This window comes from Pseudopipra pipra, chromosome W, assembly GCF_036250125.1.
Source record: "Pseudopipra pipra isolate bDixPip1 chromosome W, bDixPip1.hap1, whole genome shotgun sequence".
Classification (NCBI taxonomy): domain Eukaryota; kingdom Metazoa; phylum Chordata; class Aves; order Passeriformes; family Pipridae; genus Pseudopipra; species Pseudopipra pipra.
Genome location: NC_087580.1, coordinates 45,556,996 through 45,700,695, shown reverse-complemented (window position 1 = coordinate 45,700,695; position 143,700 = coordinate 45,556,996). Strand labels below are relative to the sequence as shown.

General features: G+C 47.7%; 1 protein-coding gene and 2 long non-coding RNA genes across 4 annotated transcripts; 2 read left to right on the top strand and 1 right to left on the bottom strand.

Annotated features, from left to right (window-relative positions):
* The first annotated feature begins 26,914 nt into the window (after positions 1–26,914).
* LOC135405083 (uncharacterized) lies at positions 26,915–29,747 on the top strand. The gene is made up of 3 exons (XR_010425730.1): positions 26,915–26,997; positions 28,235–28,437; positions 29,649–29,747. It is a non-coding gene; the product is annotated as an uncharacterized LOC135405083 (long non-coding RNA).
* Positions 29,748–31,879: 2,132 nt separating this feature from the next.
* On the top strand, positions 31,880–70,951 carry LOC135405122 (cyclin-dependent kinase 7). Its single transcript, XM_064639828.1, has 11 exons — positions 31,880–31,998; positions 32,145–32,204; positions 36,755–36,788; positions 38,531–38,598; positions 40,977–41,045; positions 50,027–50,137; positions 51,241–51,359; positions 52,411–52,510; positions 54,293–54,379; positions 67,650–67,799; positions 70,643–70,951. Exons 1-11 carry the CDS (start codon positions 31,939–31,941, stop codon positions 70,670–70,672), a joined length of 888 nt encoding a protein of 295 aa, XP_064495898.1. The 5' UTR covers positions 31,880–31,938; the 3' UTR covers positions 70,673–70,951.
* A 6,467-nt stretch (positions 70,952–77,418) lies between these two features.
* LOC135405185 (uncharacterized) lies at positions 77,419–91,563 on the bottom strand. 2 transcript variants are annotated; one of them, XR_010425781.1, is made up of 5 exons: positions 91,455–91,563; positions 90,359–90,429; positions 89,556–89,641; positions 87,615–87,675; positions 77,419–78,349 (listed from the first exon to the last, which is right to left on the bottom strand). It is a non-coding gene; the product is annotated as an uncharacterized LOC135405185 (long non-coding RNA). The 2 variants fall into 2 exon arrangements; XR_010425780.1 differs by lacking the exon at positions 77,419–78,349 and adding an exon at positions 81,111–81,500.
* Positions 91,564–143,700: the final 52,137 nt, after the last annotated feature.

Genomic DNA, 143,700 nt, shown 5'->3' with positions numbered 1-143,700 from the left:
TGGTGCCGCGGTACGAGAGAAGGCTGGGGACACAGACTTTAGTATAGACCCTCCCCTGCCCATGCTGGCTTGCGTGGGGGGGGTGACTCCTTCCTCTATAACAGCTAATCCCACGCAAGCAGCTGCAGTTGTGGAAATTTTAAAACCACCCGACAACTTTACGGTTGTCATAGCAATAAAGATGCCTGCTCCCATAACAAGCGGAGCAAGGCCGAGGACAAGAGTGACCAGTGCCCAGCCTACCCCAATGTGTAAGAGAGGAAGGGGGAAATCACGTGATGGTCGCAGACGCCACCACCGCTCTGTGAGCACAGGGGCAGTGTTGACCACCGGCACAGAAAGAATAAGTCCAACCGGGAGACAGTTAGAATCTAAGTTTGGTACAGGAGCTGCTGCCGCTTCTGCAGATGGAGCGGGGGCCAATACAAACGGAACTACTCATAACACCTTGGCACCTGCAAACAGGAGACCAGCTAAAGATACAGAAGCTGCAGGAAAACATAAAGCAGCGTCTGTAACTGGAGTCCCAGCCCAGCCTAACAAGAGATCCTCTGGCTCCGCCATTAGGGGTGGAGACGGAGCTGTCGCTCCCCCTCCAGCTCTCCCAAGCCTGCACAATCCGTACCCTCCCACCAGACCGAAAAGGGGGGGGCAAAATCAGTGTGAATTTCCAACGAACACAAAAACTAAAACCCGCCAATGCAATATATGTAATAGGTGAAAAGTTAACGTCAAATTCTGTAAAGAGAGGAGACACTAAAATTTATCTAGATCTGAAAGAGAAAAAACTAATTTGTCCCCAATAAACAAAACTAAAAATAGAAACTATCTATTAACCCCTGCATCCCCTGTCTTCTAAAACTGTCACAGGCTCATAACCTGTGAAGAAATATTTCTACCCTAACTCAGTAAGGGGGGAATACTGTTTTATTTCAAGTATAAACTAATAATGTGTCAGAAGTTAACTGTTTACAGATAGTTTGTTCCAGTAAGCAGACCTGAAAACTGTACCACCAAAATTCAAGATGAGAGCCAGGGAAATAACTTTTGTGCAGAAGTAGACAAATGTCTTGACTGCAAATGAAATACACCAGAACAAAAGAGTGAGTAGACAAGAAGCCAACATAAAAGCTTTCTGACACGATTGAAAACTGTTTGTTTTCAACAATTTGTAAACATCTGTGTCTCTTAGACTACTGCAGCTTGTGGAAGAATTTCTCCTAAAAGCAGTTTGATGAAAGGTCCATAGAATTTTCATGTAATTGTGGAATCATGTTTATCTACTTATGTTTTTTAAAATGCTTTCTTATCTAATGTCATCTAGGAATATGTGTGAACCTAATTTGCATAAGAAATCCTGCACTAAGACCAAAGGATGGATAAGAAAGTGGCTTCAGTGCTGAGGCAGCACTACAACAGCACTGTTTCTGTGGACTCTCCAATAAGACCCTTTCTGCTGTGCCTTTTGCAATTGGACGTGTCTACCTCGTATTGACTGTTTTAGCCACCAGCGTGCTTGTAACAAACGTGGGTAGAGCCCTTCTCAAATCTTTGTTTGCAAAGCCTAGCCATGATGACACCGCTGGGCCCTACCCACGTCCTGCCGGGATCAGACTGGCGGTCCCGGCCCCTGCTGGGCTTCATTAGCCTGAGATATTGCTCCTAAGTAGGGGCCGGGGGCTTCGTCTTGGGCTTTGTCTCCCTTGCGCTGGGGCTCAGCTTCTACCTGCGCCAGAAGGTGAGGGGGGTTCCAGGGGGTTGTGTGTCCCCCCCAGAGCGTCTGTGCCCCCCCCGGGGACCCCCCGCTCCAGTGTCACCCCCTTTTCTCTCCCCACAGAGCTCCTGAGCCGGTGGTGGCCACAGCCCCTCCCTGGGGCCTGGGCCCCCTCATGAGGATTTTGGGGGGGTCGTGTGTCCCCCCCGGCCCTGCTTTTATTCTGACACCTCCTGGCTGTTCTCAGTGATCCCAGTAAACCTTTCCAGTTCCCCCCAGTCCTGGATATTGGGGGGCAGTGGTGGGGGGGAGACGCAGAGGGAGGAGTCGAGTCTGCGGGGGGCAGAACCAGCCCCAGGATAGATCGGGAATTGCGCCCCTCCTGTGTTCCCCCTGTGTCAACCTGCTCTGGGGGGACTTTGGGTTGGCAGCTACCCCTCAATAGGCAGCCAGCTCACCCCAAAAGGTGCTGGGACCCCCCCCAAAACCTCCCCACAGCCCCCCAAGGACCCCCAAACACACAAAGTCCACCCAGGACCCCACCTAACCCCTTTTTGGGGGGGGCTTCTCTGGGCACTGGTGGTGCTGGGAGGCCCCCTGGCTGCGGGCAAGGAGCTCTTGGGTGAGCGGGGGGTGGGAAGGGGGCGATCGGTGGGGAAAAGGGGGGTCAGAGGGGACAGAAAGGGTGGTGGGACCCCAAACCGACTGGGAGGGGAGTGGGACCCCCCCCAAAGTGGAGGGGGAGGGCCACTGAGGTTTGGGGGACAATGGGAAATTGGTGGGAGAGGTCAGAAGAGCGGGGAAAGTGGAGGATGGGACCCCCAAACTGAGCATGATGGGGCTGGGGAATGGGGGGATGATGTGGAAGGGGTAAGAGAGGGGGGAAAACATGGAGGTTGGGACCCCCAGAGCGATTCTGGGGGGTAAACTGGGGATTGAGAGGACCATGGAAAAGTGGGAGGAACAGGGAGAAGGGTGGAAAATGGTCCCTTAATGTCTACAACTCCCGTGGTACCCTGCACAGCAAAGTGGGCAGGCAGGTGGAGGGTGTGGCCACGCACTGATTGGTTGTGCCGGGGTCTCTAAAGGCGTTGCGCGCCTGGCTGCCTGGAAGCAATGGCGGCGGTGCCTGCGGCTGCGCTGTGAAAGCTGGCGGGGGCTGCGGCGAGAGCGGGGCTCTGGGGATCTCCTCGGGGCTGTGGGGAGCGCGACTGTGGGTGGAAAGGCTGGAGGGCTCGGGAGGGTTTAGCTGAGGAGGTCGGGGGTTCCCGGGGGTCAGAGCGCGGGGCCTGGAACCCACTGGGGAGGGCTCTGCCAACGCCCTGGCTGCACTAAGCAGGCGCGCTGGCGAAGTACTCATGAGGGAACTGAAACTCCCATGAGGCCCCGTGCGATCCGCCATTACCCTTTCCACCACAGTGCCCCTGCCGACCAGGCGGACCGACCCCAAGGAAAGGGGATCCTAATGACCCCCCCGAACCCCAGAGACCCCCAACACTCAGCACACAGAGACTTCAAAGGGAGGGGCCCAGGGTTCCCCTAAAGCCTAGCAGTGGGGCTCAGGGGATCTCCCAGTTCCCAGGGGAGGGGTCCTGGGGGTGCCCCCTAAAGTCTGGGGGGAAAGATGTGCCACATCCGGGTAAGGGCATCCCAGTGCCCTCAGTATATCCCAGTGACCTTCCAGTGACCCTCAATATGGCCCAGTAACCCCCTCAGTGACCAGCCAGTGTGTGCCAGTGACATACCACTGCCCCCCAGTATGGCCCAGTGATCCTCCAGAGAGCACCCAGTAACCCCCAGCATGGCCCAGTAACCTCCCAGTGTCCCCCCGTGTGTCCTGGTAATCCCCCAGTAACTCCCCAGTCTCTCCCAGTGCCCTCCCAGCATCCCTCAGTAACCCCCCAGTCCCTCCCAACTGCCCCCTGGTTCCCCCCAGTGTGTCTCAGCATCCCCCAGTAATCACCCAGTGCCCTCCAAAGCCCCCCAACTGTCCCCAACGTGTTCCCAGATGCCCTTGGCCTTTCTGTGAGTGTCCGGGGAGGGGGGTTGTTTTTGGGGTCAGAGGGTCCAGGGGGCCTCCTGGGGTGAGATGGCGGGTTGGGGACATCAGGGATGGGGTTTGGGGACAATAGGGACAGTGGGAAGGGGTTTGGGGACAGTGGAATTGGGGGTGTCAAGGGGGGAATTAAGGCCATGGGGAGGCCCTGGGGACACTGGAGACATCGGGGGTGTCAAGGGGGGAATTAGGGACACCCAGAGGGTCTTGGGGACAACAGGGAGGTCTCAGGACTCACCTGCTTGTGGTGCTACCCCCTCCTCTCCTCACAGGTCCCATTAACCCCCCCAAATGTCCCCCAACCCCCCTTTTCCCTTTAATCCCCTCCCCCCACAGATCCCTTTGACCCCCCCAAGACCCCTTTTAACTCCCCCAAATGCACCCAAAGCCCCCTTATACCCCCAAATCCCCATCCAACCCCCCCCAGGTGCCCCCAAATCTCCCCCAGCTCCCCCCTCAAATCCCTTCCAACCCCCTCCAAAGAGGGATCACCCGGCACCCTGGGACAGGAGCACAGTGGGCTGTACTGGGGGCACTGGGTTGTACTGGGAGGGCACTGGGGGGGGCTCAGGTGTCCCACGACAACGTGGTCCAGCTCCAGGAGAGATCCAGGGATCAGTGAAGAGGTACTGGTCTGTACTGGTCTGTACTGGTCTGTAGTGGTTTGTACTAGTCTTTCCTAGTTTGTACCTCCAACCCCCAAAGCCCCTCCCCAGCTCCCCCAGGACCCTCCCGGACCCCAGGCCCCCCCCGGTCCCTGACTTGGTCCTGCTGCCCCTTGAGCATCTCCAGCTCCTGCAGAACCAGGAATTTCATTAGCAAATTTCATTAGCAAATTTGCAGCTGACACCAAGCTGGGGGGTGTGTTGATGTGCTGGAAGGCAGGAGGGCTCTGCAGAGGGACCTGGAAAAGCTGGAGAGATGGGTTGATTCCAAGGGGATAAGGTTCAACCAGGTCAAATGCCGGGTCCTGCCCTTTGGCCACAACAACCCCTGGCAGCCCCCTGGGCTGGGGACAGAGTGACTGGAGAGCAGCCAGGCAGAAAGGGAGCTGGGAGTGGGGACTGACAGGAAGCTGAACAGGAGACAGAACGTGCCCAGGTGGCCAAGAGGGCCAATGGATCCTGGCCTAGCTCAGGAAGAGTGTGGTAGCAGGAGTAGGATTCTTGCCCTGGACTCAGCACTGGTGAGGCCACCCCTGGACTATGGTGTCCAGTTCTGGGCCCCTAAGTTGAGGAAGGACGTGGAGGGGCTGGAGCAGGTGCAGAGAAGATCACCGAGGCTGGGGAAGGGACGGGAGCACAAGTGCTGTGAGGAGAGGCTGAGGGAGCTGGTGGTGTTGAGGCTGGAGAAGAGGAGGCTCAGGGGAGACCTGACAGGAGGTTGTAGCCAGGTGGGGGTGGGGCTCTCCTCCCAGGAACCAGCAGCAGGACAAGAGGGCTGGGTCTTCAGCTGTGCCAGGGGAGGTTTAGGTTGGATATTAGGAAGCAATTTTTTCCCCGAGAGAGTAATCAGTCATTGGAATGGGCTGCCCAGGGAGGGGGTGAAGTCACCGTCCCTGGAGGTGTGTAAGGTGAGACTGGATGTGGCATCAGTGCCATGGGCTGGGAACCATGACGGGGTTGGATCAAGGGTTGGACTTGATGATCTTGGAGGTCTTTTCCAACCCGGTTGATTCTGTGTTTCTCTGATTCCCATTCCTATGGCAGCACATGCTTGAGACTCTATCCACAGGGTGATAGATATGTCTCTACATATATATTTACAAGGTTAGTCTGTAAATGTGTGGTGTTAGGAAAGCAGGCTAAGTTCTGGGATGGTTCTAGAAGGAGAAAGAAGCCCAGAGGCCAGTCCAAGCAGGCAGCCCTCAGCTTGCACATCATGTCCCCTCCCTGCAGGTTCATGTCCTTGAGCCCAGGCCCTGAGGTGAGCCTGAGAATAAGTGCAAGGCAGAGGTGCTGCTGAGGAAGGACAGCCCCGTGGTGGGGAAGAGGTGAAGCTGTGCGTGCCCAGCCCTGAGAAGGTGCTGTCTCCATCCCCTCTGTGCCAGGTGAGCTTGGGCTTTGCTGCAGAGACACGGGCGCTGATTTGAGCGGCTCCAACTCCTGAGATCGTGGGCACCCAGGAACACAAACTCTCCCTGGCCACAGAGCCTTGAAGGAGGAGCAGAGACAGCACTGGCACTGTGGGGGGACAGGTCGTCCCTGTCCCTTCCCCTCCAGGTCCTCCCTGTCCCTGCTGGGCCCCTGTCCATCCCCATCAGGTCCCTGCCTGTCCCCCCCATCGCCTGCCCATCCTCAGAGGGTTGAGCTCCCCCCAGGAACTGCTGTGGAGCTGAAGCTGCTGCCATTCCCCCCCTGCAGCCGCTCCCACAGCCAAGGGAGCAGCAAAGTCAGGGCCAGGAGCAGAGGCAGCAGCAGGGGAGCACTGGGGGGGAGGGGAACCTCTTGCCTGGGGCAGGAAAGAGTTGCTGGGCATGAGGATGGGGCTGTCCTGAGCAGGTCGAGCCCTCACATCCCCCCAGCCAACGCCAGCTGCCTGGGGGCCATGGGAGGGACCCTCAGCCCGTGTGCCCCACACTCAGTTGGCAGAGAGAGAGCCAAGGGACAGGGACACGGGCAGGGACACGGGTGAGGGACAGCCAGGGACATTGCAGAGACATGGTGAGGGCACAGACTGTGGCAGCAAAGCTGCCCAGGGCTGGGGGCAGCCAGCAGTGTTGGTACCAGCCACTGGTGGGGGTGAGCAGAGCACGAGGCCTCTTGCTGCAGAGCAGCCTCCCACTTGCCAGCCCCGCCTCGTGGGGTGACACTTTCCCGTCCCTCCAGGACACTCCCCCAGAAATCTTCGGTGGGGGCCTTTTGTGTATATTCCTTGTTGCTGATTCATGCTGGGGACCTGAGGGATCCTCTGCAATCCCATCCATGGGACACAATCTACTCTCCAGAGCTTGACTCAGTGCAGACTTGGCAGGGAAATCTGTGCTGGCAGCTGCATCCTGAGCCTGAGGGCAGTTCATATCCTGAGTGCTGATCTATCCTGGGGACCCAAGGGATCCTCTGCCATTCCATCCATGCAGCAGGAGTCACCCTCCTGCCCTTGACTCCCTGCAGAGGAACAAGTGCCATCTCTCTGTTTGGGAGAAGCCAGATGCTGCACCTGGGGCATCAGAAGTGGTGCTGAATCCTCCTTCAGCCCAGCCCCGGTGCAGTTTTCACCGAGTTCCCGCTCCCCCAGCCGGCACTGACCAACCAGGGCGTTTGGTACACTTGGTTTGGTGGTTTAGAGAAACAGCCCCGGACTGGCAGTAGGCCAGAGAACCTCGAGTAACAGCCCTGGAGAGTTTTAAGTGACACTACATTAATACAGCTCTTGATTAATATATAGCAACTCAATCAAGTGCTCATAAAATGACCTCACTCCCCTCATCCTCCCAATTAAACACCTTTTTTTGGGCTGAATCTTCATATTTTGGAGTATTTTTTGGCTGAATCTTAACTTTTTGCAGTTTATGGGGGGGTTCATCTTGCTATTTCTGACGGGTTTTTTGCCTGAATCTCGGTGGTTTGGGTTTTTCTGGGCTAAATCTTGGTGTTTTGGAGGTTTTTATGGACACAGGATGCCTGGTGAGTTCTAGAGATGGGCAGGAGGAACCCCCAAGTCAACATGCTCAGCCCTTATTTCCTCCCCCAGCAGGATTTCTCCTTCCCAAAGTTTGGACGGATGGAGGAGGAGGCTGCGAGGAAGAGGGAGTTGGCGCGGGCCCCCCAGGCAGGTGAGGAGGAAGTCAGTGCCCCTTTGGACCGGTCTTGTGCTACCTCTGGCAGCCGAGCATTGCCCCCGGCTGCAGGACAACCCCGCTGCTGCCGCCATCCTACCAGGGCCAGATTTGGGGGGGATGTCCTTGGCCTTCCCTCTGGACTGAAGGCAAATCCCCTCCCTCTCCTTCTTCCTTCCTGCCCCAGGCCCCGAGCCAAGGATGGAGAGCACAGAGGACAAATACCCCCCAGCAGAACCTGGTGAGAGAGGCCATTTTGAACGGCTCCGGCGCAGGAAGGCAGCGGGGAGGAGAAGGCCCAGAGATTCCCCTGGAGGAGGGGCTCCAAAGCCAGCCCAGGGTGCTCTGAGGAGGAAATAGTCAACCTGTGCCGGGAAGGCAGCCGGAGCTTGAGGTGGAGCTCCGAGCTGGTGATCCCTGAGCAGCCTCCCAGCAGGGAGAAGCCCTTCAGGTGCTTGGAATGTGGGAAGAGCTTCAGCAAGAGCACGACCCTCCTCACCCACCAGCACATCCACACTGGGGAATGTCTGTACATGTGTCGGGAATGTGGGAAGAGCTTCAAGAACAGCTCCACCCTTCGCACTCACCAGCACATCCACACCGGGGATCGGCCCTACAAGTGCTTGGAATGTGCGAAGAGGTTTAGGACCAGCTCAACTCTTCTCAGGCATCAGTGGATGCACTGGAACTTCGACCTTGTCACCCACCGGTGCATCCACACCAGGGAGAGGCCCTACAGGTGTAGGCAGTGTGGGAAGAGCTTCACCTGGAGCTCTGCCTTGACCAGACACCAACAGACCCACCGGTAAGGGAAGTCCTACGAGTGCCTCGACTGTGAGAAGAGCTTCGACCGCTGCTCCAACTCCATCAGCCATTGGAGGACCCCCATTGGATGATCCACAGGGACCCATGTTGGGTACAGACCTGGTGACCCACATTCCAGGTGATCCATGCTGGGCAGTGTATCTGGTCTGGATGGCCATGTTTTGGTAGCAGGGGGGCTCCAGAGGTGGGTTCTGTGAGCAGCTGCCAGAAGCTGCCCCCATGTCCAACCCCTATCCCAACCCCGCTGACAGCGAGGGTGACCCAGAGTCTTGTTAATCCAGCTCTTGGGGCAGATTAGAGTGAAAGGACTGAATAATCAGTGTATATAGATATATATATGTAGTGTTTAGTTTAGAACAGTTTGGTTGCCTTGTAAAGGAGGTTTGGAGCCATTTTGGTTCTTGTCTATAGTGATATGAAAGCATAAAAATAACACTTAAGAAAATATATTAGGGAAAAGAAAGAAAGTATCAGAGTAGAAAGATGCAGAGCCCCCTCCCCCCCGAGGATAATTTATATATATATATATATATGTATGTATGTATGTATGGTTTAGTTTAAAACCATTTTGTTTCCATGTAAAGTAGGTTTGGGACAGTTCTGGCTCCTGTCTATAGTGATATAAAAACATAAAAATAACACTCTTCCTCTCTGTCTCCAAGCCCAGCCTGTCCCCTCCAGAGGTGGGTGTTCCCCCCTCTGCCCCAGGGAGTTCCATTGCCCATGGGCAGCAAAGCCCCCACTGCTTCTGCAACTGGAGAGTGTTGGAGCCATGGACCATTAACATTCCAGTCTCTCCCAGCTCTGCATCCCAAAAGTCGAGAGGGATCAATCTGTCACCTCAAAGTGGATCAATCCCATTGAAAATGGCTTGATCCCATTCCAAAATTCCTGTGTTCCTTATTTTCCCTATGTAATTCTGGGGCAGCCGGTGCTACCTCTCAGCTCTCCGCAGGCTGAGGCTTGGCCTTGCACTTTTGCCTTTGCTTCGATTTCTTCATCAAATATTTCTCTCTCCCTGAAAAGAAAAATATGGAAGGTTTTTTATAATCTGGACATCTTTAGACCATCTGGACAAATTACAGTTTGCAGCATTGGAACAGCTCAGCCAGAACGTTTTCCATGTTTAATCATTTTTTCCCATCCCTCCCAGGAGGGAGGACACCGAACTCTTCCACAGAAACAGAAAACTAGTAACAAAAATTCAGAGAATACTGAAAATGAAAAATACCTTTTGCTCACAGGTGACCCTTTCATGTCCTTCTCTTCTGCCTTTCTGCAGTTGATGTTATCCATGGCAGCAGTTGCCTAGATGATGGCCCAAAAAAGCACTTAATTCATTTATAATCATTCCAGAAAACTGAATCATAACTGGAGTGTGGGAGACCAAACAGGTGTTCACGCTAGAGAGCCAGAGGCAGCTCCCCAGCGAGAAGCCTCAGAGATAGCGATGATTCCATCAGACGACCTTGGGCACTCTGTGAGAGGGAGAGAAGAAGCTGCTGACTTTAGCAGGAGGATACTTGCGGTGAACATCTGCTACCAAAGTTAAAAATGAGAAGGAAAAGACTGTTTTAGTTAACCCCACTTATGAAATATGAATTAATTTATGATTAAGAATGACAGTGTGTTGTTAGAAAAATTTGAATAGTGTGGATATGTTTGAAAAAGTGTGTGACAGTATGTTAAATAGGTCCATGCATGCCTCCTTCCCTGTAGCCTAAAAATTCCTGCACTAGGTGGGATAAAAATGCTTTAATGTAAATATTGCATGCTTTTTTTCCTGCCATTTCAGGTGACTCTGTTCCCTTCTACCGGACGAAGAGGATGAAAGAATAAAACCTCTATTTTTTAGTGATGCAGTCAGATTGTCTTATTTAATAGCCAACAACAGTAAAAGAGTTTAGAACTGTGTCAGAAAAGATTTTAGGGGTTGGCATTTGGCGCCCGAAGGTTCTGATTCCTAATATTTAGGAACGGACCGAGAGAGCCCTATGGGAATCGCAGGTGGCAGTTACAGGTCTGCTACCTTGGCGACGCAGTGCGACCGAACTCCGGAGACGGCGCCAGAATCCCTCGCTGCAGGACAGGGAGGTGAGCGGTAGTGAACGATTTAAGAATAGCTAATAATTAGAAGAAAATCATAATAATGGGGTTAAATACATCCTCTGAACAAAAAAATGCTTATGAATTTATGAAACGCCTGCTCAAAGAGCATGGGTCGAAGGCAGAAGATCTACCGCTACAGAATCTGCTTCTTTGGACACAGAAAAATCAACCTGGTTTAACTGTTTTCATATTTTTTTAATGTCTCGGAGTGGGATCATATAGGAATTAAGCTCTGGGATGCTACAACCCAAGGGGATAAACAGGTGGCTAGCATCTTGAAACCATGGTGTTTAGTCTTCGAGACTCTAAAAGATAGATCTTCTAAAAAAACGCCACTCCTGGAGCAAAAACAAATTGAAAAACCCGCCGACTCACCCCAGGAGGTGGAGAAAGGGGGAACCAACTCACAAGCTACGGAAAACCCCCGCCCCCGAGCGCCCTTCGCCATCGCAGCATCCCCGGGAGGGGGGGCTCTCGGGAGGCACAGCCACCGCAGATGTGGGCCACATCCATCTACCCTTTCGCCCGGGCGGAGTCCTGAGTGAGCAGATGCAGCCGCTCTGGTGCTGCTTGGCTCCATTCCTCTCCCTGGGAAGTTGGAGGGACCCCCCCTAGCCGCCCCGCCAGCTCAAGAATTTCTAACTGTGCCACTCCAGGATGGTACCAGCTCCCTCCCGGAGGGGAGGGGCGAGTCCGCACCGGGAAGTGATCCACCTGTGAGGTCACTGCTCTGCACTTCTAAGTTCCTGCCTGTTTCAGTTCCGGGTGGGAACTCTTGGGAGCTGTGTCCTTACAATCCCGGACAAGAGCAAAATTTATTCCCTGAGACAGATGGGCTCATACCAGACAAGCAGCAGCAGCAGAAGGCGATTTGCATATGATGCAAGTCTTCCCAGTTATCTATACACCCAGTCAGCCACCCTACTGGGAACCTATTCCATATCCGGTTTTAAAAGACTTACAGAAGGCCCTTACGGAATACGGGCTGGAGGCTCCATTTACAAGAGGGCTTTTAGATGCTTTGTTTGGTGCTTTTTGTGCTAACTCCTTATGACTGTGCAGCAGTAGTGAGAATGCTTCGTACCACCATGCAATATATATTATTTGAAGCAGAATGGAAAAAGCTAGTAAAGAAGCAGGCAGAAGAGATGTCACCTACAATCGGAGTGCCAGTTGCAAATATTACAAATATTCTTATGGGGAAGGGACCTTATGCGACAGCAGCAGCTCAGGCTAAAATCCCATTGCTTGATTTGACTCTTGCTAAAAATTTAGCTTTACAAGCACTCAGTAAAGTACCAGACACAGGGGCAGCTACACAGTCCTTTACCATGATAAAGCAAGGAGTTAAAGAACCATTTATGCAATATGCAGAGTGGCTGCGAAATGCAATAAACAAACAAATTGATTATGCTCCAGCACAAGAAATTGCCTTTAAAAATATAGTGATAGAACATGCCAATGAAGACTGCCAAAAAATACTGCATGCATTATGTAATCCTACCATCACAAAGATGCTTGAAGCATGCAGAAACGTGGGCTCACAAGCTTCTAAAACTGCCTCTTTAACTGAGGCGCTGGTCACCTTAAAAGGCCCTTCTCCAGACTCTGAGCCACAAACAGATCCCGAGCTACAACCATTGTGCTATGAGTGTGGACAGAAGGGACACTTTCAAAAAAATTGTCCTATGAAAAATTGTAGTGCCAAGCCTGCAATATGCCCTCGCTGCCACAAGGGGCCGCACTTTGCTAGGGAATGCCGCTCCAAATATGCAAGGGATGAATCCCTACTGCATCATTCCGGGAAAGGTAAAAAGCCTTCGGGAAACTGAAATATGAGCATGCAGAGAGGTCGTGTGAAGACAAACATAGCCTCCAAACTCCAAACCTTTCACTTAAGCCAGCTAGTTCTCTGCAAACACACTGCAGGCAATGCTGGAACAGACTTGAGCCCTTTGAGATCTATCAAGTTATTTGATAATGAAATACACGCAGTTCCTACAGGAATTTGAGGTCCTCTAGAGGATGACCACAGCGGTCTGCTGATAGATCGTACATCAACCTCTGCACTAGGTGTGTGTGTACTGCCTGGAATTATAGATGCCAACTTTGTGGGAGAAATAAATAATGCTGTGGACACCTGCAGCCCCTGTCCATATAGAGGCAGGCACTCCTATTGCCCAACTTATCCTGATCCGTGCCTATCCAACAAAGTTAAATTGTGATCAGGAAGAAAGGCCAGCCTTTAACACAACCAAAGACAGATGGGAGATAGATGATTTTCTCTTCTGGTTTCAACCCTTATCAATGCAACGCCAAAGTCTACGTTGCTCCTTGTACAATTTGGGAAGAAAAGAGACTATCCACCTGAGAGGTTTGGCAGATACAGGTGCCGATGTGACTGTGATCTCTATTTGAGATTGGACACCCTTCTGGGCACTTATGGAGCCAGAGAAGGCACTGAGGGGAGTGACAGGAGTTACAACACCACAACAAAGTCTGCATCTGATTGTGATCACAGGCCCTGAGAAACGTACAGCCACACTTTGTCCGTTCGTCCTGGACTTGCCAATCACACTCTGGGGCTGGGATGCATTGGGACAATGGGGACGGTCTTACTACAGATTTGTCCTAATGGCCACTGAACAGCAGCTGGTCCCCGCCCTAACCTGGATGACAGATGAACCAGTGTGGGTGGATCAGTGGCCGATTAGAAAGGTCAAGCTGCAACATCTTCAAATGCTTGTTCAGGAACAACTTTCGGCAGGACACATTCATGCTTCTACCAGTCTCTGGAATTCTCCAGTTTTTGTGATCCGAAAATGAAGTGGCAAGTGGCGTCTGTTACATGATTTAAGATGCATCAACGAAGTCATTGAGCCTATGGGAGCTGTATAACCAGGACTGCCTTCGCCATCGGTGATGCCTCAAAACTGACCACTTACTATCATCAACTTAAAGGACTGTTTCTTTTCCATTCCTTTACACCCCAGAGATGCAAGAAGGTTTGCCTTTTCAGTACCATCTATTAATGCCAGCGAACCACATGCTCGCTATCACTGTAAAGTTCTACCTCAAGGGATGAAAAACAGTCCAGTTATATGTCAACTGTTTGTGTCCACTGCACTGTCACCTGTATGTCGACAGTACCCAGAGGTCTGCATATATCACTACATGGACGACATCTTAATCTGTGCAGCTGATAAGGAACTAATGCAAAGAGCCCTCAAAGTGACAATTGAAACTGTCAACACCCATGGCCTTCAAGTGTCACCAGAGAAAGTACAAGAAGAATCTCCTTGGCATTACCTGGGACGGAAAATAACCCGAACAGCCATTCATCCCCAGCGTGTTTCTCTATCAACTTCAGTGCAAACCCTCAATGATTTGCAAAGACTACTGGGAGCTATTAACTGGCTCAGACCCATCTTGGGTATTTCCACTGATGAACTCCACCCGTTGTTTTGCCTGCTTAAAGGAGATCCAGAACTAACTTCGCCCAGACAGCTAACACAAGAAGCTGTTACTGCTTTGCATGCTGTAGAGCAAAAACTCAGTTCCTGCCAGGCCAGTAGCCATCTTTTAGATGAGACGGTGGTATTAGTTATCTTGAAGGGACCTGCTCAACCTTTTGGTCTCTTAGACCAATTATACAAGAACAATACTCAGTTTTGTTTATGGGAATGGGTTTTTCCAGCTCATCAGTTTTCTAAAACAGTAATGACTTAGCCAGAAATGATATCATGCATATTTCAGGGAGGCCGCACTAGATGCTGGGAACTTGCAGGGTGTGACCCACATACTGTGTATTTGCCAATGACAACAGAGCATTTACAATGGCTAGAGAAGGCTAGTTTTGAATTTCAAACTGCCTTAAGTGATTTTACGGGTCAATTAAGTATTCACCTACTGTTATTGTTGCGGCGGTCAAAAGTAAAGAAGAAAAACATGAACAGTCCAGTACCGAGCAAAGTACCAGTCTTTATTCTTTCCCACAAGTCTTTTTATATCCCATGTTAGCAAGCACAGAAGGCAGGCAGGTGATTGTATTTTTTAATTAGCTATTATTTGTTAGTAATACTGTTGGCAAAGCTCAAGGCCAAAGCTGGAGTTCTCACAGGACCAAACCTAAGCACTCCACGGCTGTCTACTTTCAGCCAGGGCTGCATACATACCTCTCTTATCTCAAGGATACACCCGTAACTTTCCCAGGTCAAAATCTTCTTCCAAAGAGCTAACAGACCCGCTGTCAGCCCTGACAACCTACCTGCTTGTTCTTTTTTACAGCGTTTAAACAACTTTCCTTTGAAGCTGAGAACACAGTGCTCCCCTATTCCCTTGACAGATGCAAAAACTGTCTTTACGGACAGTTCAGAAAAGACGGGAAATGCAGTTGTAGTGTGGCAGAAAGATAATAAGCGGCAACAAGACATAAATCATGTAGATGGGTCACCACAGCTTGTAGAATTGTTGACAGTAATCCGCGCACTTACACTGTTTCCAGGATCTTTAAATATAATTTCTGACTCTCAATATGTTGTGGGAGTGGTTCCACAAATTGAACACTCCTATCTAAAAGAAACCAATCATGAGGCACTGTTTGCCTTATTTAAAAAATTATTATTTGTAGTTGAGGAAAGGCAATTTTCATTTTTCATTATGCATGTGTGTTCTCATACCTTGCTGCCTGGTCCAATTTCAGAAGGTAATTGATGTGCTGATGCACTTGCAGGACCAGTAATAGTACCTTGGCAATTTGAGCAAGCCAAATTGTCACGTCAGTTTTTTCATCAAAATGCAAGGGCATTAAAAAGGCAATTTTATCTCACATTAGAGCAAGCTCATTTTATCATAGCATCCTGTTCAGACTGTCAGCTAATCACTCCTATTACACCTGAAGGAACCAATCCTTGAGGATTGGAACCCCTGCGACTGTGGCAACCAGATGTCACACACGTATCCTCTTTTGGTAAACTGAAATATGTACATGTGTCCATTCATATGTTTTCAGGATTCCACCTGAAACCAGCACACCTGTTATGAGCTCTCACAAAAACATCCCACAGTCCATTTGCCACCTGTAACCAGTGACTCTGAGTTCCTGCTTCCCCAGCCCCCAGGAATGGTGTCCTTGTCTGCTCATTCCTCCACACTCTCTTTTCAGTGATGGCATCTTAACGAGACAAGCCCTTGGGAATAATTTACTTGTAAGTCTTCAATTCTTTTGTGGTTAATTAGACAGATCTCAGAAGTGCATTCAAAGTGAATACCTTGTATTACTAAAACCATGAGAAAAGATGTCTTTTTTGTGGCCTGTTTACTTTTTTCCTGTTTTTACATTGATATCAGCAATCCCCAGTCAATATTGATCCCAGGCACCTCCTAATTCAGTCTGAATAGATAAGAAAATCAAGACCTTTTATGTCTGACAGTCCATCAGATTTTATCCCTATCCCCACCCCACCATTCCCTCATCAAACCCCTGAGACTCAAAGCAGCCTTGGGGAAATCTGAGCTTCCTCCACTAAAGGCTGGACCTGCAGGTTTCAGCTCCTTGGCACCAACTCCCACCTGCTTGGCTTGGAGAAAGAGCTGCACGAGGCACAGAGGGATGTTCATTTATTGCCAGCAAACACACCCAGAGAAAGGCACAGCTCAATAAAACCCAAAAGTCCTTCCCCTGCTGTATATTAAGTCCACATTGCCTGCCACGGTCTGAGGGGGGGATGGGGCCATGACACAGCACAGACAGGTCCGGAGTCAAGGTAGAGGTGCAAATGGAATGCTTTATTGAGGCGTGTACGGGTTTTATGAGTTCAGGTGGGGAAAGGGCTAGAACATGGGGTGGAGCATGGGACAGACAAACGGGGGAACAAATCGAGGTAGGGACACAGGCAAAGGGGGAGGAACATGGGAGGAACCGGGGAAGGAAAGGGCGAATGGTAACTGTCTCCTCTCTGCACCTTCTTCAGCCTATCAGAGAGGGGAGTGGGGAAGCAGGGAGCAGGCAAAACTCGTGGCAAGCCTGGGCATGCCCAGGCTGTGCACTGTGTAGTGTGGGTACAATGCAATACACATATCTGAAACCACATAATAATGGTAAAGTCCATATAATAACATCCTGTCAATTACTGTATGTCTTTCTCCACACCTGGAACCGCTCCCATCCTGAACCTTGCTCCTTCACAACTGCCTCCACTGAAGTCCACGTTCTGCAGTAGATAGTCTTAGACCAATGGCAAACACCTTCTGTGTCAAGCACAGATCCCAAGATCCCCCAAACACTCCCTGCCCCAGATTCTGTCCATATTTGCCCTTTGCACACAGTGAGTCACACACTTAAGTCACAAGTTCCCTCGATCCACAGAGGGAGGAAGAGAGAAAGGGAATGAATTTCTGTGTTGTGCAGAGCTAAATCTGCACTCATCCCAATATTCTGGGGTTACAGGACCTTTATCAAACACATTCTGCAGCATCTGTTCACTGGGTAAACATCTGTGTGGATGGCCAGGCCCAAGGAGTGGTGGAGAATGGAGTTCCATCCAGTGCTGTTCCCAGGGCTCAGGTTTGCGGTCAGGGCAGTTCAATATCTTTCTCAATGATCTGCACAAGGGGATGGAGTGCAGCCTCAGTCAGTTCACAGGGGACACCAAGCTGGGGGAGAGTGTTAATGTGGTGGAGGGCAGGAAGGCTTTGCAGAGGGATCTGGACAGGCTGGATCGATGGGCCCAGGACAGTTGGAGGAGGTTCAACAAGGCCAAGTGCCGGGTCCTGCACTGGGGTCACAACCACCCCAAATCCCTGACCATGCCCTGCAACTGGTCCCCACAGCCAGCCCTGTGTCCTTAATCCCTCCATTTCCAAGGACTTTGTGGGACAAGGGAGCTCTGTGCTCTGGGTACGGAGGGAGCTCCAAGTGCCACTGGAGTGGGAACCACAACTCATCAGGTTTGTATTCTTTGGGAGGTCTGGAACTGGTGAGATTTAGAGCCACAGAAAGTTTCTCTTCATTGCCCACAAACAAAAAGTAAACTCAATACAATTTATAAACATCCCAGCTCTTTCCCCAGTTTTCCTCAGCCACAGTGACCTGGAGAATGCACATCCTTGATGTCCTGGTACCACAGCCCAGGGTGCTCCTGGCCTCCCTTGCTGCCAGGGCACACAGCTGCCTCCTGCCCAGCTCCCTGCCAACCCACAGCTTCTGACAGGGCTGCTCCCAGCCAGGCAGCTCCAGCCTGTGCCATGGCCAGGCTGAGTCCCCTGCAGGGGCAGACACTGCCATTTGTCCCTCTGGGATTTCAGGAGGTTCCTGCCAAGACGTGCTCTCCTCCTCCCTGAAGCCCTTCCCTGAGCACAGAGGCCTGAGAGACCTTTCCAGTAAAGACTCAGGCAGAGAAGTCATGGAGTCCCTCAGCAGCACATCAGTGTCTGCTGCAATTAAACCCCCTTCCCCATTGCACAGCAGCCCTGCATTTCCCTCCTCCAGCCTTGGTCTCCAACACAGCCATTGAGGTTCTCTGGGCTCTTGACTTTTCCTGCACCCACCAACTGCAGGGGAGCTTTGCCTTTCCCACAGTCCCCCCTGCACAGCCCAGGCCATGTCCAGCAATCCCTTGTCTGTCCCTGGCCTTGCTGTCACCCCCTGGCAGCGGCTCCGTGGCCCCTTTGTGCCTCGCTGCCTCCCAGCTGGTCCCACAGTCCCCTGGGCAGACCCAGCCCAGGACAGGAGCACTCAGGGTGGGGAAGGGCCCCTCTGACGGGATTCCCAGGGCAGTCCTTGGCCTTGTGCACCCAGGGCCTTCCTGTTCAGCACCTCTCCAAGCTGCTGGAGAGGCCGTGTCCCCTATGGGCCCTCACAGACAGCCCTGCTCCAGGCTCTGCCAGGCTCTGGGCCAGCCCTGGCACAGGCCCTGAGCCCAGCAGAAGGATGGAGGGGGTCACAGCAAAATTCACCCCTAACCCTGGGCTGAGAAGCCAGTGCTGGCAATGGCTGGGGAGAGAGGCTGGGGAGGGACAACTGTCCTGGGCCACCTTCATGGTCTGTTCGTGCCACCAAGGGCACAGACCAGCCTCCTCTCACTGGCACTTGCATGTTTTCAATGCCTTCCACAGGCCCTGGCTCTGCACCACAACCCCCCTGGGCTGAGTCCTCCCTCTGCACGGTCACACAGTGTCAGATACACACCGATGGCTTTCTCTCCTAGGTCCTTTCCAGCCCAGCCCAGCCCAGCTCCCTCCAAGCTCTTCCCCCTCCCCTGAGCTCTCTCCACCCCCAAGGGCCTCTCCACAGCACAACCCAGGTGGCTCTGGCCCCACAGCCTTGCCCAGGGTAGGGTGCTCTGGGCAGTGGCACCACAGCCCCAGCCCCTCTGGGCACAGCAGCAGCTGGAGCTCAGAGAGGACTCAGTCCCAGCCATGGGTGAACGTGCTTGGCAAAAGGGAAAGGAGGCTCCCTGTGTGCCCTGCTCTGCTCTGCAGGAGATCCTGAGAGCTCTGCAGCCCCTCCCTGCCATCCCATCCCCCCAGGCCAGCACAAAAGCCCCTGCCCTTGTGGTCCTCCAGAACTCTTCCAGCTCCAGGCAGAGGGTTCCATCCCAAAGCTGGGGCAGCCAGAAAGTTGCTCTCATTTCCTGATCAGTCCTGCTCTGCTCAGGAAAGGAATCTCAGACAAAAGTTTATTGCAGGTTCATTTCTGTCACTCAAATCCAATATGAGGCTCCCAGTTAGACTAAGTCTCTGGGACACACAAGATAGGGGCTACTGAAGAAGGACTTTTTTTTTTTAAGAAAACATCAAAAGCATAGAAAATAAAAAAATGTGCATAAGGAAAGACCTCATTGTTCATGGGAGTTCTGGCACACAGTGGGAGCATCATTGGGCAAACAATATTATACAATTCAACATCATGGACTGTTCTTTGTATGGCCAGTCTTCGCGAATGAAGATTTGGGAAAGGTCATTACCCTTCGAGCTTGCGCAGTGGATTTTTTTTTTTTAGGTGAGACACAGTGTGCGCTGAACTGAATGTGAATGTATGGCCAGTCTTCGCGAGCGAAGATTTGGGAAAGGTCATTAACCCTTCGAGCCTGCGCAGTGGATTTTTTAGGTGAGACACAGTGTGCGCTGAACTGAGCCCACCCTTTAATCCTGAGGTTCATCTGCCGGGGCCGAGCAAGCTTGGACAGTGGCAGTGAGGTCCTCTGGACATAGGTTTGTTTAGAGTGACCTTCTCTTAGATGGATGGCCTTACAGGGCTGATGAGCTCCATCTGCCTGGGGGAGTTCTTCCCTGGCCGGAATCGAACCCGGGTCGCAGCAGTGAGAGTGCTGCAACCTAACCACTAGGCCACCAGGGCTCCCCAACTGAACTGTGCCCACCCTTTAATCCTAAGGTTCAACTGCCAGGGTCAAGCGAAGCTTGGACGGTGGCAGCGAGGTCCTCAGGACGTAGGTTTGTTTAGAGTGACCTTCTCTTAGATGGATGGCCTTACAGGGTTGACAAGCTCCATCTGCCCGGAGGGGCTCCCTGACCGGGAATCGAACCCAGGTCGCGGCGGTGAGAGCGCTGCATCCTAACCACTAGACCACCAGGGGGCCCCTGGACTGTTCTTACCCAAAAACCAAATCCCCTTGAGATATACAGTGTTTCCCCATCCCTCTGCATCATCCACCAAGTGCACTCAAGTCCTTGAGCAGAAACAATCCCATGGGTGGGTTTGCCTTTGTTTAAGGCAGGACTAATCCAAATTGTCCTCCCTAACATATTCCTCATATGGACTCCAGGGATTTTATCCCCTTCCATGGTATGTAGAGGTTCTTTTTGGGCAGGGCCAGTTCAACTGGTAGAGTTAACTAACTAGGTTTATGTGATGCCTTAAAGTTTTCTGGATTTTTTTTTTGTAGATTTTAAAAGTAGTTGTGTAGTAAATGTAGATGCTAATGTAGCTGTATTATATACCACCCTTTAGCATAGTAGTTTACACAGACCCAACCCTATTATCCCATTTCATATAAAACTTTCTAAATTCCTTTAGCGTGTTTAGACTTCTTTTCAAGGTAGAACTGTAGAAAAACACCTCTATGGAACAACATCGCACCCTAGGCCTGGACAACAAGATCCCACAAGAGACAAAGCAACCTTCCAGCCCAGAACTTTGGAGGCGCTCCAAGGACTGTATGTGCTGTGAAGAAGATAAAGATGAGGAAGAAGGGGTCCCAAAGACCCCAAACTCAATTCCTCAAGGGGCGTGTTAGGGGGCAGAACTGGGCAGAACCAGGGGGTGGATAGTTCTGGTATTGGACGGACCATCTTATAAAACTGCAGAACCATTGCCTGGGAGGGCGCGTCATGTGTGTTCCCCTGGGCCTGTGGGCCTGATTAAAGGACCTGCTCTTTTTAGCTTAGCTTATACACTGAATTGGTCTGGAGTTTTATCTCTTGACATTACAGGATTAACTAACTAGGTGGCTTTTGCTAAATGCAGATCCCAATGTTTGAAGGTCCCACTGCCCATTGCTTTCAATGTGGTTTTGAACAGTCCACTCTACCACTCAACTTTCCCAGAGGCTGGTACATGACAGGGAATACGATCCATCCACTCCATGCCGAGCTCTCTGGTCCAGGTGTGAACAAGGTTGTTTTTGAAAAGAGTCCTGCTGTCCAACTCAAGTTTTTCTGGAGTGCCGTGTCTCCACAAGACTTGCTTTTCCAGGCCCAAGATGGTGTTCTGGGCAGTGGTGGGAGGCACAGGGTGTGTCTCCTGCCATCCAGTGGTTGTGTCCACCATTGTCAGCATGTAGAGTTTGCCTTGGTGGGTTTGGGGAGTGTGCTATGATCAATATGCCAGGCCTCCCCACATCTATATTTCAGCCATCATCCCCCACCCCACAGGGGCTTTACCCTCTTGGCCTGTTTGATGGCAGCACATGTTTCACAGGTCTGGATAACCTGGGAGTTTGTGTCCATGGTTAAATGCACCCCTCAATCACAAGCCCAGCTGGATGTTGAACCTCTTCCCTCAGGACCTGAGGTATCATGGGTCCACCAAGCCAGGAATAATTCACCCTCGTGTTGCCAGTCCAGCTCTCCCTGAGACACTTTCATCTGGTCAGTCCCATCCACCTGTCTGTTGTTGGATGTCACTCAGTAGCCCAACTCTTGGGTACCTGTGCATCTCCAGGATGTACTTTCACAGCCAACCTCTCTACCCGGGTGGCAGGAGGGTCTACCCTGATAAGGCCTAAAATCCCATCATGGAATGCCAACAGTGCCAGCTCTCATGCAAGCTGTCTGTGAGATCTGCGAGTTACCGGTGGCGCCATGGGAATGGCTTTGGTGTTGAATGATGCTCAAACCAGCCTGGTTCACCCAACTCCAAACACACATTCTGCTTTTTGAAGCTGGATGTGACAGATAAGTTGGTAACTGGCCTTTAAATTTGTGAGGAGCAGTCAATCACTTCATCCTAGAGAAGTCCAGTCCCCTTTCATACAGGCAGGTTCTTCTAACACAGCCCTTCTTGGGGTATATGTGTGGAGATTCTTGCCTTGGATGGGGACGCCCTACAAGGACACTCCTCAAAGTTGAGCAAAAGAAATCTCCCCACGACCGTTGGTCTGGGTGAGTTACATCAGATCTCTATGTAATAATAATTTCTTTTGGCTAGCTTTAATACAATTGTTTCAATAATTGCTTCAATATAGTGCACTATCCTATCTTATACTATACTACTAGTAGTTTTAGCCTTTGTATTGTGTAGTAAATAATTCTGATTAAGATCTTTTGTCTGATCATTTGTAAAAATAAATGATTCACTTTATATAAATATTCTCATTTTGACAATGAATAAAACCTGTGGGACAAAAGTGGGTCAATCCCACTTCCGTAATTCCTTAAATTTAATTTGTTGACAAAATCTGAGGCAAAGATTGGATCCCTTGATCCACAGACTCCACAGTGTGACAATGGCTCCTTGATTCCATGAGGTTGCACTGTTTCCCAGCATTCCTTGGTTCCTTAAGGCCCTGCAGTGTCACAATGGCCCACTGATTCCATCATTTTCCCTAGTGTCGCAATGGACCCTTGATTCCATGAGGTTCCCCAGTGTCACAATGGTCCCTTTGACTCCAGAAGGTCTTGCAGAATCATAATGGCCCCTTGATTCTGTGAGGTTCCACAATGTCACAATGGCCCCTTGATTCCCTGACGTTCCACAAAGTGCAGAGGTCCTTTTGATTCCATGAGATTCCGCAGAGTCACATGTTCCCTTTTGTTCCAGGAGACCCCAGTGTATTACAATGGTCCCTGGATTCCATGAGATTCCACAGTGTCCTGGGGTTCCCTTGTCTTCCTGAGTTTTGGCAGTGTCTGGGGTCCCTTTGTTCCCAGGAGGTTCCTTTGTTTCCATTAGGCCCTGCCATGTCCCAGACTCCCTTTGGTTCCATGAGGTGTTGCAGGCTCACAATGTCCCCTTTATTCCATAAGGTTCCGCCATCTCCCAGGGTTCCTTTGGTTCCATGGGGTTCCACAGTGCCAAAACTCCCTGGTTCTTATCCTTCCAAAATTTATGGGCCCATTCTATCCCTGCCTGGGATGGAGCACAATTGTGTTTCTGCAGGAATGTATCCATGGCCATCCTGCCACTGTGTCAATTTAATGCTGCAAAAATGTCACTCCAGGCCCGACACTGGATGCAGGAATAGTCTGGGAACTACAGGCCTGCTCACATTCAGGAGAGCCAGTCGGGGTCACAAAGAGCACAAGTGATTGACTGCAACCCCTGCAGTTCTCTGGGATTTCTGGGAGCAAATGCATTAACTCCGAGTAGCTCTGCAGAGACCTGACAGTGCACAAGCTGCATTGCCCGGGTCAACACTCAGCACAGCCAAGGCCACAACCCTTCCCGAAAGGTGTCCCTTCTGGGGAGGGCCAGGGGGACAAACCCCTCCATCTGTCCCTGCAGATGTTGTGTTGAATTCTCATCCCCCACTTAGGGACAAATCCAGGCTACATTGTGTGTTTAGCTTTGCATTTTCTTCACTGTTTTGTGCTTACAACACACACACACACCCAGTCTGGGCAGATTCTGGCCCCCCAAAGAACACAAGACCTGACTATTTGTGGTTCCCGCTGCAGTGGCTGGAACTTGGGCCACAATCTGTGCCAGGAGCAGAGAGGTCCCTCCCCACAGAAACTCCTTGGCAATGAGTTATTAAGAAAACGGGACAGGTTGTGGGGATCACTTGCAGGGCACAACCAAGGACGTGTCTTGACCAGCCTCCTGTTTAACATGACCAGCTTTTTCATCCTCTTTGCTCTGTTTTCTCATGCTTGTTCCTCCAGAAACCACTGTGATCCTACCCTTGCTTTTGGTTCTTTCCTAGACATCCCATGACAAGTCTTGCCCAGTCCCCAAATACCCCTTCTGGCTGCCCATCATGAGTCTCAGACCCCGAGGCTGAATCCCCCATCCTCAGCTGCAAGGTCACCCTGAGAGGTTCTGCCATTGACCCACTTGCTTAAAGTTTCATACAGATACCTTGGAACTTCCTTGGAATTATTTTGTTACCTTTTGGGCTTAAAAGGGTGTCTCCAAAAACATGGAAATTCCTGTCCCCAACATGGAAATTCTTTGGAGAAGGAGTTTGGGACTTTAGACTCAAAAGAATCACAGAATGGTTTGGCTTGGAAGGGATCTAAAAGGTCGTCTTATCCAAGTCCCTGGACATGGACAGTGACATCTTTTACTAATTGAGGTTACTCACACTCCCTGACCTTGGACAAATGCAGGGATTGGACATCCACTTCTCTGGAAACCTCTTCTAGTTCTTGCCACTCTTATTGTTAAATCTTTACTCCTATTATCCAATATAAAACTCTTTTAGTTCAAAGCCACTGCCCCATGTTCTGCCACTACAGGCCTTGGTAAAAAGTATCCCTGTGATTTCCTTAGACGATGAGCACGACATTTTCATCTGCAAAAACTTTAGTGAGTGCCCAGAGATCTCCCAAGATGGGCTTTGTCTCAAGCACATGATCACTAGAGAGGGGCTAAGGAGCTGTGGCCTCAATGGTGTGGATACTGAGGACAGTACAGGTGTCTCAGTTTAAAGAGACTGGAATGTTTGCTAAGGAGGATGCGTTATGAGATAGACCAAACTCCTCTCTCTCAGCAATTGTAAATCCAAAATTAAGAGGCTCCAATCAAGGAAGTATGGAAAAAAGGAAGAAATAACAACTCTTTATTAAAATATATATGTATGTTGGCAAAGACAGTAACAGAACACAAAAACAACTAGGCAATAATCCTGTACCCAAAAGTCCCCTTCAAAAAGGAAACAGTCCTAATACTTTTCTGTCCTCTAGCACGGTTCTAATCACGGTTGGCAGGGGGCGCTGTTGGATCACTGGAGGTGCAGAGCCTGCAGTGCTCTGTGGTTGCCTGCAAGGGGCGCTGTTGGGCTCTGGCAGTCACCGCGTGGGGTCTCGGATCACGGGAGAAGCCGAAGTGGGGGGCTCCCCCCACCAAGGGGGGAAAAGGGAAGAAAGGGAAAGAAGGGCAGTCCACTTCCCATGGAACTCACTGCTGTCCTTGGCTGGCAGGGCTCAAGACTCCTGTTTTTCTCCCAACGAGCACAAACTCTCCAATGAAATCACAGAAGGTTCGGGCTGGAGGCAGGGGCAGCGTGCAGGCAAGCTGAGTGATCAGAAATGACCAGGTTGAGAGCAAGAAAAACGGCCTCAAAGCTTTTCCAAATGCACACAGACTCCCCGTTTCCGTTCGAGTAGAGAAACCAAATTGTTCTCCCGTTTGTGAGAAGGGCAGCAGCAAAAACCCCTCCTCCCTCCCTCCAGTCTTAGATGGGCCATTAGCCTGGAATGCAGTTTTTGCCAGCCAGTTCTTTTGTACAGTCAATCGCCCCTTCCCCCTCTCCCACAGCGGGGCAGGGGATAGGAAAAAAATCCTGCTTGAGTTTTTTGAACAAGCCAATCTATGACAACAGGATAGCCCTCAGAGGGCTTGAAGGGAGGATTTAGAGATGGTGGATCCTTTTGTCATAGCAGAAAAGAGCATGAGAAAGAAAAGAATTAATGCCAAGTGCAGTTGGGGAGGTCCAGAGTGGACATGAGGAAAAAGGAATTTCACTCCATGGAAAATGCTGTGCTGCAAGACATCACCCAGAAGGAGTCTGGATGAGCCCAAGGCCTTGTGTGCCCAGGAAGAGCCAGGGAGGATGGAGAGATGTCAGTGCAAGAAGGTGCCAGCGAGGTGGGGCAGTCGGGGGGATGACGACAGCCTGCAGGGAAAGGGGCAGGGCATGGACACTGTAGGACAGCCTGGGCTGGAGAGAAGAGAGGGATGGGGAGAAGTTGAAAGGCCCTGACAGAGCCACCTTCTCCAAGCCTTTGGCCATGGCTACTGTCTGTGCTCATCACCATGGGTAGCAAGATGGCGGCCGCCACCAGGGCGATGCAGGTAAAGGTGACCTCGGGACAGCAGAGAGGTGAGGCAGCCTTGAGGACACGCAGCCGGAGCGGTCAGTGTGCTTGGGGAGAGGCGTGCGGTGTTGTCCATGGGTGTCGCAGGTGCTGTGATAGCAGAGGGTGCAGCGCTGGCCGGTAGCTCCTTCCTATGCTGTCCCTCTCCAAGGTGAAAGCATTTTGTACAGGCAGAACGTAGAGATCGCGGTTCCATCTGCTAGAGCTTTATGGAACCACAGGATGGTGTGGGTTGGAAGGGGCCTTAAAGGTCACCTCGTTCCAACCCCCCTGTTGTAGGCAGGGACACCTTCCACTATCCCAGGTTGCTCAAAGGTCTGTGTAATCTGGCCTTGGACACTTCCAGGGATGGGGCAGCCAGAGCTTCTTGGGCAACCTGTGGCTGTGCCTCATCACCCTCACAGTAAATAATTTCTCCATTATATCTAGTGTAAATCTACATTCTTTGGGTTGTAAGGCCCCCCCAGAGCCTTCTTTTTTCCAGGCTGAACAACCCCAGGTCTCTCATAGAGACCTCTCCTCAGGTGCTCCAGCCCTCTGTTCTTTATGGTCCTGCTCTGGACTCACTCCAGCAAGTCTTGTTTTGGGGACCCCAGAGTTGGGTGCAGCACTCCAGATGGGATCTCACCAGAGCAGATTGCATTGTGATTGCATTTATGCAACAGCAGTGACTGTTTCTGCACACACTGATGTTGCTGTGAGAAAAGGAAGATAACACCTGTAAGTGGTCTGGACATCAGAGTGCAGGAATACCTTTAAAAGTGAAATTTACTGGGGTAAACTTAAACCTTTAAGAAGTAGTAAGTGTATCAGAGTAGTAGTGCAGAGAGCAGCAGTATAGTGTGGTTGTTTGATACATTGTACATTCCATTTTATTATTTTGAAGGTAACTGGCTTCTAGAAATATATTTTGTGCTTCTTGTTTCTCCCACTACCTTGCTTCGTCCTAAGTAGTCAAGCCACATAGTCCGTTAATTAAGTTCCCTGACAGAAAAAGTGGTCCCAGACCTAAAAGTATTTCATGCATGGATACAGCTTGTGCCACATTTCTTTACATGGACTGTTTTATATAGGAACCAGCACACAATTTTTCTCTTTCAACTTTCTAACTCAACTGATTTGGAGCAGGATTTTTGAAACATGCTTGGTTTACTTTGAAGGCAACTCTTTGTCTCTTTAAAGACTCTGTACGAATCTGTGTACACATATAATGCATGCATGTCTTTATTCCTTGATCAAGACAGATTCACAAAGGTTTCCAGTGCTGCTTTTCTACTTTTATATGTATAAAAGTCACATTTTTCCAAATACTAATATTTACCTGAAATAACTGTGCTCAAGTCAGTTTGAAGCAGCTTTAGATATTCAGTGATATTTGCAGAAATGATGTTGCATTTTCCTCATCTTTTCTTAGTTGAAGTGTAATGTCTGCTGTATTTTCAAAACGTGATTACAGCTGGGAGAGCCATCTCACTCCACATTTTAGAAATATTTCCTCATGTTACTAATTAATGCTGAGGAAAAAAATAATTTCATTGCAATCTTTGCCATTAACTTTTATACCTGTATCTATGTTGATATTTATGGTATTCCCAATACTGTTATATTTAAACCTCAGATATATATTAGCAATATGTTGTTTTAGTAGTCCTTTGGGATCAACAAAGCATCTGAAATGAAAGCAGGATATGTCTTAATATTGACTGCTGATGCCTGATACTTGGTGGTCATTCTGCACGTCACTAACAAAATTTGATATGGTGCCATTTTTTAATATTAAAGATGGGTACAGCACTGCATTGCATGTTATGGTCTGCTGTTGTGGTTGTAAGCTTATCTTTTTGTAAGTTTCTACCTTTTTTGACTTGTCTGTCTTTACAGTTGTCATAAACCAAAAGTGATCTTATTTGGCTTAGTTATCTCTCTACATAATTGCTCACAAACATACATTATAGTACTTTATGCTTTTTCTCCAAGTACAGCTTCCAAGTGAAAAAGCCATTGTTAGGGTATATGCTGATGTATGTTCTGTTTCTATATCAGTGTTTCTGCCACTCAAACATGCTTTATTTTACTGTCAGAATGTTTAGATTCTGCACTTGATGCATTTAACAACAATAAAACCAGGTTGTGAGAAGAAGAGTGACTTAATTCTTCTAAGATTTTCCAGCACTGGTATCTTTTATTGGTTGCTTATTAATTTTACAGACTGGTAGTATTTCTGTAAATGATTTTGCAATCTGGGTTTCAGTACAGGAATCTCTACAACCAAATGTGCCATCTCTCCATGCTTCAAAAGCACAAACGTCTGTAGGAGGCAGATCACCAGCATTTCAAAATATTTCACCTGTTAGTAGAGTATGAGGTACACCAGACACTTCTGAATTAGCGAGAATCTTACCTCAGAAATACAGAAGGAAACAAATGTCAGATGAAGAGATTGAATATATTCAAGTAAGTTTTCTTCTTTAGTTTAATTCTACACCTTCTTCTATGGTATTACATTCTAATTATTGGGAAGTGTACTGCTCTGATCTTTCATGGCTTTGATGCACAATACCCAAGTTACAAATTCTTAAAACAGAAGGCACCCAACTCTCACTGATTAGTAGCTTGTGTTATTGTTGAGCAGAGAGATGTGGACTTAGACATGCAGGTAAGCTAGCGACAGTCATAGCCTATGTTAATCACCATCACTACCTGCTTTATAATAGTTGTTTAATATGTAATTTGACTGTGCTGGACACAAGCACAGGAGTCTGTTCTTAGAGCAGCAAAGGCTATTATCAGGTAATCAAAGTCCAAAATATTTCTCAAACTAGTTTTCTAAGTTCCGTATTAGTAAATGAGCTTGTATTTCTGGTAGCAAAAAATTTTATTAAATTTGATATAAGTATTTTCTGCAATATTTGCAAATATGGCATTGTACATGAAAGGTAAGAAAAGTCTGCTTCTTCTGTAAGAATTCTTAGCTGTAAATACTGAATGCACAAAATATACAGAATTTGTGAAGTGATTGTGAATTTGAAATGAAAAGATGCTTACAAAGCTTTGTTAAATGATAAGGACACGTACAGCATAATGATGTTAGTAGAGAAAATCAGTTTTCCTGAAAGTATGTGGGTAGGCTGCATCAGTGTAGCAGAAATAAAATCAATTATTTCTGATAATAATACACTTGACCTCCAGCATAAAGTTTCTTAACAGTGAGTTAAGTTGTAAAATAATTTGGTTGGGAAGATAATGAACTGAATAACTTTCTAGTTTCTCATAAAGGTTGTAATGGCTCACCTTGGTTTTTTTTTTACTTTGCACTTTGGAATGTGGGCAGTGAGAGTAATTTTAAAACTTGTGTTCACTACCATTGTGTTTGTTGGACCTTTCTAGGGTAAGACTCAGGTCTCTTTAGAGAGGGAGAAGTGGAAGCAGCTGTAACTGTGGGTTGCATGTGTTAATTTTTTTTTATTTTCCTTTGAAAAAAAATTGAACTGTTATTGGCATATGCTGATATTTGACACTGTTCGTGTTCTTATACAGATAAAAAAAATCAATGTTTTAATCAGAAATTAAAACTAGAACTCAGTCTACAGTAGCGCAAAAGAGGATTTGATCTCAGTTCTACATTCAATAGAATTGAAATTTAACTGTATGCTTTTCTTCTACAGCGTGGAGGTCCAGAATAAGTGTAGAAGATAGTTTGCTGGCCACTGCTGAAGAATGAAGTACTATATTCACAATAAAGGCATTTCCTTAATATTAAAAAATATTGTATACTAATAGCTTTAATAAAAACCCATATGATGGGTGAGAAGGTTGACACAACACATAAGATACCAATTTGTGACTGAGAAGGATTTTCTGTTGATGGGTAACTAGCAATTGAATATATATGATGTCTGCACCATTAAAATATTTTTCTAATTAGCCATTTGCAAAGTCAACAATTTAGCAGTCATTTTATTTTTCTACTGATTGAGATCACAAAATGACAGAACGGATAAAGTTGGAAGGGACCACAGTGGGTCATCTGGTCCAACCTCTCTGCTCAAGCAGGGTCATCCCAGAGTACATGGCACAGGATTGTGTACAGACAGTTCTTGAATATCTCCAGTGAGGGAGACTCCACAACCACTCTGGGCAGTCTGTTCAGTGTGCGGTCACTCACACAATAAAGTTCTTCCTTGTATTCAGGTGGAACTTCTGCACATCAGTTTCTTGCCTGTCACCGCTTGTCTTATTGCTCAGCACCACCAAGAAGAGCCTGGATCCATCCTCTTAACACCTTCCCTTCAAATACTTGCATACATTGATGAGGTCCCCTCTCAGTCCTCTCTTCTTAAGGCCGAACAAGTCCAGTTCCCTCAGCCTTTCCTCACAAGAGAGATGCTCCAGTTTCCCTTATCGCCTTTGTAACCCTCTTCTGGACCTGCTCCAGGAGCTCCATGTCTCGCTTGTTCTGAGGAGTCCAGAACTGGACACAGCACTCCAGGTGAAGCCTCACCAGGGCTGAGTAGAGGGGCAGGATCAGCTCCCTTGACCTGCTGGCAATGCTCTTCCTAATGCACCTCAGGATACCATTCGCCTTCCTGGCCATAAGGCCTCACAGCTGACTCATGGACAGCTCGCTGTCCACCAGGACCCCTAGGTCCTTCTCCACAGAGCTGCTTCCCAGCAGATCAACCCCAGCCTGTGCTGGTGCAGGGGGTTATTCCTCCCCAGGTGCAGGACCTGCACTTGCCCTTGTTGAATTTCAGACAGTTCTTCTCTGCCCATCTCTCCAACCTGTCAAGGTCCTTATGAAGGGCAGTACAGCCCTCTGGGGTATTGGCCACTCCTCCCAGCTTTGTGTCATCAGGGAACTTGCTGAGGAGGCATCTGTCCCCTCATCCAAGTCATGGGTGAACAAGTTAAACAATACTGGGCCCAGTATTGAAGCTTGGGGGACACCACTAGTGACAGGCCTCCAGCTAGACCCTGTGCCACTGATTATGATCCCCTGGGATCTGCTGTCCACCTCACTGTCCACTCATCCAGCTCAAACTTCCTGAGTTTGCCTATGAGGATGTTGTGAGAGACAGTGTCTAAGTGCTGAAGTTGAGGTAGACAATACCCACTGCTCTCCCCTCATCCATCTAGGTAGAGAGTGCTTCATCGCAGAAAGCAATCAGGTTGGTCAAGCATGACTTTAGTGAGCCCATGCTGACTACTCCTGATCACCTTCTTGTCCTCCATGTAGATACAGATGGCCTCCAGAATGAGGTGCTCAATCACCTTTCCAGGGATTGAGGTGAGGCTGACTCACCAGGATATTTCACTGGGAATGATTTTACAGGCAGGAAAGGGACACTGATGTACTCTTGGAGATGATGGCTGTTCTTCACAGAGTAACTTAGTAAAGAACAGAAAAGTTTAGGCAGGTAGGGAAATTAATTTTCAAATGAGAAATTTCTCAGTAAGTATTTACCTCTGATAGCTACTGAATGGTAGTTTTAAGAACTATATTGTAAATAATTGCTCATAAGGAAGATGTTTTAAGAGTATAATTAAGATTTTCCAGTAAAATCTAATAAAGTGGCTGAGAGCACTCCTTCTAGACAATAATAATGGGTTTATTGCGTAACGAAAGTTCTCTCTCTATGCAGAGAGTATGCGGAGTTTTCTCCGAAAGCAGACCTGAGACTGGGATCAAAACAGAAGCAACTTCTGGGACAACCTGTTGACTGTTTCAGCAGGCATGTACAGTGACAAGCCCAAAGTATTCCCGAGAGGACTGCCGGACTCCTACCGGAATGGTGGCGCGTCCGCCCCATCCGCGGCCGGGGCGGGCGCAGGGGGCGGGGCGGGGACCGGAAGCGGCGCGGCCGCGGGGTCAAAGCACCGCTCCGGATCCCCCAATCTCGGTGATTCTTTGATCTCGTGGGTTGTTCACCGCTCGCGCTGCGGATTTCGCCGGCAATGGATGCGCGGGAGCGCGCCAAGCGCTACGAGAAGCTCGACTTCCTGGGGGAGGGGCAGGTGAGCAGCCCGTGTGGCCGCCCGGCCTCGGCGGGAGCGGGGCACGGGCGGGCCTGCGGAGTGCGTGGGGGCCTCCCCTCACACGGCGCGTCAGCCCTGCTCACGGCAGCATCTCTCTCCCCCGCTCTCTCTCTCTCTCTCGCTAGTTCGCCACTGTCTATAAGGCCAGGGACAAGACCAATAACCGAATCGTGGCTATTAAGAAGGTGAGTGTCAGAGTGTCACCAAGGGTCTGGTTCCTCTTGATCAGCATAACGACTTTTTTTTTTTTTAACCGCCTTAATGGGTAGTGGGATAATATGCATTTTTGTTTCCAGAGTGTTTGGTTTAAATGATCTAGTTCACGTGTCTGTAATGCCCACTCCACCCTGGAAGAGAGAGTGGCTTTGCTATGTTTTTGAAACGTTGTATGACCTGTAACTGGAATTTCTGGTTATTTGTTAGGTATATTCCAAAAAAACCCCAAACACCAAGCAATGCACACACATTTCCAAACTGTAGACTTTACTAGACCACGATAGTGGCTTTTTAAAATTTATTTTAAATCTTTCCTCATGCTGTGCCTAATTTCCTTCAGTCCATAGTGTTCTGATTAAGTTCCTTAGAACTTAGAGAATCATATAATATGCTGAGTTGGAAGGGACCCTGCAGAGGACCATCCCCAGGAATCACACCATGTTCCTGAGAGCATTGTCCAAACGCTTCTTGTACTCTGTCAGGCTTGGTGCTGTGACCACTTCCCTGGGGAGCCTGTTCCAGTGCCCAACCACCCTCTGGGTGAAGAACCTTTTCCTGATATCTAACCTAAACCTCCCATGACTCCATTTCATGCTGTTTCCTTGAGTTCTGTCACTGGTCAAGAGAGTGAAGAGATCAGTATTTGCCCCTCCACTGCCCCTCATGAGGATGTTGAAGACTCCAATGAGGTTTCCCCTCAGTCTCCTCTTCTCCAGGCTGAACAGACCAAGTGACCTCAACTGCTCCTCATACAGCTTCCCCTCAAGGCCCTTCACCATCTTCATTGCCCTCCCTTGGATGCTCTCTAACAGCTTAATATCTTTCTTATATTGTGGTACCCAAAACTGCCACAATATTCAAGGTGAGGCTGCCCCAGTGCAGAGCAGAGCAGGACAATCCCCTCCCTCAACCAGCTGGCGATGCTTTGTCTGATGCCTCCCAGGACATGGTTGGCCCTCCTGGCTGCCAGGGCACTGCTGACTCATATTCAACTTGCCGTCAACCAGGACCCCCAGGTTCATTTCCACGGCACTGCTTTCCAGCATCTCATTCCCCAGTCTGCACATACATCTGGGGTTGCCCCATCCCAGGTGCAGAATCCAACACTTGACCTTGTTCAGCTTCATACAGTTGGTGATTGCCCATCTCTCTAATTTGTCGAGGTCTCTCTGCGGGGCCTGCCTGCCCTCGAGGGAGTCAACAGCTCCTCTCAGTTTAGTGTCACCAGCAAACTTAGTATTCCTTATGTTCTGTGTCCAAGTTGTTATGAAGATGTTGAAGAGAAATGGACCAAGGATGGAGCCCTCTGGAACCCCACTAGTGAATGGATGTTACACCATTCACTATTACCCTCTGAGCCCAACCCGTGAACCAGATGTTCAACCATCTTGTAACATGGTCATCCAGCTGTATACTGGACACTTTGTCCAAAATACTGTGGGAGACAATATCAAAAGCTTTGCTGAAATCCAAAAAGATTACATCAACTGGCTTTCCTTGATCAACTAGATGGGTTACCTTGTCATAGAAGGAAATCAGGTTTAACAAGCAGGACTTTCCTCTCATAAAGCCGTGCTGGCTGTGACCAGTGACTGCATTATCTTTCAGGTGTTTTTCAGTACTTCCCAGAATAATGTTTTCCATAACTTTACCAGGCACTGAAGAGAGACTGACAGGCCTGTACTTTCCAGGGCCCTTTTTGCCCTTCTTGAAAATTGGGAAATTGTTTGCTAACTTCCAGTCAGCTGGGACCTCTCTGTAATTCCCAAGACAGCTAAAAAATAATTGAGGGAGGTTGTGCAATGATATCAACCAGCTCTCTGAGGATTCTGGGATGAATCCCATCAGGCCCCATACATTTGTAGGCATCCAGCTGGAGCGGCAGATCCCACGCAAGTTCAGAGACAACTTGGAGTTGATCATTCTCACAGTCATGGGTCTCCATCTCAGGGCACTGAAACCCCCTTGGTCCATCATCCATGTTGAAGACAGAGGTACAGAAAGCGTTAAACACCTCTGCCTTGTCCCTGTCCCTGTTTGTGAGGTGGCCATCCTCATCCTGTAACAGGCTGGTGATATTTCTATACTGCCAGTTATCATTAATGTATTTGAAAGAACTCTTTTTATTGTCCCCCACATTTCTGGCAGCTTCAACTCCAGCTGAGCTTTGGCAGCACCAATTTTCTCCCCACAGTGGCAAGCAGCATCTCTGAATTCTTCCCGTGTCACTTGACTTTGCTTCCACTGGGCGTATACACCTTTCCTTTTTGCCTTATTTCCAAGAGAAGATTCCGACTCAGCCAAGCCAGCCTTCTGCCTTGCCTGCTTGATTTCCGACATTTGGGAATTGCTGCTCCTGTGCCCTACGGAGGTGAAGTTTAAAAAGTGACCAGCACTGATGGACCTCAGCACGGGCAAAAACATTTTCTCAGGAGACTTTCCTAATTCCATGAGCAGCCTGAAGTCCACTCTCCTTCATGTCCAGAGTTGAGGTTTTGCTGGCACTTTTGTTCCTGTCAACAGCGATTTTAAACTCAATCCCTTTGTGGTTGCTGTGGCCAAGATGGCCACCAATCTCCAGTTTGCTCACAAGATCCACTCTGTGAACAAACAGCAGATCAAGGAGGGCATCTTTCTGAGTCAGCTCCCTTAGGACTTGTTCCATAAAGTCATCATCCAGTTTTTTTAGGAATTTTCTGGCCCAGGTTGTACCAGGTGTGTGATGCTCTCAGTTAATTTCTGGCAAGTTGAAGTCCCCCATAAGGACCGGGGCAGTTGACTTGGAATTGTACTTAGTTCCTCCAAGAATAATTCATCAGTGTCATCATTCTGGCCGGGAGGTCTGTAGCAGATTCCCACAATGACATCCACATTATATGTTGGCCCGTTGATTCTTTCCCAGAGGCTCTCAACTGTGCCACTGCCCACTGTGAGCTCCATACATTCTAACACTTCTATTACATACAGTGCCACCTCTCCGCCTCTTCTGCCCTGCCTATTCCTCCTGAAGAGCCTGTAACCATCCAGCAGGGCACTCCAGTCTCAGAATTCATCCCACCAGGTTTCACTTATGTGAGTGATGTCAAATCTTTGGGACTGGGATGAATCTTCAAAGTCCTCTTGTTTGTTCCTCATGCTGGGCACATTAGTGTAGAACATTTGAGGTGTGGTACTTTGTGGCCAACACCTTGTGAAGCATATTGAGGGATGCCCTTAGTGCTCATTTCTTCAAGTTTTGGCACACCATCCCATGGCTCATCACTGGCCTGTGAGGCTGGTCTTGTCCATTTCCCCCTTCCAAGCTTGTTTAAAGTTCTGTTAGTGAGCCTCACTAACTCCTGTGTTAGAACTCTCTGTCCCCTTTGAGATAGGTGCATCCCATCAGGTATCAGTAGACGAGGTGTTGAGTAGATCATCCCATACTCAAAGAACCAAAAATTTTTGTGATTACACCAGCCTCAGAGTCATGCATTGACTTGATGGATCTGCCTATTCCTATCAATATTATTCCTTGTTACCAAAAGGATCAAGAAAATCACTACCTCTGCTCTTGATCCTGCAACCAATCATTCCAGGGCCCTGAAGTCTCTTTTGATTGCCCTCGGACTTCTCTTTTTTATTTCATTGCTGCCAGTTTGAACAACCAATAATGGATAGTAATCAGAAAGCCTAACTAGACTTGAGAGTTTTCCAGTAATGTCTCTTACCCATATGGTAGTTTTCTGATAAAATATGAAAGTGATCTTGGATCTGCAACATACTTGTTTGGATACAAATGATGAAAATGTTTATGTTGTCATAAAATGTTTCACTTGTTACTATCTGAAGGGATTGCAGGAAGTTTTTGTATTAAAAATGAGTCTTCAACTATGCTTTGTGAAGGATAAAAATGCACATTACAGCACTTTTTTTAGTTAAAGACCCTACTTTACTCAACAAGTTGAATTGTATCAATAGTAAGTAATTTTGTTTAATGCGCATTGTGATACTTCTGTTGTATGGTTGCTACTGGTAGCAGCTGTTGTGAAAAGCATTCTTGGTTTTATCAGAATATTTTCTTTACTTTTGTCATCGGGAAATATCCGTGGTGGGATTCTGGACTTGAAATTTCAGGGCAGTAGATGATTGAGGCAGAAGGACTGCCCAGTTTACAGCCCAAGCTTACAGACTATGCTAATTTTACTAGAATCATTCTAAGCTCTCATTTCTCCCTGAGAAGAAACTCATTAGCGATATAATAAAACTTTGTGGCTACAAAGCATTTTATGCTGTCAGTTTGCATTATGTCTGCTTTCAGTGCCATCATGGCTATTTTTAAGCTTTTGTAAAAACTAATGCTGTAAGAACAGTTATTTTTTTAAGGAAAAAACCCACAAAACAATTAAAAGCAACCTAGCTGGTAAAAGTGCTTCATTATACTGAAACTCATTCTGTCCTACAAGAGTAATACTAAAGAATGTGTTCCCCACTGTTGGGGCAGATGTCTTACTCTTATATAATATGAAACATTTATTTTCAGATTAAACTGGGGCATAGATCGGAAGCTAAAGATGGTGAGTTTTAAAACAAATTCTTGCTGTAGAAGCTGTGCTTTGTTTGCTTTGTTTTTGTAAATTGATACATTAATTTCACATACCATACCTTGGCTAGGAAAAATGAGCTCAGTGACCAGTGTAAGGCTTAGTAGAGGATTGCTTTGCAAACTGCAGGGACAGACAAAAGATACCTGCATGCATGGTATATATCTAAATATGAGTATATAACTGCTTAGCTTCTCAATTTTAGTGGAATATAGACATGAATCTAGCATAGAATAATAACAACAGCACCAGCACTGAGTTTAGAATACCTCTTTGTATTAATGCATCTCTTAAATTTTTAAGATGGGTGAGAGTATTTGCGTCTGTTTTCTTTGTTCTATTAAAGCCAAGATCTTAAAACTTTTGTCTCTGTATGGGTTTGTTTGATGTTCAGCACTGTAGAGCGTATGCTCTGATCAGCCACTTGCTTCTAGGCGTGGATATTACAAATCAAAACTCACTAATCTTGGTCTTCTTTTACAGCTTGTGTGGTGTAGTAGAATTTTGTTTCTGTGCAGGCTGCTGTCCCTCCGGGATCCTGTATCAGGTCACCAGCTTTTCAGTGAACAATCTTTGCTATCAACTCTCCAGTTCCATTCTATGGAAAAAAAACTTCTAAACTCATCACAGAGTCTCACAGTTGAGCTGGCTGCCCAAGAGTCGTGATCCACCTGGCCTTCAGTGGGCTAATGGCCCTTAGGGACAGTTATTGCTTTGGCCTGTATAGTGTCTAGCTGTAGTTGACAGATGTTATCGAAAATAATGATTATATCTGCTTTCCCTGTGTTATAACATGGCATGCTTCTTTTTTTTTTTTTGTCATCTAAGGCTTTGCCCACCCAAAAGCAGCCATTGTCAACTTGATTCCAAAATAGGTAATTAAAATAGGCAAAGCAGGAGTGTAAAGGAATCCATGTAGCTTTGCCCAAAACTGTCGATGCCAGAAATTAGCATTGAATTTTATCCTAGGTTTTAGGAGAACACTGGTTTTTAGCTCATGTGCAGCTAAATCTTCCTGTATGACATACCTGTCAGATTTCATACAAGCACTTTTCAAGGAGAAATTTGTACCCTGCAGGAATCATGGTTTGACGCAGTGCAATCAGTGTGACTGCCAAAGTGCACCATTTACCCCCATCGTCCCCTGATTTTTCCTTTGTAAAATCTGGCTATGAAAAGATTCAAGCAAGGGCGAGCAGGTTTTGGTCAATTACCTTTTATGCCTTATTTATGCAACAGATGCCTTGTGTTATTAAACAGTGCTGTGTCAAAAAGAAATTTATTCATGAGCTTTGTCAGTATGCCTTCCTCTGAAAGTGAGATACGTTGAAGAACTGATATTTGCAAGATAAAACTTCTTTAAAATAAAAGCAAGCCTTCCAGTACCATGTAAAAGGTGATCTTTTTTTTTCCCTAGGCTTTTGCTAGAACTTTCCCTTTTTGCCAAAAGGGAGATTTGTTGCTTCATAATCTAAACTGGATTACTGTGGTGTAAAATGTATGTGCTGTGGAAGAAAATGTATGCCCACTTTTATTCTGCAGCAATTTACTTACTTATGGCAATGTACTTGTTATTTAACAAATTGTTGAGTGGTGAGAATGTAATTTGTAGTAGTAAATAGTCAGTGAGTAACAGAACGAGAGGTTTATTTGGAGCTTAATCCAAAGTTTTTCATTTTGTTCTTTCATCTTCTTTTTTCTTCCCATCAATGTAGGAATCAACAGGACAGCCCTCAGGGAAATAAAGCTGTTACAGGAGCTAAGCTATCCAAATATTATTGGTGTAAGTAAAATGAATGCTCCTTCTAGAATCAGTCCTCAAATATTTTTGGTACAGGTTCAGACTGAAAATCAGAAGTAGTTGGGTCATGGAGCTGTTACTTAATGTTATTTAAGGTTTTTTCCCAGCCCAAGGTAGGCAGTACAACAATTATAATGGCAAAATGCCAATTTCAATAACAAAGGCAAAGTAGTTTTTTTTAATCCTTTCACTTTTCAACCTGGGGCTGTGTGGATATTAATGGTGGGAAGAATTGTGGAAATTTAGATTACCTGACTTTGCATCTCTCTGATAGAATTGCAAATGAATGCAGTGCTGAATTTACCTGATCATTTGCTTCATATGGAACTGGAGACAGTCAAAAAGCAGGCTTTCATAAGAATCATAGAATCATAGAATCAGTTGGGTTGGAAGGGACCTCCGAGATCATCAAGTCCAACCCTTGATCCACTACCACTGAGGTTACTAGACCATGGCACTAAGTGCCACATCCAGTCTCTTTTTAAAAATCTCCAGGGATGGAGAATCCACTACTTCCCTGGGCAGCCCATTCCAATGTCTGATCACCCTCTCTGTAAAGAAATTCTTTCTAATATCTAACCTAAACCTCCCCTGGCACAACTTGAGACCATGCCCTCTTGTCTTGCTGATAGTTGCCTGGGAAAAGAGACCAACCCCCACCTGGCTACAACCTCCTTTCAGGTAGTTGTAGAGAGTGATGAGGTCTCCCCTGAGCCTCCTCTTCTTCAGGCTGAACAGCCCCAGCTCCCTCAGCCTCTCCTCATAGGACTTGTGCTCAAGTCCCTTCACCAGCCCAGTTGCCCTCCTCTGGACCTGCTCCAGGACCTCAATATCCTTCCTGAACTGAGGGGCCCAGAACTGGACACAGTACTCCAGGTGTGGCTGGAGAAATGGTAAAGGGAAGATCATGTGGCTTATTAGGCTTTAGCACACAGATATGATGTTTAAAATCTCTGTTGGAAGGAGTAAAATCAGTATCGTTTCAGTTGCATTTTGATAGATTGACAGCTACAGGTATTCAACTGGAGCTAAAGATATTTTACAGTTAGCTCATAGCAATAATTACAAGGTCTTCCATAAATATTAGACCAAATATGAATTTTCCAGATACTTTAACTCTTTCAGAGTGGAAGTATCATTTTCTTCTGGATTGTGAACTTATTTTCAAAGGGGTTGCTTTAGCTATTGAAGTTAGAGAATATGCAGGGAAGGACAACTAGAATGGCAAAGGGATGGAGCATCTTCTTTATGAAAAAGTCAGGGATTCCTCACTCTGGAAAGGAAAAGGCTGGGAATGGGGAGGTCTACAAAACTGAGGTGGTAGATGGAGTCCATGCAGAGCTGGTATTTCCAAACCCTGTAGCACTAGAAATAAGAGATGTGTTTAAAACATATTTGCAGCGGGAGTGGAAATTGTACTGCTTGATTCAGTGTGTAATGAATTTCTAGACTCTGTTGACTGGGGCATTGTAGAAGCAAATAACATCAACAGTTCAAAAAGGAGTTAGGCAAATTTATGATCAGCAGTTCCGTAAGCAGGTACTAAAGGCAATAGACAATGTTGTGCCCCCTTAGTAGTCCTGACAAAACTTCTGTGGATGTTGGGAGCGCAAGGGGCACAGTTGCTGTTGTTATGGACTGTTTAAACGACTGTGTTGCAATTGGGCAGTTCACATGGCCATCACACTTAGGAATAAGCTGCGCCATGGAGCTCATACCTTCCACAGCTTGAAGGTTGAATACCAGGCTAGCTAATCTCTTGTTTTCACTCAGCATCAAGCTTGTGTTATCTCAAACTAAAAACTGATTCTGTCATTACAAAACTTCATCCTAAGAAAGGGCTGTTTGGATATTCTCCAAAGAGTTTTATTTTTGCTGGAAAGCTTGCTACAAAGATGAATACACACCTAAGAATATCTGAAAGGAAGTTAATAAGCCTAACACTTAATACTTACATGAAGCAGATACCCAGAGTTGAATCCATGGGCAAACTTAGTCATGTACTCAATAAAGAGTAGAAGTTTTGTAGAACAGTGAAGTTTGGGGAGAGGACAAGGTGTGCATTACACTATCTGTTGTAGTGTAAGATAAAGTTAATTCTTTCTCTTTTTTCCTATCTCCAGGGAGGAGGGGCAATTGTGGTGTAAAATGTTATTACCATACTTAAAGGGGATTTTTTTCTGAGTTTTTGAAGACTGAGTTAAGAAGCTGAACTGAGTAAGAATTTTTGTGTTGCAAATCAAAACACTTAAACCAGTTCTCAAAAAGCTGAAAATCCACATGCAGTCTACAGTGGTGTTGAATTTCAGAAAACTGGAAGCATGAGAACATGCTTAATCATAGTGTATTTTGCTTTGCAGCTCATAGATGTATTTGGACACAAGTCCAATATTAGCTTGGTGTTTGATTTTATGGAAACGGATCTAGAGGTAAGATTTTTTTAAAGACTTTTTTTTTTCAGTATCTTAGATGGTTTGTGAAAATGCTATTTTATCAGGCTTATATTTGCCCATATTAGAAAGGTGACTTTGATTATGTTAGTTGATGAAGACTGTGTCTTAATAGTAGTTTGAGTAATTTCAGTTTTTGTGAGTTCTTGTTTGATTAGTTCCTTTACTTTTAAATACTTGTCATTATGATCTTCGAGAAACACATTGTGTTTACTATGTTAGTTTTCTGTGACTCCAGTCAGAGCACAGAACCTCAGTCATAGATCAGCTTCTTGGAATGCAATTGCTAAACATAATATCAAACATGTTCAGGTAAGTGTGCTACTGAAATATACCAAGTGATGAGCTGGTATTAAAATTGCATATACCTGAAACATTTTTTTCAAATGTAGCAATGCTAGGTAATTGCAAATCAATATCTTACAGATGTTTCATTCTCCAAGACCAAAAATCCCTTTGTCTTTGCCTAAGTCTTTGTATAAGACATTTTGATGTGAGAATCTTAATTTTTGGAAGACTGTCCTAGACAGCAATGCATGACAGATCTGCGTATGCACACAAGATATCTACTCTGAACTGAAATTAATGTAGTTGTTAAGCTAGCTCATTATATATATGCTGCTAAGAACTGGGGGTAGCATTTGAATTATTAAAAGGAAATACTGACAGGCTTGCTAAAACCTGGATGAATGCAAGACTTGAAAAGGTTAGATCAGGTTTGTGCTAATAGATGTTAGTAAAGAGTAACTTTTAGAGGATTTATGCTGTTTACATAGTAACTATGCAACATTTAGAGCTGAAGAAGATCAGTATACAAAGAAGAATGAAATGCTCTTGTACTACATGATGCTCTGGTACATGAAGCATTTAAACTGTATTGTGATATCACTCAGGCTGCCATTGGGACTGCGGCCTGTTGTGATTAAGCATTGTAGCATACATGAAATTTGGCAGGTGGGCATGGGGTCTTCCGCCCCCCTGACATGCTGCACGGGTGGGCGCGCGGCCCCAGGTGGCCCCCGGGCGCCCGTGGGGCGGCCACCGACAGGGAGAAAGGAGAGGGGGAGCTTCACTGGTGGGGACTGCACCCTCGTGGGAGAGGAGAGAGGGAGCCTAGGAGCACACAGAGGTTTGGCCGTCCAGTTTGGGGGAGGGGGGGGATGTCGGGCAGGCTGTGGGGGTCCTCAGACTGGCAGGAGGGCAGGCGGGGCAGTCTCGTATGGAGTGTATGGTGTGTCGCAGGTGAGCAGTGCGTGGGAAGATCTGTGGTAACACGGTGGGGGGAGGATAAGGTCAGGGTGGATAGTGGGTTCTTCTGGGGGATTGGGGGGTCTCGGCCGGGCTGGGGCCTTGAGAGATATCCGAGCCCCGGGTGGGTGCAGGGGCTGGAACGGTTTGGTTTTGGCTCACTTGCGGCTGCTGCCCAGGTTCGGTATGTTCCTGGGTATCTCCCTGAGCCTGAGTATAGATGGGTGGCAGAAAAGTAGGGGATGAAAGGCTTGCCCTAACTGTTTTAGTGGGAAAGAAGCTGTATCGGGACGAAGTTGGGATGTTATTTTTTGGTCTGTGTTTGGCCCTAGCCACCTGCAGAAGTTTATGGTTCCTCCTGCCAAGTCTTCTGATAAAGCAGTGAACTTGGCCTTGGAAGGAGAACTTCTGTGTAAACTGTTTTAATTGGTCTGTTGTGATTGGTCAATTGCTCATCAAGGGCATTTGGAGGACAAAGTGATGAGTAGGTGATGAAGGCACTCCCCCAGCCTCAATTGAGAAAGACCCCCCACAATTCACTGCGCCTGCGTGAGGGAATTTCCAAAGTGCTCACGCATGCGCAGGAGGGGTGCACTTACATAACCAAGGGGGTGGGATTGAGAACCCCTGATGGGGCAGTACTGGCCACACCTCCCCGGGGCAGGTGCTCTCAATAAACTTTATAAAGGCAGACACGTTTCCTGAGGGGGGCCGGCTCTTCACGATGGACCAAGTTGCTTTTAGCGGGGGCGCCTGCTTGAAGTGGGAGCCTGCCACCCCTCCGGAACACGCAGCTGCTGCAGAGAGACTTCATTATTGGTTAGGATGGGTAAGACTTGCTTAGAGGTGACACCTGGGTGAGTATGGGGGGGGAACCTTCTTTCTAGGGTCTTTTATGCACTTTTTCCTCCGCCCTAATCCTTTTCCCTCAGGCACCTGTTTTTCCCCTTTTCCCTGTTTGCCACCTTTCCTAATAAATAGCTATTTTTTGCCAACTAGCAACGGTGTTTAGTTTATTCACGTTCCAGAATCCCTCGAACCTGTTTTTCCCTGATATATTAACCCCTCCCTGTTACAGAAGCCTGTGTACCCCTATGCGGTTGCGAGCTACGCTGGCGATGGTACATGCCTTCGGCAGGGTCTCCCATGCCAGACAGGTCAAGACCATAGGCTCAGATATAATATGTCCATGGGCAGGATGGGCTCACTAGCCTTCTGGCTGTCATCCTAGGAGAAGGACAACTCTAACTCCAAACCCGGGCAGATGGAAATCGTTTAACCCTGTAAGGCCATCCATCTAAGAGAAGGATACTCTAAGCAAACCTACGTCCTGAGGACCTCTCTGCCACTGTCCAAGCTCGCTCAGCCCTGGCTGATGAACCTTAGGATTAAAGGGTTCTGTGCATACTGCGTCTCACCTAAAAAAATCCATTGTGCAGGCTCGAGGGTGATATCCACATTTGTAAAGCCCTGTAGCGACAGGCGAGGGTCGAAACAGCAGGTGAAAGGTGCACTGGAACCCGCAGACCCAACCCTGCATGCAGGCGGTTCAGGACATTGGTCGTTAGAGACTGACCAGAGATGACAGTCTCTTTGGGCAGCACCCTGAATGACCAAGCAGCCTTTTTCAAGGAGAGCACTGCTTGCTCCACTTGGAGAGGGGCCGAGAAAAGGTGGCCTAATCAAAGCCCATCTCCCCTTCACCCGGTTGGTTAACCGTGGCCGACAGGCATCTTCTACTAATGCGGTCACACAAAGAGCAAAAGACAAAGGCATACACCTGCCTCCAAAGGTGTACCCAAACTGACTCTCGCATGCTGGAACATCAGAACCATGCTTGATACTGCAGATAGTGGATGTCCTGAGCATCGCTCTGCCCTAATTGCCCACAAACTATCACGTCTCAACATCAACATTGCTGCTCTCAGTGAAGTTCGTCTCCACAAAGAAGGCAGCCTTAGAGAACAGGGTGCTGGTTACACATTCTTTTGGTCAGGTAAACCCGGAACCGGAAAGCATCTTTCAGGAGTTGGATTCATGATTAAAAACTCCATTGTTCCTTAACTCGAAAATCTACCAACAGGTCATTCTGATCGCATTATCTCCCTACTCCTTCCACTACACAACAAGCAACATGTTGTCCTCTTTAGTATATATGCCCCAACTCTCCAAACTGACCCTGCTGAAAAAGATAAATTTGACACTGACCTGTGCCACCTTACCCCAAAAGGTTCCTGCAGATGATAAGATCATTATCCTTGGTGATTTCAACGCCAGAGTAGGAAAGAACTTTGAAGCCTGGAAAGGAGTATTAGACAAGCAAGGTGCTAGAATTCTGTGCAGAGCAACAGCTCACCATTACAAATACTATCTTTCAGCAGAAAAATAGTCTGAAGACAACCTGGATGCATCCTAGATCTAAGCACTGGCATCTCATCGATTACGTCTTGGTGCGACGGAGAAATGTCCACCATACCCACGTGATGCCTAGTGCAGAATGCCAAACAGACTTGTGCACTGTAAACTTAACTTCAGTCTTAAGTTCAAACCTAAAAGGGGCAGTATCCCAAGGAGGAGACTCCAAGTTAACAATCTCCAATCAGCCACAGAGAGAGACAGATTCCAGGCAAATCTTTGAACTAGACTTGAAAATCATTCCATAGATTCTATAGATGCCTCTCCTGAAACACTTTGGAACAATATTAAAAACAGCATCCTGCAGTCCTCTGAAGAATCCTTAGGGTTCTCCTTCAAGAAAAACAAGGACTGGTTTGATGAAAACAATCAAGAGATCTAGGAACTGTTGAGGAAGAAGATATCTGCTCACCAAGCACACCTTGCACTGCCATCCTGTCACGTAAGGAAAGCAGCCTTTCGTCTTGCATGCAGCAAGCTCCAACAGAAACTCCGTGACATCCAGAACAAGTGGTGGATCAATCTAGCTGAAAAACCTCAATTATGCGCAGATACGGGTGATCACAGAGGGTTCTATGAGGCCTTGTAAACAGCATATGGGCCTACATACCAGGTCCAAAGCCCTCTACTCAGCACAGATGGTCAAACGCTCCTGACAGATAAAACCTCCATTCTGAATCGATGGTCTGAACACTTTCAGACTCTTTTCAGTACTAGCCGTGTAGTTCAAAACTCAGCAATTCAGTACATCACACAGCAACCGGTGAAGTATGAATTGGATATTGCCCCCACTCTGGGAGAAACTCTTAAAGCCATACAGCAGGTGAAAATTGGCAAGGCAGCTGGGGTTGATGGAATTCCACCTGAAATCTGGAAACATGGGGGCCAAGCACTCCATGCTAAATTTCACGAGTTTGTGGTGTGCTGCTGGGAACTAGGCGAACTACCATCAGACCTTCGTGATGCAGTCATCATCACTTTGTATAAGAAGAAAGGTATTAAATCGGATGGCTCAAATTACCGTGGTATTACTCTGCTCTCCATTGCTGGCAAAATCCTGGCAAGAATACTCTTGAACAGACTAATACCCGCTATAGCAGAAGGAATTCTACCTGAAAGCCAATGTGGTTTCAGAGCCAACAGGAGTACCACAGACATGGTATTTTTTCTCAGACAACTGCAAGAGAAGTGTAGGGAACAGAACAAAGGTATCTATGTAACCTTTGTTGACCTCACCAAGGCTTTCGATACTGTGAGCAGAAAAGGTCTATGGCAGATTTTGGAACGTTTAGGATGTCCCCCAAGTTCCTTAAAATGATCATCTCACTCCATGAGGATCAGCATGGCCAAGTCAGATATGGCTACGCACTTTCTGAGCCCTTTCCAATAACGAATGGTGTGAAACAAGGCTGCATTCTTGCACCAACCCTATTCACAGTCTTTTTCAGCATGATGCTACAATGGACCACGGCAGACCTCGATGATCAGGACGGTATCTACATTCAATACCGTACTGATGGAAGCCTATTCAACCTAAGGCGACTGAAGGCCCACACTAAGACCTTAAACCATCTTGTCCGGGAGCTGCTTTATGCTGATGGCACCGCCCTTGTCGCCCACACAGAAACAGCTCTGCAGCGTTTAACATCCTGCTTTGCAGATGCTGCCGAGCTCTTTGGGCTGGAAGTCAGCTTAAAGAAGACAGAAGTTCTCTATCAACCTGCACCTCAGGAAGTCTTCCATCATCCCCATATCACCATTGGCGAATCAGAGCTCAAATCAGTTCAGCAGTTTAATTACCTTGGTAGCCTCATCTCCTCGGATGGTAAGATTGATGGAGAGATAGACAACAGGTTAGCAAAGGCATATAGTGCCTTCGGAAAACTCCATAAAAGAGTTTGGCGAAATAAACACTTGAAGAAAAGTACCAAGATCAGTGTTTACAGAGCCATTGTGCTGTCTACTGTTTTATATGGATCCGAATTATGGGTCATCTACCGCCACCACCACCTGCGACTCCTAGAACGCTTCCATCAACACTGTCTCCGTACAATCCTAAACATCCACTGGTCGGATTATGTCACTAATACATCTGTTCTAGAACAAGCAGCAGTCGCAAGTATTGAGGCCATGTTGCTGAAAATACAGCTGTGTTGGGCAGGGCACGTCTCCAGGATGAAGGACCACCGCCTCCCTAAGATCGTGCTTTATGGTGAACTTGCCACCAGCTGCCACAAGAGAGGAGCCCCAAAGAAAAGATACAAGGACTCCCTGAAGCAACATCTAAGCCTTGGCCATATTGATCAACATAACTGGTCTACTCTGGCCTCCAATCGGGAGGTCTGGAGACACTATCTTTAGCACTGCTGATGCTTTTGAGAAAGCTCGCAGGATCACTCTTGAGGAGAATAGACAAGGCAGAAAGAATCGTGCCTTGCAGAATATACCACCTAAGGAGTCTTTCTGCTGTGCCTTTTGCAACTAGTCTTGTCTATCTTGTATTGGCCTTTTTAGCCACCAACACGCTTGTAACAAACGTGGGTAGAACCCTTCCCAAATCTTCGTTCGCGAAGCCTAGCCATGACTGACTGATGATACATGAAATTTGTGCAGTCTTAAGTCTCTTGTAAGTCTCAAACAGCTTAAAGTTTATGAAAGGCTATTACTGAACAGGAAAGTAGTATTAACAAGCAGGTTTTGAGGAATAGTAGAGAAAATGCTTTCAAACAGGGTGTTTGCATAGATTTTTAATGTTAAAAATTAAAGAATGTAGAAAACTTGTGTATTTTTTAAAATTTACTGAAGTGGCCATACCTCCTGGTCTTTGTGGAGATAGAAGAGGAAACTGTTGTAAATACAAAGATGAGTTGCTTAGGTTGCATTGAGAAAGAAGGAATAACTGGGAACATAATTTCAAGTTCAGTGACACATCATTTTTGTGTGTCTTGGTTTGAGACAATTTGGAGGGGTGGAGACCTCAGACAGAAGTCTTATCCCTCGGATTCAATACCCCTGGTTTCTCCAGTACAGAGACACGAAATACACTTGGATGTAAGTGAAAAAATACCTCTTTACCAAGAAGAAATGCTAATAACAATACTGATAAAACTGGTTTAAACCAACTGATGAGGAGAAACTTCCCAAACTCCGCCCACCAGGCCAAATGAAAATGGCAGCCAGCCTCCTCAACCTGGAAAAAACACACGTGGCCACAGGACAGAGACCAGATGGCCACCCCTCCGTATGTTTTGCCATCCCCACACCCAGAAAACCTGGCAGGAATGGTTTCACAGTCAGTGCTGGCAGGACATGGCGGATAGCTGGGATTTGATACCAGGAGGTGCTTGCATGGTGCTGGAGTGAGGCTGCAGTGCCAGTACAGGCAGTTGGAGCAGGGCTGTGGATACCCCAGGAGACTGGATGGACCCGCAAGACACCTGTTGGATCCACCAATGAGACTTGGTTGTTGCAATTTTGATGTTTGTTGGTCAAAGTGGTGGTTGTAGTCCTGATCTGTTAAGGTGGTGGTGAAAGCCCTGGGTGCTGAGGGAAGCCCTGAAACACAGAAACTAGTGGGGCTTGTTGAAAGCTTTAAATGAGATTGGAAGGGGTAAAGGGACAAGACCAGCCTCACAGGCCAGTGATAAACCATAGGATGGTGTGCCCAAACTTGAGGAAACAAGCACTAATGATATCTCTCAATCTGGTTCATGAGGTGTTGGCTACAATGCCAGAGATTTGATATCATTGGTGTAAGTGAAACCAGGTGGGATGAATTCTGAGACTGGAGTGCCCTGCTGGATGGTTACAGGCTCTTCAGGAGGAATAGGCAGGGCAGAAGAGGCGGAGAGGTGGCACTGTATGTAATAGAAGTGTTAGAATGTATGGAGCTCACAGTGGGCAGTGGCACAGTTGAGAGCCTCTGGGAAAGAATCAACGGGCCAACATATAATGTGGATGTCATTGTGGGAATCTGCTACAGACCTCCCGGCCAGAATGATGACACTGATGAATTATTCTTGGAGGAACTAAGTACAATTCCAAGTCAACTGCCCCGGTCCTTATGGGGGACTTCAACTTGCCAGAAATTAACTGAGAGCATCACACACCTGGTACAACCTGGGCCAGAAAATTCCTAAAAAAACTGGATGATGACTTTATGGAACAAGTCCTAAGGGAGCTGACTCAGAAAGATGCCCTCCTTGATCTGCTGTTTGTTCACAGAGTGGATCTTGTGAGCAAACTGGAGATTGGTGGCCATCTTGGCCACAGCAACCACAAAGGGATTGAGTTTAAAATCGCTGTTGACAGGAACAAAAGTGCCAGCAAAACCTCAACTCTGGACATGAAGGAGAGTGGACTTCAGGCTGCTCATGGAATTAGGAAAGTCTCCTGAGAAAATGTTTTTGCCCGTGCTGAGGTCCATCAGTGCTGGTCACTTTTTAAACTTCACCTCCGTAGGGCACAGGAGCAGCAATTCCCAAATGTCGGAAATCAAGCAGGCAAGGCAGAAGGCTGGCTTGGCTGAGTCGGAATCTTCTCTTGGAAATAAGGCAAAAAGGAAAGGTGTATACGCCCAGTGGAAGCAAAGTCAAGTGACACGGGAAGAATTCAGAGATGCTGCTTGCCACTGTGGGGAGAAAATTGGTGCTGCCAAAGCTCAGCTGGAGTTGAAGCTGCCAGAAATGTGGGGGACAATAAAAAGAGTTCTTTCAAATACATTAATGATAACTGGCAGTATAGAAATATCACCAGCCCGTTACAGGATGAGGATGGTCACCTCACAAACAGGGACAGGGACAAGGCAGAGGTGTTTAACGCTTTCCGTACCTCTGTCTTCAACATGGATGATGGACCAAGGGGGTTTCAGTGCCCTGAGCTGGAGACCCATGACTGTGAGAATGATCAACTCCAAGTTGTCTCTGAACTTGCGTAGAATCTGCTGCTCCAGCTGGATGCCTACAAATGTATGGGGCCTGATGGGATTCATCCCAGAATCCTCAGAGAGCTGGCTGATATCATTGCACAACCTCCCTCAATTATTTTTTAGCTGTCTTGGGAATTACAGAGAGGTCCCAGCTGACCTGGGAAGAGTTCCTGTAGGCTATCTGGGCTCTGGATTTCAATTTCTGATCTCCAGAATGGACCTATATTTGTGGTAATAGAGTGAGAATGGTAGAGAATTTGTGACTGCTGTTTGAAATTTTTCTTTGAGCCTGCAATAACTTTTGAGCTGAAGGAATGGTAATAAGTTTATCTTGTGCGTTGAGCTTTACTATCACTTTAAAACTTTACAGGTTATTATAAAGGATACAAGTATTGTGTTGACACAGTCTCACATCAAGGCATATATGCTTATGACACTTCAAGGATTAGAATATCTGCATCATCACTGGATTTTGCATAGGGTAAGCATGTACTAAACTGACAGCCTTTATGCTGTAACAAAACTCACATGGGATAAAGTTTGAGTCTAAAATCTGATGAAAGTAGTTTTGGAGTTCGGACTCTCTCACTCCATATGCTTTCATATTAGCTGTTTTGGAGAGACAATAGAAGTACCAGAAATGTTAAGAATTACTGATGCAGTTTTCATTTAGATACTTATTTAAAAGGTTCTCTGGTTAGATGTGACTTTAATTATCACTGTGAACTGGGTCTGGCTGGGATGGATTGAACTTTTTTCACAGCAGGTGAACTGTTGAGGCTTTCTCTTTTATCCACCCTGGCCTTGCCCTGATGTGTAGTGTGGGGGTGGGCAAGAAGTGGAGAGGGGACACAGCTGGGGCAGCTGACTCAAGTTTTCCCTAGGGATATTGCATGCCATATAATGCCATGATCATTAGTAAAAACCTGGGTGAGAGAAGAAGGGGGAATTTTGCCTTCCAAGTTGCCTCTCTCTTGGAGACTGTTTTGTGTATCTGTCTGCTCGTGGGAGGTGGTGAATGATTTCCATTGCATTGCTTACTTTTGTTTTTTCCTCTTTCCTTCACCTATTAAACTGCCTTTATAGTGTTCCTAGAGTGTTCTTGCTTTTGGTCTTCTTTTGCCTTTACTTCTGTCATGAGAATGGAATGAGCAAATGGTTATGTGGATGCTTCTCTACTGGCCAGGGGTCAACCCAACAACACACTGCTACTGTATTAAACTGTATGACTTCCAGAATTTCTACAGTTATTTGAAACATTTGCAAGGTCTTTTTATTATTCAGTTGGCATCTATGTGGTTAACAGAACTGTTGTTCCTGCAGCAAAGCTAAAACCTATGAAGTGGCTTTTTTATAATCTGCAGCTTGTGTTAATATTCAAATTGGTGTGTCTCACTATGATTTTCTTCTATGACTAAATACTCAATTTCCGGTGTTTTATAATTTTTTTCTAACAATGTAGACTACATAGAATCAAAAGGTTTCATTTTAGAATACTCTTATGATACATCTGCCAGGAGATTCATTATATGTCTGCTTTTATCAATACTGACAAAATCCATTATTTGCTTTCTCTACTGACAGGATCTTAAACCAAATAACTTGCTGTTAGATGAAAATGGGGTTTTAAAATTAGCTGACTTTGGCTTGGCAAAATCTTTTGGAAGCCCAAATAGAGTTTATACACACCAGGTAGTAACAAGGTAAGACATTCTATTTTGTTTCTTAGACAGAGATTATTTAGTTGTTTTGTAGGTGTCTCTTGGCACCTCTCTCATGTCATATCAACATATTCAAAGAGTAGCATCTAGTTCATGTTATGTGGCAAGAGCCTCATAAAGAACATGCAGGGAAGCATTGTTTACAAAATCTCCATAAGAACTGCTACAATATGCATCCCTGGGAGTTGTTCTTTGGTATGATACTCTTTTGAAATATATGGAAATAATATGTATCTTCCTGTAAGCCTGGTTTTGGGAGCAAGACAGCTGCTACTTTCTGTTAATCACAAGACCTAGAACCATTTTTGTAGCTAGTCACATTACCTATTATGAGACAAACACTTGAACCAATTAAAATATTTATTAATGGTTTTTATAGCATGCTTATTTAAAGTATGCTTTAAAAAGCAGGGCTGCAAAACATGCAAGGTGTTTCCTTCTGACTGTTGTAATGCTAAAAGTATTCATGCAAAGCTGGTTTGTTTTAACATCTTTGTTCAAAAGGCAGAAATTCCACAGTAGTTTGAGAGCAGCGTGTATATCAGGTCATTGCATTAAACTTAATTGTTCCTAGGCAGTGTTAAGTAGCTGTTTTAAACAACAAAGCTCATTTTGCATAAAGCGAGCCTCAATACTTAGATTTGTTGATATGGAGATTTTTGAAAGCTGGAAGGAGTTCTGTCTTGCTGTCATTCCTTCAACATAAAATTTTAAGAAAATTTTGTTTTATAACCTGCAAACCTGCAAGTTAAAAACTTTCTTCCTTGGCATGCCTGCAGTTCCATTGCTTGTAATCAGCTCAATTGAAACTGCAGTTAATTTGTGGTTGCATGTGACCCTATGGTGAGAAATGCACAAATTTTTTCAGTCTTTCTTAAACAAAACACTTTGTAGGGTAGACTACAGCTCTTCAGCGTCTGAAAAGTATATAGGCAGAAGCAGCATCCTCTTTTTAGTATTTGCATTGCTACAATATACAGCATTTGACATGAGCAAAGCCAAGTGATTTTCCCAAAATGTGTTTTCTTTTCAGATGGTACCGAGCCCCAGAACTATTGTTTGGAGCTAGAATGTATGGTGTTGGTGTTGATATGTGGGCTGTTGGTTGTATTTTAGCTGAATTGCTCCTCAGGGTAAGTCTTCAAATGTAAGCATTTTGTATTTCCTCTTTAGTGCACTACAGCTTTTTATGTGGGCTGCTTCTCTCCTGCTAACATTAGCAGGTAAAGACAGTTAGGGTAGAAGAAAGTTTCCAAAACCTTGTTAACTGTAATGAAAGTGAAGTTTTGCAATAGACTGAGGTTTCATAAGCATCCACAAGCATTGGAAGTCTTTCAAAATGGTTGGGTAAAAAAGTTGCAACAAACTGTCACAGTCTTGCCTTGGGAGATGCCAAGTAGGTAACTCTTCCAGTCCTCTTAGTGTTACAGTTTCACACAGCCTTCTAGAAATGTGACATCCTAGATACATGCATACACTGTCCCTTATACATTGTTTCTCACTAACTGTAAATTATAATCACCACACCTAATTGTGGATTTATGTATAATGAACAGAAGATCAATGTTTTTTCTAAACTATGGTTAGCTGACAATACTAGAATGAAGCTGAAGGTTAACACTATGATAATCCTATGGCACTCCTCCGTATGGTACACAGATGTCATAGTCCTTAAGTATGTTTTACTGAACTAGAATGTTTACTATACAGCTCTTTGGAGAAGACATGAAAGTGTCAGGGGGGGAGTGAAGGGCAGGGGCACAGACACAGCTGAAGGCACGAAGTAGCCTGCAGTACCATTTATCTTTCATGACTAAGTCGCTTCTGCTTGGTTTCTGCACTATACTTGGAATGCTTTTGTGGCTGTCTCATAACCAGACTGGGGAACTGGTCTGTGTGAAAACGCCTTGAAAGAAATCCTTTGCCTTCGTTTGCCACACCAAACAGGTATGCTGGTACGATTTGGTTGGCAGTTCAGACATGGAAATATATATTGGCTGTTTAATGAACACTAGTGATGTGTACATAAATATGCATTAGACCTGGTAAAGTGATTAAATTTAAGCAAAGTCAGAAAACAAATAAGTTGTTGAATTTATTGAACTGTTGAATTCAAATAAATTGTTGAACTGATTCTTTGGTTTCTCACAAAGTAGAAAATGTATTATGGTTCAGTTTTATCACTGTGGTGTTTTTAAATGTATCTGTCCTTTTTCAGGACAATGCAGCTTCTGGGAGCTTTATGAAAGCAGTTTATGTTTGAGGGGCTTTCATGATGCCAAAATTTAGTGTGGGTATTTCTGTGTTGCTTAGTTAAACACTGTCTCTAATTCTTTATAAATTTGCTTTGATCACAGAGTTTCTTTTTACTTCCATTGTGTGCTGGGTGTGCAAGGTTGAACTGGGCAGATATCCCCTTTTCAGTCTTCTGCTTAGTTTAAATAACGTGATACTGATAAGACAGTTTTCTATTCTAGTGGGTGTCTACTCTCCCTCATGCTTAAATCTCATTTCCTCAGTTTATCTTCTGTAATCCAGTTACAATTCACTTTAAATGTACTGAATATATCTATAAAAGCTAACTTCAGGGAACATATGATGGAAGGATCACCATGACCAACTGACTTTAACAACTAAGATGCAAAATCTTTCCTGTGTTTAGTTATTTTACATTAATGTGGTTGTGTAATTTTATGTTTAGTTCCCTGTTGTCAAGTCAACATTATGAAGCCCAGGTTCAAGAAACTTTCAGAATCTATTCAGACATCAGTAGAATGCCTCAATATTCAATGTAGCTCTTTGTGGGGAGATGGTATACAGAGGTGTTTTGCCCTGCAATGATGAATGATCACTCACAGCTCCACTCTAAAACTGAAGTTCAGAACTTAATTAAATCAAATGCTGTTACCTTCTAGGTTCCTTTTTTGCCTGGAGACTCTGATCTTGACCAGCTGACAAGGATATTTGAAACACTGGGCACTCCAACAGAAGAACAGTGGCCTGTGAGTCCTTTTGTTTAACAGACTGACATTAGTTTTACTTGATACTCTCTATTTTAACTTCTGAAATTAAAAGAAAGGTTATACCAGAATACTTGAGTAGATTTTCAGAAGGCAGTTGCCTCATCTCACAGAGCAGCTGAGATTTGTTGTTTCTCTTGACAAGCCTCTGATCAATAGCAAGATTAACAACACTTTATGGTTTCCTTTCTGTGTGTGCACAGTTTCCTATGGTTACTGGTGTGTAATTATTGTTGCTTAATGTTTTTGGGATGCTTGTTTAATGAATTGTGCTTTAACCTGTAAGGCTTTCATCACTTTCAGAAGTAGGAACCATTTATAGGGATCTAAGTTGGCCAAGGTAAGTTATAGTTTGGAATACAGTAAGAAACACCAGACCAAAAGCTTTAGGGATGAACAATTTGTCTCAGCAACGGTACGGTAACAAATACAAATTAGTATGAAGTGACAATAAATTCAGTAATACTAGGCAAAACTCACTGTCAGGACACAGAATGACCTACCTAACTATAGATATTAGGCAGACTGACAGGAAGTGGGGCATAACTTCTGATGAGCAACTCACACCAAGAGTTCTGAATTCCCTGATCAGGAATTGTTGTTGAGCTATGGAAGCACTCACTTTACTTGTTAACCTCTGCTTCCTCTCCATGCTGCTTTTCCTTTGTGTGAATTGTACTGGAATGCTATGGTACATAATCATGAAATGGAGCTGTAGCCATATGGAGAAATACCATATGAGGCACTTGATGCCGTGGGATGTATGGTGCTTCAAAAAAAATCTCCAGAGCAGTTAATTAGGGGTGAGATAAGACAGGGTTTATTATGCCAAGGCAAAGATGTTACGACACGCACGCCCGCTGTGCCCCAGATGTTACATTTTATAATGCCATCTATCCAATCCCAAATGTGTCCACCCTGTGGCCTTTACTCTGGACCGCCCTGGGTCCACCCCCTGAAAATGGGTCTGGGGTGTATTTCGGGACCCTTTCTTCATCCAATCTTCATCTTCTTCAGAGCACAAAGGGTACATAGTTACCTAATTCTTGACTTCGTTTTGTTATTCAGGCCCTGATATGTTGTTCTGCAAACAATCTAGGCCTTGCCTTGACAAAAGACTAAACATTTCTACTGGATTCGGGGGTAGGAGTGATATAGGGTGCATAGAATGGGGTAAGAGGGTTAAGGAATGTGTAAACAAGGGTGCTACAGGGAAAGGGATGTAAGGGATGCTGCTTTTAGAGTCTACTTCTATTACTTATAAAACTTATAAGGGTTACAAGTATTAGAAAAATAAAAAAACTATTAGGGGCTTAAGGCATCAGTCCCCCCTTTAGAGATTAAACAAGGCTCAAAGATCTTGTTCAATCTCTACTACTTATACATAACACTAACCATATAACAAGCTATGCAGTTTTTATACTCATATGAATGGCTGCTCTATTCAGATTCAGCTTGGTAACTATGAAGTAAGTTTGTGGAAATAAACTTAACGAAATATCTCTAAGAATTACTCAATATATAATTTAAATGTGTTGCCAAATTTTAGCCAAATCCATAGTGCAAATTCAGCACTCAACTTACAAAGAATGTTTGGTGCATTTTGTTAATGCCAAATGTAAATTTGGGTTTAAACTTAATTCATAGTTCCTGGCCACACTGAGCAATACAAACAAGAGAGGCAAACTCAAACACTATTTTAACAGTCCTTTTAACAGTCTTGGCTGCTCTGCTCGTCTCAGGAACAGAGGTTTTCTTCTTCCTGGGTGAAATTCAGGGTCCTTGATGATAACTCTGTCCACGTTGGAGATGGTCTGCTGGACTTGAAAACAGTTCTTTCTATTTGACTTGCAGGAGTTTCAGTTTCAGTGTTTAACATAAACTTAGTCCTTGGGCTGGAACAGATGAGTAGGAGCGTCCAGCTTCACAGGCTTAGATGACATGAATTTCTGCAGTTCCTGCAAAGCAGATCTTAAAACATTAAACAATTCTACAAATAAACCTCTTTATGCAACTAGGGAGTCGATGAAGTGTGACTCTCCGTCTGATGACAATTTCACAGGAATTTTGGATCTTGGAATTCCTGTATTTCAGTCTTCTGAGAGAGGAGCTTGTGCTTTTATCACATAAAGCGATTAACTGCCAGTCACAGATTTAACAGGCCAGTCAAGAGCTTACTCGAAGCAGACTGCGTCTGGATGCAAAAACACCCTGGCAGTGCCAGTAGCTCACCACAGAGAGCTTATACTCTCTGGACAAATTCTAGGCCTTACCGGGGGCAGGTTGTCCTGTTCCAACCTGTCCCAGACTGCAGTCAATCATCTTTACCTCATGGAGTGATCTTACAGGGATCCCTTGCCTCCATGGATAAAAGCTGCTTCACCTGTTAAAATAGGTGCATTTATAGATATATGAATACTAACAACGCAATAAAGTTAAGAAAGCATTTTTCAGCAAACTATTTAAGCAACTTAAACCTATTATTCCAACAACAATGTTACCAGATTGTCTCAAAGATTCTAAGCAATGGTGCAAGCCGGATTTTTAGGGTCTTATTGGAGAGTCTACAGAACTGGTGCTGTAGATTCCTGGTTAGTAGTCAGAACCAGGAGCCCCATGATGCAGTGTTGAACATGCTAGAGCAGTACTGAAAATACAAGAATATTAGACATTACTAGTTAAGTACTTAGAAATAGAAAACATTATTTATGCCTCTGGTAAAGACATAGTGAACATTTTGAATCCTTCATAGCTCTGTACTTCGTCTCATTTAAAAGACCTAATAGAACTGGAAAAGGTAGAGAAATTGACAAAATATATCTGGAGCTATTGAACAGTTTATGAAATAAGATTCATTATATCAGGATTTTTCTCACAGGATAAGAAAACTGAGGGAGAAATGCTAAAATTCTGAAAAAGAAAAAAAATACAAATCATGTAGAGAACAGAATGATTATCACTCTGCTAAAGGACACTGTAAAAAAAAAAAAATAACAAGCACCAGACTTCCATTAACAAGGAGATACATTTTCTCAACAGGTTAGCAAAGGCATATAGTGCTTTAGGAAAGCTTCATAAAAGAGTTTGGCGAAACAAACACTTGAAGAAAAGTACAAAGATCAGTGTTTACAGAGCCATAGTGCTGTCTACTCTCTTAAACGGATCTGAATCACAGGTCATCTACCGCCACCACCTGCATCTCCTAGAATGCTTCCATCAACGCTGTCTCCATACAATCCTAAACATCCACTGGTCAGATTATGTGACCAATACATCTGTTCTTGAACAAGCAGCAGTCACAAGTATTGAGGCCATGTTACTGAGAACACAGCTGCGTTGGGCAGGGCACGTCTCCAGGATGAAGGACTACCTCCTCCCTAAGATCGTGCTTTTTGGTGAACTTGCTACTGGCTGCCGCAAGAGAGGAGCCCCGAAGAAAAGATACAAGGACTCCCTGAAACAACATCTTAGCCTTGGCCATATTGACCACCATAACTGGTCTACTCTGGCCTCCAATTGGGAGACCTGGAGACACACCATCTATAACGCTGCTGATGCTTTTGAGAAAGCACGCAGGATCACCCTTGAGGAGAAAAGGCAACACAGAAAGAATCGTGCCTTGCAGAACATACCATCTAAGGAGTCTTTCTGTTGTGCCTTTTGCAACCGGACATGTCTGTTTCGTATTGGCCTTTTCAGCCACCAACACGCTTGCAACAAACATGGGTAGAGCCCTTCTCAAATCTTCGTTCGCGAAGCCTAGCCATGATGACATTTTCTCATAAGTACAACACCACTGTGAAATTCCCTGCCCTAGAGAACACGGGTTCTGTGATAAGTGAGAAAAGGCCATAGAAGGTTCATGCAGAGTGTGTTTCTCAGAAGCTGTTCAGCATGGCTGGGAAAAGGCAGCTCCCGGCTTCAGATGGCTTTACCCGCTGCTTTACAGAAGCTGCAATGGTGTCCAGGCAAAGGGTCACTCTGCTTTCTTGGCTTTGTTGTCTTTTACTACAGCATTGATGCCACTTTCTTATCCATCCTTGGTCTTAGTGTAGGACTTCTTATGCAAATTCAGGTTCACATACATTCCTAGATGACACTAGATAAAAAGCATCTTAAGAACATAGATAGATAAACACGATTCCACAGTCACATGAAAATTCTATGGACCTTTCATCAAACTGCTTTTAGGAGAAATTCTTTCACAAGCTGCAGTAGTCAGAGAGACACAGATGTTTACAAATTGTTGCTGGAACAAGATATGTGCAAGTATAAACATTGCAAGCTTTAAAGCAATTCATGTGGCAAAAGCAATATAAGCTTTCAATTCTTAGCAATTAAGCTAACAATAAGCGAAGCTTAAAATAATATAAAATAGAAAGTAACAAAATAATACAATAATTACAATATATGCATATGTTTCTGTACCACCTTTAGTGCAAGTTGATTTTCAATTGTGTCAGAAGGCCTTTATCTACTCACTCTTGGTCTGGTGTATTTCATTTGCCGTTAAGACATTTGTCTACTTCTGCATAAAAGTTGTTCCCATGGTTCTCAGCTTGAATTTTGGTGGTACAGCTTCAGGTCTGCTTGCTGGAACAAACTGTCTGTGAACAGTTAACTTATGACACATTGTTAGTTTATATTTAAAACAAATCAGTGTTCCCTCCTTACTGAGGGTAGGAATATTTTTTCACAGGTTATGAGTCTATGACAGTTTTAAAAGACAGGGGATGCAAGGGTCAATAGACAGTTTCTTTTTCCAGTTTCACTTGTTGGGGACAAATTAGTTTCTTTCCCTTTAGACTTAGATAGCTCCCATAGTTTTCAAAGCATCACCTTATTATCTTATGACATATATTGAACCGGCGGGTTTTAGTTTTTATGTTCGCTGGGAATTTACACTGATTTTGTCTTCCCCTCCCCCCTTTCGGTCTGATGGGAGGGTACGGATTATGCAGGTTTGGGAGGGCTGGAGGGGGAGCGACATCTCCATCTCCGCTCCTAGTGGCGGAGCCAGAGGGTCCCATGTTAGGCTGGGCTGGGACTCCAGCAGCCACTGTTCTAGGCTCTCCTGCAGCCTCTGCACCCCCAGCCGGTCTCTTGCTCGCAGCCTCCAAGGTGCCATGAGTAGCTCCACCCGTGTTGGTCACAGCCAGGAAATAATTTGCCTGTGCGCTCGCTGCGGCCCCCGCTCTGTCTGCGAAGGCGGCAGTAGCTCCTGTACTAAACCCAGATTTTGACTGTCCCGCAGTTGGACTCATTCTTTCTGTGCCGGTGGTTAACGCTGTCCTGGCACTCGCAGAGCAGTGCTGGCGCCTGTGACGGTCACGTGATTTCTCCCTTCCTTTCCTACATGTTGAAATAGGCTGGGCACTGGCTGCTCTGGCTCTCGGCTCTGCTCCGCTTGTTATGGGAGCAGGCATCTTTATTGTTATGATAACTGTAAAGTCATCGGGTGGCTTTAAAATCTCTACAGCACTTGCACCCACTGCAGCTGCCTGCATGGGATTAGCTGTTACAGGGGAAGGAGCTACCCCCCCCGCGCCAGCCAGCACGGACGGGGGAGACTCCACACTCTCATCTGTTATCTTTGCCCCAGCTTTTCTCGCAGCTCCCGGTGTCTTTGCTACGAGCCAACCTCTGATCGCGCCTGCCACACTTGGGGCGGTCCCCGAAACAGCAAGGGCAGAGCTGGGTCCCGCCTTTCTGTGCTCGCTACAGTTCTAAACTTTGGGATCACTCCCTGCTCGTATCTCACTTTCTCTGTCACACGCATTCTCACTGTATCAAACACTTTTTTCTTTACTGCGCCAGCCAGCTCTGTCGCCGTGGTAACGGCCGTTCCAGAAACCTCCCCTGCTCTCTGAGAGTTCCGTTGCCGCAGCAACGGCTGTTCTTATAATCGCCTCTCCGTCCACCGTACTAGCTTTCTGCTTTCTCTCTGCCTCTACAGCAGTACAGCCTGCTGCGTTTGCAGCACTTGCACTCGAGGCATGTAGTTCTGTCCTTACAGTTCTCATATCGCTATCGCCACCGATAAAATCAACTGCCTGAGCACCCGTCTGTGGTACTGGGCTACTCGCTCTCACAAACACCCCTACATTTGGGGCCGTCGCCCCCCCTGGGGCCGACGCCTTCACTTTACTGCTACTGTCTAAATCAGCGACTCCTACGCCTGCCGCCATCCCTACACTGGCCAATTCCAGCGGCGCTTTCACTGTGACTTCTCAAATCTCTTTTGTTTCTACAACAGATGCCGCATCTATAATAACCTTCTCTGATGTTATTGCACCAAAAGCAATCTTAGTAAAAGCTGACTTTTCAGCTTTTACAGTTCTTATTCCGTTACTGATACAACTATCAATTTAGCTGTTACTTGTTCTTCTACTCTCGAGCTCACTTCTGCTGTTGCTATGACAACTTTGTCTGCTCCGGCAAAGCTGCTGGCAGCTGCAGAGCTACAGACTGCTTCTCCGCTCGCTGGAACAGGCAGGGTAGACCCCGCCTCCATTGCCCCTGTGGGGCCAGGAGTTTCTCCTGCTGTTACTCTTGTTGCAACCAAACTAGATGTTATTTCTGGACTAGCTAGCCCCGCAGCAGCTGCGGGGAGCTTCCAGTGCCACGCGGCCTGGACCCTCCGCTGCCGGGGGCTTTTCCCACGCCTCGGGGGCGGGGTCCGTGGCTGCGGGGAGCTTCCAGTGCCATGCGGCCCGGACCCTCCGCTGCCGGGGGCTTTTCCCATGCCGTGCGTGCAGAGCGCGTGCGGTTGAGCACCTGGGCGCGGCCGTGGCTGGAGAAAGGAGAGAGAAGGGGAGCCTTGCCAGCAGGTGCTGCGCCCCCATGAGAGAGGAGAGGGAAGCTTCGGAGCACACAGAGGTTTGCCGTTCCAGGTTTGGGGGGAGAAGGAGGGAGGGGGCGGGAGGATTAGGGTAGGGTGTCGAGCAGGCCGAGGGGGTCCGCCCACCGGCAGGAGGGAGAGCGGGACAATCCCGTATGAAATGTCGCAGGTGAGCAGCGTGTCTGAAGATATGTGGAAACACAGTGGGGGAAGGACAAGGTCAGGGTGGATAGTGGGTTCTTTTAGAATAATGGCGGTCCCGGCCATGCTGGGGCCATGAAAGGCATCCCCACCTTGGATGGGTACTGGGGTCAGAACAATTGCTTTGTTTGACTGTCTGTTTTTGGTTCACCTGTGGCTACTGCCCAGGTTCAGCATGTTCTGGATATATTTGCTTTGCTCTGTTACATCCTGAAATGGTGGACAGGACAAAGGGTTGTTCCTGGGTATCTCCTTCAGATTGTTTATAGATAGGTGATAATAAAGTAGGAAATGAAAGACTTGCCCAAATCGTTCTAATAGGAACGTAGTCTGTGTACCCCATGTGGTTGCGAGCTATGTGTTACATGCCTCTGGTAGGGTCGCCCATGCCAGATAGATCAAAACCGTAGGACCAGATTTAATACATTCTTGGGCAGGATGAGCTCGTTAGCCTTCTGGCAGTCATCCTAGGAGAAGGACAACTCTAATCCCAAACCCGGGCAGATGGAGCTCGCTTAGCCCTGTAAGGCCATCCATCTAAGAGAAGGTCACTCTAATCAAACCTACGTCCTGAGGACCTCACTGCCACCGTCCAAGCTTGCTCGGCCCTGGCAGATGAACCTCAGGATTAAAGGGTGGGTTCAGTTCCACGCATACTGTGTCTCACCTAAAAAATCCATTGGGCAGGCTTGAAGGCTTTACCCACATGCAAAAAGCCCTGTAGCGACGGGTGAGGGTTGAAACGGCAGGTGAAAGGTGCACTGGCAGCCGCAGACCCAACCCTGCATGCAGGCGGTTCAGGATATTGGTCATTTGAGACTGACTGGAGATGACAGTCTCTTGGGGCAGCACCCTGAACGACCAAGCAGCCTTTTCAAGGACAGCACTGCTTGCTCCACTTGGAGAGGGGCCTAGAAAAGGTGGCCTAAACAAAGCTCATCTCCCCTTCACCCGGTTGGTTAACCGCAGGCCAACGGGCATCTTCTTCCAATGCGGTCTCACAAAGATCAAAAGACAAAGGCATGCACCTGCCTCCAAAGGTGTACCTAAATCAACTCTAGCATGTTGGAACATCAGAACCATGCTTGATTCTGCGGATATCGGATGTCCTGAGCGACGTTCTGCCCTAATTGCCCATGAACTGGCTCGTCTCAACATCAACATTGCTGCTCTCAGTGAAGTTCGCCTTCACGAGGAAGGCAGCCTCAGAGAACATGGTGCCGGTTACACACTCTTTTGGTCAGGCAAGCCCAGAACCGAAAAACATCTCTCAGGTGTCGGCTTCATGATCAAAAACTCTATTCTTCCCAAACTCAAAAACCTCCATTCTGAATCGATGGTCTGAACACTTTCAGACTCTTTTCAGTACCAACCGCGTAGTCCAAGACTCAGCAATTCACTCCATCACACAACAACCAGTAAAGTATGAATTAGATACTGCCCCCACTTTAGGAGAAACCCTCAAGGCCATACAGCAGGTGAAAATCGGCTAGGCAGCTGGGATTGATGGAATTCCACCCGAAGTCTGGAAACATGGGGGCCTTGCACTCCACACCAAATTTCACGAGTTTGTGGTGCGCTGTTGGGAACTTGGCGAACTACCATCTGACCTTCGTGATGCAGTCATCATCACTTTGTATAAGAAGAAAGGAATTAAATCAGATTGCTCAAACTACCGAGGTATTACTCTGCTCTCCATTGCTGGCAAAATCCTGGCAAGAATACTCTTGAACAGACTAATACCCACTATAGCAGAAGGTATCCTTCCTGAAAGTCAGTGTGGTTTCAGAGCCAACAGAAGCACCACAGACATGGTATTTGTTCTCAGACAACTGCAAGAGAAGTGTAGGGAACAGAACAAAGGTCTCTATGTAACCTTTGTCGACCTCACCAAGGCTTTCGATACTGTGAGCAGAAAAGGTCTGTGGCAGATTTTGGAACGTTTAGGTTGTCCCCCCAAGTTCCTTAAAATGATCATCTCACTCCATGAGGATCAGCACGGCCAAGTCAGATATGGCAACACACTTTCTGAGCCCTTTTTAATTAAGAATGGTGTGAAACTAGGCTGCGTTCTCGCTCCTACCCTATTCACAGTCTTTTTTAGCATGATGCTCCAAAGGGCCACGGCAGACCTCGATGATCAGGACGGTATCTACATTCGATATCATACTGATGGAAGCCTATTCAATCTAAGGCGTCTGAAGGCCCACACCAAGACCTTAAACCATCTTGTCCGGGAGCTGCTTTATGCTGATGATGCTGCCCTTGTCGCCCACACAGAAGCAGCTCTGCAGCGTTTAACATCCTGCTTTGGAGATGCTGCTGAGCTCTTTGGCCTGGAAGTCAGCTTAAAGAAGACAGAGGTTCTCCATCAACCTGCACCTCAGGAAGTCCCCCATCATCCCCACATCACCATTGGCCAATCAGAACTCAAATCAGTCCAGCAGTTTAATTACCTAGGTAGCCTCATCTCCTCGGATGGTAAGATTGATGGGGAGATAGACAACAGGTTAGCAAAGGCATATAGTGCTTTTGGAAAACTCCACAAAAGAGTATGGCATAATAAACACTTGAAGAAAAGTACCAAGATCAGTGTTTACAGAGCCATAGTGTTGTCTACTCTCTTGTATGGTTCCGAGTCATGGGTCATCTACCGCCACCACCTGCATCTCCTAGAACGCTTCCATCAACGCTGCCTCCGTACAATCCTAAACATCCACTGATCAGATTATGTGACCAATACATCTGTTCTAGAACAAGCAGCAGTCACAAGTATTGAGGCCATGTTGTTGAGAACACAGCTGCGATGGGCAGGGCACATCTCCAGGATGAAGGACCACCGCCTCCCTAAGATCTTGCTCTATGGTGAACTTGCTGCCGCAAGAGAGAAGCCCCGAAGCAAAGATACAAGGACTCCCTGAAACAACATCTTAGCCTTGGCCATATTGACCACCATAACTGGTCTACTCTGGCCTCCAATTGGGAGGCCTGGAGACACACCATCTATAATGCTGCTGTCTCTCTTGAGAACACACGCAGGATCACTCTCGAGGAGAAAAGGCAACGCAGAAAGAACCGTGTTTTGCGGAATATACCATCTAAGGAGTCTTTCTGCTGTGCCTTTTGCAATCGGACATGTCTGTCTCATATTGGCCTCATAAGTCACCAACGTGCCTGTAACAAATGTGGATAGAGCCTTCCCAAATCTTCGTTCGCGAAGCCCAACCATGATGATGATGAGCCCCGCAGCGCCTGCGTAACTCTCGCTTTGCTCTGTCATGCTAAAAGCAGCTTCAACAAAAGCTGATTCCACAGGTCTTATCTGCACCTCTGTGTTTACTCCAGCCAAACCGACAGGACTCGCTCCCGCTGGACCTGAACTAACTTCTCCAGAGACTTTAATTTGCCTAATCCCTCCTGGTGCAGCCAGATCCACACCAGGGGGTCCACCAATGGCTCCTTCCTGTTCAGCAGGGGCCGGTCCTGGGACCGCTCCTGCCGCTCCATCCTCTCCCGGGCTGTTTACTTTCCCATCGGGTGATATTAATACATTTAAATCACCATTCTCTGTGTTTTTAAATAAAACTCGTGAGACGGGGGTAGTTTTAACTTCATCTTTTCCCCCTTTTTCTAACTCTACTTTTGATTTTTCTGCACTTTCTGAGCTTTCGTTTCTCTTCTCTCCTCTCAATCCAGGGCGTGTTAGCAGAAACATGAACAATTTTGCATACCTGATCCCTTCCCTACCATGACATAAGTATTTACAATGGATCAGATCTCTTCTCCCCTCCAAATAAAAGTCCAGGAGGGAAGAAGGACAGATCCCTTCCAGTCTCTAAGCAGGAGTATCTTCTACACCAGCAATCTGTCTTCTTCACAAGCAGCAGCTGATAGCTAGATTTCTGCCAGCACTCTCGAGGGGGGTATCCCCCTCGGTTCGTCGTTTCCAAACGAGGGGTCTTCGTGGGCTACGTTCACCCCAGACAAAGGTTGTTCCACCACGGTCATATCACGAGACGCAGGGGGTCTTCGTGACAGTCTGGCATCTTCAGGAGACTTAAGCCTCTTGCAGAGCTTCTGTGCCCTGCCTCAGGATGGCTGTGAGCTTCTTTGTAGCTTGCAGCAAGGGAGGGGTCCAAGGTCAACCTCCCACCCACTGTCCTGGCTAAGCTCTCAGGACAACCGAGCTTCTTAGCTCCTCTCTCTCTCCGGTGCTGCATGTCCAAAACTCCTCTCCAAAATAGGAGTCCATGTCCCTCCTTTCCCGGAGGTCTCAAAGGAGTTTGGGGAGTCTGGTTCAGTTCTTACCCCCAAAACTGTGTAGAACTCAGTTCTCTCTCTCTCTCTGCTGGCTCTCTCTCGGCTCTCTGAGACAACTCGGTGTCTTCCTTACTCAGTTGCATGCTGTTTCTGCTGTTTCTCTGGTTCAGTTCTTATCAGTTGGCTTTCAGCCATAGCCTCTGGACGCTGCATCTCTGCTTCTGCTCTGTCTCCGCTGCCCACGGTGGAGAAAACATCTCCCAGCTTAACTATAGACACTTAGCTCAGTCTAACACTGTTCCAAGTCTCTGCAGTCCCCCCAGCCGGGGGCCGGGGGCCAAAGCCCCAAGGGGCTCAGAACCCCTTTCCTCGTGGTGTCAGAACATGGCTACCACTTCTACCACCCAACTACAACTCATCTCTTCCGGTCTGTTTGTGGTATGTATATATTTCGCGGGAGCGCAGATTGGTTCAAATCTCCAGTGTCACCACCCCTTGGGGGTTACCACTTTTTCTTAGCTTCAGGGGGAAAACCTGGTTCAAACCACTACAGATGCGTGCGCCTGCTGTGCCCCAGATGTTACATTTTGTAATGCCATCTATCCAATCCCAAATGTGTCCACCCTGTGGCCTTTACTCTGGACCACCCCGGGTCCACCCCCTGAAAATGGGTCTGGGGTGTATTTCGGGACCCTTTCTTCATCCAATCTTCATCTTCTTCAGAGCACAAAGGGTACATAGTTACCTAATTCTTGACTTCGTTTTGTTATTCAGGCCCTGATATGTTGTTCTGCAAACAATCTAGGCCTTGCCTTGATAAAAGACTAAACATTTCTACTGGATTCGGGGGTAGGAGTGATATAGGGTGCATAGAATGGGGTAAGAGGGTTAAGGAATGTGTAAACAAGGGTGCTACAGGGAAAGGGATGTAAGGGATGCTGCTTTTAGAGTCTACTTCTATTACTTATAAAACTTATGAGGCTTACAAGTATTAGAAAAATAAAAAACTATTAGGGGCTTAAGGCATCACACTGCTTAGCCCCACACAATTCTGCTGTTGCTCTGGGATTCTGAATGAAACAGATAAAGGTTTTTGCAGTGACATTTCTGCTTTCTTTGGAGAGGAAGAGTTAAGATATGGGTGGGGAAAGGAGTGAATAGGAGATTGGCTAGCACAATAGAGATGATGCATCCCTAAGTTAATTTGCAAGCCCATGCATTTCAATAATTGAAAACTCTACTATCAAGATTGTAACTGATTGAGCACATTTTTCACTTTATTGTTAATATTTTATTTTGCATGGACAAACTTGCTGAAGTGTGATGACTAAATACTTAAAATACTACTAAAGTATTACATTTGGATAATTGTTACAAGATCATTTTTATGCTAGAATTTGAATACAATGGTTTTGATTTCATACCTACAGGAGAAAAAAGTACGCAGTTCATCTTTTGTTTAATTGCTTGGTGTACATTTTCCTTCCCTCCTCCAACAGCCCATATAAATTTTCAGTAGTGCATTTCAAAAGTAGCTCAAAATGCAGTTAATTTTATTAATGTGGAGAAACACTTGCGCTTTTGTGAATATTTTCCTTCCCACCATGTCAGATCACAAAAGGAACCTTTATTTCATTTGTCTGCATCCACTCTAAAGTTCTTTTTTACTTCCTTTCTTTGTTAACAGTTTTTCCTTTTGGCCTGGTCACTGCTAAAGCAAAGGAAGGACAGATCATTTAAGGGAAAGTGTAAAACAACTGGAACAGTTACTGAAAAAAAAAAGTCTTTATGACCCACTACTCCTACATTTGTTATTTCAGTGACCAAGTATTAGCAAGGTGTTTTGAAAGATGATTTGCTTCTGCTGAAAGACAGCCATATGAAGTTTGCTTTCTGTGAAAAACTGAACTCTTAAGTAAAAAACATATATTGCATTTTTGGTCTTTGTAGGGGATGACAAGTCTTCCAGACTATGTCACATTTAAATCTTTCCCTGGAATGCCACTTCAACATATCTTCAATGCGGCTGGTGATGATCTGCTCAATCTTCTTCAAGGCTTATTCACATTTAATCCTTGCACTAGGGTTACAGCTACTCAGGTATAGTACACGAGTTATGTCCAAATGTGCATTAACCTACTGTTAATATCAAATAAATGTGTTTTAAAGCCAGTAAGCCAGGTTTGAAATGAAATGTTACATGAATTTCTGAAAGCATAATCCCAGTGTTTTAGAGAACTCTGAAAGGCATGGATAATGCTAACTGATCATCTCTGTTCCCAGTGTAGAGCAAAGGTAGACAATTAAAAGGTGTATGAATCATGGCCTTTAGACAGTCATATTTGACATTCGGAATTCAATCACCTAAAGCTTGAAGGTTAAGTCTTAACAGAGCATATCCTATTCCCTGGGTTTGAAAGATTTTCAGCCTTACTTCATCCAGTGTCTTCTTCAATTTCATTTAAACCGTCATGATGCTTTTTTAACGTGAAATTCTGTGGTGATTTAAACCACGATGCTTGTCTAAATATCCTTTTCCATTATACTTTCATTTTCACTACTCCCTGATGGTGAGAAATGGACTTCAAAGGAAAATCTTGCAGAATGTTCTAGTTCATAATATTGATTTCTGTAATGAGGAAGATATACCAGTTGGCAGTTTGAAAAGTGTATTTCTGTCACTTTACACTGTTAGGGAGGCATGCAATGAACAGAGCTGTCCCCTTAAGGCCAGGGCTCCCTCATTGCTGGTTAGACAAGGCAGATCTGAATCTAGGGGATCAGTGTAGATGTTATGTATTTTTTTATAGAAGACTTTTTCAGAGCACCTTCAGACTTTTTTGGCCACCATCTTTAAGAACATTCAGTATAAGTTTCCAAATAATTAGTTCTGCTATGCTTGGGACACCAGTACATATGTATGAAGTGATTTTTCAGATCATATTGTAGGACAGTGTATTTTTCCAGTTGTGGTGGTGGTAAAACAGTTTTCCCCCTGAAGTTATAAAATGGTAAAACCCCAGGGGGTGGTGACCATTAAAGTTTTACCCAATGAGTGCTTTTGCAAAATATAAACATATCAGAAGCAGAATGGAAGAGAAGGTAGTTGCAGTTGTTGAAGAAGTAGCCATGTTGTAAGGCCACGAGGAGAAAGGGCAGGAGCCCCCCTGGGGGGCTCTGGCCCCCCAGCCCCTGGCTGGGGGGGGTTACAGGGACTTGGAACAGCATAAGGCTGGGCTAAGTACCTGTGGCTGACAGCTGAAGGAGTTTCTACTGTAAGAAGCAGCAGGATCGGCGGCAGGAGCAGCATCCAGAGAGCAGTGGCAGAGAGCCAGAAGAGATAAGGGAGAAGCAGCAGAAACAAAACATGCAGCCGAGCAAGAGAGACACAGAGTTGTCCAAGAGAAGGAGAGCCAGCAGCAGAGAGAGCAAGACTAGGCTCTACAGAGAGAGAGTGTTTGAGTAAGAACTGAAACAAAACCCCAAACCCCTCTGAGACCTCCAAGAGAGAGGAGGATGATGGACTCTTACTTGAAAGAGCCTTGAAGTGCTACAGCACTGCAGAAAGGAGCTGAAAAGCTCTGAGAAGGAATGTGGAGAGGGTGACCTTGGCCCCCCCCTGCTGCCTTGAGACAGAGCACAGAAGCTCTGTAGGGGAACTTGAATCCCCTGAAGATAGGGACCGTCACGAAGACCCCTGAGCTTCGTGATATGATGTAGTGAAGTGACCCTTGTCCCAGTGAACACAGCCTACGTAAGAGAAGACCCTCGCTTGGAGACGAGTGGCCGAGAGGGCTTGGATACCCCCTCGTGTGTACTGGCAGAGATCCAGCTACAGCTGTTGCATCGAAGAGAGAGAGATAGACTGCTACTCTGAAGAGAATGCTGCTCTGAAAGTGGAAAGGATCTTTCCTTCTTCCCTCCTGGACTTTTATTTGGAGGGGAGAAGAGATTTGATCCATTGTAAATACTTTTATGTCATGGTAGAGATAGCTAAGATTGTATATAGTGTATTGTAGTATTTATTTTGTACAGTCATTGTAATATATATTTCCTTTCCCCCATTTTGAGTCTTGTGTGGCGTCTGGAAAATCCATCTCACACTGGGTTGAGATGTGGGAGGGGGTTTGGACTAGAGAATTGCATTTTTGAAGCTCTCAAACCATGACACCAATCTAGACTATTTATTGGCAATGCTACAGTTTAAGGCAGGAAACAACTTGTGCTTACAGTATTGATTTCATTTATAACTAGCATTGAATATCATGTAACTGGCATTAGCAGGAGTAATGATTGCCTAGGAGACACCTTAGCCACTTTTTGTTAACCACACTTTATGGAAGCTGTGAAGTTCCTAAAATTTAAAATAGGTTATGTAATTCCACTAAATGAAATTAACCTTGCTCACTTGTGTTTGTCTTCTGCTACGATAGAAATTGTGTCTTTCTCATAGTTTACAGGGTAGAAACAGCACAGTACAGAAATCTTAAAAGCTAACAAAACAGCTGGTGTCCAAGTCCTGGATCTGATCAAGACTTCAGATATATTCCTTTAATTTTTCTTTAATTTTTCTTTATTCCTACTTTACTCTTAACTCCGATGAGACTCTTGTCTCATCTAAGACTATTGTCTATTCAGAATGTGAGCTGTTCAGAGCTAGAAACTGCTTATACAAGACCTTTTGCAAAATAGTCTAGAGTTTTGTTAGGATGTCTGAGTGCTAGCTGAAAATAACTATCCCTTGCTTTACCAAATCTAAGTGGGGTTGATAGTAATTGAGAACATACACTTGATTTGCCCCAAGGCCACCTTCTAGTATAAAAATGTCCAAGTAGTTTTTAAGTCCCAATAGCAAGTGCTTTATTTCATTATAACCTCTTTATAAATGGTATTCTGACACTTAATGCTAATTACTTGGTTATTTTTCTTCCATTGTCATTAAGGCATTGAAACAGAAGTATTTCAGTAACTGACCAGGACCCACTCCAGGAAATCAGCTGCCAAGACCCAATGGTCCTGCAGAAGCTGTAAAGGAGCAACAAAATGCACTTTTAAATTTAAAAAGGAAAAAACCAGAAGGAATAGATTAAGGTAACCTCTTAATATTTCACTGATTTTAAAATAGGAGCTACATGCTCAGAGAGAATGGGATATTTTCAGTGTTTCAGAACACAAACTCTCTGAATGGACTAATTCCCTGGGCACCAACACCAGCTGAAACCCTTCAGTGATTTGTGGTTTAGGATAAATGCTTTGGGGTAAGAATGACTTAGTTCTGTGTTCTGACAGAAATAGTACAAAAAAGACTCTTCTACGATGCTTAGAAATATCTATCTGTTAGAAATATCCAATTCCATTAATTGCTCTAATGGTGTGTGATACTGCCCAGTAAATTATAGGCTATTATGATGAGCCTTTTTTTCCTGAGGCATCTCACTTAGGTGGAAGTAATTTAACTTCACACCACTTAAAACAAAACAAAATGAGGAGAGGAGTGTGAGAGTCCAAAACATAGCATGTGATTCTGTGAAATGACAGACTGGAAAATGTAGATCAGATTCAGAGAGATTTCTGCTTTCTTTCTCATAAGGTAAGCAAGTTAATTGTTTAGACCATTCCAGGTAAGGAACATGAAGCACATTTCTGTGACCCTCTGTGGCAGTTTGAGCCACGTTAGAAATCCAAAAATCCAATTTCCAGGCTTCCCCACTCCTTCCCACAATTTATCCTAACACCGAAGAGAAAACTTTCAGGCCAGAGGCTTCTATAGGGGAAGGGGGAAGTATTTACATTTATTTACACAAATAAATATACTGTACAAACTAAAAGCAACTATATATATATATATATTACACTTCTATCAGTCCCGTTGAAGCTTCTCCTTTTAATTTTAGTCCAGGAAAAGCCTTTTCAGGCTGATAAGTAACCAGTCTCTCTCTCGTGGGAGTGTTCGGGGCCCCTGAACACTCCCTACCAACCTTCAGCTGTTTACTGCAGTTCTTTCTTCTTCATGAAGTCCAAGAAGATAGCTTTGAGTCTCTCCTCTCATACCTCGGTTAGTAGGCTGCTGTAGTGTAGTCAGTTTATCAACATATGCATCCTGGAATTTCATTCCTCCTCCGGGTTTTTGGCTGTCCTGCGTCTAAATCACTGTGAAGGACATCCTCCGGGCCTCTCTCTGGTCCGTCTCTAATTTTGCCTGGGGGTTTCTCTTCCCCTGTCACCGAGCTGTATTTAGCCCGTCCACTTTGGCTCTGCTCCCAATGCTGAGCCTTAAAATCCACCCCCCACCAGCCTCAATTCAGTGGGGGGAAAAAAAGCCCCCTAGCCTTGGCCACAAGGCAGCTCGGTCCAGTTATACACTGTCCCAAGCGTCCTGCAGCTGCGGGGGGGGAAGAGGGCCTAGCCTCCTCCCTCTTACCTCAGGTGTTGTGAGTCGCGTCCCTCACAAACACTCACTCCAAATGCTGCCTACTAACTGTGGCCTAGGCAGAGTTGGGGGGGCCGCAGGGCTCCCCTTCCCCCCCGGAGGGGGAAAGAAGGAGCCCAGCCACCCCCTGGCCTTCTACACCTACACGCAGCAGACACCAACAGAAACATTGCCAACAGCTTCTGGTGGCTGTGTATATATGATTTTTAGAAGAAGCGAACAAGATGGGTGGTGATTGGCTCTCCAGGGAACACTGCCCTGGCACCCAATCACCTCTGAGCCCCCCGAACTCTCAGAGGGGGCCAATCTTAACCCATGACACCCTCCTTCAGTCTTCCCCAAACAGTAGCATTATTTCATATCTTCGTGGCAAGAAAAGTGCTCAGGACTCAACACTTGTATCTGATGCTGAATTACTCAGACCTTCTACCAGAGAGGCAAATATTGGTTCTTAAACTTGGACTTGGTCTTCTTAACAGTTGGAATATGCTAGATAGCAGCTGTCAGATTACCATCAGCCATTTTGTTATTGCCAGTATAAGACTCAATAATACTCAAAAGTGGTTGTTGGGAGAATAGAGATCGTGTGTGAACAATTTCCTTTGCATTTCTGTAGGCCTTGCCTTGGCATGGCTGGGTGCAGACAGTAAAAGAACTGCATAGCTAATATGGCTTCAGCCTTTGAAGTTAGGACAAAGAAGGCTCCCTGCCAAGGTTAAGGTGGAGTTTCAAGAGGGTGAACGTGTGCCCTCAGCTCATATGGACACCTGTTGTGGTCCAATTAGCAGTGGACAACAAAGTATGTTTCTCTTATGTATCCAATGCTGTGTGAAGAAGAATCATGTGTCCGGGTGTAGCAGCAGTATATAATGAGTGTTCTTCTTGTAATAAACTGTGGCAGTTTGAGCCACCTAAGAAATCTAAAATCCAATTTTTAGGCTTCCCCCACCCCTTCTCAACAATTTATCCTAACACCGGAGAGAAACTTTCAGGCCAGAGGCTTCTGTAGGGGAAGGGGGAAGTATATACATTTATTTACACAAATAAATACTATACAAACTAAAGGCAACTATATATACATATATATATATATTACATTGCTATCAGTCAGTCCTTTCAAGCCCCTCCTTTAACTTTAGTCCAGGAGCGGCCTTTAAGGCTGATATGTAACACAGTCTTTTGCTGTGGGAGTGTTCTGGGCTCCTGAACACTCCCTCCTCACCAAAGTTCCAGCAGTTGTTTGTTGTAGTCTCTCCTCCTCATGAAGTCCGAGAAGATAGCTTTGAGTCCTTGCTCTTCTGCTGCTGTGATTCCTTCCTCTCGGTGTCTCACCTCGGTTTGTAGGCTGCTGCAGTGTAGCTTATCAAGCGTCTGTGTCCTGGAATCTTCATTCCTCCACGTCAGTTCTCAGCTGCCTCCGGTCAGCTTTGGCAGGCAACTCTCGAGCTCTTGGATCGTCTCCAATTTCACCTGGGATTCTTCTCCCAAGCACCGAGCTGATTTATCAGCCCATCCACTTGGCTCTGCTCAAGTGCTGAGCTTTAAAATCCACTCCCCACCAGCCTAAATGCAGTGGGGGGAAAAAAGCCCCCCTCTACAGCTTCACTGCAGAAAAGGAGGGGGAAGAGGGCTTGGCTACAAAGTCTGCCTCTCTCCTCTTACCTCAGGTGCTGTGAATCTCTTCCTTCACAGCACACACTCCAAAATGCTGACTCTAGCCAAAGGCTGAGTTGGGGGGTCGCAGGGCTCCCCTCTCCCCCCCGGAGGGGAAGAGAGGGAGCCCAGCCACCCCCTGGTCTTGTCCACCTACACGCAGCAGACACCAACAGCAAAACAACCAAGACAGCACTGCCAACCGTTTCTGGTGCTGTGATATATGATTTTGAGCAGAAGCGAACAACATGGGTGGTGATTGGCTCTCCAGGGAACACTGCCCTGGCACCCAATCACCTCTGAGCCCCTCGAACTCTCAAGGGGGCCCAATTTCAAACTATGACATAAACTGACATATTGCTGACCAAATTGGCCTGTGAGCAATCTGTTCCGTGCCCCTCCACTGATAAGTGGTACCTTTTTGTAATAGAGATGCTTCCATAGAAGTGTGTTTCTCCTCTTGAGTTCAGAGAAACAACTATATTATTAGGGCTTAACTTAACTTTTAGGCACTTTGAATGGTTGTTTCTGTCAAATTAAAAGTAAAATGCATCAGGTTCACTACCTTAAGACTTCAACCTCAAAATAAAATTTAATCAGCTGACTACTTGCATGCTGTTTACTGACCCCAGTACCATCAGTCAACTGATGTGTGGGAACTTGTCAAGTTATGGTAGCTTAGGCAATTAAGCTTTTTAGCTCCTTTTGCAAAGATCATTTGAGGGTTTGTGATTAGTGTTTTGGAGTACATGCCCTAAAATAGGCCTGTTAGCTAAAGGACAGGAAAAAGAGAAATGCTTCTTTGATTTCTGTGACTTAATTGTTGTATTTGACAATAGGCAGAGTTTCCAGAGCTGTATAAAGCTAGAACAATAATAGCTTTAACATCTTTCAAAAAGTCTCATCTTCAACAAGATGAAATCAAGCTTATGTGTTAAATGCTAGGAGTTTTGAGATTAGCTATAAATGAGGCATTTAAGAAGTCAGCATTAATTTTTGAGACATTTGAGTATCAGCATAAAAAGCAGTATCATTTCCACTAAGTGGAAATGGAAACATAATGGATTTTCCGATATGGATTTTCCATTATGTTTTGGTTTTGCCTTAGCTGGGCTGACAGAATCAGAAGGTCTCAAAGGTAGTGCCAACAAATGTTTAAGGAGAGAGCCAATGTTAGAGCTAGCAAATCTGCTGCCCTGGATTTCATTTGCCATCCTTATATGACATTACCATCTAAACTTAAAATCTGAATAGTTGTTTGGAAGAATAATCCTACAGTCTTTATTTAAATAAAATTTGAAGGACAGCATGTTTTTACTGCTATTAAGGGTGGAAATATGCAAAAGTAATTTTAAAAAAAAATAAACTGTATTCCCTAAAATTCTTAGACTGGCCTGCCCTTGCATCCTGCACAATACATTTCCTTAGCCTTGTCCAGGTAGCACTCTGGAGCTTGGCAAAATAGACTGAGTGATTACTGATGGATACCCTCTTGTAAAATACTGGCATCAGGACCTGACTGTCAGGACAAAGATTCCTGCTATCGCCATCACATGTGCTGCTTTTCCACAACAACAAAACCCTGTAGCCTGTGGGGCATGTTCACCAAACTTAAGTACTTCTCAGAAAACAGTCTCTATTGTCAGGGAAAAACTGTCACTGGATGGATGACTGCCTGTGAAAAGTATTAAGCATGCATACTTTCTGTCTGCTGTTGCCACTTATTTCTGTTCAGTGTGGTATGTGGAGACACTGATATTATGATGACATCACTGTCAATCTTCACTCTGGCACTTAACCAAAAGCAGCACTGCTTCCCCAGGAAGCAGTCTTATTGATCTGCATTCCTACAGAGCTGTAGGTACACTAAACTTTTTCCTGAGTTAATGCAGCATAAAGAATCTACCTAATATCAGAACTATTCTACATTGGTTTGGAAATAAACCAAAGCCATTCTATTCATATCTAAGGTTAAGAATTTGTCCTGGATCTGACAGCATGTAAGAAAAATTAAGAGTGTTAGTGTGGTGGGACAGGGTTAAGGCTTAGAACAGCTTGCTTTTTTTAGGTTTCAAAGTAGAATTAACTGGTTAGCTTTTTATGCCAACAGTTGACTGGTTAGCTTTTTATATACACAAAGAAAAATACTTACATGTATCCCAAATGTAATTAATACTGTCATAGTTTGAAATTGGCCCCCCTGAGAGGCTGGGGGGGGCTCAGAGGTGATTGGGTGCCAAGGCAGTGTTCTCTGGAGAGCCAATCACTGTCCATGTTGTTCGCTTCTGCTCAAAATCATATATCACAGCACCGGAAGTGGTTGGCAGCTCTGTCTTGGTTGTTTGGCTGTTGCTGTCTGCTGCGTGTAGGTGGACAAGGCTGGGCTCCCTCTCTTCCCCTCTGGGGGGGAGGGGAGCCCTGCGACCCCCCAACTCAGCCTTTGGCTAGAGCCAGCAGTTGGAGTGTGTGCTGTGAAGGAAGGGATTCACAGCACCTGAGGCAAGAGGAGAGAGGCAGGCTTTGCAGCCAAGCCCTCTTCCCCCTCCTTTTCTGCAGTGAAGCTGTAGAGGGGGGCTTTTTCTTTCCCTCCACTGTAAGTGGAGGAGAGGCTCAACATTGAAGCTGAGCCAAGAGATGGGCCGTGGAAGTAGGCCTGGCGCTCGGGAGAAGAATCCCAGGCGAAATTGGAGGCGAGCCAAGAGCTTGAGAGTTGCCTGCCGAAGCTGACCGGGGGCAGCCGAGAACTGACATGGAGGAATGAACATTCCAGGACACAGACGCTTGATAAGCTACACTGTAGCAGCCTACAAACCGAGGTGAGACACCGAGAGGGAGAAATCACCAGCAGCAGAAGAGCAAGGACTCAAAGCTATCTTCTTGGACTTCGTGAGGAGAGAAACTGCAACAAACAACTGGAACTTTGGTGAGGGGGGAGTGTTCAGGAGCCCAGAACACTCCCACAGCAAAAGACTGTGTTACGTATCAGCCTTGAAAAGCTACTCCTGGACTAAAGTTAAAGGAGGGGCTTGAAAAAAATGTAATATATATATTACTGATAGAAATGTAATATATATATATATATAATAATATATAATGTAATATATATATAGTTGCCTTTAGTTTGTATAGTATTTATTTGTGTAAATAAATGTATATACTTCCCCCTTCCCCTACAGAAGCCTCTAGCCTGCAAGTTTCTCTCCGGTGTTAGGATAAATTGTGAGAAGGGGTGGGGGGAAGCCTGGAAATTGGATTTTAGATTTCTAATGTGGCTCAAACTGCCACAATTCTTAATTGCAGAATTTGTGACTCATTTGGAGTACACACTGATTTAAGTGTGCTTTGATTCTATTACTCTCTGGGCTTCATTAGAAGAAGTCATGTACTGCCACTGTAGTAAGCAGCATTAAGCAGTTCAGAGTAGATATATCTTGAGAATGGTATCAGATCTTGAGGAGAGGGCTGGACCCCTTTACTTTACTAACAATGTGATTTACACTTTTCAGGATTACGAAAAAAACTGATGTTTTGATTGCTGTGGATGGTGTATGAAAATGAGTGAAAATTACCAAAGTCTGTGGCGGTCTGAAAACCAAAGCTAACACGATTCCAGCATGGGGTAAAATTGGAATGTTTTTCCCACACCAAGGTTAAGTTTCTAAAAATCTGTAAAGAATCTCATTACTCGACAAAAGTAAATAAAGACTGAGCAAAAATACATTAAACAAAACAAGCAAAGCATTTTGTACCTCTTGTTAACAGTCCCAGTGTATATTTTATGATACAAAATGCCATCACCAGCTGGACAAAGTCTAGTTAAATTGTATAAAAATACTCTAAAATACCTCTACAGTATCAAAGTTCTACAAGATCAAATAAAATTTGAAGTAAGGGGTATCAGACAAACAGGCACTTTCCAGTTTATATTTTAAAATGAGCTTTTTTTCACTCATGTAACTTTTTCTTGTGTCTCTTTACTATAATTTACTACTACATCAGGCTTCTGTATGGCCCTCAGTTAAAGTTTAGACTTCTGAGATTCTTCAAAGAAAAATTTGCCTTGTATGTAAAATGGTGCAATGCAGCCATGGCTAAACCGACAAGGTCATTTTTCACAGCACAAAAAACCTAAAAACTGAAATTCAAAAGCTGGAAAAACATCCTATAGAGGCAAGGGCTGCCCTGAATAAAGGTACAGTACCTTTTGCCTAGGACATGGGCCCTTAAGTCACAACACAACTTTCAGAAATTGCTACCAAAAAAAATTAGGGTGTGGCATGCTAACAATCTCAAGGTCATTCCTTAAAAAGGAAGCAAAATCAGTAAAATGTTTTCTATTAAGCACTGACAGTAACCCAAGGCTGTCAAAGTAAACTGGGTATTCACAGGTTTTACAAAAAAAAAAAAAAAAAAGAAAGCTGATAGGTCATACCTCGATGTATTGCTGTGGACTGAACCCTCCTCTCCTTGGCTTTTGTCCTTATTTCTCATCATCTTTTTATTCTTAAAATATTAAGAGGGGGTCTGGGGTGTATGTTTGCTTTGAAGTCCTGTGCCCAGGTATTTACTGTCAAAAGTTGAAAGAAAGGTAAGGTCCCAGTTCATTCCACTGGCTTTCATTATCAGGAACAAAGTCCTGATGCTGCAATGATATTGTTATAACAATACACAACACTGATCAACACAGCAAAACAGAGATTTAAAACAAATAATCATTCATACAAGAAAAATCCGAGAATAAACACAGTAGAGGAACATCCTGCAAACTTTCCCAAAGTAACACTGGATGCAAATAATCTCTGTATCTTATTGTGTCATCCCAATACAGCAGAAATCGGTCAAAAATCAAAGTACACAAAACGGCAGAAATCTAAAAATTATTATTATTAATTGCTCACCTACCTGATCCGTGCACCGCCGCCAGGACCAAGTCGATATTAGTTTCGGGTAGTGGAAAAACATTAGTTCCAAAGTACTTAAAATTATACCGATAAAATATAAATTTCAGAAAATGAAAAAAAGATACATATACTAATCCCAAAAATATGCTGCCAATAAAGCAAAAGCAGCAGTAATTAGTACAAAAATGTCTGGGGGAAAAAGCTCATTAGGAGAGCGCACAAAAATGGAGGCACACCATGGCTTCTAAGCTGGCAAAACAACAACCTGGGCTCTCTCCACGGCTTCTTCTTTCCAGCAAGGCATGAAAAGGGAGCCCTCAAAAGCTGCTTTTCTGCCTGAAAAAGGTCCACTCAGCCCCCCATTAGTGCCTAGGAGAGGCAAGTGGCTGTGGGGGCCCCCTGAGGCTGCCCAAAAGTTAGGGAAAGTTGTGTAAAGTGTTGGGGAAGGCACAGAGCTGAGCTTGCTCTCTCTAAGGCACAGCCGCCATCCAGAGCCCCTTCCCAGCTCTGAGCAATGCCTTTGATTGACACTCTCTACATTTACCCCACAACTCAGGTGATGTACCATAGACCCACCCCTTCATTTCTATCAAAAAAAGAGAGAGCCTCCACTAAAGGGTGCCTGCTACCCCACAGCCCTGGCTCTTTCCAACTACCCCAGATGAAGGGGCATCTTAACCCCATGTGGCTCAGGGACCCTTTGGAAAACAGAAAGAAATGGAATCTGTGCCTTTTGTTTTGAAGATTTGCTAAATATTTAAGTGCCTGGGCTAAAATTACTTCCTTCCTGGACAGGAAGTGGTGCTGTTACAAGCCATTTTGAAGGCTTGGAAGTGGAGCTCACAGCCATGCAGGCACCAAACAGCCCACCCTGGGGGTCAGCCCACCCAAGGGGGAGCATCCCCCCAGTTCAGTGGCACAATCCCCAGAGAACAGCTCTTCCCTTCATCCCCATCACTGGCACTGGCAGCATGGGACAGGAGCATCACCCGCTCCCAATCCAGCCCAATAGGGTCGATATTTCCCTCCAGCTCAACAGCACCTCCCGAGTGGTTTTCCCCACCAACTCAAATGCAGCAGGCACACCATTTCCATCTGCTCCACCAAGGTACTGTGGTCAAGTCAGTCCAAGACCATTAAACCAGTTACTTTTATTGCACTCTCTTAACCCATTCACGGTCTGTAACAGATTTTAACATGACAAATTAATTTTAAAGCTGCACAATAGCCAAGCTGCAGAACTGGAAATCAGTGGACATCTCCAACATAACCTCCTGGAATTGAGATGATGTACCACTGAGGGAATGGAGGTGATCCAAGCAACCTCGACCACTTCATTCTGACCACCATTTGTCTCCCACGAGCAAAACCAACTCCTCGAAGCAGAAGGACATCTTAGATATTCATAAGCATCACAACAATACAGAGCCATCAGACACTGGGGGACCACTGGAGTGGAAAGGGGTATAATGGGCTAGTCTGGGGTTCTACAGGGACATCCGTGGCACAGCATCCCAACAATCCAAAACCATTGGCTTTGACCAGTAGAACCAACATAGTCCCCTTCAACTCCTCCACACACACCTGCCGTTTGCATCCTCCAACCACCCATCCTCTTTCCACAAGGGGTTTCATTAGGAACACTCCATTGCCACAGTCCATTTTAAAGAATTCCACAATTATTTACAAAAGACCCCTTGCACCTCAACTGCAAGAACCAAAAAAACACAATGCAAGACCATTCCAAGCAATTTTGGGTAACACTAAGGAAATCCACTCATTTGGAAGGAAACTGGGGTTATTTGAAATTCATTTGCAAAGGTTAACATGTCATCTGTAGCAATATCAAAAATAACCCCATTCTTTCTCCCCAAACACATGGTACAGTATTGCCCTGCTAAGGCTACATGCAAGAGCAGGGAAGCAGGTTGGACACTTGCACAGAACAATTTTAAGACCAAAGAGACTGTTTAGGAAGTATGTTGTCAAGGAAATATGTTGAAAAGCTTCTCTACCCACAACCAAAACATACACAATCAAAGAACATACCTAAAAAAGTTATACAAAATATTCAAGTACTCCTTTATTGTCATATTTTCCCAGCCTTCAGTTTGTATCAATTCCATCTTAAAATAACTTCACAAAGTTCAGCAGCAGGGCCCTGACAACAGGCCAAGTGCTGAAAACCCCTCATATTAAGCACCTGAATGAACAAGCCAGCGAATAAAAATTCATTGGAAGTCATGGCAAACTGAGCATAATTTGCAAATGAAAACCACATTTGAAATCAAGTATAGCACAAAATTTTGCCTTGCCTTCAGTACTTAGTAGTTTAAGTATTTCTCACTTTAATAGCAACCAAAAATGTAACCCACTTCAGTATCAACACAAGAAAAATATTCAGCCAGAAAGGACAAACACAAAGTGTGAAAGAAACCAAAATCTTTTATTAAAAGTCAGTTTAAAAATTACATTTTCTCCAAAGGGCTAGCAACAAATCTTGAACCAAATTAATTTGCCTGTTATGCAAACACAATCCGAAAGGAAAATTCTGCCACCCAGTCCTCAAATAGATCCATCATTGGATAGTCACTGATTAATTCAAGTGCATAGTCCATTTTGATAGGATGATCACAACCCAGATCTTCTCTGGTTTACTAACATGAGGGTCCACGTTTTAACATCCTTTTCTTGCACAGACACATCACAGCACTCATAGGTTGAGGTCCATTTCCTCAACCTCTCCATCACCGGTGGAACTGCCATCTTAGTGTCTCATTCGTAGACGCCTTTTTCCACTCTTCATCTGATTGGATTCTTTATGGAAAATTAAAAGAAAAATGCTGTTGGAATACACGTCATAGCTTTAAACTGACATTCAACTACTGTACCTTCGAGATTGCTCAAACATATAACTGATGGTTCATTCCATATTACACATTCCGTAATATCTGCTTTTATCAGGAACAATGTCAAACCATCAGTTAAAGAGTCAAAAATATAAAATTTAACTGAAACTATAAAAAAGGGAAAAACAATTAGAAGTTCAAGAACCTTTGCATGCTCCATAAATTCCATTTGAAATTTCTTCAGTGACACCAATGGTGGGAAATCCAAGATATTTGTTCTTGCAACCATCTTCATTGCACTGACCCATCTCCTGAAGCTGACATTGCTTAGTAAAATACCAAGGCTCTTATAAGCCAAAATCTGTAACTACTGTCCACACTCCTTCATAGGCACAAAAACTGGTTTCTTATAGACAGATGGTGACTGGAGAGAAGACATTCCACCATCTTAACCCAGTTTTCCAGCTCATGAAAGACGTACAGTGCAACAGCAAATGCACTTACAAATGGAACGACTAGTTTAGTTACTGGTGGAAAAGGACATAGAAATCAGATGAAAACAGTACCAAGTTACACCAGCTGCCTTTAGCAAAGCTCCTCATCCATATTCCAACTTTACTCATCATAGAACAGCAACCAAGCCCACAGATGAATGAGAAACCAAATTGAGCAAATGACATCCACGGGGGTAAATACAAACCCAATATCCCCAGCTTTCCATCTTCCAAGAAATACAAGTTCAATTTAAGAAAAACCCTACTCCTCCTCCTCCCAGGCAAAACTCAAGAACGGGAAGTTCCTAATTGTTAAGAACATCATTTTGAAACCAATGCTGACTGTAGAACTGACATGCAAAAAAGGTTTCAAAAGGTCTTCACAATTTTGAGTATCTGCACTCCAACATCAATTTATTCTTTTGAATATGTGTAAATTTAATCTCATTTTAGTCTGAAAGCCAAATTCACCACTACCCTGTGTCGTTGTTGCGGTGGTCAATAAAAGAAAATACATAGACAGTCTAGTTCCAAGCAACGAGACAAGAGAGGAAAGAACTTTTATTGTAACAGAACACTGACTCTTATAGCCCTTGGCATAACATACATGTTAAACTACCATTGGTGTTTTTTCATAAACATACATCACAATTGGCTGCCCTGCATCACACCATGATGATTCAGCGTTTACAGACTTACGGTGACTTGTTTAGCTCTGTCTTCCTTCCGACAGACCTGTTGTCAACCCTGACAATCCTGTTCCCTGATAACCATGGGCTGATTCTGACAAGTGAGGCAGAAATTACCCATTGCCCAGCAAAAACCAGTGGGGCCAGCTAGTGGTCTCTGCCTTGGCAGCCCAGTTTCCCCAGTCTCATCTCAAAATGACCAGTTACAGTGAAGCAAAGAGCACTGGAACCAGTGCAACAAGCCCCACTCTGACTTTCACACCTGCCCATGTGTCCTGTTTTCTGCTGCTCTATAGACCTCCTTGTTTAAAATACAATGGAAAACTACAGCACACAGAAGTAGAATATGGGATCTGGTAATTCCCTTTGCACTGTGAAACATGCGTGGTTCTAAAAGTATTCAACCCCAGGATCTTCACGTTCTCAAACTGGACAATGAAATTTACAGAAGTGCTTTGTTTCAAGCATTCAACTCATCCTGAGTTAAGACAGGTATTAAATATTTTGGAAGATATTTTTTTCCCCACAATAAACTGAATGAACAGGTTTTGGGGTTGCTTTGGTTTTTGGCTTTTTTTTTTTTTCCCCACTGTTCTCATTAACCTCATTTCAAATCTATTTTGGTGTTTGAAGATGAATTAAAATTTTGAATGATTTTTAATGTTAATGCCTTGACCAAGGTATCAAAACATGAAAAGAAAACCACCACAAAGCTGTCCATTATTGTCACAATCAAACACTCAGAAGCACTAACATGAGTGCAGTGAAAACCCCATAAGACCATTAAATAATTTTAATATTTATATTATATTTTTAATAAGCTTAATATAAGGAAATTTAATTACTGACATTACCTTTCCCCACCTCTCAAAAAGGTAATTTAGTTACATATTAGTCACCCTTGAAAGGCTCTTTCCAGTTGGATTGGCCTCTGCCTTAGACACTCATGAGATCTGCCAAAACCGATTTAAGGGCAAATTTCCCTACCAGGTTCAACTACATTGGTTGTACCAAAAACTTGCAAGTAACTCCACAACTTTCAGCTTAAACTCTTCTCTCAACCTTGTAAAATAATTAGCAGTAAACATACCTGATAATGTATTATAATTAAGAACATGTTCTTGTTCTCAAAGTTATTCATACATCAAAAAGATGCCACAGGAACCGCCAAAATATTAATAGCAACCTCTACACTTTTGAAATCTACACTTGGTTTAAAAGATTTCACAGTGGTTATTTACTTATGAATTAAGGCACATTTTACTAAGAAGTTTCAATCATGGCTAGGCTTCGCGAACGAAGATTTGGGGAGGGCTCTACCCACGTTTGTTACAAGCACGCTGGTGGCTAAAAAGGCCAATACGAGATAGGCACGTCCGGTTGCAAAAGGCACGGCAGAAAGACTCCTTAGGTGGTATATTCTGCAAGACACGATTCTTTCTGTGTTGTCTTTTCTCCTCGACAGTGATCCTGCGTGCTTTCTCAAAGGCATCAGCAGCGTTATAGATAGTGTGTCTCCAGACCTCCCAATTGGAGGCCAGAGTAGACCAGTTATGTTGATCAATATGGCCAAGGTTGAGATGTTATTTCAGGGAGTCCTTGTATCTTTTCTTCGGGGCTCCTCTCTTGCGGCAGCCAGTAGCAAGTTCACCATAAAGCAAGATCTTAGGGAGGCGGTGGTCCTTCATCCTTGAGATGTGCCCTGCCCAGCGCAGCTGTGTTCTCAGCAACATGGCCTCAATACTTGTGATTGCTGCTTCTTCTAGAACAGATGTATTAGTCATAATCTGACCAGTGGATGTTTAGGATTGTATGGAGACAGCGTTGATGGAAGCGTTCTAGGAGTCGCAGGTGGTGGCGGTAGATGACCCATGATTCAGATCCATATAAGAGAGTAGACAGCACTATGGCTCTGTAAACACTGATCTTTGTACTTTTCTTCAAGTGTTTATTTCGCCAAACTCTTTTATGAAGCTTTCCGAAGGCACTATATGCCTTTGCTAACCTGTTGTCTATCTCTCCGTCAATCTTACCGTCTGAGATGAGGCTACCTAGGTAATTAAACTGCTGGACTGATTTGAGCTCTGATTCGCCAATGGTGATATGGGGATGATGGAAGACTTCCTGAGGTTTCAATAATGTTACAAAAACATCTTCCTCCACTAAGACATATGCAGTCATCCTAACTTGAGGTAGACACTGAAAAGCCCAATTTTTTTCTTAGATGTCATAAGTCTTTCATTCCTTCTGTAACATCAATTAGGCATCAGCCCATTTTTCAAGCTGCTGTTATCTACCAGTTCCTGGTTTGGTTTCCAAGCAGAGTATTTTGGTCATGATAAAATCAGGGACCTGGGCAGTCTTGTTACAATGACAAAGAGTACTGACACTCCCTGCCAAGGGAGAGAAACCATTCCCAACCTTGACTAAAGGTTCAAGGCAACAACTTTGAATTAAAACTTACAAAGTTTTTCTCTTCAGTTTTTTGTTGCAATTATGTGTTGCGCTATTAAAAGACCACAGCAGTGAAAGACTGCCTGATGGCCAAACCCATGGCTTCAGCCACTTGAAGTCTATTGAAACCTTCTGTTCCCCAAGTGTGAGACTGAAATCCAACACATACAACACCCATGCATAAGACACCAACACATTTACCAAGTTTTCCAGAGTGAAATCTGAGGCTTCAACTTAAAAACTGAGGTGACCTCCCCTGGAAACGGAATTCACAACAACAGAGGGAGCTGAATGGACAGAATGAGGATGTGAACAAACCAAACCTCAAGGTCTACGTTTCAAAGTTCATTAAAGCAAGGTTTTATTCTCAAAGACACATCCCTGGTAACTTTTACACTGGAGGAAAGAGCAGATGTGTCCTTTATGGACAGCAAAGTCCATAATGAGTTACTGTTAGAGACTGCACAGAACATAAGTGGACAGCCCTAATTCTGCTTTTACCACCATCAGATGTTCTGTAAGCACAGCAGTAAAAGCACAAGTCATGTAGGTTTGGGTATTTTTAGCTAAGGCTGTTTGCCAGGTTTCTCAGATTTAGAGCGGAATTCCCAGTAAGATGTGACTTTATTCACAGATGCACTCTTTTTTGGGTGTTATTTTGAAATAATACACTTTATTGCATTAAGCAAAGTATGTCAACTTCAATAAAGTTCATGGTGTTTTCAAGTTTTTTCCCCTCTTCTCTTAAAAAAATTGAAAATAAACATCAGTGCTTCAACTAAACATTATCTACACTAACCAGAGAGGGCAATACTAAACCTTTCAAGATCCACATATTTGGATGCTTTTGCAATTGGTTTTTGAAGCAACTTCTTTTGTAGACGACTGTTTCATTAAGTAAATTAAGGCTTTCACATTCACCCCCTTCCTTTAGGTAAGGATTATAAACCATAAAAGGATGGAAGAATTACTCGGTGTGTAACTGAAAGGTCAAAGTCCTACTCAAGAAACCAGATATGATAACAGCTAATTTACAACCCAATGAGAAAACAAACAAAAATGCACATAGAAAGATTTAGGAGTCATATGAAGATTAATATAAAAATGGAACATGGGTCACATGTTTTAGAGATTCTTGCAGATGATTGGGGGCTAGAAAGGCGTCAGTGGATAGCATAGGAAGAGTTTTGAGGAATAGCTGGAAGGAGAAACATGGCAAGAAATATGCTGTTCTATACATACCTGCAGTGGGAAAAATAGTTTAAGATTTCTGAAGGAACAAAGTAATAAAACTTACAGAGCCCAGGAGTAGAAGAGATTAAATACTTGCCGAAAAGCATCAAAACTAAGCTCATGTACACACATTAAAACCTGAATTCCTCCAATTCATGAATTCCACTTTTTTGCTTCAGGACTGAACTCAGTGATAAAATTGGTCCAAAATGCAATGGACCCAGAGGCAGCACAAGGCCACACTAACACGGCCTAGCAAGGTTTGCACCTCACCCCTATGTGCTCCTTTTCCCTTCTACCAGAGCTCTACATCAGTCTCCACATCATGGAGTGGGTGAGGAGAAGGCACAGGACTTTGGAGCGGCTGCTGTTCAACACCTGAGGCCGCGCAGACGGCAGTGGCTGCTGGAGGGCTCTGCTAACACACACAGCCACGGGACAGCTAAAAATCACTGTCATCTATCCACTAAGAGGATTTGCATCTCAGAACATTTTCCCAAGCTGTGTGCAGCCTAAGGAAGGCCTTGCTCAATCAGGTATTGTGTCAGACTGAAAGAGCTGGCTCTAAGAAACTGCTTCTTTTAAAGAAATGCATATATTCCAAAGCACAGTGCTACAGGAATATAGCTTCCCACAGAAAAAGTTAATCCCTGTACACAAAATGCAATGGATGCCCTTATTAAAAAGGCAGAATCAAGGTGGTTTTGAATTTTAAGCAGCCAGAAAGACAAAAAAGGACCTGTGTCTTTCCACAGGCAACTCCCAAGAAAAGTCACAAAACATACCATGGACGACAAAAGGTCAAGACCAAATTCCTTTTAGTTAAAGAAAACTGGAAAAGATTCTGTTCCCGTATTCATCCAGTATAGATGAATAATTTTTTAATTATTAATTTTAATTTTTCTACTCAAGCCTGCCAATGTTGTGGTTTTTTGACTATATGAGGAATGATCTGAAGTCTATCAGCTCGCAGTGTAATTTAAAAAAAACCAAAACCAAACAAATACAAAACTGTCCTGGCATTACATATCATTTTGTGCAAAGCCAGACCTTTGTGAATGAAAAACAGCAACAGAACAACTGTAGAACAGGAGACAGTTACTGACTGTATTCAACCAAAAGCTGCAGCCAGTTCAACGTTAGAGCCTTGTCTGCTTGATTGGGTGTTTTTAAAAAGCTAAAAAGTAAATGTTATTAGGAATAACAATTTACCAGTCCTTCAACCAAGAGCAGCTATTTTGCTTACAGTGAGCAAATCAATTCCTCCACACATCTGTAGGGAAAATGGGATATTACAACACTTGAATTAAAATTAAAAATAATAAAGAAATCCTAAGGACCAAGCATTAGACTGTGAGTATTACACAAGTCCCATGCCTGCATGAAAAAAAACCAAAAAACAAGCATTACAGATCACAGCATATGCTACAAAAGACATTTTATAAAAAACTTTCAAGTATCACTAGGGAATGTGTTATCAAGGAACCTGTGCAAACCACCCAAGAAATTCAGGCCCAGTCCTGTACACAAATCCCTTGAGAAATTACCACCAGTCAAACATAGATAACCATATATTGCTCTTACAAGAAAAGACAGCTCCAAAGAGCTCATAAAAGTATCAAGGGACAGGTAAAACTGCCTTTATTGTAATACCTATTCAGCACAAACAGCATCAGGGAAATACAGGAAAGGTGCAGACCATTAAGACTGAAGTGCTCAATTTTGTATTTAGCATGGAACATGCAGGTCAGCCAAGATCTGCTCCTGACACTGCAGGGTTTATTTTAATATTTAATTTTGCTATTTTTTGAAGAGCAGGTCAATTAAAAGTTGCAGCTTTAGACATTCCAGGATTTAACATTAGGAACACAAGTCTTGGGTCTCACAGGCTCAGTCTCCTCATTATCATCAGACTGGTCTTGCCTTCATTGTAACAGACTGTGCAATATCTGTGGTTTTGACCCTCTAAACTGAAAATTCCCATGGGATTTCAGATATGCTCTGTTGTTCTCCAGGTATGAGATCATTTCTAAACACAAACTCTTAGTTCTCACAGATCCCATCAGACAGTTACACAATGAAGTTCTAGAACACACTGACACATACATTTGCACATCAGCCCTGTTTGCTGCAGGACATCCATGATCATGGACACATCCATTATCTGTAAATATTATTTGAATTCTGCCTTGCACATCAGCAGTGACTCACTGCAGGTAAAGGTTAGTACAACCTGGAGAGACATTTTTATAAAGCTTTGCAAAATTGGTCCACGATTTTTTACATGAACGGGCTGAAGGTTTCATCCAAGCCAAAGAAAACAGCTGCACTCAGGTAGGGGTTCACAACTGTATTCTTTAATTATCACCATCAATTATGTAATTTTAAAAAGCAAATTATCAAGAGTGTTTTTGAGATTCTTGACACAGGTGTCTTCACAAAGACGCCTTGTGCTTTGAGGTCCTGAGTACACACTGAGGTACCTGAGCATGGGAAGCTGTGAAAAGGAACCAGTTCAGGGAGGCAAACGAGCTCTCCAACTTTTAATTACACAGTGGTGAAAGCCTGACTCAAAGGAAACGTGTGACTCTAAATGCAGAATCTCAAAGTGTAAAAACAAATTATAAACATTAGAAAGCTGATTTGTTTGTACTGCAAGGAGGAGAGCAAGATACCTCGTAACACTTTAGGCTTTAGAGTCAAATTTACACCAGAAAGAGAATTTTTAAGTTTATTGTACAAACAATTGATTGGAAAGGAAAAGCTTATGAGTGTCCCTAGCTAATGAATGAATACCTTGAATTAAGGAAAAGCATTTCTGAAGTGTGGTTAGACAATGTCCTTAGGAGATGGCAATTCTCAGAGCACAGCCTGGCTTTACTACGAGTCACCACGGTCACTGCAGGTTGTTAAAGTTGTATGTGAGTGACCACAGAAATCTTCAAAGGTGCAGGAGACACAAACATTGCTGTAGTCAGTACTTACTAACAGTTTTCAAATGCACTAAGCTTGAAAGAAAATAAATTCAACAAGGTAAAACACTGTAGCTTAAATGTTTAATGCTTATTTTGAAAAAAATTATTTCCAGTATAATTTAAAAAAAAGGAAAAAAGGCATAAAACAAACAAAAAGCCACAACACAGTATAACATACCTGGCACAAACAGTACAGAATTTTGCTCAAGGACTTTTACCCAACCAGTCATCTGAATCTTTGGAAGAACAATATCCAGTGAGAGCCTTTAAAGAAAAAAAAGAAAAAACAAAACCAGGTTTGTCTGAAAACAAGGTACAGACAGATCTCACCTACAGTCCTAATGTTCTTGACTGACAAACTTGCTGAAAATACAGGTGTCTTTCAATTCATAAAAATGTTACCTACACTACAATAACAATATTCTATCCTTGCCAAGCATCAGCCTTTGTGTTTCCAAAACCAAGAAACAGGCCCCAAAAATTTCCTCTACAAATACCTGAAGTCTCGTGTTACTGCTGTTACTGTTGTCAAATGTGAGTTCTACAATATCCCCAACCGTTAATGCTACAAACTCATTAAGTACAAAATACAATTAAAGTTTAATGCAGGTTCTCACTGGTGAAATGAGACATTTAATGAAATGGATTTATATGAAAATACTGCCCTTTTCCACAAATAAAAGGCACATGTATCTATATACACAGATTATAAAAATAACAAGCCACTTCACAAATAGCCTTGGTAAACTCGAATTTATACAGAAGTAGCACATAAACAAGACATTATTTGAAGACAGTCTACCTGTATCTGCAAAAAAAAAAGCTTTCTAAAAGTCCAGATACTTTACAAAATGTATCCCCTCCATATAAAAAATCAGATTTTTTTTCTTCCCATCTGCACAATAGCAAAAAGGCAAATTTCAAGATAAAAAAAAATAACAAGGAAATGAACATACTACCACAAGTTATAGCCACTCTTACTTGAGAAAATAAGTCATGAACGATTCCTCTGAAGCCACTCAGAAAATAAGGTATCGTTCATGGCATTCTACCTGGACAAAAAAAAAGGATGGAAATTTTCAACATTTTGCTTTAGAAAAGCAGAACAAGTCACATGCCTGAAATGTATTGATCTTTAGGCAATTATTAAGTCAAGAAAAACTTATGACAGCAGTAACTGTATCTTTAGAACTCAACTCTAAAAATAAAAGTACATTCTTGGTTGAAGAAAAACACACTAGAGATGAGAGTGACTGACATACAACACATATGATCTGTGTTTTTCATGACTAACTGTGATCTGCTCTTCTGTCTTTCATTACTTTAATTTTGAAAGACTTATAGATCAAATGCAAGTTTAAAATTTTTTTATTGAGTAACTTATCACCCAATACCCCTCAACCCTTGTACTTTTTTTTCATATTAAAGTCTTCAAAAGTAGGCTATGCAAAATTAAATAAAAACCTTTAGTGATAGCAAAGATATTTCAAAATGGCTTCTGTCATCAGCTTCTCTGAATTTTAAGTCCTAACATGCTTGATCTTCCCAAAAAATGCATCTTTTTTGCCCTTCAGAATACACTTTTAAAGCCTTCAGCTTCTTTAATCTTTAATCTGATCCCAAACCATGGTCTTTAACACAAGGAACAGTATATTTGCACTACCTCTAGCCAACTTTTCCCACCTTTTGTGAAGGCAAAAATGTTATTTTATTTTACAGCAGTTATATTTATCATCACCACTACGTCATACTTAAGAAGAAGTCTGGAATCATTCGGTAAAGACACAATTTTAAAAAACATTCATTGCTAAATTAAAAGGTATCCAAATATAAATTCAAATTCCTACACCTTAAATATAAAAAAGCAGAGCTGGTGCCACCGCTCCTCCTCAGCCCGCACGGGCAGGACACGGGCGAGGGTCCCCGAGAGTCCCCGCGGGTCCCCTCAGCGAGCGGCGGGGGGTGGGAGGGGGGGGAGGGAGAGGCAGAGACCCCTCCTCCTCCCGGCTCCGAAGACATTTTGTTTTTCCTCCCAAGGACAAAGGACAATGAGGAGCGCGGAGACTCCAGCACTCACCCGGCGAAGAGCAGCCCGCTGGCCGGCACCGGGGGCCCCGAGGACGGGGCGCTGCTCCCCCGCTCGCCCTTCCCGCGGCCAAGGGCGGCCCCCCGCCCGCCCGGCGAGGGAGCGGCGCGGGCAGCGCTCGCAGCCCCGGCGCCATTGCTGCCCGCTCGTCGCAGCCCCTCTCGGCAGCCCCGCTAGCCGCCCTCCGCAGCCCCGGAGCCCTCAGAGTGCCGGGCCCGACTCGGCCCTCGAGCGCGGCACCCGGGGCGCCGTCCAGGTGTCCCCAGAGCGAGCGGCCGCTCCTCCCCGGCCATCTTGTGCTGTGTGTGTGAGGGAACCTCCGCCATCTCCTCTCAACTCCTTCCTCCCCGCCCCCTGCACAACATGGCCGCCCGCTCACTCCTCAGGGAGAGGCGGGAGCGGCCACCGCCCCCTTCCACTCCCACCAGACCGGGCCGAGCCCACCTCCGCCCGCCCCAGCCCAGCCCCGACCCCCGCTTTCTCTGCCAGACCTTTCTCCAGACATCTCTTCGTACCCTCGCCTGCCTGCACTGATACACAGCGGGGTTCAGCCGCCCCTGAGGTGGCTGCTGGTGCCCCGCATCTCGCGGCCCCGCTTGCTGCCATTCCACAAACAACACAACACCTCTGTTCTCATCAGCCCTTGACGTGGCCTGGCCCAGGGGTAGCTCACCCACCAGGCTCACCACAGAGAGCGGGGCCACAAACCCCTCTCCTCTGATCCGAGTACACACCCTGTGTTGGGCACCCTCAGCTCCTGAGGGACAGAGCCACAACAACCCCATCACCTGCCCCTCTGCCACATCAGTCCCAGCCTTCGTTACCGCAGCTCAGAAACAGCACAGACACCCAAAGAAAACTAGGTATCCTGCTTTTTTTAGCCAACACCATAGAAACTGCCTGGCATGCCAATGTCACAAGGACACTGTCTCCTATTTTGACTACAGCCATGGAAACCACTTCAGATATCAGCAGGATGGAAGGGCATCCGCCCCATTCCTGGTCGCTGCCATCAGTGCTGTCCCCAACCCCAGCTATGGTGTTCCTGTGCGAGAAGCACACCCAGCAAACATGACTAGAATTAATATTTACATACTTCAGCCGTCACTGTAAATTATATACATGCCTTTGCCTTCTTTCATTTGCCCACCTTACTCCATTAAAACCTGAAATTTTCCCAATCCTCCTTTTTCATACTAACAATGTGAGTAGTTATGGCAGAATTTAACCAACAATGCTTCAAGTGATTATGGAAGGTCTCAGGAGCCAATCTGGCTCTTGGAATCACACAGTTGGACTTTTAGCAGCTCTCTCCTGAGCTTGTTCCCTCTGTCCAGAGAAGAACAGGAAGTGGTAGACTCCATCCAGGCCCTTGACAGCCCCAAAGAGGTAAGCGTGGCCAGCTGGACGGCAGCTGTGCCAGCATCTAAGGCAGGGGCTCTGCTGCTGGGCTGCTGGAGGGGTGCTGACTGGGCAGAGCTGCTGCTCCAGCAGGCCACTGCACCTCAGGGCTCCAGTCTCGCTGGCCACGTTCCCCCCTCTCACACTCCCCATTTGTCTCTCTGTCCTCCGGCTGCCAGAATCTAGTCCACAAGACCACCTTTCTTCAGAAAGTCGTGCGCCTGTGCAGAAGCACCACCGGCAGTGGCTCATCCCAGCGCTTGGTCCACTTCTGCCGCAGATATGAGGTGGTCGAGAGGATCCAGGTGAGGGGACACTCGGTGCTCTGGGGAAGGGGGCAAGGCCCCCTGGCACTGGCACCCTGTGAGGGCTAGGCTCTGGTGGCACTGGGTGCTGGCAGCTACCAGGTCCCAGCTGCGTTGTGCTCTGCAGATGCTGCTGGACGCCAAGTCCTGTATCAATGAGCATGCCGAGGAAGACCGCGAAAGGGATCTGCTCGAGCAGATGGACCACCGCGAGCAGGAGATGAAGCACACAGAAGTGCGGAAGCTCGCCCTCTTTGCCATTGAAAGATTGAGGTACCCGCCCATCACTCCCAGGGACCCCTTCCCCAGAGGACTGCCGTCCCCTGCACAAGGCCTGGAGGCGCTTCCCCCGGCACCATTGTCCAGTTGGGCCCTTCCTCTTTGCAGTGCGGTGAACGAGGTGCTGGAGGGCAAAACGAGAAGGTTCCTAGAAGCCTGCTTCAGAGCTGTTCTCTTCCTTCCTAAATGGGACATCCATGTATGGGATGGATATGCACTCAGGAATAAGGTAAGTGCTGGCTGAGCTCCAGGAGCCACCAGTCCCTCTGGGCTGCTCTCTGGCCATCCTGCGTGTCAAGTAAGATACGCAGGGATCCTCAGAAATGCCAAGGCAATGGAAAGAATGCAGAAAGTTTATTTAGAAGGCCAGAACCCAAGAAACGTAAGAGTGTGGTTTGCGCACCAGGCCTCAGGGAGAAAAAGGCACCTCCTGTTTTCTCCTTCCAGTTTTTATTCTATCTGCTCCCTGATCTCTCTCTGCTGGAATGCAAAGGCCTATGGCATCTGTTGTCTGCTCACAGTAGACTCCCTGCTCCTAGGTCTCTCCTGCGCAGCATGGGTGGCTCTTCTTCCCTGGCACTGGGAGCTCAGATGCGTCTCCTGGGGGTGAAGAATCACTGCCAGCGCTCTCTGTCCTCCTTGCAGACCCTGTGAGCCCTGGACCCCATGCTGACGGCAATCATGCAGAACACTCCTCCCTCCAGACTGGGAGCAGAAAATCTTGCAGGTCTGGCCTGTGCAAAGAGTGGCAGTCCCGGGGCTGTTCCTTACCCTGTGGGGGAGGAGTTGCCCACTCCTGGGTGGGTGGTCCCCAGACAAGTGCCATGGCAGCAGAGCACTCTGCGGGGACAGTGCCCTCCTCCTGTGTCACCAGGCTCTTCTGGAGCACAGAGAGTGGCACCTGCCTTCCTGCCTGGCCCACAAGGGAGCCCAGGGGCAGGAGCCCCGCTCCAGGCTTTGCTCAGGCTCAGAGGAAACCTTAAGGGACAGCGCAAATCCCACCCAGGAGCCGAGCTGAGCTGCTGCTGCTGCTGGAGCGGGTGTCTGCTCCTGGGGCTCACCAGCAGCTTCTCTTTGCTCAGGTGCTGGTGGACTTTGCCAGATATGATATCATCACTGTGTGGGAAGAAGCCATGGAGAGGATTTACACACTGTGCACATGGCTGGACAGCTATTCCCAATGGCAGGTAAGGCCCAGGAACCCTCCAGCCAGGCCGTGCCCCTCCCCTGCCACTCTCCCTGCCAGGGCTGCTGCCCAGCTGACGGCTCCAGGAGACAGGGCCACAGGGTCCTGCTAAGCCTGCACTCCCCAGGGATCCAGCCCTGGGCACACTCTTGGGTATGGGGCCCTGGCACCAGCTGCCTGCCCTCAACCCTACTGCTCTTCTTCCTCCCTCCCTCCCTCCCTCCCTCCCACGGGACTGCCTGAAACAAAAAGGACTCCCCTATCATCGAGATCCCATTCCTCCTTGGACAGCTTGCTGGGATTTGTCTTCCTTCAGCCATTCTCAGGACCTTGAGCACCTCAGCGAATTCATCTGTAAGCAAAAAGCTAAGAGGCATTGTGGTGGCCTTCGTCCCTCTGCACACAGACATCACCTCCCAGCTCTACTTCTCTGCTTGACCACCTTTGCCCGTCCGGCTGCTCCCCGTAGCATCCCAGCTCTCTTTTGCTGTACAAGTGGAGTGCTCTCCTCAAGTCTTGCACCTGTTCTCTGCTGCTCTCCTTCCCCGCTCCTTCCACCATCTTCAACCCTGCCTGTTTGTGGAGCCCACTCTGACCCCCTCCCTCCACAATCTCCTTCTGGCCTGCCATCTCGCAAGCAGATCTCGGGCTGCTTTGGAAAGCCTGATGGCAAAGCTGCTCTCCCTGACTTGCATGTCTGCCCTGCTCTTTAGGCAGGACCAGGCTAAGGGGAAAACGATACGCATGCCATGTGGAAAGTGAAATCACCTGCTTCCGCAAGACTTTCGGAAGAAAGTGCCGTGTCAAGGTAATGAGCTCCCCCATTGCTGAGACTCTTGTCCGTGCCATCATCATGGCACTCCTGTGAGCAAAGGCACCCGGAATCAGTGGGGCTGACAGGGCCTCAGTGTCCCTGATGAGAGGGTTCCTGCTGTCCCCAAGCAGCGACTATCTGAGGGCAGCACTCTGCTGGTGTCTCAGCAGCAGCTGCAGCTCTCCTGCCCAGCAGTGAGCCCTGGTCCTCTGCAGGGCCAGCACCCTGTGAGCATGAGCCCAGCCCTCCTGCCTCAGCCTAAGGACCCTCTGCTCTCGTCCTCCCCCGTGCAGTGACTGTGGGCACTGCTGCTGGCACTGCTGGGCAACTGTGGCCAGGGCTGCTCTCGCTGCCCAGCTAAGCAGCACCAGCAGGGGGCTTGGTGTGACATCTTTGCTCTCCTCCTTCCTGCCCCAGCCCTTCAAAAGATACCTCATGCGCTTGGAGAGGACGCACATCGTCCTTGCAGCTTTGGAGCAGAAAGATGCAGAGAATTAGGAACTAATAAGTGGGGGAAAATGAAGGTTCTTTTATGATCTTGCTGAATCTGAAATGTAGAGGGAATCAAATCGCTGCTTTGTTCCTGTCTTTAGCTGGGGAAAAAACCCAGAGATGATCTTTCTTAAACATGATAGCCATAAAGTGCTTTTACTTTTTTTGCTGGTTCTATGTACAGTTAAAAATTACTCTGTGGGATTTTTCTCTGTAGTTTTGAAAAAGATCTGAAATGGACTTTTAATAATCTGAAATTTTAAATCTGAATTCTTGAAACCCTTTGCATAATTAAAATATTTTTCCTTCATATAGCTTGTTTCCAAGCAAACATTAGCTTGGCTACCATGTAAATGGGGATATCCTTGTGTTGTAAGGTGTGGAAAATGTAAATACCTGCAAAATTCTGAGACAATGAGACACAAAGACCACTGAGAATGAAGAGAGAAAAGGAGAGAGAAAGGGAAAATACAGCAGTTTATTCTTTTCTATAGTAATGATACTTGCCAAACATACCTTAATGTCTGAGATTTCTGATGTTTTCTGTTGGCTTTTTTACTATCATCAGGTGAGTGAATATGACCTTTATGGAAAATAAGCCAAGATTACAAATTTTTTTCAAACTAAAAATAACCTCTTAGTTTTCACCTTGTGTTAAAGGAACCTTTTTTCCAGAGTTCTCTGCTGTCTTGCCATATAATTGAAGTGAGGGAATGAAAAAGTGCCCAAATATGTCAGTCATGCCAAAGTCAAGGAAATCAAGATTTGGCCTTCTACCTGCATTTTACAGAAAAACTGTCACAACTGTCACCCAAATAACTTTGATAGAAGAAAAAAGAAAACTGGACTTCAGTTCAGTTCGTGTTCCTCTCAGGAGATGTCTTTGCTGATACCGTCCCTGCTCTTCTGCACTCACAGGGAGAACTGTGACTTTGTTTTTCATGGTGATTTGCTCCCTTCTAGCCCAGTCTTCAGCCACTTGGGATTTCTGTATAATCAGAAGTTCTGCTCAGCTTTACTGAGCAAGTGAGAAGCAGAACTGGCACGCAGACTCAGTAGTCTGTAGTGTATTAATCAGTAAAATTCTCCCAGTTTTAAGCAGAGAGTTGTGCTATTTATCATAGCAAATAAAGTAAGGAAGAATTAGTCAAAATGGGGCAATGCTTGTAATTCTTCTGCATATATGTAAAATATTTCTTTGTGTGACCTCCCTTTTATCACTTCATATTTATGTCTCAGTTATTTGCCTTTTCTGTGACTTTCAGAACGTGGGTTTTTCTGTTCTTGTCTTCACAGCTCATAACTTTTATTCCTAGGACCAACTCTTTTCTCACATTTTTAGGAAACCGGATTTTTATGATGTGGTAAGTATTAGTGAGCACAGTATGAGTGAAGTCTTGCCAGAGATTTCATTACTACTTCCTTACATTTACATCCTACGTTTAAAGCACTGTGTTGGTTTTTAAATGTATTCCTAAAGTTGTCTAGACCTTAGAGAAAAAAAAGAAAGAAAAAACAGGAAAAAATGGGAAAAAAAACAAGAAGAAGAAAGAACAAAGAAAATAGAGAAAAAAAGGAAAAAAGTGAAAGAAAAAAGGAAATAAATAAAGAAGAAAGAAAAAAGAGAAAATAAAAGAAAACAGAAAAACTAAAAAGGAAACAGTCCGATCCTCCCTCGCCGCAAGGACTACAACTCCCACAGTGCACCACGCGAGGCGAAAGCGGGGCGGAAGGCGAGCGGGGGCCGCTGATGATTGGCTGATTGGCTGCGGCGCGCGTTTCTAAGGACGATGCGTACGCAGAGAGAGTGCCATGTAGGCCGCGTAGAAACGATAGAGGTGGAGGCGGCATCCGCTGCGCTGAGCTGCGAGTGCTGGCGGGGGTGGGCGGCGAGAGCGGGGCTCTGGGGATCCCCTCGGGGGCTGCGGGGAACGCGACTATGGGTGGAAAGGCTGGAGGGCTCGGGAGGGCTTAGCAGAGGAGTTCGGGGATTCCCGAGGAGGTTTTGAGGGGTCCCTGAGGGGGATTGGGGGTCCCTGAATGGGCCTGAGGGGTCCCAGGTGGGTTTTGCGGGTCACTGAGAGGGTCCTGGGGAGGGATGCGGTCTCTGAGAGGATTTGAGGGGACCTTGAGGAGGTTTCGACGGGTGGAGGGGTGGATTTCTGAGGGGATTTCAGGGGTCTTGAGGGGATTTTGGGGGGTCCCCTAAAGCCCAGCAATGGGGTGCAGGGGATCCCTCAGCTCCCAGGAGAGGGGTCCTAAGGATGCTCCCCAAAATCGGGGGGGGAGGGGGGGAGACATATTACATTTGGGTAAGGGGATCCCAGTGCCCCCAGTATATCCCAGTGACCTCCCAGCGACCCTCAGTATGGCCCAGTAACCCCCTCAGTAACCACCCAGTTTGTCCCAGTGACCTCCCACTGCCCCCCAGTATGGCCCAGTGATCCTCCAGTGAGCACCCAGTAACCCCCAGTATGGCCCAGTAACCTCCCAGTGTCCCCCTGTGTGTCCTGGTAATCCCCCAGTAACTGTTCAGTTCTCTGCCAGTGCCCCCCCAGTGTGCCCCAGTTCACCTCCAGTCCCTCCCAGTGTCCTCCCAGCATCCCTCAGTAACCCCCCAGTCCCTCAGTGCCTCCCAGTTCCCCCCAGTGTGTCTCAGTATCCCCCAGTAATCACCCAGTGCCCCCCAAAGCCCCCCAACTGTCCCCAACGTGTCCACAGATGCCCTTGGCCTTTCTGTGAGTGGGGGGGGGGGGGGGGGGGACGATTTTTGTGGTCAGAGGGTCCAGGGGGGGCTCCTTGGGTGAGAGGGAGGGTTGGGGACATCAGGGATGGGGTTTGGGGACAGTGGAATTGGGGGTGCCAAGGGGGGAATTGGAGCTATGGAGAGGCCCTGGGGACATTGGAGACACCAGGGGGGTCTCAGGGTGTCAAGGGGGGAACTGGGAACACCAAGAGGGTCTTAGGGACACCAGGGGGGGTCTCAGGACTTCTCTGCTCTTGGTGCAGCCCCTCCTCTCCCCCCCAGGCCTCTTTAACCCCTCCCAAATGTCCCTTAACCTCCATTTTGCCTTTAATCCCCCCCCCGATCCCTTTGATGCCCCAATGCCCCCAAAACCTGTTTTAACTCCCCCAAATACACCCAAAGACCCCCAAAGCCCCCCAAATCCCCATCCAACCCCCCCAGATCCCCCCAAATCTCCCACAGCTCCCCCCTCAAATCCCTTCCAATCCCCCCCAAAGAGGGATCACCCGGCACCCTGGGACAGGAACACAGTGGGCTGTACTGGGGGCACTGGGCTGTACTGGGAGGGCACTGGGGGGGCTCAGGTGTCCCACGACAACATGGCCCAGCTCCAGGAGAGATCTGGGGAGCAGTGAGGTCTGTCCTGGTCTTTGTTGGTTTTTACCCCAAAGCCCCTCCCCAGCTCCCCCAGGACCCTCCCAAACTCCAAAGCCCCCCAGGCCCCCCCAGGCCCCTGACTTGGTCCTGCTGCCCCTTGAGCATCTCCAGCTCCTGCAGAACCAGGCATTTCTTTGCTCCTCACAGGGTCGTTCCCACACAAAGAATGGAATCTGAAGGCAGCAGGATGTGCACAGTGCTCACATTTCCTACAGTGGAAAGGGGCTGCAGGGAATGATTCTCCTGCTCTTGCAAATCTGCCAAAACCTGCAGGGCACAGAAGGGGGAGCTTCAGGAATTTGCCGGCATTGGAAGTGGAGCTAACAGGGTATTGAGAGGAACATATCCCTCAAATACAATCTCTCTGCGTACGCAATATCTATCTGGAAAGACAGATAAAGCAATAATCAGATATATTCTGTATCATATATATGGCACATATTCTATAGAATCCGTCCTTAGGTGTTGTATGATATATCTGTAAGATATTACAAACAATAAGCAGTAATAAGGCAAGTGTCCTCCTTAGGGACACACACTTCAGAAGGGCACTTGCACTTGACCCCTCCTCTCTTCAGCCACCTGGTGCCACAGAGAGGGACAGAGCTCCTGTGGAACATTCTATTCCACTGACACAGAGCAATGAATAAACCCAAACTATTGCCTGGGTTTGTTCCCTCGGGGTCTCTGCAGCAGCAAGCACAGCACCACACTGACTGCTCTGGGGTGTGCAGGCATTTGTGGTTCTGCCTGTCTCACACACACACAAAAGTCTGGTGTAGTGCTGCCCTCAGGAAACCCCCCCCAACCTTGCTCCAGCTAAAGCCATGGAATTTCTCTTTGTTTCCTTTGGGTTCAGGGTCAGGCTGTGCCTGTGTCCAGCCCAGAGGCTCAGAAAAGCATTTCTCCCGTCCCACTGCAATATGCTGCTGCAGACAGGACCCAGGCACTGGTGGCACTCGGAGTGAACAGCAGAGTGTTTCCAGGGGCTCTCTGAAGGAACACGAGTGTCCAAAGAAACCAGCACAAGTGTCCACAAAAGTCCAAGTCCTTCACCCCTGAATGAGCTCATTCAGCCTAGGAAAAACTAAGTTTTATTTCCATGGAAGGAGGTTTTTCCCACTTTAACACCGGTTTAGTTCCAAATTGGTTTCTTCATTTCCTCCTCCCAGTTTCCCTGAAGGACACTGACAGGGACCATGGACACTGACAGGGATCACAGTTTGTCCCTTGGCCATACAGCTCCTATTGTTTGGCAGAACAGGAGACGTTAATTAGAGCCCAGGCTCCAATCCCAGGGCACCCATTGGATCAGCACTTGGGGATACAAACTGACCTTGGGCTCAGGATGCAGCTGCGAGCAGAGATTTCCCTGCAAAGCCTACAGTGAGTCAAGTTCTGGAGAGTAGATTGTGCCCCATGGATGGGATTGAGAAACTCCCTCAGGTCCTCAGCATGAATCATTACTCTCTGCAAGTCCCTGCCAGGAGGTTGTAGCCAGGTGGGAGTGGGCTCTTCTGCCAGGAAGCAGCAGTAGGACAAGAGCTTCAGCTGTGCCAGGGGAGGTTTAGGTTGGATATTAGGAAGCAATTTTTTCCCAAGAGAATAATCAGCCATTGGAATGAGGTGGGCAGGGAGGGGGTGGAGTCAGCATCCCTGGAGGTGTTGAAGGTGAGACTGGATGTGGCATCAGTGCCATGGTCTGGGAAGCACCGCAGGGTTGGATCAAGGGTTGGACTTGATGATCTTGGAGGTCTTTTCCAACCTGGCTGATTCTGTGATTCTGATTCCCATTCCTATGGCAGCACATGCTTGAGGCTCTATGCACAGGGTGATAGAGATGTCTGTACATATATATCTACAGGGTTAGTCTGTAAATGTGTGGTTTAGGAAAGCAGGCTAAGTTCTGGGATGGTTGTAGAAGGAGAAAGAAGCCCAGAGGCCAGTGCAAGCAGGCAGCCCTCAGCTTGCACATCATGTCCCCTCCCTGCAGGTTCCTGTCCTTGAGCCCAGGCCCTGAGGTGAGCCTGAGAATAAGTGCAAGGCAGAGGTGCTGCTGCAGCTGCTGCCATTCCCCCCCTGCAGCTGCTGCCCCAGCCAAGGGAGCAGCAAAGGCAGGGCCAGGAGCAGAGGCAGCAGCAGGGGAGCACTGGGGGGGCCGGGAAGCTCTTGTGTGGGGCAGGAAGGAGGCACTGGGCACGAGGCCGGGGCTGTCCTGAGCAGGCCCAGCCCTCACATCCCCCCAGCCAACGCCGGCTGCCCGGGGGGCACGGGAGGGACCCCCAGCCTGTGTGCCCTACACTCAGCTGGCAGAGAGAGAGCCAAGGGACAGGGCCATGGGCAGGGCAACGGTGAGGGATGGGCAGGGACATTGCAGGGCCACGGTGAAGGCACAGCCTGTGGCAGCAGAGCTGCCCAGGGCCGGGGGCAGCCGGGGGTGTTGGTACCAGCCACTGCTGGGGCCGAGCAGAGCACAAGGCCTCTTGCAGACCCCTGGAGCAACCTCCCACTTGCCAGCCCTGCCCTGGTGGGGTGACACTGTCCCCTCCCTACAGGACAGTCCCCCCAAAATCTTCAGGGGGGCCTTTTGTGTCTATTCCTGGTTGCTGATTGATGCTGGGGACCTGAGGGAGCCTCTGCAATCCCATGCATGGGGCACAATCTCCTCTGCAGAGCTTGACTCACTGCAGACTTTGCAGGGAAATCTGTGCTGGCAACCCGAGTATGTCATGACCCCCCGTGCTCCCCCCAGGATATTTGGGACGCGTTCTCCCTTCCCAGGCACCCATGGGATGGGGGGGCGCTTGTTCTCCTGTTGTTGCTGTTGCTGCTCCGCCCCTGTCCCTGCCCTTTCTGCCGCTGTCGGGTGAACAGAGCGGCCACAATGGGAAAGGGGCGAGAGAAGGGAAAAGAGCGGGTGGGACCCCCAAAGGGAGTGCGAGGGGCCGGGGTTTGGGGGAGTGACCCGCAGAGGGAGCTGGAGGGAGCTGGGGTTTGAGGGGCCGTTGGGAAAGGGGTGGGAGAGAGGGGTAAGGGGAGGGGGGAGAGCGGGAGCGGGCTTGCCTTGGGGGTGCCTTGGTGTCCCCATGCCTTGATCCCTGGAGAGCGGGGGAGGCTGGAGAGAGGGAGGAGCTGCAAGAGCCCCGAGAGATTAGAAAGGGGGGCACGGAGAAGGGGAAACCTGGACAGTGGGGATCCCTGGGTTCCCGGGACAACAAAGTGGAGAACCTGGAGAGGGGGAACGTCTGGGAACGTGGCACCCCAAAGGTGAGAGTCACAGGAGAAGTGATCCTTGGGACCCCCAACACTCCCAGCATCCCTAAGGGGGACTCCCAGCATCCCAGACAGGGGAGACCCTCTAAACCCCAGAGGGGAGAGACCAGAGATGGGAACTCCTGTGAGAGTTTTTCTGTTTGAATCTTGATATTTTAAAGTATTTCTTAGCTGAATCTCAAATTTTTGCAGTTTGTGAGGGGGCTCATCTCGCTATTTCTGAGGGGTTTTTTGCGTGAATCTGGGTGATTTGTGTTTTTCTGGGCTGAATCTTTGTGTTTTGGAGGTTTTTATGGACACAGGATGCCTGGTGAGTTCTAGAGATGGACTTGGGCAGGAGGATCTCCCAAGCCAACACGGTCAGCCCTTGTTTTCCACCCATCAGGATTTGTCTTTCCCAAAGCTTGGGCGGATGGAGGAGGAGACTGTGAGGAAGAGGAAGATGCCGTGGGCCCCCCAGGCAGGTGAGGAGGAAGTCAGTGCCCCTTTGGGCTGGTCATGTGCTGCCTCTGGCAGCTGAGCATGGCCCCCAGCTGCAGGACAACCCTGCTGCCGCCGCCGTCCTGCCGGGGCCGGAGTTGGGGGGATGTCCTTGGCCTTCCCTGTGGGCCGGAGGCAAATTCCCTCCCTGTCCTTCTTGCTTCCTGCCCCAGGCCCCGAGCTGAGGACGGAGAGCACAGAGGACAAATCCCCCTGGCAGAACCTGGTGGGAGAGGTTGTTTTGAAGGGCTCCACGGCGCAGGAAGGCAGTGGGGAGGAAAAGGCCCAGAGATGCCCCCGCAGGAGGGGCTCCAAAACCAGCCCAGGGTGCTCTGAGAAGGAAAGACCCAGCCTGTGCCAGGAAGGCAGCCAGAGCTTGAGCCAGAGCTCTGACCTGGTGATCCCTGAGCAGCTTCCCAGCAGGGAGAAGACCTTCAGGTGCTTGGAATGTGGGAAGAGCTTCAACCAGAGCTCCCACCTGATCAAACACCAGCGCATCCACAGCGGGGAACGGCCCTACACATTTGGGGAATGTGGGAAGAGCTTCAACTACAGCTCCAGCCTCCGCACCCACGATATTATCCACACTGGGGAACAGCCCTATAAGTGCTTGGAATGTGTGAAGAGGTTTCAGACCAGCTCAAGTCTCCTCAGGCATGAGCAGAGACACATGGATGAGAGGCCCTTCTGGTGCACTGACTGCGGGAAGGGCTTTAAGCAGAACTCCCACCTTGTCACCCACCGGCGCATTCACACCGGGGAGACGCCCTACAACTGTGGGCAGTGTGGGAAGAGCTTCACCTGGAGCTCTGCCTTGACCACACACCAACGGACCCACTGGAAAGAGAAGCCCTGTGAGTGCCCCGACTGCGGGAAGAGCTTAGGCCGCTGTTTCCACCCTGAATGAACCCCGTGATGGTGAGGCAACCCCTGGAGTCCAGTGACTGTCAGTCCATCCCTTTCGACCACCAAGGGCCAGTCCCTTTTCCCAGGGGCAGCTTCTTTCAACAGAACCCTTCTTGGGGGGGGGTGTGTGGAGATTCCTGCCTTGGCTGGGGACCCCCCAAGGTCACTGCTGGAGGTTGGGAGCAGAGATCTCCCCACGAGCGTTGGTCTGGGGGAGTTCCATCCATCTCTAATTAAGAATTATTGCTTTTGTGCCAGCTTGAGTAGAATTGCTTCAACAATTGCTTTAGTGTAGAGCACTGTCCTATCTTATCCTGTACTCCTGGTAGTTTTAGTGTTTGTATTGTGCAGTAAATAATTCTGATGAAGATCTTTTTTCTGACCATTTGTAACCTTAAATAAATTCATTTCTGTCCATAGATCTGTTTTGCCATCATTAAAATTTGGGTTATAAAAGTTCAGTCACATCTCTGTAATTCCTCTAAACTGAAACTGCTGGCATAATGCAAGGCTGAGATTGGATCCAGCAGCCCCCAGTACCACACAGTAAGTTGGGAACTCAGGGGGGCCACCCCCCTTTCCCAAAATCTGGTGCCCAAAGACCCCCATGGGACTGTTGGATCCTCCAGACCATCCCCCCTTTTCCACCCTTTTCCCTGTTCCCCCCACTTTTCCATGGTCCCCTCAATCCCCAGCCTTCCCTGGATCACTGGGGGTCGCAACCCCCATTTTCCCCACTCTCTCACCCCTTCCACATCATCCCCGCACTCACCAGCCCCCTCATGCTCAGTTTGGGGGTCCCACCCTCCCCTTTCCCCACTCTTCTGACCTCTCCCACCCATTTCCCATCATCCCCCAAACCTCAGAGCCCCTCCTCCCTCCACTTTTTGGGACTCCCAGTCCCCTCCTACTCAGATAGGGGTCCCACAACCCCTTTATCCCCTCTGACACCCCTTTTCCCACAAACCTTCCCACCCCCTGCTCACCCGAGAGCTCCTCGCCCGCAGCCGGGGGGGCTCCCAGCATCACCAGTGCCCAGAGAAGTCCCCCCAAAAAAGGGGTTGGGTGGGGTCCTGGGTGGGCTTTGATTTTGTTTGGGGGTCCTTGAGGGGCTGTGGGAAGGTTTTGGAGGGTTCCCAGCACCTTTTGGGGTGAGCTGGGTGCTTTATTGAGGGGCAGGTGCCCTCCCAAAGCCTCCCTAGAGCGGGTTGAGATGGGCGAACAAAGGGGGGGTCCCTGTTCCCCATCCATCCCAGGCCAGTTCTGCCCCCCCAAATTCGGCTCCAGCCCTCAGGATCCCCCCAATCACCTCCCCCACTGCCCCCCAATAACCGGGACTGGGGAGAACTGGGAAGCTTTACTGGGATCACTGGGAGCAGCCGGGTGGTGTCAGAATAAAAGCGGGGTCGGGGGCAACACACAACCTCCCCCAAAATCCTCGTGGGGACGGGGGAGTCCAGGCTGGGCCCGAGGCCCCGGGGAGGGGCTGCGGCCGCTGCTGACTCAGGAGCTCTGTGGGGAGAGAAAAGGGGGTGACACTGGGGTGGGGGGTCCCCAGGGGGGCACAGATGATCTGGGGGGACACACGACCCCCTGGGACCCCCCTCACCTTCTGGCGCAGGTAGAAGCCAAGCCCCAGCGCCAGGGAGACGAAGCCCAAGAGGAAGCCCCCGGCCCCTCCTTAGGAGCAATTCCTCAGGCTGATGAAGCCCAGCAGGGCCGGGGCCACCGGCAGTGTCCGATCCTGGCAGGAAGCGGGGAGGGCCCGGCGGTGTCTAATAGAAATAAATCAAGGCAGATCTCTCTCTTTCTTTTACCCCCTGGGCAGTGACCATCAAGAGGCATCCCTGCTTCACAGTAGAAGCTCCACACGCTTCAACGAAGTCTGTGGAAGAATCTACTCTATGAAAGTTGGCCCTGGGCTTTTATGGTTATCCAGTGATGGATCGCCAGTCACATATTCCCAGAGCAGTGAGCAGCTGATCTGTCAAACTCTGCTTCCAAAAGCAGGATGTGTGTTCGACGGTTGGGGAACAAGGCTGGTTTTGGCACAATTCAGCACTAAACCAACCCCTTGGCACCAGCAGTAACTCCCCACAGAGAGCTTGCACTGCTTGCATGCCCCCATCAGATTCTTTTCCAGGTAGAATATCCTGCTACAAGGGGTCTGTTACCACCCGCCCCTAAAAGGAGGGGGTAACCCAGGTTCTTATTAATAAATCCCTTGGGGTGGATTAGAGTGAAACAACACTGAATAATCAGTGTTTGAAAATATATATATATGTAGGGTTTAATTTAGAACAATTTTGTTTCAAGGGTAAACAGGTATGTTGCCATTTTGGGTGTTATCATCTATACCTCTCATCTATAGCAGTATGGCAGAAAGATAACCTTTAGGGAAAATGCATAAGGGAGAGAAAGGAAAGACAGGATAAGGGTAAGAGAGAGTAAGGGAAAGCAAAGATGAGAGTGGAAAGATGTATATAGTAACCGTCCACAGGGTCCAGCGATGGAACTTGGTAGTTGCAGCTTCCATGTCTGTCAGTTGAAGTGGTGGCCTTGGTCCATTGGAGGTGGGGGTGGGAAGCCCCCACACTCCAAGAAGTTATGAGTTATGATATCCATGGACAGTGTCCCGGGCCATGCCACGAACCCCCAACATCTCACGGGCCTGCGCAGAGTTCCCATGAGGGGCCTGGTAAAAGGGTTTTTCCTGCCTTTCAAGATTGGCAGAGGGGGGTATGGGCTTTGATGGGCCATCAGAGGTAAAATGCAAAAGTCCTGCAGAAGCCTGAAAGAGTCCCTTGGCAATCCTAGAATGCACAAATCATGAACCATTTCAGTCTCTGACACCACCCCGTGATTTATGCATTCAATAATTTCTCTTCTTTTGTTGTTCACTTCTTGAATTCACTTTGTGAATCTTCTTTGTGGGCGGTGCCTTTCATGTAGTGGACAGAAAGAGAGAAGAATAAAGAAAAGGAAGAGATAGCACAAATCTTTTCCCAATGCAATGCAATTCCCCCAAAAACCCAAACCTTATAGTAAAATGGTAAGCATATGGGACAGGATCTCAATAGCTACAATCAAATTTCCTAACATTAACAAAGTTACAAACATCAGGATTTAATACTGACACAAATCTAATTTTCATTAGCCACTCTCTCCACCCCTTGAGTAGTATTGTTCTATAATAATGTGTCTGTTAGAGGGGCCAACGTGTCTTGAAATTGGACCTGAAATTACACATCAGTTCTTATGCAAATACATTGAGTTACCTGGGAGCTGGTACAAGGCTTTCTTATATTCTTTTCAGGTAACACTTTATTTTCTTTTGTCTAGATTTAGTTTCATTTGTTAATATTTTGAGAAATTTAGCCAAATGTAAAATTTGATGCCTTCCTAGGCAGAGGGTCAATGCATATAATACATATTTGTATGACTCCAAATATGCATAAATTCTTGTACCAACACCCAGGCTAAATTTGGTGGAGTTTCTTGATTCTCAATTGAGACAGAATTATACATATCTAAAAGCTTCTCCCAAGCCAACTTGTTTTTCAATAAAAAGACAAAATAAACTTAGCAAAAATTAAACTAGCAATACATAAAATGGCTTGTCTTACACAATCTTACCAGTGAGTTGCTCATGATAAAAACACCAATAAGTCAACAATTATTAATAAGCTGATAATACAAGCAATTTGGGGAGTAGAGGAGACATACAATGTTTGTAGGAAACTTTTACATATTGCAAAACTACTGAGACAAAAATACATAGAGATGTGCATATCACAAAATTATTAAGATAAAAACACAAACACATGCAAACAACCAGCACTGCAAAGAACAGTACAAGTCTCCAGTCCTGTTGCTACTTCGTTTTTTCATGGGATACTTGTAAACTGATAACAGAAGCAATTGTGGAGGCAGTTATCTCTTCTGCCCATTGCAGCAATTGAAAGCTTTATCGCTCTCACGCAGTTTGATCTCATCTGCTGGCAGGTTCCTGCAAAAAGAGGAAATCTGACCCACTACGGACCCATTATTAAAAAGAAGGAACTATCTATTTATCTGACTCCTTTTCTTATCTGGCATGATGCCACTAGGGCAGAAATAATGGAGAAGTCTGGAACATGTTTTCTCCAAAAAGCAAATAAACCCAGAGCATGCTGGAGCTCCTTTTTACTCCTCAGCATCTTTATTTGCTCTAGGGTGGCCAAGGTGTCAGAGGGAATACACACTGCTACTTCTTCTGTGGGAATTTGAAGTCAATGTGTCAAACTCTGGGCTTTATTAATTGAGACAGGGAAGCAGATATGTTTCTGAATGTTAGTTCTTTCTCTGTGTTCATTCAATTCCACACGCCTCAAGCCCTGCACTCACACAATATACTGGGAGTGTTTTAAGATGGCTTTTAATTGAGGTAAAGAGGAAGAAAAAAATTAGTTTGAATCTTGCACCAGAGCCAAAAAGACATGTACCCCAATTTCATTGAAATGCATCTACTCTAAGAGGCTTATCTAAACTAATCATTCAAATTAGCTGTAAGAAAGTACATTCAAGAAAGTTCCTTTGAGGCGGTTGGAGGGGGACAAAGCATCCAGAAAAAGAAAACACCACCAAAAAAACCCCAACCAAACACCCAACTTATTGTCTCTATATATATTTAAAAAAAACGTGCCACTGTAGTAAAAGCTGTAGAACCTGCATTCTTACATTTATGAAGCTATCTTACACTATACACAGTGCACTGATCCATAAACCACATCTGAACGGGGACCCTCCTCTGTTTATTTTCTTTTATTTACCCCGGAACATCACACTGGGTTTTCCCTGCGCCCCCTTCCCAAACTGTGCTCCCACCAGCCAGGCTGTTTGCTACTTCTTGTATCATTTCACCAACGTGTGATTGCCGCCATTCACTTTTCATGCCTGGCTCAATTCCCCCCAGCCCTGCGCTGTGCAGGCAGTAAGGACAGCGAGTGGGCATCTCCCTCTAGCACACCGTCACCTCCCATGCAGCCTCTCCACCGCTGTGGCCGGGGCAATGCGGTACCTGCTCTTCCTCACAGTGCAGGGAGAGTGACTCTGGCAGGCAAAGTTCTCCCAAGTCCATGTGCGCCCGGCGACCATCCTCCGTGCACCCCGCGGGGAAAAGCAAAGTTTCCGTGGGCAACCCTGCACATTTGGCACGGGCGCGCTCTGGGCGCGATGGCGGCGGGCAGGGACCAAAAGCTCACCTGCACCTAATCAAGGGCTCAAAGCCCTGCCTGGAGCTCATGAATATGCAGCAGGGTGGGACATTTGCATCCCTCGGGATGGCCCATTGGTGGGGCAGCGGCCAAACAGGCGCCAGGAGTGCAGGGGCGGCAGGCAGAGGGTGGGGGCGGGGCAGCGGCCTTGGAACAAAGCCTTGGAAATCTTTTATCCATACACAGGATGACTGGAACCATCACATCAGGGTTATCTCTACATGCTGTCTTTATGTCATCTGACATCTAATGCATGGTTTTTAAAACAATAGATTAATAGGGTTGCACTTTTTAAAGGTGCAAGGAACACTCAATTCAACACTCACTGTTGAATAAATAACATTACAATAAATACCAGCATCAGAAAAGTATCTATTTTAAGTCCTGAAAACCAGAAAAGGGACTTTCCACATGGGTATCCTGTCATCCATAACTATAAGGGAACAATTCAATAGAATAAAGAAGTCTATAAGTGTTCTGTCCAAGATCAAGGTGAGATTCTCTATCTTCTAACATTTCACTGACCTAGGAAGCAAGAATTTGGCACAGAATTAATACCAGAGAAAAATGAGACCAGTGAAACATCCTGACTGTGCTGGGGAATCAGAGCTTTCACCATGGGAAATGAACTGCTCTGAAACAGTGGGAAGAAACCAGTAACAAAGGCTGAGCTCAAATGCTCAAGAGTAAACAAGTCCTTCCTCACCGAAAGGTCTGAGCTACCCTTAACTCATCTCTAGACATCCATGGAAATAAAACAGCCTGACCTTGAACACAAGGGAAACAAAGACAAAATCCATGGTTTTAGCTGGAGCAAGGTTGGGGGGGGAGATGTGTCACTCCTCTATGACATCACATGCTCCCCATGACATCACATCCTTCCTGTGACATCACACCTCCCCTATGACATCACACCTCCACTATGATGTCACATTCATCATATGACATCACATCTCTCCTGTGATACCATATCAGCCTTGTGATATCATATCATACTCATGACATCATATCATCCTCGTGAAATCACAGATCCCCTATGACATCACATAATCCCCGTGACATCACAGCTCCCCTATGACATCACACCTCCACTATGACATTGCACCTCCACTGTGACATCATGGCTGAGGTCACATACATCATATCACATCTCTCCTGTGATATCATATTGTCCCCATGACATCACAGTTCCCCTATGACATCTCATCGTCCCTGTGACATCACACATCTCACCTATGACGTCACATTCATCACATGACATCACACCTGCCCATGACATCACATAGTCCCCGTGATGTCATGTCCTCCCCTGTGACATCACAGCTCACTTGTGACATCACATCCTCTCCATGACGTCACGATCATAATATGATATCACATCTTTTCTGTGACATCACACCCCCTATGACATCACATCCTCCTCGTGACATCACATCCTTTCTGACATCACATTTCCCCTATGATGTCACAACCACCATATGACATCACTTCTCCCTTGTGACATCACGTCCTACCCATGACATCACATCCTTCCTGTGACATAACATCTCCCCTTTGATGTCACATCCATCATATGACATCACACCACTGTGATATCATATCATCCCTGTGACATCATGTCCTCCCCTATGATATCACATCCTCCTCTGTGGCATCACATCTCTCCTGTGATATCATGTCATCCCTGTGACATCACATCTCCCCAATCACATCACACCCTTCCCTTATAATGTCACATCCATCATGACATCATATCTCTCCTGTGAAATCATATAATCGTTGTGATGTCACATCATCCCTGTGACATCACAGCTGCCATGTGAAATCAGATCTTCCGTCACATCACATCCTTCCTGTGACATCACACCTCCCCTGTGACATCTCTCCTATGATGTCAGATCTATCATATGAAATCACATCTCTCCTGTGATACCATATCATCCCTGTGACGTGACGTCCTCCTCTGTGACATCACAGCTCTCCTGTGGTATCACATCTTCTCTATGACATCTCATCCTCACCGTGACATCACAGTTCCCCTATGACATCACATCCTTCCTACCATATCACATCTCCCCTATGACATCACATCCATCATATGACATCACAGCTCTCCTGTGATATCATATCATCCCTTGTGATGTCACATCCTTCCTGTGACATCACATCTCCTCTATGATGTAACATCCATCATATGACATCACATATCTCCTGTGATGTCACATCCTTCCTGTGGTATCACATCCCCCTATGACATCACACCTCTCCATGACATCACAGGTGCCCTGTGACATCACATCCTTCCTGTGACATCATATCCTTGTTGTGACATCATATCTCCCTTGTGATATCACATCCTCCTTCTGATATCCAGGCTCCTCTATGACGTCACATCCATCATATGACATCACATATCCCCGTGACATCACATCCAGTGAAATCCAGATCCATCACAAGGTTGTGTGTGTGTGTGAGACAGGCAGAACCACAAATGCCTGCACACCCCAGAGCAGTCAGTGTGGGGTTGTGCTTGCTGTTGCAGAGACCCCCAGGGAACAAACCCACGGAGTAGTTTGGGGGGAAGGTGTCCCTAAGGAGGACACTTGCCTTATTATTGCTTATTATTTGTAATACCTTATAGATCTATCATACAATACCTAAGGATGGATTCTATAGAATATGTGCCATATATATTTTTGTTGGGTCTGGCTGAGCTGCAGTTCATTTCCCCACAGCAGCCCTCCCAGTGCTGTGCTTTGCATTGGCAGCTGGAAGGGTGTTGAGAACACACTGGTGTTTTGGTCACTGCTGAGCACAGCACCAACACTGGGACATTCCTTCCTCAGCCAAGGGCAAGACACTGGGAGGGGACCCAAGTAGACCAGCTGACCCCAACTGACCAAAGGGACATTCCAGCCCATGTGAGGTCAGCACAGCTATAAAAGCTGAGGCACGGAGAAGGAGGGGGGCATTCATTGTCTAATGGCTGCCTGCTGAGGAACCGTCCCGCGCACCCAAGCCCTGCTCCTCGGGAGTGACTGACCATGGCTGCTCATGGGAAGTAGAGAACAAACCCTGCTACCTCTTGCTTCTGTATGCACAAGCTTCACTTTGCTTTTTGCTTTAAATAAACTGCCTTATCTCAACCCATAAGTTGTTTTTTTTTTCCACCTTACTCTCTCCCCTGTCCTGCTGGGAAGGGGAGTGATAGAGCGGCTGGGAGGGCACCTGATGTCCAGCCAAGGTCAACTCACCACACACCTGAACACTTCCAGAGACTCCACCACCTCCCTGGGCTACTTGTTCCAATGCCTGAACACACTCTCAGTGGAAAAAGGTTTCTTTAATATCTAATATGAACCTTGCCCAACGCAATTTAAGGCCATTCCCTCACAACCTTTCACTATAGCCTTGGCAGAAGAGACCAACCCCCACCCCACTAAAACCTCCTTTCAGGTCACTGTAGAGAGCAATGAGGTCTCCCCGGAGCCTCCCCTTCTCCAGACTCAACAAGCCCAGTTCCCTCAGCCGTCCCTCAGCAGACATGTTTTCCAGAGCCTTCCCCAGCTCCGTTCCCTTCTCTGGACATGCTCCAGCCCCTCAAGGGCCTTTTTGCACTGAGGGGCCAGAACTGGACACAGCACTCGAGGTGGGGCCTCAACAGTGCCCAGCACAGAGGGGCAATCAGTTCTCTGCTCCTGCTGGCCACACTCTTCTCCACAAAGGTCAGGATGCCCTTGGCCTTCTTGCACTCCTGGGCACACTCTGGCTCATATCCAACCAAGTAGCACCTCCAAGTCCCTTACTGCTGAGCAGCTCTCCAGCCCCTCTGCCCCCAGCCTGGAGCATTCCATGGGGTTGTTGGGACCCAAGTGCAGGCCCTGACACTTGGCCTTATTGATCCAGCCTGTCCAGATCCCTCTGCAGAGCCTTCCTGCCCTCCAGCACATCCACACTCACACCCAATGTGGTGTTGTCCATGACTTTCCTGAGGGGGCACTTGATCCCCTGGCCCAGATCATCAAGAACGATTTTAAAAAGGAGCAGCCCCAACCCTGAGCCCTTGAGAACCCCAATAGTGACTGGCCCCATCTGGATTTCCTTCCATTCCCCACCACTCCCTGGTCCATCAGCCATTTTTTCACCCAGCAAACAGTTCCCCGGGCAAGCAATGAGCAGCCAATTTCTGCAAGAGATGCTGGGGGAGATGGTGCCAAAGGCTTTCTGGAATTCTAAAGACACATCCCCAGCCTTTGACTCAGCTACTGAGCAGGTCCTTTGTCAGAGAAGGAGATGAGGTTAGTCAGACAGGACCTGCCTTTCCCAAACCCCACACTGGCTGGGTCTGATCCCTTGGTTGTCCTGCCCCTGCCATGGGATGGCACTGAGGAGGATCTGCTGCATGGACTTCCCTGGTCCTGAGGTCAATAGGACAGGTCAGGAGTTCCCCAGATCCTCCTTTTGGCCATTCCTGTGGATGGGCATCTGTGCTGGTTTAAGAGTTAACCAGCAGGGGAAATGAACTCAACTCAAAGGAGAGATTATAAGTCAGAATAACAATTTATTAAAATAATACAGTAAGTACAATCATACAAACAAACAATTGGTCTTAACCCACAAACCCCAAATGTATAACCCAGTACCCTGGGGCATGAACAAAGTGGTGTTCCTTGGGCCCCGCTTGAGTCCAAAGTAAAGGGAGAGGGGAAGAACCTGCTGGTGGGAGAGCTGTTGCAGTCTGGTCAAAAGTGGTGATTGCAGTCCAGTGGTGGTCTAAGTCTGGTTGAGAGCGATGAGCTGCAGTCTTCCTCTGGATCCCACGAGGGGTTAAAAATGTTCCAAGACTCCAAGATTATATATCTTCCAGTTCAGGCAGGAATGCTCAGTACTTCCCTCAGGGCGGGGAGTTCCACAAACGGTGTGAGGACAAGAGCATCCTCCTATCTCACAGGCCTCTTAACACCTAGTTTATAGCCTGAGGAGTCAGGCTCTATGGGCAGAGGGTGAGAATAGTCTATTGACAACAGTTTCTGGGAAATGGCATGGAAGGCTATAGAATACACAGTTTTGGGTTACACCCATACCATGATGAACTGGTCTCAGCTGTCCTAACTAGGACAGCATCCCATTTGCTTGTTTCCAGTCAGCTGGGACTTCTGCAGTTCTGCAGGACTGCTGGGGAATGAGTGAGAGTGGCTTGGCCAGCTCTTTCTCCAGCTCCCTCAGGACTCTTGGGTGCATCCCATGTGGGCCCAGGCACTTGTGGGGTCTCATTGGGAGAGCAGGTCACTGACTGTGCTGGTTTAAAGGTAAACCAGCAGGGGAAAATGAACTCAACCCAAAAGAGAGATTATAAATCAGAATAACAATTTAATAAAATAATACAATAAGTACGATTATACAGACAAACAATTGGTTTTAACCCACAAAACCCAAATATATAACCCAGCAGCCTGGGGCATGAACAGAGTGGTGTTCTTTGGGCCCCCTGAGTCCAAAGTAAAGGGAGGGGGGAAAACCTGTTGGTGAGAATGCTGTTGCAGTCTGGTTGAGAGTGGTGGTCTGCAGTCTGGTTGAGAGCAGTGGTCTGCAGTTTGGTTGAGAGCGGTGAATTGCAGTCTTCCTCTGGATCCCACGAGTGGTTAAAAAAGTCCCAAGACTCCAAGATTATATATTCTCCAGTTCAGGCAGGAATGCTCAGTACTTCCCTCAGGGCGGGGGGTTCCTCAATGGGTGTGAGGACAAAAACACCCTTCTATCTCGTCGGCCTCTTAACACCAAGTTTGTAGCCTGATGAGTCAGGCTGCTCTGGGCAGAGGGTGTTAAAAGTTTCTGAGAAATGGCATGGAAGGCTATAGAATACACAGCTTTGGGTTACACCCATCCAGTGATGAACTGGGCCCAGCTGTTCTAACTAGGACATTATCCACCTCTTATTCTATGCCATCCATGTCATGCCCAAATTAACATCCTTTAAAAACTATATACATCTATCTATATATATATATATACAATGAAACATTACAGACTATTCTCACTCAAAATTAAGTCCCCTTGTGGTACACAACGTGTCTCCCCATCTTTTTGCATTACCCACCAGGTGGAACCCGGTCCTTGGACAAAAACAATCCCTCAGATGGGTTTACCTTTGCTTGAGGTGGGACTAATCCAAACAGTCTTCCCTAACATACCTCTCATATGCACCACGGGGACTTTATCTCCATCTACAGTATGCAAAAGTTCTGATTGGGCAGGGCCAGCTCAATTGATGGAGCCTCGGGTGTTGACCAATCAGGTGGCCTTTGCTAAATGCAACTCCCAGTGTTTGAGAGTCTCCCCACACAGTGCCTTCAGAGTGGTTTTCAGCAGTCCATTGCACCGCTCAACTTTTCCAGCAGCTGGTGCACGGTAGGGGATATGATACACCCACTCAATGCCGTGCTCTTTGGCCCAGGTGTCTACGAGGCCATTCTTGAAATGGGTTCCGTTATCAGACTCAATTCTCTCCGGGGTGCCGTGTCGCCACAGGACTTGTTTTTCAAGGCCCAGGATGGTATTCCGGGCAGTGGCATGAGGCACGGGGTATGTCTCCAACCATCCAGTACTTCCTTCTACCATGGTCAGTACGCAGCGCTTGCCTTGGTGGGTTTTGGGGAGCATGATGTAGTCAACTTGCCAGGCTTCCCCATACCTGTATTTCAACCACCGTCCACCATACCATAGAGGCTTCACCCGCTTGGCCTGCTTGATGGCAGCACATGTCTCACAGTCATGGATGACCTGTGAGACAATGCCCTTGGTTAAGTCCACCTCTCGGTCACAAGCCCATCTGTATGTTGCATCTCTCCCCTGGTGACCAGAGGCATCATGGGCCCATCGAGCCAGAAATAATTCTCCTTTGTGCTGCCAATCCAGATCTACCTGAGAGACTTTAATCCTGGCAGCTCAGTCCGCCTGCTCGTTGTTACGATGCTCCTCATTAGCCTGTTTCTTGCGTACATGAGCATCTACGTGACCGACCTTCACACTCAGCTTCTCCACCCGGCCAGCGATGTCCTGACACATATCCGCCACCCAGATGGGTTTCCCTTGGCGCTGCCAGTTGGCCTTTTTCCATCGCTCCAGCCATCCCCACAGAGCATTGGACACCATCCACGAGTCAGCGTAGAGATAGAGTCTTGGCCACTTCTCTCATTCAGCTATATCCAAAGCCAACTGAACAGCTTTAAGCACTGCAAACTGACTTGACCCATCTTGTCCTTCGGTCGCTTCTGCAACTCGCCGTGTGGGACTCCATACGGCTGTCTTCCATTTTTGGTTTGTCCCTACAATGCGACAGGAGCCATCTGTGAAGAGCGCATATCGCCTTTCATCTGCTGGTAGCTTGTCATATGGTGGGGCCTCCTCAGCCCGTGTCACCTGCTCCTCTTCTTCTTCAGAGGATAGTCCGAAACTCTCACCTTCGGGCCAATTGGTGATAATTTCCAGAATCCCAGGGCGATTAGGATTCTGTATCCGGGTTCGCTGTGTGATCAGAGCAATCCACTTACTCCATGTGGCATCGGTGGCGTGATGTGTAGAAGGAACTCTTCCCTTGAACATCCAGCCCAGCACTGGTAGTCGGGGTGCCAGAAGGAGCTGCGCTTCGGTGTCGATCACTTCTGAGGCAGCTCGAACTCCTTCATAAGCAGCCAGGATCTCTTTCTCAGTTGGTGTATATCTGGCTTCAGATCCCTTGTATCCCCAACTCCAGAATCCCAGCGGTCGTCCTCGGGTCTCCCCAGGCACTTTCTGCCAGAGGCTCCAGGAAGGGCCATTCTTCCCGGTTGCAGTGTAGAGCACGTTCTTCATGTCCTGTCCTGTCCTTACTGGCCCAAGGGCTACTGCATGGGCAATCTCCTGTTTAATTTGTTCAAAGGCTTGTTGTTGTTCAGGGTCCCACTGGAAATAATTTTTCTTCCGTGTCACAAGGTAGAGAGGGATTACAATCTGACTGTACTTGGGGATATGCATCCTCCAAAAGCCCACAGCGCCTAGGAAAGCCTGTGTTTCCTTCTTGCTGGTAGGTGGGGACATGGCTGCTATTTTGTTAATCACCTCCATTGGAATTAGGCGGCGTCCGTCTTGCCACTTCACTCCTCGGAACTGAATTTCCTGAGCAGGTCCCTTGACCTTACTTCGTTTAATGGCAAAACCAGTTCTTAGGAGAATCTGGATTATCTTCTCTCCTTTCTCGAAGACTTCCCCCGCTGTGTTCCCCCATACAATGATGTCGTCAATGTACTGTAGATGTTCTGGAGCCTCACCCTTTTCCAGTGCAGTCTGGATCAGTCCATGGCAAATGCTGGGACTGTGTTTCCACCCCTGAGGCAGTCGATTCCAGGTGTACTGCACACTTCTCCAAGTGAAAGTAAATTGTGGCCTGCACTCCGCTGCCAAAGGAATTGGAGAAAAAGGCATTGGCAATGTCAGTGGTGGCATACCACTTGGTTGCCTTGGACTCCAGTTCGTACTGGAGCTCTAGCATGTCCAGCACAGTAGCACTCAGGGGTGGTGTGACTTCAGTGAGTCCACGGTAATCCACCGTCAGCCTCCACTCTCCGCTGGACTTACGCACTGGCCATATAGGGCTATTAAAGGGTGAGCGAGTATTGCTGACCACCCCCTGGGTCTCCAAGTCACGGATCATCTTATGTATAGGAGTCACAGAGTCTCGGTCAGTGCGGTATTGCCGATGGTGCACTGTTGCTGTGGCTATCGGTACCAATTGTTCTTCAACCTTCATCAGTCCCACAGCAGAGGGGTCCTCTGAGAGACCAGGCAAGGTGTTCAACTGTCTAATTTCCTCTGTCTCCACAGTAGCTATGCCAAAAGCCCAACAAAGTCCTTTTGGGTCTTTGAAATACCCACTCCTCAGGTAATCTATGCCAAGGATGCACAGGGCCTCTGGGCCAGTCACAATGGGGTGTCTGTGCCATTCCTTCCCAGTCAGGCTCACTTCAGCTTCCAGTACAGTCAGCTGTTGGGATCCCCCTGTCACCCCAGAAATGGAGATGGATTCTGCCCCTACGTTTCTTGATAGCATTAAAGTACATTGTGTGCCGGTGTCCACTAAGGCCTTATATCTTTGTGGCTCTGATGTGCCAGGCCACCGAATCCACACTGTCCAATAGACCCGATTGTCCCTCTCCTCTACCTGGCTAGAGGCAGGGCATCCCTAGTCCTGGTCATGGTACTCATTGTGCTCTTCTTGTGAGTATGACCTGGAGGTCCCTTCAAGAGGATCAGACGTATCATCATTCCTGTACCGTCTGGAGTCTTGCCCACGAGAGACTGGAGCAGCATTTATCCTTGAAGAGTTCCTTGTGGTATTTGTTCCTCTTTTCAGTTCACGTACCCAGGTTGCTAAGGAAGAGGTGGGTTTCCCATCCCACTTCCTCATATCTTCTCTGTGCTCATGGAGATAAAACCATAGATTGCCACGTGGAGCGTACCTTCTCTCCTTAGCTGGGGGATGCTGGCTCCTGAAAGCAGACTCTTGTTTGTCCTGGCAAGATATGGAAGATCCCTTCCTTAATTTCTTCTCTTAGCTTCTGGTGTCCCTCTTCAATCTTCTCTTCCAGGCTTCAGACATGTTCAGCCAGTTTGGTTTCCACAGATGAGACGTGGGCTCGTAATGGGGTGGTGACAGTGTCTTCATAAATCCTGAGTTTACTAACCAACGCGCCCACCTTGTCCTCTCCCTCCCTCCATTGCAGCGTTGCTAAGTAGCGGGAATACATTTCTGGCCCGAGTCGTGCAAACTTTAACCACATCTGGGAGGTGCACTGTACGCCATCTGGACTTTTAGGGAATCTTTTGTCCTCTGAAAAGATTATCTCCAGTACAGCTAATTCTCTTAAGCACCGGATACCTTGTTCCATCGTGTTCTACTGTCCTTGCTGTACGTGGAGGTCCTCCTTACAAAGGTATCTCTCCCTCACACTGGACAACAGTTGCCGCCAGAGGCTGAGAGTTTCCTGCCTCCTTCCAATCCCCTGATCAATGACTACATCTCGAGACAGGAATCCCAGTTGTCTTGCTTCACTCCCATCTAGAATTGTATCGTTAGCTGCAGCATCCCAGATTCGGAGCAGCCAGGTCAGAATGGACTCATTCGCCTGTCGTGTGAACTCTCTCCGGAGCTCACGTAGCTCACCCAGGGATAGGGACCGAGTGATTATTTCTGGCTGTCTCCTCCGGTGGATGTGAAGGTCCTGCCTCTTCGCCATCATTTGCTATGCTAACTGATTTAGTCTTTGATTTCCTTTTCTGGACAGGGGCGACTGCTATTGGTTTTGGTTGTTCTTCTGGCTCCTTTATGGTTTGTGTGGACACGGTGCCGGTTGATTTATTTCTTTCTCCCTCTGACTCAGGCTGTGGTTTGGGTGGACATGGTGCCTGTGGATTTGCTCCTTCTCTCCTCCCCCTGACAGTGCTGTACCATGTCAAGTAGTGTCCGGTAGGCAGTGGCCAGGGCCCAGCAGGTTGCTGTGAGCTGGCCATCTCTGGAGCTGCCAGAGCATTTTTCCTTCACCAGTCTTATCATGCTAACAGGATCCTGCAGTTGTTCAGGGGTGAATTTCCAGATCATTGGAGGAGAAAACTTCTCCAAATACTGGCCGATGTCCTCCCACTTCCCGTGCCACTCAGCATTATCCACTTCCAGAGCAGGTGTCCAAACAACCTCCCTAGAAGGCCCTGTTCTGACCTTAAACATGGTGTAGAGAGTACAGAGCAGACAAAGCAACACTAACAATAACATTATACTGTCCTTAACATCAAAAGGGAACTCAATATTTTCAAAAACTGTTGTAGCAGGTCTGAAGGGGAAGAAGGAAGTGAGAGGCTGGAAACAACCATTCCCCCCTTTTCCCCCAAAGGGTTGGGTGCGATTTTTAATGAGGCCCCAGAGGTAGCAACCCAAACCAGGACAGGCAAACAAGACTGAATACACATTTACAATGAAACTCATTGCTTCTGATGTTATGATGAAACATAGTATACTAATAAAGCAATTTGGATCCCTCTCCCTGGTCTTAAAGAGAGCATCAAAACAGGCAAATAGTTCCCCATCTGTGGAAATATGAACAGGCTCAGATACAATATCCACATGAATGCATCAAACAACACGGTGATCAGGGAGTTTCTGTATCCAAATAGACAAATGCTTAAAATGAAATTGTGATTCTGACTTCTCTCTCTGCCACACATTGGCACCAAAAATGTGCTGGTTTAAAGGTAAACCAGCAGGGGAAAATGAACTCAACCCAAAAGAGAGATTATAAGTCAGAATAATAATTTAATAAAATAATACAATAAGTATGATTATACAGACAAACAATTGGTTTTAACCCACAAAACCCAAATGTATAACCCAGCAGCCTGGGGCATGAACAGAGTGGTGTTCTTTGGGCCCCCTGAGTCCAAAGTAAAGGGAGGGGGGAAAACCTGTTGGTGAGAATGCTGTTGCAGTCTGGTTGAGAGTGGTGGTCTGCAGTCTGGTTGAGCAGTGGTCTGCAGTCTGGTTGAGAGCAGTGAATTGCAGTCTTCCTCTGGATCCCACGAGTGGTTAAAAAAGTCCCAAGACTCCAAGATTATATATTCTCCAGTTCAGGCAGGAATGCTCAGTACTTCCCTCAGGGCGGGGGGTTCCTCAAGGGGTGTGAGGACAAAAACACCCTTCTATCTCGCTGGCCTCTTAACACCAAGTTTGTAGCCTGATGAGTCAGGCTGCTCTGGGCAGAGGGTGTTAATAATCTATTGACAACAGTTTCTGGGAAATGGCATGGAAGGCTATAGAATACACAGTTTTGGGTTACACCCATCTAGTGATGAACTGGGCCCAGCTGTTCTAACTAGGACACCGACCATTTCCTCCTGGATTGTGGGGGCTTCACTCAGCTCCCCATCACCAGCTTCAAGCCAAAGCCTGCCTGCCAGGTGTCCAAGGGGTCAGTTCTGCTGCCCCCTCCCTCCTTCCCCCACAATGGAAAACTCCCTTATTTTGTGTCTCTGTGCCCCGGACGGCTCCAACCACCACCTCACCCACCAGTCCCACAATCATGGAATGCTTTGGCTTGGGAGGGGCCTTCAAGAGCATCTCAACACCCTCAGAGTCAAGAATTCCTTCCTACTATCTCCTCCAACCCTTCCCTCTATCCATGTGAAGCCACTGCCCCTTGCCCTGTCACTCCAGGCCCTCATCCAAAGTCTCTCTCCATCTTTCTTGTTGGCTCCCGTCAGGGACTGGAAGGCCACAGTCAGGTCAGCACAAAGCCTTCGCTTCTCCAGCATGAACAATCCCAGTTATCTCAGCCCTGAGCTATTTCTGAACCTCCCAGAATCCAGGGGCCATTGTGACCCTGCAGAACCTCCTGGATTCAAGTGGTCCTTGTGAAACTGCAGGCTCTCCTGGAACCCAAGGATTCCTGGAACACTGCAGAGCTCATGGAACCAAGGGGCCACTGTCTCACTGCAGCTACTTCTGAAGCACAAGGGACCCTGGGACATGGGAAATCTCTGAGAATCCAGAGGGCATTTTGGGACTGCAGGGCCTCATGGAACTAAAGGAATCTTTAAAGACTGTGGAAGCTCATGGAATCAAGGAGCCACTGTGACATGTGGGGCCTCCTTGAACCAAAGGAACCCTAAGAATATTTGTGGGAACAAGTTAAGGCAGCAGCAGCTGCATTCAGTTAATCAGGATCAACACAGAGTGTTTTGGCCTTGACTGGTGTTTTCCATAAAGAGAGTGCTGTTTGCCAAAGTGGAAAACCACTTGGAACGCTCTGCATGGTAGCCTGTGTTTTTCTCTGGTGGCTGACCACAGCCAGCACATGAGGCGAGGGGAATGAGTGGGATCAGGGCACTGCTTTGGGGCCATTCTGGGAATTCCGGTGGACTAAAAGACAAACCCCAGGTGCTGTTTCCAAAGGAATCCCAATGAAAGGGGGACACTGGAAAGATGGGCAGACAAGTCCCACAACAAAACTCCGTGTGTGCAGCCTCATTTTCTCCTTCAGCATCCACAGGAGAGGGGGCAAAAAGCGGGGGTTGGGACCCCTAAGAGTTTTTGAGGGGGAATTGGGGATTGAGGGGACAATGGGAAAGTGGGAGGAACAGGGAGAAGTGTGGAAAAGGGGGGGTGGTTTGGTGGGTCTGACAGTCCCATGGGCGTATTTGGGCACAGGGGGGTTCACAAAGGGCGGTGGCCCCCCTGAGCTCCCAACTTCCTGTGGGGTGCTGGGAGCTGCTGGATCCAATCTCAGCCTTGCATTCCACCAACACATTCAGTTTAGAGGAATTACAGAGGTGTGACTGAAACACTTTTGTCCCCCAGCTTTTAATGATGGCAAATCAGATCTATTGATAGAAATGAGTCATTTAGGGTTCCAAATGATCAGAGAAAAGATCTTCATCAGAATTATTTACTGCAAAATAGAAACACTAAAACTACCAGGAGTACAGGATAAGATAGGACAGTGCTCTACACTAAAGCAATTGTTGAAGCAATTCTACTCAAGCTGGCACAAAAGCAATAATTCTTAATTAGAGATGGATGGAACTCCCCCAGACCAACGCTCGTGGGGAGATCTCTGCTCTCAACCTCCAGCAGTGACCTTGGGGGGGTCCCCAGCCAAGGCAGGAATCTCCACACACCCCCCCCCAAGAAGGGTTCTGTTGGAAGAAGCTGCCCCTGGGAAAAGGGGAATGGGCCTTTGTGGTCAAAATGGATGGACTGACAGTCACTGGACTCCAGGGGTTGCCTCACCATCAGTGTGAGGTCAAGTTAGAGCTCTGGGTGAAGCTCTTCCCACACTTGTAGGGCCTCTCCCCAGTGTGGATGCGCCGGTGGGTGATGAGGGTGTGAGGGTGTCGTTCCGGTTGAAGCTCTTCCCGCAGAAGGGCCTCTCCCCCGTGTGGGTCTGCTCATGCATGAGGAGACGTGAGCTGGTCCGAAACCTCTTCCCACATTCGATGCACTTGTAGGGCTGTTCCCCTGTATGGATGCGCTGGTGTTGGATCAGGTTGGAATTGCTCCTGAAGCTCTTCCCACATTCCCCACACATGTACCACCGTTCCCCAGTGTGGATGCGATGGTGTTGGATCAGGCTGGAACTCTCACTGTAGCTCTTTCTACATTCTCCACATGGGTAGGGTCGTTCGTCAGTATGGATGTGCTGGTGTCGGATCAGGTGGGTGCTCTGGCTGAAGCTCTTCCCATATTCCAAGCACCTGAAGAGCTTCTCCCTCCTGGGAGGCTGCTCAGGGATCACCAGGTCAGAGCTCTGGCTCAAGCTCTGGCCGCCTTCCCGACACAGGCTGGCTCTTTCCTCCTCAGAGCACCCTGGGCCGGTTTTAGAGCCCCTCCTGCGGGGGGATCTCTGGGCCTTTTCCTCCACGCTGCATTCCTGTGCCGTGGAGCCCTTCAAAATGGCCTCTCCCACCAGGTTCTGCCAGCGGGATTTGTCCTCAGTGCTCTCCGTCCTTAGCTCGGTGCCTGGGGCAGGAAGCAAGAAGGACAGGGAGGGGATTTGCCTCCGGCCCAGAGGGAAGGCCAAGGACATCCCCTCAACTCCGGCCCTGGCAGGACGGCAACAGCAGCGGGGTCGTCCTGCAGCCGGGGGCCATGTTCAGCTGACAGAGGCAGCAGAAGACCGGCTCAAAGGGCCACTGACTTCCTCCTCACCTGCCCAGGAGGCCCGCGGCATCTTCCTCTTCCTCGCAGCCTCCTCCTCCATCCACCCAAGCTTTGGGAAGGAGAAATCCTGATGGGGGGAAAACAAGGGCTGAGTGTGTTGGCTTGGGGGTTCCTCCTGCCCAAGTCCATCTCTAGAACGCACCAAGCATTCTGTGACCATAAAAACCTCCAAAACAACAAGATTCAGCCCAAAAAAACCCAAACCACCGGGATTCAGGTAAAAACCCCCTCAGAAATAGCAAGAAGACCGTTGCCCCCAAAAACTGCAAATATTTGAGATTCAACTAAAAAAATATACTCCAAACTATGAAGATTAGCCCAAAAAAATGATCCCAGAAGTTCCCCGTCTGGTCTCTCCCTTCTGGGATTCAGAGGGAACCCTGTCCCGGATGCTGGGTGTCCCACTTCAGGATGCTGCGAGTGTTGGGGGTTCCAAGGGTCCCTTCTCCTTTGACTCTTGCCTTCAGGGTGCTGCATTCCCAGACATTCTCCCTCTCCAGGTTCTCCACTTGGTTGTCCCGGGGATCCCAGAGGTCCCCACTGTCCAGGCTTCCCCTTCTCCGCATCCCCCCGTTTCAGGTTCTTGGGGGTCCCGGGGTTCCTCCCTGCCTGTGCTCCCCCCTCCAGGCTGCCAGGGGTCCCCCAGCTCCGGCATTGCCCCGGTCCGCCCTCCACACTCGGCAGCTCCCGGGCTCCACATCCACCCTCAGCACCCCTGGGGGGGCCCAAAACCACTGTGTCCCCCCTGCCGGCACCGGGCTGACAATGGAGCCAGGAGGGCCTGACCCAGCAACACCAATCCCCACCACGGGGGGAAACCTGCATCCCCCCGCCCACCACTGGGGCTCTGCCACCAACCCAGTCCGGCACCCCCACAAAACACCTCCCAACCCCCCCAAGAGCCCCCAAGGGCACAGCCCTGCAAAAGGGTCGGCTGTGCCCAAGGCAACCAAACAGCCCCACAGGTGGGGGGACACCACAGGCTGCCCCAGGGCAACGAGAGCAGGGAGCAGATTGGGCCCCCTGACACGTGGGCGGGCTCTGGGTTCAGCCTGACCAGGGGCAATTTGGCACCAACAGCATGGCCCCGACTGCTGGCTCAGCACAGGGGGCCTGAGCTCCCCCCTCTCCAGGTTCTCGGGGCTCTCGCAGCTCCCCCCTCTCTCCAGCCTCCCCCAATCTCCAGGAATCAAGGCAAGTGACCCTGTCCTTTGGTTCTCTCTCTGCCAGCGCCCCCAGGGCAGCCGGCGTTGGCTGGGGGGATGTGAGGGCTGGGCCTGCTCAGCACAGCTCCATCCTCGTGCCCAGCGCCTGTTTCCTGCCCCAGACAAGAGCTTCCCACAACCCCCAGTGCTCCCCTGCTGCTGCTTCTGCTCCTGGTCCTGCCTTTGCTGCTCCCTTGGCTGTGCCAGCGGTTGCAGGGGGGGATGGCAGCAGCTTCAGCTCCACAGCAGTTCCTGGGGGGAGCTCAGCCTGGGGGGGACGGGCAGGGACCTGATGGGGATGGACAGGGGCCCAGCAGGGACAGCCAGGGCCTGCAAGGGAAGGCACAGGGACAACCTGGCCCCCCACACTGCCACTGCTGTCTCTGCTCCTCCTTGCAGGCTCCGTGGCCAGGCAGAGTTTGTGTTCCTGGGTGGCCACCATCTCAGCACTTGGAGCTGCTCAAATCAGCGCCCGCATCTCTGCAGCAAAACCCCAGCTCACCTGGCACACAGTGGATGGAGACAGCACCTTCTCAGGGCTGGGCACGCACAGCTTCACCTCTTCCCCACCACGGGGCTGTCCTTCCTCAGCAGCACCTCTGCCTTGCACTTATTCTCAGGCTCACCTCAGGGCCTGGGCTCAAGGACATGAACCTGCAGGGAGGGGACATGATGTGCAAGCTGAGGGCTGCCTGCTTGGACTGGCCTCTGGGCTTTCTTCTCCTTCTAGAACCATCCCAGAACTTAGCCTGTTTTTTTAACACCACACATTTACAGACTAACCTTGGAGATATATATGGACACACATCTCTATCACCCTGGGGATAGAGCCTCAAGCATGTGCTGCCATAGGAATGGGAATCAGAGAATCACAGAATCAGCCAGGTTGGAAAAGACCTCTGAGATCATCAAGTCCAACCCTTGATCCAACCCTGCCATGCTTCCCAGACCATGGCACTGAGGCCACATCCAGTCTCACCTTACACACCTCCAGGGACACTGACTCCACCCCTCCCTGCCCAGTCCAATCCAATGCCTGATTACTGTCTCGGCAAAAAATTGCTTCCTAATATCCAACCTAAACCTCCCCTGGCACAGCTGAAGACCCAGCCCTCTTGTCCTACTGCTGCTTCCTGGCAGAAGAGCCCCACCCCCACCTGGCTACAACCTCCTGGCAGGGAGTTGCAGAGTCAGGAGGTCTCCCCTGAGCCTCCTCTTCTCCAGCCTAAACAACCTCAGCTCCCTCAGCCTCTCCTCACACCACTTGTGCTCCCTTCCCCAGCCTCGCTGCTCTTCTCTGCACCTGCTCCAGCCCTGTCCATGGCCTTCCTCAACTCAGGGGCCCAGAGCTGGACACAGCACTCCAGGGGTGGCCTCACCAGCGCTCAGTCCAGGCCAACAATCACTTCCCTGCTTCTGCTGCCACACTCTTCCTCAGCCAGGCCCCCATCCACTGGCCCTCTTTCCACCTGGCCACACTCTGCCTCCTCTTCAGCTTCCTGTCAATCCACACTCCCAGCTCCCTTTCTGCCTGGTTGCTCTCCAGCCACTCTGGCCCCAGCCTGGGGGGCTGCCAGGGCTTCTTTTGCTCAAAGGGCAGAACCTGGCCCTTGGCCTGCTTGAACCTCATCCCATTGGAATCATCCCATGGATCCAGCTTGGCCAGGTCTCTCTGCAGAGCCTTCCTGCCTTGCAGCACATCAACACACCCCTCAGCTTGGTGTCACCTGCAAATTTGCTGATGAAATGCCTGTTTCTGAAGGAGCTGGAGATGCTCAAGGGGCAGCAGGACCAAGTCAGGGGCCTGGGGGGCCTTGGGGTCTGTGAGGGTCCTGGGTGAGCTGGGAAGGGACTTTGGGGATTGGGGGTACAGATCAGTACAGACCAGTACCTCCTCACCTCTCCCCGGATCTCTCCTGGAGCTGGGCCACGTTGTCATGGGACACCTGAGCCCCCCCAGTGCAGCCCACTGTGTTCCTGTCCCAGGGTGTCGGGTGAGCTCTCTGTGGGCGGGAGGGGGTGGAAGGGATTTGTGGAGGTGCTGGGGGAGATTTGGGGGGATCTGGGGAGTTTGGATGAGGATTTGGGGGGTTTGGGGGAGCTTTGGGTACATTTAGGGGAGTTAAAAGGGTTTTGGGGGGTCAAAGGGAGCTGTGGGGGGAGGGGATTGAAGGGAAAATGGGGGCTAGGGGACATTTGGGGGGGTTAATGATATCTGGGGGGGAGAGGAGGGGCACAATCACGAGCAGGTGAGTCCTGAAACTCTAAACTCCTGAAATCCCCTCAGAAATCCACCCCTCGACCCATTGAAACCTCCTCAAGGACACCCCAAATCCTTTCAGAGACGTCAAACCCCCCCTGCCCCAGGATCTCTAAACTCTCTCAGTGACCTGCAAAACCCACCCCCAGGACCCCCCAAGCCCTTTGGGCGACCCCACAAACCCCTTCAGGGACCCTCAAAACCCTCTGGTACTCCCTAAATCCCCCTAGAAACCCCCAAAACTGATTCAAAGATCCCTCCAAAGCCCCCCAGGACCTCCCAAATTCCTCGGAGACTCCAAAACTCACTCGGGGATTCCCAAACCCCTTCAGGAACCTTCAACCTCCCCCCTAGGTCCCCTCAGGACACAAACCCCCTCAGAGACCCCCCAAAACCTCCTCAGGGACCCCTAACAGCCCCTCAGGGACCCCAAAATCACAGAACAGCAGAACAGCATTCTGTAAAGGAAGGCAGCAAAGAAGCTGAGGAGAAGACCAAGGAAAAACTAAAGCAAAGCAATAAAATCATCCTGGGCCTTGCAGTCTTTCCTTGACCTTTTTCTCACTTTTTCTTTTTTGGGGTTCTTTTGTTGGTTGGGTGATTTTGAATTTTTTTTTTCCGAGGGACTTTCTCAGAAACGGAATCCAACATCTGCGTTGTTGGGAGGCCTCCCGGGCCCCGCAGCCCTCGAGAGGGTTCTAATCCCGCGCTCTGCTCCTCGGGAACCCCCGTGCTAAACCCTCCCGACCTCTCCAGCCTTTCTACCCAGAGCCGCGCTCCCCGCAGCCCCCGAGGGGATCCCCAGAGTCCCACTCTCGCAGCATTCCCCGCCAGGTCTCATAGACAAAAGCAGGCCCCGTCGCCATCATTGATTCCCAGGAGCCAACAGGGGGCTCTGCGCGCGCACCGCGTTTACAGAACACCGCCGCAGCCAATCAGCGCGTGGCCACGGCCCCGTACGCCCTCCGCTGCCCCTGCGCACCACGCGGGGCACCACGGGAGTTGTAGTCCTTGCGGCGGATCATAGCGGCCCTTTGCACGTGAGCGGAATGAGGATAATACGGTTTTTGTTTTCTTGTTTTTCTGTCTTTTTTTTTCTCTTTTTTCTTTCTTTTTTTTCTTTCCTTTTTTCTTTCTGTTTTCTTTTCCCCCCTTTTTTCTTTTTTCTTTCTTTTTTATTATTCGTCTCATTTTTCCTGGTTTTCTATCTTTTTTTCTCTTCTGTTTCTCTTTTTTCTTTGTATTTGCTTTTTTCTTTTTTTTTACATTTTTTTCTATCCATTGTATTTTCAAGGAAGATTTAAACATATCAAAACAATCTCCACGCACATATCTTACAACAACAGATAATCTGCCGTTGTTCCAGGTTCCTGAGGATTCCCAAGATCACAAACACTGAGACACCAAGGGTGGAAGTGAAGCAACTTTATCCTGTCCCTTGCCATAGCCTTCAATCCACACCCAGCCCTGGATTTCTGGAAAGCCGCTGGGCAGGAGCAGGAGATGGAGCTGGTGCTCGGTGGGAGGGGCAGCAACAACAAACCTGTGTCTTTGGCACATGGGAAGGAATTTAGTGCTTGAGGGGTTAAGTTGCACAGGTTCCCCTGGGGATCAGCTTATGCTTGGGCAGTAAGAACAGCAATAACATTCCTAATAAAAATGCCAGAGTGAAGGGAGCGGAGGGGGAGCAGGGGCAGAAAAAGGAAGCAGAGCGATGGAAGATGGGCTGGAGCAGTCAGGGGTGGGGGAAGGCAGGCTGGAGAATGCCTTGTTTTGTCCAGCAGCTGTACCAACTCCACGGCAGATGTCGGGGGAGCCTCTGCCACATGGACATGCCCAAACCGACACTACAAAAGCTCGGAGAGCGGTTGGTGGCTCTGGGCATGGCTGCGCTCTCGCCTCAAGCCAGGATATCCCAGGGCAGTGGAACAAGCAATTCCTGTCAGCTCACAGCAAAGATTATTGGGGTTTGCACTGGGGAAATATTGACGCTCCAGCTTCTTCTTCTCTTTTTAGAACTTTGAGCTTGCAGTTGAGTAGAAGGGCTGGTGGGGGAGTGGGAAGAGACCCACTGAGGGGCACATCTCATCCCTCAGTTAGATGGAGCTAAACCCCTAATCTTACTTATCTGCTGATGCTCAGTTTTCTTCTTCTGCTTTAGTGGGATATCACATTTTCCTGCAGTATTGGTGATAGAATGGTATGTCAGCTGGAATGTTTTGGTTCTTACAGAAAGCATCAACGCATTTTAAGGACGGTATTTTTACATAGGTGAGGCCTCCAAAAAAAAACCCCAAAATCCCAAAAGTAATATAAGTGCAGAATAAAGTGAACTTTGGGGTTTCCTTTTTAATTCTTGGGTAGAAAACCATCCCAGTTAGGGATAGCAATTTATTGCATTGCTGAAAAAAACAACAACCAACAAACAAAAAAAGAAATCTGACTTTTTTTCTCTTTCAGATTTGTTTTTGATCATAATAATCCTTCTAGTGAAAAGGGCTAATTTACTCTTTCTAGAGGAATATTTTAAGTGTGATTATCACAATATCACAGCTGCTGAAAAGGTCTAAAATAGGACATTGACATTTAACGCGTTCCTGCGTTTAGGATGTGGTGCTTAACATTCAAGAAACAATAGAACTGCAACTCATTTATTAATGTATCATCTCAAAATGTTAACTTTTGCTCTGTAAAGACATGCCACAAGGATTGTAGAAAGCTTGCAGTATCCCATGAAGTACATGCGGTATTTTATCAGTGTAAATATGGATAAGATCTTCAAGATTTCTGCTGGCAATACTCCATAACTAAAGTAAATTTTCCCTTTGGTACTGCACTAGTTTATGATTTAATTTTTACTGATATTCCACCAGTCATATTATTAGCTTCACCAAATGAATATTAAATAATCCTGTATTAATTAAACAGAGCAACTGAATTCCCTCAGTCATCTTATCCTTGGCTGTCTGAGACAGTGATGCACTTCAGCTTCCCTACAGAAACTTCCACAAAAAAAAGAGCTTGGGGTGATAGTGAGAGATCCATATTGAAGGGTGTGCCTGAATTATCTTTTGGGAAGAGACCTTTTTTGGTGGGTGACAGGCAACGTGCCTGTGGTTCCCTTTTTCTGCCTGGGTTTTTTTACCTTTGTTTTTATCAGGGGCTTTGGAAAAGGTGTTTTGTCAAGAGAATAATATTCATTTATAGCCATGTGAACGGTTTCTATGCTGTACCAGTGAAGGCAGTCATCTAAATACCCATACCCATGCCCTTGAAAATAAAACAAGGAGAAAATGTGGAGTATTTGTTTGAGACCAGATAAACTGAATGTAGTTCAGTAACATGGTAAGGCAATTGCTATTATTTCACAGAGATATTTCTTTGTATGCTGAAACTGAGGGTAGGAGCAAAAGCTAAAAGCCTTGCTCTGTGTATTTGTGACCACACTGTGGATAAGTTCAAAGGAGCATTCAGAGATTGTGTTGTGTGAGCTTTTTTCCCTCTACGATCAAAACAAGGAGTAATTAATGCTAAATCCAGCAGATGGCTTTCAAGTAATAACTTGGTCCAGTTTGTCCAACTGTGTACAAACAGGTGAGGAAAATCTGGAACTTTAGAAGGGTTAGTTTTTTACCTCATTAGCAGGATATCCAGGGGTGCACCAAGTGCCTTCCAGTGAGCAGCACAAGAGACAAGTAGACAGTGACAATATTGTTCTAATGTTAATCTCACTGGAGCACAGAGTGAGATCACATCTGAGTTACGTTTCTTTAATTAGTGATTGGGAATAAAGAGAAAATCACATAGTTGATGACACTTTAGTACTTATTTCACACTAAGGTATTTTCCAGCTGGACTTTGAATAAGGTTCCATGGTATATTGCAAATTTCTATCTCAAGTTAACAGTCTACTTCTTCCCAAAGAAATTCTCAGCAGCTAACACCCTTTCATCATCTGGCTCTTTCCCTGATGGCTTGAGCTTGTTGCCCTTTTGGTAAATACCCATTTGACACAATGCACTGGGCAGCTTCTGCCAAGTGCCACTGAATCTTACTTCTTCACTTGCCTTGAGGTAGTTGTGCTTTAAGAATCTGGCTGTTCAGATGCCCTGAAATGTCTATAGTATTTCAATGAGAAGAAGCTTAAAGATGTGCTGTTTGGCACACATGAAAAATTCCCTGCCCAGAGAGACATGGAAATGTAGGTGCTGCTCAGTAATGCCCCTTGACTGGGACAGGCACTGCTGATGATTTTTTCCTTCCCCTCACTGATTCCATTCCCACTGTTTTGTACAGAGACTCCTTGTGGGAAGATTTTGCACTGTACAGTTTGATAAGTTAGTGCAGATATGTGTTTGCAGGCATGTTCTTCTGTATTCCCTGATCAAATTCAGTAAACTGATACCTGGCTTGACCTTCCCCTCCAGTATTATTTTTGTTTATTTCTACAGAACAGCTTGAGAAAATGAAGGTACACTTAGCCCCAGTTTACTTGCTACTGTAATCTCTTGACCTTTTTTCCTTTCCCCTCCCCCAAACTGATGGGTAACTGTGAAACCCAAGTTCAGGAATGGAGTTGGAATTCCAGGCCCCAGTCTGGGGGAGGTGACACTTTCAATCCCGAGGGGAAGAAGCCAACTGCTTTGTTTATCAACAGGCAAAGGACAGCATAGGATTTCTGGTTCTCCAAGCAGCAGCACTGGCAGGGAAGAGAGCTGCTTGCTTGGATGGAAGAGGGTTGATAGAAAAGTAGTGATGGCTCACAGGGGGAGAGGAAAAACGTATTATTTCGGAGTGTAAAGCGGGGGGGATGACAAGCTAAAAAGGTAGTGGAAGCCACGTTAACAGGAAAAGGAGGGCTTAGAGGAAGACAGATCAGGACAGAAGGAGAGACCATCACGTTTCAGCCCCTGAATATCAAATCTCAGGACATAATGGACGAAAGTAGAAACGAAGCTCACCTCTCCTTTGGTGAGTTTCCAAATGGATCAGCTGTCATACTTTAAGGAGGGTGTATTCCAGGGAACTTAACACAGAAAAGTGACCATATCAAATGACACATGTATAGGGATTCATTATGGGTGATTTTTATATAAGAGAACACATACACATGCCAGGATTTGAAAGCATTTTGGAATAAAAACTCTTTAAAATGTGCCATTTTGGGTATAAATCTATAAATAGACACCTGGAGAGATACTCAGTACAAACAATATATTGGAACCAGCCCCTAGCAACAGGCCCCAACAATGAAGAAAATTATGCTACATTGGCCCCAAAACCCACAAATCTTTATTAGTAGACATACTGTTCCAAAAAAATAAAGGAGCGTTGGAGGCATAACATTGGGTGCTAGTGTTTTTTGTAAAAGAGTAAAAGACTAGGCCCTCCCGAGGAAAAAAGCTGTCAGCAAAAGCTGTGCAATGCAGCACTGGATTGCATTTTTCGACCAAAAATACTGCAGTCTTTTACCCAGCAACAAATACCAAACAACACACACTAATGGAGGTGGTAAGTCTCCCTGAAGGGGAGCTGTTCTTCTTTCTTTCCTAACTCTGCACCTTTCTAGGTTGTCTTGGCTTAGTGCATCCTCCCAGGATCGTTGGATCATTTTGGATGGAGAGGTCATCTAGTCCAACTGCCTCAGCAAATGCAAAGCAACAGTAGGAAGGCAGAACTGTCAAACTTCAGAAGAGTCTACAAAGACACTGGAGATGTGGCACGAGCTGGAGAAGTCTGTCTTTCTGTGATTCCACAGTGTCTTTGGCTGCAGCAGCAGGTTGTCCCTGTGACGCTGTGGATAACCGTGCAGACTTGGGCTCTGGTCTGTCTTGCTGTGAAATCATTCCAAAGAGGAAGAGCTGTTTGCACACAGTTCAGTTCCGTGATATTCAATCCATTCACTTAGTTTGACTGAAGGCAAAAAGAAACAGAGAGTACTTCTATTTTTAGGATTTCCAGTTAGTTGACTGAGATCTATTTTCAGCAGGTTTCCCAGTGTTAAACTTACCCCCTGCTCCAAGTAGTCAGACAGGGAATGCAATTTCTGAAAGGCCAGCAGATCGGGGGAAGTGTATGATAACCACTTGTACCAAGGTGAATTTATGCTGATACTTTTGGTCTGTGTTTGGCCCTGGCACCTGTGAAAGCTTTGCTCTTTCCCTGCCAAGTTATGGGAAAACAAGCACTGATAAACGGGAAAGTTGTCCTTGAAGAGAGCTTCTTGTATAAACTGTTTTAATTGGCATTCTCTGATTGGCTAGTTGTCCTCCAAGGTTGCTTGAAGGAGAGATTTAGGAGGAGGATGATGAAGGACGCCCCCAGACTCATTTGGAAAAGACCCCCCTGAGTACAGTACACAGGGAAAGCCACGTGTGTGCAGAAGAGATGCACTTACATAACCGGGAGGTGGGACTGAGGGCCTTGGGCTGGGCGGTGCTGGCCACACCTGGGAGGTTGTGGTCACTCAATTAACTGTATAAAAAGCAGATAGTGCCTTCTTGGAGGGAGCTAACTTCACACCAAGGACAACGTTGCTTTTTGGCGGGGACACCTGCCAGTTTGTGAACTTACTGACTCTCCAAGGATGGAGCTTCTGCTATGGGTAATTATAGGCATGCTAGGTCGGTAAGATAACTTTATGGGCAACAGCTGGGTAACTGGGGAGGTAGTGCTGGGGGTTTATTTCTCTCCTCCTTCCTCCCTTTTGGGTTTGTTCGTTTTGTTGGCCACCTCTTGGTAATAAATATTGGTTTTTGTTAAGCTTTTAACAGTGTCTTGGTTTTCAAGCTTCAGTATGTCTCGAACCCTCCCTAATACACCACTCTTGGTAGGCTAGAGCAGAAAGGAAGCCAGCATGTAACAGAGCCGCCTTTTCTCCAGGTCAAACACCCGCAGCTTCCTCGGCCGCTCCCCATCACACTTGTGCTCCAGACCTTTCCCCAGCTCCGTTGCTCTTCTCTGGACACGCCCCAGCACCTCAGTGTCTTTCTTGCCCAGAGTGGCCCAAGCATAATTGACTGCCCAACTCTAGATGACCAAACACACGCTGTGTCCATATCTGCTGAAAATCAAGATGTCTACACTGGGTTTAGTGCAACCTGCAGGTCCCGTTCATTAGAATTAAAGTCCACAATAGATAATATGAGAATTAGAATATTTTATGTTACTCCTCTGCCTGGGTATTACTCCTTCCTCAGAGGTGTTACAAGATATTTCAAGCCCTCTTTGGTACAGTTATTGCCCTCCTACTGACCACCATAATTCCCCATGCCAGCTCTCAGTCATGGGAAAAAAATAGAGTTGGAGGGAGCTTCCTAATGCTACAGTGACAACTGGGAAGAACAAGTTTGACAACTCGTCAAACTGTCCGGTAGCTTGTTTCTAGATTTGTTCTTCCTGAGGAATACTCCACTCTCCCCAGCCCTCAGAATGAAAGAGAATACTTCTAAGATGACATGGGACCTCTGGGAGATAGAGGACAGGGAGGGGACTGACATCTTGAGGGTACATCTCCATGGGGAGAGCAAGGCAGTGAGGATCTCCAGGGAAGCTGGAGAAGGGTCTGGCAGTGAGAGTGCCATGGTTGGGAAATGCTCACTCTGCTCGGGAAGGTATCTGTAGGGATAAGCAGAGAGACTGGAACTTGATTGAAGAGGTTCAGAAAGTTTCAAGCCTCTCTTCCTATTGGCTTATCCTGTAGGTTGATGTGCCACTGCTTGAACTTTCTGTAGATCCTAAGGTGGCAGCAGAGGAAAGCTGCTGGGAAGTTCCTGGGGTGGTAAGCTGACTGACTGTAAAGAAAATGTCTTTGGGGATTCTTTTCCCTGAGGTTTTAAAAAAATTAATTTGCCTAGTTTTCACTGTTGTTTTTGCCTTCCCCTCTTCCTTACAGGAAGATGAGCAGGCAACTTTCTTCCTTTAGGGGTTTGTAAATAGGGAAATGAGACAGACCTATTTTTTACCCCTTGGTACGCACAGGGGAAGTGTCTATCAAGTACTACTTCAATGAGCCCAGTTTAGCCTAGCTATTCTCTCATTCTTTGCTTTCCTTGTTGCATGTTTCTTCCCTTTCTCACAAGGATGCTTGTTTGGCATCTATGGAAACTGTCAAAAGATTGGAAGAGGATCTTTTAGAGAGCCAGGTCGTGCCAGTCCGCCTGCTAAGGAGGACAGACATTTAGGGCAGGAAGTAGAGCAAGCCTCTATCAACTTGGGATTTATTTGATTGATTGGATAAATAAGAAGTGCTGTTCTCTGAAACTTCCACTGATTGCCCTGAGCAAGACCCGTATTCAAGAGACTGACAAAGCAAAGCCTCTGTTTTACCAAGGACACAGTTTCTCGTGCTTTCCCCCATGGCAGCACCCTCTCTGAAAGGCAAGGCCATCAATGTGTAACTGTGGGCATGCCTAGTATGACATCCAATAATCCTTAGAGCATCTGTAGGCAGAGAAACTTCATGACAGATGAGATACATGGTAGAGTGGAAGAAGCAGTCTCTTTCCTGGTTTGGAAACTATCCCGGAGACTGCATTTTCCAGCCATGAGACTAAAAAATCCATTGTATTTGGAGCATATTTTGAAGGCTTCTTTCCTGTTTTATCCCTTCTCAGCCACTAGTGCCAGAGGCAATACTGAGGAAGGAACTGGGTTTTAAAAAAGAGAAAAGGCAAAAACTTATTTCAGGCAGTCAGTTCTTCTGGGCAGGGCTGTCTGACTCTTGGTGTGTTTCCCTCCATGTGCTCAGCACCGGCACAGGGCACACTGAGTGAGGTCTCCAAACTTTCCTGTAGGTGATTCCATAAAAACTAATCCCCTCCCAGGGCATCACAAGATGATGCTAATCATCTCTTCCAAGTCAAAGGATACTTCTTTTCCCCCAGGGCAGAAAAGATGGAAACATGCTACCGGTGCAACAGAGGAACAGCGGAGGCCCATCCTCTGCCATGTTGGTGGTGACTCAGACTCCCTGTTTGTCCTCTAGTCCCTCTAGGAGCCCTGAGGTTTCCTTCTGGTCCCTCTGCTTGGAAAGCCTTCCAAATCCATTCTGGTGAGGGGAGGTGGTGATGCAGCAGCAGCAGACGGCTCGTGGGATGCCTGGACACCCCTGGGGAGGCAGAGCTGGGGCCACTCATTCTGTGCCCTATCCTGGCTGCATGCTGGGGGGACTGCCCTGAGGAGAGACAAATGAGGCTTCTCCTGGGGAAAGCCTCAGCCAGAGCTTAGCTTCCCAAACAAGCCTGGGGCTGGAGGTGTGCCAAGGGGGAAGTTGTCCTCCAGGCAGCAGTACAGGACAAGCAGGACACAGTCTGCTCAGGATGCGGCGCATCTGAAGGACACCAGGGGTTTGGGCCCATTGTTGCTGCTTTATTAAATCACAGCTGCCTACAACTGGGTCAGTGGCGACAGAAGAGCAGTGCTCGTAGTTTGAATCGTGGTTTTTGCTGAAGATTTGAAGGCAACAGGATTCCAGTTTTCCTGCCTGTATGAAGGACAGAGGGTTTTTCTGTGATAAGATCTATGCCTGGAAAGCTCCCCAGGCAGCCACCAGGCCCCAACGTGGCATCAAGGCACTTGGCAGCAGTCCCCCCAACACCTGCCTCCCAGCCCACGCCAAGCCACTGCCTTATCCACAGCCCCAGAACCCTGGATGCCAACATGGCTGTCCCTGATGCCACCCTGCTCACCAGCTCAGGTGTCTCACACAGCGCCTAGGAGGCTGGGAATGTTGGAAGCTCCTCACGGATGTGGATGTCTGTGCCAGAAGAGCAGTGCTTCTGGCCTTAATCGAGGGCTTGTTGTTGGTCCTAAAGCTGCCAGGATGCAGATGGTCTGTTCTGCCAGGCAAGAGACGACTTCACTGCTGTCTGTCTTCAAGGGCTGAAGGGCTGTGAGCAAAAGAAATGGAGCCAAGATGAAGCCCTGTGTCTGCAGAGACCCCCAGACGTCCCCTCCAGCCCATGTTCCCCACTCACCGCTGCAGATCTCATCCAGTTGCCCTTTGCTTCGGTTCCTCAGGTGCCACGTGGCCACCCCTAGGCACAAAGCTCTGTCAGCCCCTGCTCCCCAGCGGGCTCCCAGCAGCGCGGCCCCTGGCCCTTCCCTCCTCCCCCTCAGCAGGGATGAGCCCAGGAAGCACCAGGAGCTCAGGGGGGTGGAACTCAGCTGAGTGGCCACCAAGCCCAGTCGCGTGGGCAGGGGTGGCAGAGGGAGGCCAAGGCCCAGCCTGCAACAGCCAGGGCTCAGGCAGCCCCAGGGTTGCACCTGGCTGTGACTGCAGGAGCGGGGACGGGGGCCAGCTTGCCCAAAGAGGGACCCCGGGGGCTGAGGATCACCGATGAACCTGATGTCCGCCTCTTGCACACTGGCCTCAGGGTCTTTGAGGTAGGTCAGGCCCTGATGTAGGTACTCTTCAGCCCTGCTCCTGTCCTTCCCCAGCTGGAGAGAGCACAAGGACACGGGCATGTCACAGAGCCCCCCCACTGGCTGCAGCAGTCCCTCCTGCCAGCACTCAGTGTTGCCCAGAGTCCTCTCCCGCTGGCTGCAGGGAAGGGAGAGGGGCCTGCAGAGGAGCCCTTGGGGCTCTGTTCTTGGAGGGCACACACTGGGCTGCAGCTCTGGGCTCTGGGCCCACACCGCGTGCTCTGGCTGCAGGGCAAGCCTCACCCAGCCTGCACCCTGGCGCTTGGCCTTACCAAGCACTCGCCAATCCTCCACATCTGCTGCTTCTTCACCAGCTCTTTCAGCTCCCTCCACTTGAGCAGCTTTGCTGCAGCAAGGAGCGCTTCTTGGGCAGTCTGCATGGAAGCAGAAGGTGTGAGGTAGCAGCATGGCTGGCAAAGGAGAGCTCTTGGCTTTGTTGCTGGGGTGATCCTGCCCTTAGGAAGCTGGGACATGCCCTCACCAAAGTGTCTAGGGGACTTGGGAGGACAGCCCTGCAGGACAGCGCCTGAGGATGGAAGCCCTGGCCTTGGACACGTGCCAGGGACAGCAGAGAAGCCTGTGGGGATGTGCCTGTTCAGGCTTTGGTGGCCACAGGCTGCTGAGGAGCCCTACTGGAGCCCTAGGGCAGCTGTTGGAAATGGCCGTGCCAGCTTCTCCGTCCCTGCTGGTGCTGGCTCTGCAGGGACCTTTCCCACGGCTTGCGCTGGGCCACGGCTGCCCACTGCCAGCAGCCCTTGCCCTGCTGCCTGGGCCCCACAGGGCGGGCCAGCCCATCTCTCTCTGTGGCAGTGCTCAGCCTTCCAATGTGTACCTTGGCCATGCTCGGAGACTGGTCACTTGTGCAAATGAGCAGTGGGACCAGTGCACTCCACAGAGATGTCTTCAGTTGCTGGTTTTTCCTCAGCACTGCAGAGCCCAGGTAGTCTCTGAAGAGGCAGATAAAGGACTCTCGCATGTCACTGCTCTCCTGGGAGGAAGGAGGAAAGGTGAGCTTTGGAAACAGTGGCCCCCTGCCCACAGTGAAAGGGGATGGGGATGGTGGCTGAGGGAAATGCCCTGGGCTCAGATTCCAGAGCAGGGACAAGTTGCACTGGGCTGCAAAGCCCAGAATCCACTGAAGGACAGTGTTTCTTTTTTGTGATAAGATCTATGACTGGAAAGCTCCCCAGGCAGCCACCAGGCCCCAACGTGGCATCAAGGCACTTGGCAGCAGTCCCCCCAACACCTGCCTCCCAGCCCACACCAAGCCACCGCCTTACCCACAGCCCCAGAGCCCTGGATGCCACCATGGCTGTCCCTGATGCCACCCTGCTCACCAGCTCAGGTGTCTCGCACAGCACGATGAGGCCTTCGGGCACCTGGGAGGCTGGGAGTGTTGGAAGCTCCTCATCCGTATCCAAGTTTTCATTCCAAAGGTCTTCCAAGTCTTCATCCTTGTCTTCCCACTCAAACTTCATGCTAGTGCCACTAGGCAATGGCCGTAGAAGCAAGCACAGTAGTGAGACCCTGGCAGAGTCTGCAGGGCTCATGGCAGGGGATCAAGTCCTTTTCTGGTAACTCACAGCGAAGTCAGAGGTGAAGCTGCTTTCTGAAGAAGACACACTGAGACTACAGGGCCACCAGTCAACCCAGAGCATGACAGCGAATGGCCATAATATCCTGCCTCCAATCTCGGGCTCTGAGAAGATGCTCTGCCACATTTGCATGGCCACACTGCAAGGCAGAGCACTGTGTCAGCAGGGCAGCCTGGAGCGCAGCGTGGCCGGGGCCAGCCCAGGTGCCTGGGGGCCCTCCCTGGGCGGGCAGCAGGGCACTGAGCTGGTGTTCCCCTCTAGGCTGGGAGCAGCATGATGGGTCTGGGCTGGCTGGGCCAGCTTTGTCTGCTGCGGGCCTGGACAACCCAGCAGGGCTGGAAAGCTTGGTGGGATGGAGAACCCCTCTCCTCAGGGCTGTCCTGCATCATTCCTTGGTTCTGGGAGCCAGAGAGTCTCAGGCTCCCTCTTCTCCACAGCCAACAAACCCTCAGGCTTTTCAGGGCCAGTACCTGTCTCCTTGTGAAGCGATGCTCAACAGTGTGGCGACTACCTTCCTTGGGAAAAAGTCCGCTAGCAGCAGAAGCAGGGAGTGGAAGCACTCCTGCACTGATTCTCTCTTCACGCTTGGCAGTCTTTCATGCAGGAATCTCAAAATCTTTGGCACCTGAAGGGGACACAGGAGAGGAGAGTGCTGCCATGGTAGTGCAGCCTCAGCTGCCCTTTCCATACCACTCTGCTGCCTTCAGGTGCCTTCAGGTGCCTGAGACACCTGGGTTTGGCAGGGAGGGTGGAGAGAGGAACAAGGCCTTCTAGGGCTGAAGGGCAGGGCAATCCAGCCACAGGCCACTTACATCCGTCAGGAAGAGGCATGGGTGAACCGTGGCCAGCCACAAAATCTCTTCTGCTATGATCCTGCGCCCTCTGTAAAGGTTCCACCCAAATGGTTCAACCCATATACGATTCTCTCCACCTATTAGTTCATAATTCTCTGCATCTTTCTGCTCCAGGGCTGCAAGGACGATGTGCGTCCTCTCCAAGCGCATGAGGTATCTTTCGAAGGGCTGGGGCAGGAAGGAGGAGAGCAAAGATGTCACCCCAAGCCCCCTGCTGGTGCTGCTTAGCTGGGCAATGAGAGCAGCCCTGGCCACAGGTGCCCAGCAGTGCCAGCAGCAGTGCCCACAGTCACTGCACGGGGGAGGACGAGAGCAGAGGGTCCTTAGGCTGAGGCAGGAGGGCTGGGCTCATGCTCACAGGGTGCTGGCCCTGCAGAGGACCAGGGCTCACTGCTGGGCAGGAGAGCTGCAGCTGCTGCTGAGACACCAGCAGAGTGCTGCCCTCAGATAGTCGCTGCTTGGGGACAGCAGGAACCCTCTCATCAGGGACACTGAGGCCCTGTCAGCCCCACTGATTCCGGGTGCCTTTGCTCACAGGAGTGCCCTGCCGATGTCACAGACAAGAGTCTCAGCAATGGGGGAGCTCATTACCTTGACACGGCACTTTCTTCCGAAAGTCTTGCGGAAGCAGGTGATTTCACTTTCCACATGGCATGCATATCGTTTTCCCCTTAGCCTGGTCCTGCCTAAAGAGCAGGGCAGACATGCAAGTCAGGGAGAGCAGCTTTGCCATCAGGCTTTCCAAAGCAGCCCGAGATCTGCTTGCGAGATGGCAGGCCAGAAGGAGATTGTGGAGGGAGGGGGTCAGAGTGGGCTCCACAAACAGGCAGGGTTGAAGATGGTGAAAGGAGCGGGGAAGGAGAGCAGCAGAGAACAGGTGCAAGACTTGAGGAGAGCACTCCACTTGTACAGCAAAAGAGAGCTGGGATGCTACGGGGAGCAGCCGGAGGGGCAAAGGTGGTCAAGCAGAGAAGTAGAGCTGGGAGGTGATGTCTGTGTGCAGAGGGACGAAGGCCACCACAATGCCCCTTAGCTTTTTGCTTACAGATGAATTCGCTGAGGTGCTCAACAGTCGCCCGACGTCCTGAGAATGGCTGAAGGACGACAAATCCCAGCAGCTGTCCAAGGAATGGGATCTCGATGACAGTGGAATCCTTTTTGTTTCAGGCAGTCCCGTGGGAGGGAGGGAGGGAGGAAGAAGAGCAGCAGGGTTGAGGGCAGGCAGCTGGTGCCAGGGCCCCATACCCGAGAGTGTGCCCAGGGCTGGATCCCTGGGGAGTGCAGGCTTTGTAGGACCCTGTGGCCCTGTCTCCTGGAGCCGTCAGCTGGGCAGCAGCCCTGGCAGGGAGAGCGGCAGGGCAGGGGTACGGCCTGCCTGGAGGGTTCCTGGGCCTTACCTGCCATTGGGAATAGCTGTCCAGCCATCTGCACAGCGTGTAAATCCTCTCCATGGCTTCTTCCCACACGGTGACGATATCATATCTGGCAAAGTCCACCAGCACCTGAGCAAAGAGAAGCTGCTGGTGAGCCCCAGGAGCAGACACCCGCTCCAGCAGCAGCAGCAGCAGCAGCTCAGCTCGGCTCCTGGGTGGGACTTGCACTGTCCCTCAAGGCTTCCTCTGAGCCCAAGCAAAGCCTGGAGTGGGGCTCCTGCCCCTGGGCTCTCTCGCGGGCCAGGCAGGAAGGCAGGTGCCACTCTCTGTACTCCAAAAGAGCCTGGTGACACAGGAAGGGGGCACTGTCCCTGCAGCGTGCTCTGCTGCTGTGGCACTTGTCTGGGGACCACCCACCCAGGAGTGGGCAACTCCTCCCCCACAGGGTAAGGAACAGCCCCGGGACTGCCACTCTTTGCACAGGCCAGACCTGCAAGATTTTCTGCAGCTCCTCGCCCAGTCTGGAGGGAGGAGTGTTCCGCATGATTGCCGTCAGCATGGGGTCCAGGGCTCGCAGGGTCTGCAAGGAAGACAGAGAGCGCTGGCAGTGATTCTTCACCCCCAGGAGATGCATCTGAGCTCCTGGTGCCAGGCAAGGAGAGCCGCCCACGCTGCCCAGGAGAGACCTAGGAGCAGGCAGTCAGACCTGTGAGCAGACAGCAGATGCCATAGGATGCCAGGCAAGGAGAGCCGCCCACGCTGTCCAGGAGAGACCTAGGAGCAGGCAGTCAGACCTGTGAGCAGACAGCAGATGCCATAGGCCTTTGCATTCCAGCGGAGAGAGATTGGGGAGCAGAGAGAATAAAAACTGGAAGGAGAAAACAGGAGGTGCCTTTTTCTCCCTGAGGCCTGGTGCGCAAACCACACTCTTACGTTTCTCGGGTTCTGGCCTTCTAAGTAAACTTTCTGCATTCTTTCCACTGCCTTGGCATTTCTGAGGATCCCTGCGTATCTTACTTGACACACAGGATGGCCAGAGAGCAGCCCAGAGGGACTGGTGGCTCCTGGAGCTCAGCCAGCACTTACCTTATTCCTGCACTTATATCCATCCCATACATAGATGTTCCATTTAGGAAGGAAGAGAACAGCTCTGAAGCAGGCTTCTAGGAGCCTTCTCGTTTTGCCCTCCAGCACCTCATTCACCGCACTGCAAAGAGGAAGGGCCCAACTGGACAATGGTGCCGGGGGAAGCGCCTCCAGGCCTTGTGCAGGGGACGGCAGTCCTCTGGGGAAGGGGTCCCTGGGAGTGATGGGCAGGTACCTCAATCTTTCAATGGCAAAGAGGGCGAGCTTCCGCACTTCTGTGTGCTTCATCTCCTGCTCACGGTGGTCCATCTGCTCGAGCAGATCCCTTTCGTGGTCGTCCTCAGTACGCTCGTTGATACAGGACTCGGCATCCAGCAGCATCTGCAGAGCACAACGCAACTGGGACCTGGTAGCTGTCAGCACCCAGTGCCACCAGAGCCTAGACCTCACAGGGTGCCAGTGCCAGGGGGCCTTGCCCCCTTCCCCAGAGCACCAAGTGTCCCCTCACCTGAATCCTCTCGACCACCTCATATCTGCGGCAGAAGTGGACCAAGCGCTGGGATGAGCCACTGCCGGTGGTGCTTCTGCACAGGTGCACGACTTTCTGAAGAAAGGTGGTCTTGTGGACTAGATTCTGGCAGCCGGAGGACAGAGAGACAAACGGGGAGCGTGAGAGGGGGGGAAACGTGGCTAGCAAGACTGGAGCCCTGAGGTGCAGTGGCCTGCTGGAGCAGCAGCTCTGCCCAGCCAGCACCCCTCCAGCAGCCCAGCAGCAGAGCCTCTGCCTTAGATGCTGGCACAGCTGCCGTCCAACTGGCCACGCTTACCTCTTTGGGGCTGTCAAGGGCCTGGATGGAGTCCACCACTTCCTGTTCTTCTCTGGACAGGGGGAACAAGCTAAC

Excerpts from the sequence above, each read along its gene's own strand:
- LOC135405122 (XM_064639828.1), top strand. The coding sequence starts at position 31,939 with ATGGATGCGCGGGAGCGCGCCAAGCGCTACGAGAAGCTCGACTTCCTG. Across the intron at positions 36,789-38,530 it reads TAGATCGGAAGCTAAAGATG|GAATCAACAGGACAGCCCTC; the intron begins GTGAGTTTTAAA and ends CCATCAATGTAG. Across the intron at positions 54,380-67,649 it reads CAACAGAAGAACAGTGGCCT|GGGATGACAAGTCTTCCAGA; the intron begins GTGAGTCCTTTT and ends TGGTCTTTGTAG.